Here is a 144179-nt window from a genome sequence, read left to right as displayed (position 1 = left end):
AACAATGAAACACATAGAGTTTTTGACTTTGAAACTAAACCAGGACATACTAGTTAAGGAGAAAAAAACATGAGTATAGAGCGGATGTGGTGCAATAGCTAGCTTTGGCTTACAGCCGGCTAGGTCAATGAAAATTGCAAGTAACAAAGAAGAAAAGAGAGAGAGAGAGCTTTTAAGTGTAAGAGAGTTTTTTGAACTAGTGTTCGTGTGTAGAAGTGAGAATATAGGAGAGTATATATAGTAGTCAAGAGTTAAACAGAATAAGGAAAAGTATCAATTATGTAGCAATTAGAAAAATTTACAGAATCAGTCATACGTAAAATCAGTAAAGTCTCCCCTAATCAAGGGGTAATCAATCAACGGTAAAGAGCAGGACATATATTTAAGGAAGGAAATCAAAAAGAGACTTAGGTACGAAGTAGGCAATTAGGGGTAAATAAACATGAGTTTAATTAAGGAAATAATTAGTGAAGAATCTGTAAGTGTCATAGCTAATCAAAATAAGGTAAGAAAATAATTAAAAGGTGTAAAAAATAATTGAATCAGCACATAAATATCAATATAGCAAATTAGTGAATCAAAGACTCAAAAAAAATGATACTTATTTAAGGAGAATTAATAGGTTTCTATGAATAAACAGATAAGCCAAGTATAAACACAGAATTAGTCAAGAATCGAATCAGGAACCTTAATAGAGGCACATTAGGGTAATATCACAACACATTCAAATTAAACGAAGGAGAAACCATGCGAATCAAAGCACAGAACAAAATCATGTAACAAGTAATACAGACAAGATCAGAATCCAAACAAAAATGTCAAAAAATTGGGGTTTTAGCATAAACTAGTTAGGGTTAAGGCAAACTCAACATAATCGGTCAAAAACACATAAGAATAGAAGATGAAACATTTAAAACCAAAAAACATTTTGAGGAAAAAGATTTTCAGGAAACCCTAGTTTAGGAAAGTAAAAAGCCACTCGAAAATCAGAAGATTTTCATAAAAATCATGTGAAATAAGTTCAACCCACCTCAGATCTTGTACAGATCTGAGAAGTTCAAAGGACGAAATTAGGATTTTAAAAGAAATAAACAGAGATGAAGACATAGGCTTAGAAATCCATAGGTTTAAGGCGAAATAGGAAGATCTTACTCGAAATCGAACTAAAATGGCCTGAAATAGGCAAGAAAGGGCCAAAGGTGTAAGCGGACTAACCCTGGTCCCTCGAGGACCTTAGAGACGGCGGTACCCAGCATATGAGAGGCCATTAGAGGCATGGGGGTAGTGAGAAACCACCGTGGACGGAGGTGGATGTGTGATGGCGAGGGAGAGTTAGGGTTAGGATTAGAGAGCATCTGAGAGAGAAGGGGTAGGGGTGACGACGGGGTGAGAAGAGAGAATGAGAGGTTGGGGGGTCTTTAGGTTTAATTATGGTAGAAATAACTTGGGTCGTTGATCAAAATGATCAACGACCAGGATTCCACAAGACTTGGGTCGGGTACATAAGGGGTTTGGTCTTGGGTTTACTGGGCTGATTTATAAGGGTATTTGGGCTAGTTTATTAGGCTAAAATTGATATTAAATAAGGCTACTTGTTAAATACCCCAAATAAATTAATTAAAATAATTTATAAAATAATTACTAATTATAAAAATAAATTTCATGCATAGAAATGTTTTAAAAAAAAGGTTATTTAGTATTTAAAAATACAAAAGACTAATTTCTGGAAAAATAATGCAAGAATTGTATGTTTGGGCTATAATTGCAAAGTCATTGCAATTATAGCCAAAAGATGTCAATTTGGCTATTTATGGAATAACTTGGACTTTATAGGACCATAAATAGTAAATTAAATCGAGAAATATTTTTGAACTCATTTGTGATGCGATTTTGTAATTATTTATTAGAGATAAAATACTGGGCGAATTAATAAAAGGTGTAGAAATTATGGAAAAAATACCAATGGATGCTAATGCATGATTTCAAAGACATATATGCATTTTAAAATTATTTTAAGAAAAATTGGGTATCAATAGATGCCCCTCTTTACCCGTAAAATGTCACACCTCCTTTTTATCTACACCCGAAGGGTATAAGAGAGTTTTTCCAATTTAAATGACAATCGAAACGGGATTATATATTAGATTCAGAGTCGCCACTTGGGATAATTTTATGGTGTCCCAAGTCACCGGTTTAAATCCCGAATCGAGGACAGATTGACTCTGTATTACAGTCCGCGAACCAGAAACCTAGGTAAGGAATTCTGTTAACTTGGGAGAAGGTGTTAGGCATTCCCGAATTCCGTGGTTCTAGAAAAGTCACTTAACTGTTATAATCGGCTCAATTACCTGAATTAAAACACTTTTGCACCTATGTGCATTTTTACCTTTAACCGCTTTTAATTCATTTTTAGGAAAATTTCAACGTTATACAAAACACGTCTTTGGATCACGCCACATGAAATGCACCCGCGATCCTAGAAATATTTTATTTAACGTTGTTAGAATTTGAATTTGGGTCACATGAAATGCACACCCGAGTTTAAGGAAGTTAAGTATTAAAATAACGCGCCAACAACAACTACGTATTTTTAACTTTGCGAGAGCCATGGAAAATTCGCTAAATGGCGCGCCTCGAATTCTAAGGATTAATATACTAATTAAGTGAGGGCCATGCATTTTAAGATTTTATTCGGCACGACGTACCTCAAATTATTCTAACCAAGAGGTTTTAAAAAATAAATTATGAGGGCCATAAACTATTATGTATTAAAAGATATGGCTCTCCTCAATTAATAAAGGTTTTGGCTATTTGATTAATGGGCATAAGAAATTCTCGGATCATTTTTTAAGAAATCAGATCTGATCGATTTGTAACAATGGGAAATTTGGGCCAGTCAGTAGATTGGGTTTGGGCCCAACAACGACATCAGCAAGAAAACACACATGTAGCGAGGATTGCCATTTTCTGTTTCCAAATGATTTCAAGGCTTTAAGCCCAAGTTGAGCCCAAGTCTAACAAATGAGGGGGTATTAACGTTTGACCCTGGATCGAGTCCCTGTGAGCCCAAATTAATCCAATAATAGGAATTAGGCCCCAAGTGGCCATTATGAAATCAAACCCCAAATAAAATTACTGATCTTCAGCGTTAGGAATAAACAGACCATTAATCACTTGAAATAACAAAATACCTAACACTCAAACACCATTCAATCGAGTTTTACAAGCTATAATTACAAATCCTTATTCACAAGCAATTTACTCATTAATCTGCATACTAAAATGGTTTTCAGATTCAGCATATGTGCATAGACATATTCTTATCTGCACCCCATCCCCCTTACTTTAAATCCTCATTACAAATAACCTGAGATTAACAATTACCTTGCAAAGCATTAAGAGATCCAACATGAACTACTTTATGCTAACATGCTCAAACAGAAGCTGGACTAAAGATGAAGTGAGCTTTGAATCATTTTATCTAAGAGAAATGAAACTAAACTAAAGATTCAAAACATGGAGGTCATGCTTGGCATTCTGAATTTTATTTCACACTCCGAATCAGAACTTTACATGAAGTGGGATTCAGAGAAGTGTACCTGGTAAGCAAAACAAAATAGAAAATGAGGGATCAGAACAGTTACAGCTAGCCCGGATCCAACCAACCAAAATAGTGAGATCAGCTCATGAATTCAATGGAACAGTAAGCCCATAACAAAGCTTGAACCAGAATTTTTCAAAATACGACTTCAATCCTTTTCAACCCTAAGGTGAGAAACTATCATTTTCAGAAGTTGTATTCACCAAATGAAATCAGAAGACTCCAAAAATGAGTAGAGTTTTAGCAATTTTCTAAACAAATATTCTAAGGAATTCAGAATTTGTTTTCACAAGGGACTCAGCCATTTCAGTTTCTTTTTTTCCAGACTTTTTCATCTTCCCCCCTGCCTTGAATGCCAAGTTAGAGAGCCTTTATAGGCAAGGCATTTAAGGCAGCTAGATGAGTATCAGATTTTGCACCTAGACCCTTTTGTAATTTTTATTTTAGCTCAAATACCCCTAATCAACTATCAGAATTTCAAACGCAGCCCCCCATCCCATTTCCTGGAAGCTTCCTAAGGTTGTTACATAAGATTCCCCTACCAATAATACCCACATTACCCCTGGACCCCTGTTAATTAACCAGATAGACCAAACGGGTATGGGTCAAGTTGACCTTGGGTTGAATTAACTCAAAATCCAACCTAGACCATGAGCCCGAACCTAAAGGCATGAAACCCGAGGCCCAAATACAATCAAAACCAACTAGATTCTGAGTCTATCAAGAGCAGAAAGTGCACACTTGTTTGAAAATTAAAATTTAACTACACGGCTGATTAATTACATAAACAAGCAAAGAGTGAATTGAGTTATTAAATTGAGACGACTTAATTACCTTATGAGACTAAAGGAAAATCAAAGGTTCAAGCATGTTATTAACAAAATCAGAGAATAGACCTTTAAACCTCGACCAAAAAACTGAACGAAAAAATGAACACAAAAATTAAACTAGGGGAAAAACCTAAGCTCAAAAACTTGCTCGAATTTCAGTCTACTTCAAGAAATATGAGAAGAAAAGAAGAAGAGTAGGACGTGAATCAAAAGTGGACAGAAGAAAGGGACAAGGAAAGTTTACCGACTAGACTCGACCACAACGCTGGACTCCCTGATTTAACACAATCAGTGTTAGTCGCTTGTTCTTTGTTAAGAACAAACGATCAACACTACTTATGCCAAATTAGACTCGAAAATCTTGAAAACCTGGATGCATGTGGTTATGCAAGCCACAAAATCAAAGGCAGAGCGATTTGGCTTTTAGGGCTTCGAACTTTGATTCGAGATTCAAAGGGATTGAGAGGGATTCGAGGGATATGGGTTAGGGATTTGGAAATAGGGGGTCATGGGGGTTTCAGGGTGTTAGTTTGGGGGCGGTTTGGGGTGGCGCCGCCACCGGAGAACATCATGGCGGCGCTAGGGTTTTTAAATTTTGAGGCTTTCTGGTGAGATTTGAGAGGAGTGGAGTGTGGATTTGGGATAAGGAGTTGGATGAGAAGCAGTGGAGTAAAAATAGGGGTGATTGGTTGTCGGCCACCGCTGTGGGCGATTTCCGACGTGCGGCGGATGGTGGTTCAAGGTGGCGTTTGGTTGGGGTCTCTGAGGGTATGAGAGACGATGATATGGGAGGGGGGCCTGAGGGGGTGGTCTTGTTCAGACATATATATATGGGTAGAGTGAGGAGTTCCAGTCCGTTGGATGAAAGAAGATCAACGGTTCAGATCTGTCAACCCCAAACGACATCGTTTGGTTTTAAAAAGGGTGGACCAGACCGGGTTGGGGCGGATCTGGGCTGGCTTTTGGACGGGTTTAAGGGAGGGGATTTGGTTTGGGCTTGGAAAATTTGGAGACTTGGCCCAAAAATCTAATTCTTTCAATTCTTTGCCCCATTTCTTTTTAATTTTCTTTATTCCAATTTCTTTTTTTTTTCTCAAAATTGAAAGTAAAATCCTAAATTAAATCATAAAACCAAATTAATCCTACCCTATTGAATTAATCACCTCTAACTAATAATTACCAAAACTAATTAAAAAAAAGACCAATTTAAAGGAAAAACTACCCAAATTCGAAATTTAAAATTAAAAGTGCAAAATAAACTATTTTTTGTGATTTTTCGATTCTTATAAAATAACTAATTTGTTACTTAATTCAAAAATACAAAGTTAAATCCTAAATGCAAATGCACACATTTCTGTACTTTTCATTAATTAAATAAAATAAACATGCGCAGACAAATGTAAGTAATTGACAAAAAATGCCACAAGAATCCAGTGAATTGCAAACAATAAAAACAAATGGTTTTGTTTTGAAATTGTGGGAGTAATTCATATAGGGCAAAAATCACGTGCTCACAGCTGCTCTCTTTGCTCGGAAACATGAAGAGTTTTCGTGCAAAGATAAAGTGAGCAGATACGAGCGATTTTTGCCCGTTTGGATACTCCGTGGGAAGCATTTTTTGAAAGATTTGACCGTACCCTACTTCTGAGGTTGCCTACATATCCTTGGCTATAAAGGAATCAGGTCAGTGTAGTTCGGGAAGTTTCGGTATCTGGGACTACCATGAAGCTGTGATCTCACTGTTGTTGTTGCTGCTTACTGAACCCCTTATTACACCATGACAAAATAAACGAAGCTAGACTAAACTACGATCTACGCATTACAAGAATCCTATCTATATCTTCAAACTTGATCTTGTAATTCCTGTTGCCTTGTTGACTTGTATTTTCTAGATGAAGTCCTTTTTTGCCGACTTGAATTGTGATCTGAGACACTTTCCTTTTTCATCAGGTGGACGCCTGATTGCTGAACTCGAATTATAATTTGAGATGCTTTCCTTTTCTCTAGGTGGATGCCTGATTGCCAAAACTTGAACTGTATTCCCGTGCTCTCCAGGTGGGTGCCTGATTGCTGAACTTGAACTGTATTCCCGTGCTCTCCAGGTGGGCGCCTGACTGCTGAACTTGAACTGTATTCCCGTGCTCTCCAGGTGGGCTCCTGATTGCTGAACTTGAATTGTATTCCCGTGCTCTCCAGGTGAGCGCCTGACTGTTGAACTTGAATTGTATTCCCGTGCTCTCTAGGTGGGCGCCTGACTGCTGAACTTGAATTGTATTCCCGTGCTCTCCAGGTGGGCGCCTGATTGCTGAACTCGAACTGCTTCTCCCTGTTCTCCAAGTGGGTGCCTGATTTCAATAAAATAGACAAAACAAAGAAAATTTTCTGCCCCAGTTTGGTAGCTGGGCACATATGTGAGTGTTAAACTGAATCATGTTACCAAATATTACTAAGATTTTGAAAGCTAGGTCCCATTATCCAGGGGGGTCCTGACAACTCTTAACTAAACGACAATTTTAAATCTAAGTTATATCTTCTTAAGGTGTGACTTTCGCTAAATCTTGTTATCTAAGAGGGTCTTAAGCTACACCCCATTATCCAGGAAGGTCCTGACAACTCTTAATTAAATGACAATTTTAAATCTAAGTTATATCTTCTGAAGGTATTACTTCCGCTACATCTTGTTATCTAATAAAGTATTAAAGCTGCATCCCATTATCCAGGAGGGTTCTGAAAATCAAAAGTCAAGCTTTATCTTAAGAGTGACTATTTTACGGCTAAATTATATTACCCTACACCAGAACTTACGCTAAATTTTGTTATCCAATGGAAAATTTAAAGCTAGGTCCCATTATTCAGGAGGGTCCTAACAACTCTTAATTGAATACTATCTCAAACATGCAAACTTTGAAGCCAACTTATATTCCTTGGGGTTACATTTATGCTAGATTATGCTACTCATGATTGTTTTGAATTTTAAACTAGGTCTCATTTTCTAGGAGGGTCCTGAAAATTTACAGTCAAACCTGTCTGATGTTTGCCTTTCCTTACGGTAGGTTTCTCCGAAACAATCGAAATTTCCTGCCCCTGTTTCAATAAAAGAAAAATCTTGTCAGTTTAAAATGTGTTGGTTAGTTTGTGGCATTCTTGCTGAAAATGACCTCCCCGCCGTCGTGCTTTGTTTTGACTGACTTCTCCTGAACTGGCCAAGAACCGCTTGACTTCCCGACTGACTTTCAAACCCCATGACATTGGATGACCCGAGTGTTCTATACCCAACTGTTGTGTTACATCTCTGACCCATTTGTTTGAACGTCTGCATTTCCCATGAAATTACTAAATCGTTCCACCGATGGAACTTCCACTGACCTTTTATATCCCATTTCACATCGTACTATCTCCAGCAATGCCTTGACCTCCCTGTGCCTTGTGCAACTTTGGAAGTTGGAAGTAAGCTTTGAAATTCCTTCTTATTTGCTTAAACAGAATTGACATTGGGAACATCTTAGAGAAATAAACCCAAAAGAAATGAAATACAATGACTTTCAGAGCTAAGGATAAGAAAAATCCAAAACTGGAAGACTATTTGAAGGGGAAAAAGAAAATAGACTTATCTGAGTGGAGCAGCTGACACCAATGATCATGACATGCATTTTGGATTAGTCTACCCAGTCTGTCCAACTAACCAACTTTCGGTTGCCAAACTTTGTTGCCCTGGAGTTTCTATAACCTGACTTCTTCGCCAAACCTTGACCTTGTTCGGCCTGCGGTGCCCTGAAGGGTTTTCACCAACAAGCCTCTCTCCTTTGTTCATCTCTCAACTTACTTTCGCCTTACGGTGCCCGTGAGGGTTTTCACCAATAAGACTCTCTCATTTTTGATTTCTCTCATCCTCCGTCGCCTTATGGTGCCCATGAGAGTTTTCACCAATGAGACTCTCTCATTTTCAACATTTTCCTTGTTTGGACCGGAGTGTTGCCCCTGATATGATTCACCTTTACTTGCTTGACCTGACATCTCTCGAAGACTGATCGGAAGGTCTTTCATTGGACCGTAATGTGGGATTTTGGATAGGGTTAGAAAGAAAGGATATCAAAAGGCTCAAAATAATTCAAATGGGTTCAAGATTACAACTTTCGGAATCAGATTTCCTACAACAACCACAACTTCTGCCCCAATTTCTTTGTTTGGGGACTTTTGGATTTTTGTTTTGATATGACCAAACCGTGAGGCTGCCTACATATCCTTAAAAGGAATCAGGTCGAACGTAGTTCATGACATAGAAATTGCTTTGTTGTTGTGATTCTCTCCTTCCTCTTTCTTTCTCTTTGTGTTGTTTTGTTGTTCTTTTTTTTTACTTTTACTCTCTTCTTTTTTTTTCTTCTCCTTTTTTTTCTTTTTCATTTTCATTCATTTTTTTTCTTTTACTTTTCTTTTGTTCTCGCATTTCCGAGTTTCGCCACTGATTCCAAAAGAGGGGAATGAAAGGAAATAAATAAGGCTCAAAAGGGGTAACAAATGATAAAGTGTTTAGATAGCAGAACAAAATGCATTCGTCATTCCAATCTTCCAAACATTCCAAGTACAAACAAATACAATTTAAACAAAGAAATCATACATAATATCTCTTGACCGCATCAGAATTGATAGCCATTTCTACATGTTTGCCTTCTATGTCTGTTAAATACAAAGCACCATTGGACAACACTCTCGTCACGATGAACGGCCCCTGCCAATTTGGGGCGAACTTGCCTTTTGCTTCAGCCTTATGAGGAAGGATACACTTCAATATTAACTGGCCCACTTCAAACTTACGTGGACGCACCTTCTTGTTATATGCTCTTGCCATTCTCTGTTGATACAACTGGCTATGACAAACTACTGCCAATATTTTCTCATCAATTAAACTCAACTGTTCCAAACGAGTTTTGACCCACTCATCGTCATCAATTTCGGCCTCAGCGATAATCCGAAGGGACGAGATTTCAACTTCCGCAGGTATCACCACCTCAGTGCCATATACCAACAAATAAGGAGTTGCCCCTACTGAAGTACGAACAGTAGTGCGATGACCCAACAATGCATAAGGCAGCTTTTCATGCCAATGTCTAGAACCCTCCACTATTTTCCGAAGTATCTTCTTTATATTCTTATTGGCTGCCTCGACTGCTCCATTCACCTTGGGGTGATATGGGGTGGAATTGCGATGCGTAATCTTAAACTGTTGGTATACCTCTTTCATCAAATGACAGTTAAGATTAGCACCATTATCTGTGATGATTACCTTCGGGATCCTGAACCGGCAAATGATATTTGAGTGCACAAAATCGACCACTGCTTTCTTGGTCACGGACTTGAAAGTTTTAGCTTCAACCCACTTGGTAAAATAATCAATGGCCACCAGAATGAACCTGTGCCCATTGGACACTGCTAGCTCGATTGGTCCAATGACATCCATGCCCCATGCAACAAAAGGCCAATGTGCAGACATTGTGTGCATTCAGATGGTGGAGAATGAATCAAATCTCCGTGCACTTGGCACTGATGACACTTGCGCACGAAATTGATATAATTTTGCTCCATAGTGAGCCAATAATAACCTGCTCGGAGGATCTTCTTTACCAACACGTACCCACTCATATGCGGTCCACAGACTCCAGAATGTACTTCGGTCATGATGGCTATGGCCTGTCTAGCATCTATGCATCTCAACAATCCAAGATCCGGAGTCCTTTTGTACAAAACCCCTCGGCTGAAGAAAAATCCGCTCGCCAACCGCTGAATTGTTCTCTTTTGATCGCCTGTGGCTTGTACCGGATACACCCCCATCCTGATATATTCCTTGATATCATGAAACCAAGGCTCTCCATCAAGTTCTTCTTCTACCACATTATAGTAAGCATGCCAATCATGGACCTGAATATGCAACGGGTCAACATAAGCCTTATCCGGATGATGTAGCATTGACGCCAAGGTAGCCAAAGCATCAGCAACTTCGTTATAGATCCTTGGAATATGCCTGAACTCTACTGATTGAAACCGTTGACAAATATCATGCAAACATTGTCGGTACGGTATTAGTTTCAAATCTCGTGTTTCCCATTCCCCTTGAATCTGGTGCACCAGAAGGTCCGAGTCCCCCAAGACCAAAACTTCCTGGACACCCATGTCTGCAGCTAACCTCAAGCCTAAAATGCATGCCTCGTATTCAGCCATGTTGTTAGTACAGTAGAAATGAAGCTGAGCCGTAACAGGGTAGTGATGTCCTGTTTCAGAAATTAATACAGCTCCTATCCCAATGCCTTTTATGTTAGCAGCTCCATCAAAGAAAAGTTTCCAACCTGGCTCTCCAACTTGTTCCAACTCATAAATGTGCATTACCTCTTCATCAGGGAGGTAAGTCTTCAAGGGCTCATATTCTTCATCCACTGGGTTCTCAGCCAATGCCTGGGTTTTCATCACAGTCCGGGTTACATAGATGATGTCAAATTCTGTAAGCAAAATCTTCCACTTTGCGAGCCTCCCTGTGGGCATAGGCTTCTGAAAGATATGCTTTAATGGATCCAAACGAGAGATGAGGTAAGTAGTGTAAGATGACAAATAGTGCTTCAACTTTTGTGCTACCCAAGTTAGGGCGCAACATGTCCTCTCAAGGTGAGTGTACTTAACCTCGTAAGATGTGAACTTCTTGCTGAGATAATAGATGGCCTGCTCCTTCCTGCTGGTGATGTCATGTTGACCCAACACACAACCAAACGAGTTGTCCAAAACCGTCAAATACAGAATCAAAGGTCTCCCTGGTTCTGGTGGGACCAACATAGGTGGGTTTGACAAGTACCCCTTTATCTTATCAAATGCTTATTGACACTCATCTGTCTACCTAACCGCATCATCCTTCTTCAACAGCTTGAAGATAGGCTCACAAGTCGTCGTAAGCTGAGCAATAAACATGCTGATGTAATTCAACCTCCCCAACAGACTCATCACCTCAGTCTTGTTCCTTAGGGGTGGAAACTCTTGGATAGCTTTGATCTTTGACGGGTCCCATTCAATACCTCGATAGCTGACTATGAATTCCAACAATTTTCCAGATGGCACACCAAATGCGCATTTTGTAGGATTGAGCTTAAGATTGTACCTGTGAAGCCTTTGGAAGAATTTTCTCAAATCTCTGACATGATCAGACTGCTTTCTAGACTTTATGATTACATCATCCACATAAACCTCGATCTTCTTGTGTATCATGTCATGGAATATGGTTGTCATTTCCCTCATGTAAGTTGCCCCAGCATTTTTCAAACCGAAAGGCATGAGCCTGTAGCAGTATGTTCCCCGTGGTGTGATGAATGACATCTTCTCCGCATCTTCCTCATCCATTAAGATCTGATGATACCTGCATAACAGTCCACAAAAGACCCAAGCTCATGTTTGGTGCAATTGTCAATCAGAATGTGGATATTTGGCATTGGGAAGTTGTCCGTGGGACTTGCCTTATTGAGATCACGATAATCAACACACACCCTGGTCTTGCCATCCTTCTTTGGCACAGGTACTACGTTGGCTAACCAAGTGGGATACCGAGTGACCCGAATGACCTTTGCCTCAAACTGCTTTGTGACCTCTTCTTTAATTTTTACACTCATGTCTGTTTTAAACTTCCTCAGCTTCTGCTTGACAAGAGGGAATGCCGGGTCAGTGGCCAATTTGTGAACCACCAAGTCAGTGCTTAAACCCGACATGTCGTCATATGACCATGCAAAAACGTCTTTATACTCAAGTAACGCTTTAATTATCTCCTCCCTGAGTTGAGGTTCAAGATGGACACTTATCTTAGTTTCTCTGATATTATTTGGGTCCCCTAAATTGATTTCTTCTGTATCACTCAGGTTAGGCTTGGGTTTCTCTTCAAAATGACTTAGTTTTTTTCTAATTTCTTCAAAGGCGTCATCCTCGTCGTATTCCGATTCATCATCACACTCTATTTCTTGAATTACTAATTCAGAAATAGATTGGCTTTTAAGACTGGGCCGAAGATTCCTCATGCATGTCATGTTATTGAAACCAGCATAAAAAGAACTGTACAAGGAAGAAAAGAAAACAAAAATAAAACTGTCAGGAATGAGGAAAAAAAGAAATTGTATTTCATTGAAATTAAAAGATAACAAGGTTTATACATCCAAACGGACAGAACATAGAATCTGAATTACAACCCTGGAATAATCTAGATAAACTGAAAGAAAATCAAAGCAAACTACCAAAACTCTTTCCTGGTGGGGAGAGGAGTAGCTTACCAATTGTTAATCTTTGCACTGGGCCCACAAATTACACATCCGCCCTGCTAGAACCCTCTCCAGCTTCCACCATGTTCACATCATCGAATAACTTCTCGAACCTTTCAATCAAATCTTTATCAGGACTAACCACAGAACTGGGAACTGTTGTTACTGGGCGTTTCCTTGTGCTAGGCCTAACAAATGATCTGGAGAGCCATAGGATAGGCTTTGGAGGACCCAGGCCCTCTATTTCAACTTTCTGGCTCTTTTCACGTCCACAGCTGTGGGCTTGAACCCCAAACCAAATATATCCAAGTTTTTGGGGAGAGACACCGTCTGTACGATACATTGCAGGGATGCACCCAAATCCTTGCCCTGTACAAAACCATTTTTCAACATTTCAATGGCTATCGTGACTGATGCAGCAACTACCCTCGGAGTTGGAACGCACTTCCCTTCTGGAATTTTCTCTACCGAAACCGTGTCAAAAACCTGATAAACCCATGGCCCCTTGTCGTCTTCAAACTCTATGAATGGAACAATGGCATCACTGAGAACACACAAATTGTCTTCGCCGTGCACAACAATTTCCTATCTATCCTATTCAAATTTGACCATTTGATGCAGAGTAGACGGGACCTCTTTGGCAGCATGAATCCAGGGTCGACTTAACAGCAGATTGTAAGAAATAGTCACATCGAGCACCTGGAACTCCATGGTAAATTCAACTGGCCCTATTGTAAGCTCAAGCATTATGTCCCCGACTGAATCTTTCCCTCCATCGTCGAATCCCCGAACGCAGATACTATTTTTGTGAATTCTTTCGTCATCCACCTTTAAATTGTTCAGAGTGGAGAGAGGGAAAATGTTCACACTAGAACCATTGTCAACCAGTACCCAAGTAACCACAGAATATTCGCATTTCACCGGAAGATAAAGGGCTCTATTGTGCTCAGTACCCTCCACAGGCAACTCATCATCAGAAAAAGTGACTTTGTTTACCTCAAATATCTTGTTAGCTATCTTTTCCAAATAGTTTACTGATATTTTGTCAGGAACATGGGCCTCATTCAGGATCTTCATCAAAGCCCAACGGTGCTTGTCTGAATGGATCAATAATGACAATTGTGAAATTTGAGTCGGTGTCTTCCTCAACTGCTCTGCTTCTTCCTCGGTCACAGCTTTCTTCACTAGCACTAGGTTATCTTTGGAGATCTTAACTTTTCTCAACTCTTCAGGGGAAAAGCATCTCCCCGATCGTGTCAAACCATGGGTCTCACAAACTTCTTCTTTAACCTCTTTCCCCTTGTAAGTCACTGTCACTCGTTCATAATTCCATGGGACCGCCTTGCTGTTGGTTATCGGTAATTGAGTTACATGTTTGATAATGACAGGATATGTGCGAGCACCCTCCACAATTACAACAGGTTTGTCATCCACTCCTGGCACAACCACTTTTACTCTTTCTTGTTTTACTGCCACATCACTTGGGGTCCCCTTCTTAACTATTGCAGATGGTTCACTATTTTTTCCGCTCAACCTGATCACTGATTTCTCACTTGTTGGCTTTTCAACCGGCCTGACTTCAGTGGACCGAATCATCATGATGGTCTGTGAAAGCTTCTTAGGCTCCCCTCCCCTATGCACTATCTTGATTATATTTGTCTCATGATAGGCCGGCAACGGATTCAGGTTGATATTGGGCGCCTCCGGAGCTTGGACCTCAATCCGATTAGTATCCATGAGCTCTTGAATAGCTATTTTCAATTGTTAACATTTCTCTGTGTTGTGCCCCGGAGCACCAGAACAATATTCGCAACTTACAGAATGATCAAGATTCCTCGGGGGAGGATTTGGCAATTTTGGCTCGATCGAACTCAGCATACCCAATTGTCTCAACTTGTGGAACAAATTGGTATAGGATTCTCCCAATGGAGTGAAGGTTTTCTTCTTCTACAACATCTCATTTCTAAATGCCTGATTGGGTCGAAAACTTGATCCAGGGGGGTTTCGGTAAGCTCTTGGGGGTGGATAGGTGCTTTGTAGAGCTGGGTAGGTATTCTGTGGGGTTAGCGCGCGCCATTGCGCGTAGCTAGGAGGTTGAGTGTATGTTTGGGAATGGTGGACAGAAAAATGGGGGTCTGGTGGTAGGTAATAATGTTGTGGTGGGTTATATGGAGTGTGGGGGTAGGTTTGGTGGTGTGGTCGAGCCTGGGTGGTTGCCTTAATAGCCGAATAACTCATGATTTTGTTTGTCTTGAGCCCTTCTTCTACCATACCGCCCATCTTTACCACTTCATTAAAGGACTTACCTATAGCTGATACCAGATGACCGTAATACGTAGGTTCTAAAGCCTGCAGAAAATAATCTACCATTTCACTTTCTTTCATTGGAGGGTCAACCCTTGCTGCCTGTTCTCTCCACCTAAAACCATACTCCCTGAAACTCTCATTGTGCTTTTTCTCAAGTTTCATCAAAGACAGAAGATCCGGAATAATCTTGAGATTGTACTGGAAGTGGCAAGCAAATGCCTGGGCTAGATCATCTTGTGTGTACCATCTTCCGTGATCCTGCTAAGTGTACCACTCCAAGTGCCGAACCACTCAAACTTTGACTGAAATATGCTATTAGCAACTCATATTTCCCACCAGCTCCCCTCATTTTGCTACAGAAACCTCTCAAATGCGCTATTGGATCACTGTGTCCATCATACAAATCAAACTTGGGCATCTTAAACCATGCCGACAATTGCACATCTGGAAATAGACATAGATCTTTGTGAGCCACACTTACTTGACCTCCCAACCCCTGCATGTCTCTGAATGACTGTTCCAGGCTTTTGACTTTCCTGAACATCTCCTCATGTTTAGGATTTTTAGATGGTTTTTCGGTTTCCGTAGGGAGGTGGGGGTGCCACAAAAACAGGAGTGACTGGTGGAGGAGGGTACGAGATTTGTTTGGGTGGTGGAGCTTGTGATGTATGGGAAGTGGTGTCGTGGAATTATTGGTAGAGGGGAAAGGCCGGAGATGAGTTCCCAATGGGAGGTTCCTGGGGCTGAGCCAATGGCGGGATAAAAGCAGGGTTGGCGGGGTAAACTGGTGGTGGGTGCCCTTTTGCCCATGCTTGGTACATTTTAGCCATCTGCTGTTTCAGCTTATACAACTCATCTTTCAGATTAACCTCCGATTTTTCCACCTCTTTTGACGGATCGACAATACTTGCCTTAAGTTCCTGGTTGGCCATGTTCGGCTTGTTTTTGGACCGGGTGTTGTAGGAGTGAGTTGCCAGAATGCCAATCAAACTAACCATCTGCCTGAACTATAATTTCATCAATAACAAACTTGTTAGCGATTAGGGCTTTAACAGATAAGCAACCGTACATTTGAGGAGTGAATGCACCTAAGCAGTTAACCGTTTCTATTATACATTTGATCGGCTGCTTGCGTCATCCCGGCTTTTCCTTATTTTCATTTGCAACTTCTCTTCTCTCTCTCTCTCTCTCTCTCTCTCTCTCTTTTTCCTTTTCCTTTTCATTCTTGTCTTTCCTTACTTGGTCTCTCTTTGTTTTTATCCTCTCATTTCTCTCTCTTGTTTTGCTGTTGTTTCCTCCCCATGGTTTCTTATTTTTTTCTCTTTTCTTTTCTTATTTTTCTCTTATTTTTCCTCTCTCTTTGTTTTCTTCTCTTCTTTTTCTTTTGGCTATGGTCGAATCCTATGGAGATTGCCTACGTATCATGACCCCATATGAATCAGACCAAGCGTAGTTCTTTGGAGATAAGTGCATAAAATAAATAACAAAACATTTTGGGATTTTCAATTTTTTTCCATAAAATAAAACAGTTTTGATTACAACCACTCATTCTACCAAAGCATAAAATTAACAGACTCGAAAAGGGAAATTAACAAACTCTGACTCAAAACAAGACCAACAGACTCTGACAGAAAGGTGAAAACAATAGACTCGAAAACCAACTAACAGACTCCAATAAAATACAGACTCGCAAACAGACTAACAGACTCCAATGAAAATCATGAATACATTAATACCTCAAATGCTCCTGGGGCCTGCAGGACATCATTCGGTCTCGCCACGGGCCTATATGCAAGATTCCTTTGAAGCCTCTCCAAGTCACTCATTATCTGCAGGACAAATGTCATCACTGCCGCAAAGAAGGTGGTACGAGTCATATCCTCACATGCTTGACATTTCACAACAATGTAGTCGGCAATGGTTTTGATCCTCTCTCGGATTCTACCCTTTTCTTGAAGCAGACACCCGGCCTGTTGATTCCGTTCTTCTAACACCAAAGTGTCATGGAGATGTTGATGTTGCAATTGTCGCATTTCTTCCTCCATCTGAGCAATCAAATCATAACATTGTTCCCTATCAGCTTTAAAGTCCTTATCCTGCTTGGCTGCCTCATTCTCGAGGGTAGTCATTTTTCTCTTCAGGATGGTGATCATCCATTCATACTTTCTTTTCATTTGTCGCACAAACTGTGCCCGCCCTTTTGCATTTTCCGCCAATTGAGCCCGGACTTTCGCCAGACTGGCCTCAGACTTTTCTAGGTCATCCTGACACTCGAGGGCTTTCTTTTTCAGACTGCTTATGAGCCTTTCATCCGCTCGGCTTCTTTCCGGGTTTCTAGCAGTTATTTTCAACTTCCGGATTTGAGCTTTGAGGGCTTCATTTTCTTGAGTTAACTTTTTCTTCTCGTCTTCATCTGCGGTGGCTTGCAAACCATTTTCAAACTGAAGGTCCATGACTTGCCTTTCCAACTTCCTTATGGTAGCCCTATACTCGTTTTCTTTGGTCAACCAGTCCCATTGCACCTGTGCTCCGTCGGTGAACTGTTGGACACGGGATCTCTTCGCGGGCTTTTCAAACTCATGATGAACTCGGGATCTTTTACCATACCAACCAGTGTAACTAGGCTCCACTTAGCCTCTGGATAGATCTCGTACTTGAGTTCTAGGCTCTAGGAATCTGCACTGATGCCAAATCCGATGCACTTTTTCTTCTGGAAAAGCAGCTTTTGGTTCCAACTCAATAACCTGCCGACTCAAATCCTCATCGTGTGGGATGGTTTGGTATCGGCCTAACTGACGTAGAACTTGGTGCGGAGCATAAGTCTGGATACTCCGAAGATCCATTAACAACAGAAAATATACCTCAGCCGACATGTAAATTACTTCACTGACCAAGAGCCACCCGAATGTCCATTCGATCTTATTTGCAGTAAAAGATCTCAAATGAGCATGCCATGCTTCTGTACCATCCGGGAACTCATAACCCTCTACCCGTTTTTCATGTTTTTCAATACACTCGAGGCCAGTCATACCACAATTCAAATATCCAGGATGGTGGCAAAGGTGTTCCTCCATCCATAATTGTAACAGCATATTGCACCCTTCAAAGAAATTTCCCCCTTCTCGACAATGGGTCAGAGCTCAGTAAATTTCTGCCAAAATCATCGACACTATGGTCTTATTTGCCTTTTTCATCATAAAGTAGGCTATCCCCACGAGTCCCAATTCTATGTTCCCGTCTTTTCTGGGGCAAATCAAAGTACCCAGGAATACTATTATGAAAGCTAATCCTCTCCTAGATTCCCACTTGTCTTGGTTTCCCGCGTGAGTAAGATCGATATCTGGCGTCTCGAAGCCACGGGAATTCCCGTAATGTCGGTACAAAAAGTAGAAGGTACAGAATCCTTTGGCCAAATTTTTGTCTCGGATGTCCCGACTGATGCTTAACAAGTCCAAAAATTTGTGAGGGGTTACTGTTCTCGGTGCTACCGGGTATTGATTTCTAAGATTCCCCTCGAAACCGGTGTAGCCTGCTATCTTTTCTAGTGTAGGAGTTAACTCGAAATCAGCAAAGTGGAATACATTATGTACTGGGTCCCAAAATGGTATCAAGGCCTCAATTATGTCCTTTCTCGGCTTAACCTTCAAGAGCCCGACAAGACCACCCAGTGCTTTTATCATAATTTTTCTGCTATCTTCTCCCAAATCATGCCACCACATATGTAGCTCCAAAGGGATCTCTTCACGGACTGAGAAAAGTTCATTTTGAGTTGTGGTCATCCTGCATATTTATTAGGGTGATTTTCATTAAAAGAAAATTATGACTCATTTTGACTCAAGACAAATGACCATTTATTTTTCAAAATTTCACAAAAATATACGGCTTTGCCAATACGGCCTTTCAGCACTTCGAAAACGAAGATTTTAAAGCTGTGTCGGCTAACCAGCCAAAACCTTTAAAAATGACTAAAGGTGGCTGTTCTTGCAAAAACAGCCTTCCGGCACCCTTTTGAGGGACATTCTACTATTTTTGACAAGAATGACATCACCTTACTTTTTTGCAATAAACATAAAATTGTTCTTTTTGGGCTATTTTTGCAAAAGAAAGTTGGACCCGATGGGGGTTGCCTACGTATCTCACATCCGGTGAGAATCAAACTGGCGTAGTTCGGGCAAATAAAATAAAACCAACTATTTTTCAAAACAAAACCTTTTCTTCTCTTTTTTTTTTCATTTTTCTCAAAAAATTCGGCAGAGTTTCAGTACCATTTGGACATTGGATTTTCCAAAACAGGTGATTTAACTCACTTTACCCTCACATTGCTATTTTTTTCCCACTTTCTCCCATTATTCAAAAGCCGGTCAGCATGCAAATCCAAATCAAATAAATGCACAAGTAGCAAGTAAGATGCATCAGGATGGTCTTTTCATTTTTGGTACACTTGTCCTAGACAGACCCAACCCCTGTGTTGAGTCTCCAAAGTCAAATACATGTGATGCAAGCAAACGTTCCTACTAGGGATGTGTCATGAGGTCTTGTTATACTAGATTTAAAACCTGGGTTTATTATTCTAGACCTGGCTTACCCGAGCGGACAACTCGAGCCGGGAGGGGCAGCGTACCAGGAATACAGAAGTTTCACCGGCTTTGCAACTTGGCCGAACCTCGTTCTAAATTTGGGATATGACTCTAACAGAAGAGAAGACACACGAAGTTCACACTTCTCCATGATTTAGAAGACTCAGAGAGAGGAAGGGTTTCATAGCAGTTTATATACAATTCACAGAATATCAAAGCGGTAAAAGCAACAATTAGCCCATTAAGCCCAAACATGTAGCAAAATCAGATAATGGATAAAGCCAACTATAACAATTCATCTAAGCTCGAATTCTTGAACCCTGAACCAGAGATTCTGGGTTCGATCCTCAGTAGAGTCGCTAGAGCTGTCACACCTCCTTTTTACCTACACCCGAAGGGTATAAGGGAGTTTTTCCAATTTAAATGACAATCGAAACGGGATTATTTATTAGATTCAGAGTCGCCACTTGGGATAATTTTATGGTGTCCCAAGTCAGAGGTTTAAATCCCGAATCGAGGAAATATTGACTCTGTAATACAGTTCGCGAACCAGAAATCCAGGTAAGGAATTCTGTTAACCTGGGAGAAGGTGTTAGGCATTCCCGAATTCCGTAGTTCTAACACAGTCGCTTAACTGTTATAATCGACTCAATTACCTGAATTAAAATACTTTTGAACCTATGTGCATTTTTACCTTTAACCGTTTTCAATTCATTTTTAGGAAAATTTCAATGTTATACAAAACACGTCTTTGGATCACGCCACATGAAATGCACCCGCGATCCGAGACATATTTTATTTAACGTTGTTAGAATTTGAATATGGGTCACATGAAATGCACACCCGAGTTTAAGAAAGTTAAGTATTAAAATAACATGCCAATAACAACTATGCATTTTTAACTTTGCGAGGGCCATGGAAAATTCGCTAAATGGTGTGCCTCGAATTCTAAGGATTAAAATACTAATTAAGTGAGGGCCATGAATTATAAGATTTTATTCGGCATGTCGTACCTCAAATTATTCTAACCAAGAGGTTTTAAAAAATAAATTATGAGGGCAATAAACTATTATGTATTAAAAGATATGGCTCTCCTCAATTAATAAAGGGTTTGGCTATTTGATTAATGGGCATAAGAAATTCTCAGATCATTTTTTAAGAAATCAAATCTGACCGATTTGTAACAATGGGGAATTTAGGCCAGTCAGTAGAATGGGTTTGGGCCCAACAACGGCATCATCAAGAAAACACACATGTAGCGAGGATTGCCATTTTCTGTTTCCAAATGATTTCAAGGCTTTGGGCCCAAGTTGAGCCCAAGTCTAACAAATGAGGGGGTATTAACGTTTGACCCTGGATCGAGTCCCTGTGAGCCCAAATTATCCAATAATAGGAATTAGGCCCCACGTGGTCATTATGAAATCAAACCCCAAATAAAATTACTGATCTTCAGTGTTAGGAATAAATAGACCATTAATCACTTGAAATAACGAAATACCTAAGACTCAAAAACCATTCAATCGAGTTTTACAAGCTGTAATTACAAATCCTTATCCACAAGCAATTTACTCATTAATCTGCATACTAAAATGATTTTCAGATTCAGCATATGTGCATAGACATATTCTTCTCTGCACCCCATCCCCCTTACTCTAAATCCTCATTACGAATAACCTGAGATTAACAATTACCTTGCAAAGCATTAAGAGATCCAACATGAACTACTTTATGCTAACAAGCTCAAACAGAAGCTGGACAGTTATCATAACAAGAACTCCAACTCTGACATTTAACTAATGAGTGTTTGCTAAAAATAACTTCATATCAAATACCAACCAACTCAGTTCTCATACAGTACGTGAAATGAGCTTGGAATCATTTTATCTAATAGAAATGGAATTAAACTAAAGATTCAAAACATGGAGGTCATGCTTGGCATTCTGAATTTTATTTCACACTTCGAATCAGAACTTTACATGAAGTGGGATTCAGAGAAGTGTACCTGGAAAGCAAAACATGCAGCTAGCCCGGATTCAACCAACCAAAACAGTGAGATCAGCTCAAGAATTCAATGGAACAGTAAACCCATAACAAAGCTTGAACCAGAATTTTTCAAAACATGACTTCAATCCATTTCAACCCCAAGGTGAGAGACTATCATTTTCAGAAGTTGTATTCACCAAATGAAATCAGAAGACTCCAAAAATGAGTAGAGTGTTAGCAATTTTCTAAACAAATATTCTGAGGAATTCAGAATTTTTTTTTACAAGGGACTCAGCCGTTTCAGTTTCTTTTTTTCAGACTTTTTAATCTTTCCCCTCTGCCTTGAATGCCAAGTTAGAGAGCCTTTATAGGCAAGGCATTTAGGGCAGCTAGATGAGGATCAGATTTACACCTAGACCCTTTTGCAATTTTCATTTTAGCTCAAATACCCCTAATCAACTATCAGAATTTCAAACATTGCCCCCCATCCCATTTCCTGGAAGCTTCCTAAGGTTGTTACATAAGATTCCCCTACCTATACTACCCACATTACCCCTAGACCCCTGTTAATTAACCAGATAGACCAAACGGGTATGGGTCAAGTTGACCCAGGGTTGAATTAACTCAAAACCCAACCCATACCATGAGCCCGAACCTAAAGGCATGAAACCCCAGGCCCAAATACAATCAGAATCAACTATATTCTGAGTCTACCAAGAGCAGAAAGTAAACACTTGTTTGAAAATTAAAGTTTAACTACACGACTGATTAATTACATAAACAAGCAAAGAGTGAATTGGGTTATTAAATTGAGATGACTTAATTAACTTATGAGACTAAAGCAAAATCAAAGGTTCAATCATGTTATTAACAAAATCAGAGAATAGACCTTTAAACCTCAACCAAAAAACTAAACGAAAAAATGAACAGAAAAATTAAACTAGGGGAAAGACCTAAGCTCAGAAACTTGCTCGAATTTTAGTCTACTTCAAGAAAGATGAGAAGAAAAGAAAAAGAGTAGGATGTGAATCAAAAGTGGACAGAATAAAGGGACAGGGAAAGCTTACCGACTAGACTCGACCACAACGCTGGACTCCTTGATTTAACACAATCAGTGTTAGTCGCTTGTTCTTTGTTAAGAACAAACGATCAACACTGCTTATGCCAAATTAGACTCAAAAATCTTGAAAAGTCGAATGCCTGTGGTCATTCAATCACAAAATCAAAGGAAGAGCGATTTGGCTTTTAGGGTTTCGAACTTTGATTCGAGATTCGAAGGGATTGAGAGGGATTCGAGGGATATGGGTTAGGGATTTGGAAAGAGGTCATGGGGATTTTAGGGTGTTAGTTTGGGGGCAGTTTGGGGTGGTGCCGCCACCGGAGAACATCATGGCGACGCTAGGGTTTCTAAAATTTGAGGCTTTCTGGTGGGATTTGAGAGGAGTGGAGTATGGATTTGGGATGAGGAGGTGGAGGAGAAGCAGTGGTGTAAAAGTGGGGGTGATTGGCTGCCGGCTGCCGCTGTGGGCGATTTCCGGCGTGCGGCGGATGGTGGTTTAAGGTGGCATTTGGTTGGGGTCTCTGAAGGTATGAGAGATGATGATATGGGAGGGGGTCTTAGGGGGGGTCTTGTTCGGACATATATATATGGGTAGGGTGAGGAGTTCCGGTTCATTGGATGAAAGGAGATCAACGGTTCAGATCTGTTAACCCCAAACGACGTCGTTTGGTTTTAAAAAGGGTGGACCGGACCGGGTTGGGGTGAAACTAGGCTGGCTTTTGGACAAGTTTAAGGGAGGGGATTTGGTTTGGGCTTGGGAAATTTGGAGACTTGGCCCAAAAATCTGGTTCTTTCAATTCTTTGCCCCTTTTCTTTTTAATTTTCTTTATTCCAATTTCTTTTTTTTTCTTCTCAAAATTGAAAGTAAAATCCTAAATTAAACCATAAAACCAAATTAATCCTACCCTATTGAATTAATCACCTCTAACTAATAATTACCAAAGCTAATTAAAAAAAGACCAATTTAAAGGAAAAACTACCCAAATTCAAAATTTAAAATTAAAAGTGCAAAATAAACTATTTTTTGTGATTTTCTGATTCTTATAAAATAACTAATTTGCTACTTAATTCAAAAATGCAAAGTTAAATCCTAAATGCAAATGCACATATTTCTGTACTTTTCATTAATTAAATAAAATAAACATGCGCAGACAAATGCAAGTAATTGATAAAAAATGCCACAAGAATCCACAGAATTGCAAACAATAAAAACAAAAGGTTTTGTTTTGAAATTGTGGGAGTAATTCATATAGGGCAAAAATCACGTGCTCACAGAAAGGATGAAAGAGTTGTCGGGTAAAGATATGATGACCAATTTTGATCGAATGAGATGGTTTGAGAGATTTTAGGTCGCACCTTGGTTTTTGAGTTGCCTATATATCCCTGGTTTTAGAGGAATTAGGTTATGTGTAGTTATGGATTCATCAACGGAATATACTGATGAAGTCATCGCAAGAACGGATACAAATTTCGGGATAGGTGAAAGAATTATTTACGGGAGCGGTCAAGTTTGAGATAGTCGAAGAAACTGGAGCGAGATCACTCCTGCTAGGATAGCAGTTGCTTGCCAGGTCACCTGCAAATAAAGATACTACAAGCATATATTGTGCGAAAATTTAAACATGATGCAGGTTCCCTTTGGACTATGAAAGTTGTCTTCGGACGGTTGAGGATGATGTCCTTAGACCATGACGTCCTGGCCATGAGTTGTTCAGTGAGAGATTTGTAGGCCATGAAACAATGTTCTCGGTCCATGCAGATGGTGCCTCCGAACCATGACGCCTTTAAATAATGATATGCAAATTGAGGGAGATCCTCAAGCCATGACATGGTGTCTTCCGGCTATGAGGATGATGACTTTAGATTATGATGCCTTTGGATAGGTTGGCGATATTTCAGCCCATGAGATACAATAATATGATGTCAACAAGACAAGGCTTAGTCTTGTGAAGTGGAGGGAAGAGCTTATCCCGAAAGAAGAGCAAAGCAAATAATGCTGGAGAGACAGTGCTTAGCCTCGGTGAAAAGAATGTAAATTGGAGGCAGAGCTTAGCCTCATGCAGGTATGCAGGATAGGGATTAGTCCCATACAAATGAAGGCAGAGATTAGCCTTATGAAAATGTGAAGTTAGAGTTTAACCTCAGGTGAGATGAAGGCATAGATTAGCCTTATGCAAGGGAAGGTAGAGATTAACCTTATGCAAATGTGGAGGTAGAGTTTAACCTCATGAAGGATGCGGGACAGGGCTTAGTCTCATGCAAATGAAGGCAGATATTAGCCTTATGAAAGGGAAGGCAGATATTAGCCTTATGCAAATATGGAGGTAGAGCTTAACCTCAGGCGAGATGAAGGCAGATATTAGCCTTATGCAAGGGAAGACAGAGATTAGCCTTATGCAAATGTGGAGGTAGAACTTAACCTCATGCAGGATGCAGGACAGGGCTTAGTCCCATGCAAATGAAAGCAGAGATTAGCCTTATGCAAGTGAAGGAAGAGATTAGCCTTATGCAAGGGAAGGCAGAGATTAGCCTTATGCAAATGTGAAGGTAGAGCTTAACCTCAGGCGAGATGAAGACAGAGATTAGCCTTATGCAAGGGAAGGCAGAGATTAGCCTTATGCAAATGTGGAGGTGAAGCTTAACCTCATGCAGGATACAGGACAATGCTTAGTCCCATTCAAATGAAGGCATAGATTAGACTTATGCAAGGGAAGGCAGAGATTAGACTTATGCAAATATTGAGGTAGAGCTTAACCTCATGCAGGATGCGGGACAGGGCTTAATCCCATGCAAATAAAGGCTGATATTAGCCTTATGCAAATATGGAGGCAGGGCTTAGCCTCATGCAAAGAAGGGAAGCGTTTAGCTTTATGCAAAAATAGAATAAATAGCATATAGTAGCAGAATTTCTTGGCTGGTAGCAGATTTCAGTAGCGCAATTGTTACGAAGAATGTGACTTCAAGGCATGTATATTCTCATTCCTGCATCCAAAGAAAAATCGTGAGTTCTATAGATGGGGGAGGTTGATTTGTGTCCCCGCTGGCTTTGCTTGTCTTGACTTGCTTGGCCTGAAGATCCTATTCAAATCATCCGGGGTAGAGTTTACTAAACAGAGTTATTTTACAAGCAAGCATGCATAGTTTTTCAAAGACATCATTAAAGATATTTTAAGAAATTTAGATGAACCAACGGCCGTGACAAGATCTAAGACATTGCAACCTCCCATGCTATGGAATTTTGAGGGTCCTCCTCAAAATTCTGCCCCAGTTAGATGGATTTGCATCTCTGGTTGTTGTACATGCTGCGATCGGCTGAACTTGCTTCGAAATTTTGAGGGTCCTCCTCAAAATTCTGCCCCCGTTTCTGATTATGGGAGGAAAATAGATTTTTATTGAATTATGACCGAACCCACAGGGCTTCCTACGTATCTTCTCTTAAACGGGAATCAAGTCGAGCGTAGTTCAATTTACATCATATGAGGAAAGCATAAAGAGTTACACATAGTATCGCTTGATTGCATCTGATTTGATCAGTTTTGGCCAGAATTCTTCGTCTATTTCTGCAAGTATAAGAGCTCCTCCTGTCAGTACTCTATGAACCATGTAAGGACCTTGTCAGTTGGGAGAGAATTTCCCTTTGGCTTCATCTTGATGTGGAAAGATCTTCTTCAACACCAGCTGTCCAGGTATGAACTGTCTTGGCTTGACCCTTTTGTTGAAAGCTCTGGACATTCTATTCTGATAGAGTTGCCCGTGACATACTGTATTCATCCTTTTTCCGTCTATGAGGGCTAGTTTCTCATAACGGCTCCTCATCCACTCTGTGTCGCTGAGCTCAGCTTCTTGTATGATTCTCAAGGAAGGAATCTCTACCTCGGTAGGAATATCAACTTCTGTACCATAAACCAGCAAGTAGAGAGTTGCCCCGGTTGACGTGCGAACTATGGTGCGGTATCCCAATAAGGCAAATGACAGTTTCTCGTTCCACTGTTTGTGATTTTCTACCATCTTTCTCAGTATCTTCTTGATATTCTTGTTGGCGGCTTCTACGGGTCCATTCATCTAAGGTCTATAGGCTGTGGAATTCTTGTGCTTGATTTTGAAAGTCCCATACATGGACTTCATCAGATCACTTTGAGAAGCTTCCTTTGCGTCGACACACCTCAGTAATCCCAAATCAGGAGTTCTTTTGTATAGGGTTCCTCCGGTGTGGAAGAAACTATTGGACAACCTCCGAAGCGTACGTTTCTGGGTATGATTTGTATTCTCCGGGTACTCTCCCTTTGCCAAGTATTCCTTGATGTCGTGGAACCAAGGCTTCCCATATGCTTCTTCTTCAACATGGGCACAATATGCCGACTGGCTATGAATCTTCACCGGGATAGGATCAATGAAGTTCTTGTCTGGATGTTGTATCATGTATGACAAGGTGGCTAATGCATCGGCAAATTCATTCTGAATTCTGGGAACGTGCCGAAATTTTGTCTTTGTGAACCTCTTTCTCAATTACTGCACATGGTGCAGATATGGTAATATCTTGGAATTCTTGGTGGCTCATTCTCCTTGTACTTGGTGTATAACCAAATTTGAATCGCCGATTACCAGCAGCTCCTGAATATTCATGTTAATGACCATGTTGAGCCATAGTATGCAAGCTTCTTCTGCCATGTTGTTGGTTCAGGGAAATCTGAGTTCAGCAGATACTGGATAATGTTGACCGGTTTCCGATACTAAGACAGCTCCAACGTCGACTCCTTTGAAATTTTCTGCTCCGTCAAAGAACATCCTCCTACCATCATAGGATTCAGCAATGTCTTCTCCTATGAACAACACTTCTTCATTGGGAAAATACATTTTAAGGGTTCGTATTCTCCTCCCACAGGATTATCGGCAAGATGATCTGCCAAGGCTTGTCCTTTAACCGCTTTACATAGTCGATATCGAACTCACTCAGTAGGATTTGCCACTTAGTCAGCTTGCCAGTGGGCATGAGCTTCTGAAAGATATTCTTCAAGGGATCCATCCTTGATATGAGGTATGTTGTGTAGGTACAGAAGTAGTATCTTAGCTTTTGAGCTACCTAGGTTAGAGCACAACAAGTATGCTCCAGCAGAGAGTACTATACCTCATGTGGAGTGAACTTCTTACTCAGATAATAGATAGCCTGCTCCTTTCTCCCTGGCTCGTCATACTACCCCAGAACGCAGCTGAAAGCTCCATCTAATACCGCAAGGTAGAGTAACAAGGGTCTACCTTGCTCTGGCGGAACCAAAACTGGTGGCATCGATAGGTATTCCTTGATTCTGTCGAAGGCATTTTGACAATCCTCGGTCCAACTGGTTGCAACATCTTTCTTTAACATCTTGAAAATTGGTTCACATATGATCGTGGACTGGGCTATGAACCGACTGATATAATTTAGTCATCCTAGAAAGCTCATTACATCCTTCTTACTCTTTGGTGGTGGCAGATCCTGGATGGCTTTGACTTTTGATGGATCTAATTCTATCCCTCGGCGATTGATGATGAACCCAAGTAACTTTCCGGCAGGAACCCCGAATGCACATTTTGCGGGATTTAGCTTTAGTTTTTATTTTCGCAGTCTGTCAAAGAACTTCCTTAAATCTACTATATGGTCGGTGGCTTTCTTGGATTTAATGATGGCGTCGTCCACATACACCTCGATCTCCTGATGTATCACGTCATGGAATATAGTGGTCATAGCCCTCATGTAAGTTGCCCCATCATTCTTTAGGCTGAATGGCATCATCTTATAACAGTATACTCCCCATGGCGTAATGAAAGCCGTTTTCTTAGCGTCCTCCTCATCAATCCAGATCTGATGGTAACCGGCAAAGCAATCCACAAATGACTGGAGCTCATGTTTGGCACAATTGTCAATTAGGATGTGTATGTTTGGAAGGGGAAAATCATCCTTTAGACTTGCTCAGTTGAGATCCCGGTAATCGACACAAACCCTAATCTTTCCATCCTTCTTTGAAACTGGCCCGATGTTGGCTAACCATGTTGGGTATTCAACCACCCTGAGGAGCTTGGCGTTGATTTGTTTGGTGACTTCCTCCTTGATTTTCAGACTCTTATCAGGCTTGAATTTTCGAAGCTTCTGCTTCACTGGCGGGCACATTGGATTAGTGGGCAACTTGTGAGCCACGATAGATGTACTTAGTCAGCTCATATCGTCGTATGACCATGCAAATATGTCCTTATATTCCTTCAAGAATTGTGTGTACTCTTCTTTCTCTGACGATGACAAAGGGATGCTGATGCGTGTTTCTTTGACCGTCTTTGAATCTCCCAAGTTGATTACCTCCGTTTCATCTAGATTGGACTTACGCTTGCTCTCAAAGTCCTCTACTTCTCTAACGATTTCCTCGGGTATGATGTCTTCTTCTTCCGAATCACTATCTTTTTGTTGCATTATCTCATTGCATGTCACAGTCATTGGTTCATCAAAATAGGAAATGGTAATGTTGTATAGGTAAAAGTATGAGAGAAAATGATAATAATAAATATCGATTAATTAAAACATAAAAGTGATTTTCAATAATTTAACAAACGTTTCAAAACGCTGGAAATTTTACTTAAAACAGAATGCAAGAAAGAGAAATCATTTTCTTAGGAAGCAAAAATAAACAGTGTTGTTCACCCTTGCTACCCCGGGACTCGTCGGGCCCTAGATGGTCTAACAATCCAATTTCTGAGGAACGATCCCTTGCTCACAGCTTGGATGGTAGGGCCTTCCTCCTCCTCCTCCTCAACGATGACACAACAATCCATATCTTCGTCCTCCAGGAATAAGTTCCTTAGGGCTGCTAATGCTTCCTCCTCTTCTGATCCTCATATGACATCGGCTTGTTGGAAAGTTTGTTCCAAGTGCAGTATGGGCTGATCCAATGGATAGTAAGGACCGCTACATGGTGGTAACCAGTCGTCGTACTCTTTCCAAGTGTATTGATAGCCCAGGTCAAAGGTAGTGGCGTGGCGCTTTAGCTGTATCGGCTTGGAGATTCCCTGAAGATTATTACTGAGACCCTTGCTAAGCTAGTATCCACTCCAATTCATTATGCTTTCAATCTTACTACTCCACCACTTATCCTTGTCTATTGCATTAACCCACTCAATGTGGTGGTAAGTTTCTCCACCAAGCCTTCTTCTACCCTCAACTATCGGGATGGTTTGGCGGTTGTAGATGGGGTTGCTCCCATCTCCATGGATAATTACCTCTTGATGGTTCTACTCAAACTTTACCGCCTAATGCAAAGTTGAAACCACAGCTCCGGCAACATGTATCCATGGTCGTCCTAATAACAGATTGTAGGACGTGGATATATCTAACACCTGGAATTTGACCGCAAACCATGTAGGCCCCATCTATATATAGAGACTAATCTCTCTAATAGTGGACCTCTAAGACCCATCGAAAGCCTTTACATTCATGGACATTTCTAGTATTTCATACAGTCCTTTGCCCAACCTTTTTAGTGTTGTCAATGAGCAAATGTTAAGGCTGGACCCTCTATCGATCAGAACCCTGGTGATGAAGTAATCTTCGCATTGCACAATAATGTGTAGTGCCCTATTGTGACTCAAACCTTAAGGTGGTAGTTCATCCTCGTGGAATGTAATCTTGTGACTTTATAATACCTACCCTAGCATGTTAGCCATCTTTTCGCTTGTGATGTTGTTGGGCACATAAGCTTCATTCAACACTTTCATCAGATCACTCCTATATGCTTCCGAATTCTGCAGCAATGATAATATAGATATCTAGGCTGGAGTCTTGTTCAGATGATCTATGACTGAGTATTCCCTAGCTTGAACCTTCCTCCAGAGGTCATTCGGTCTTGTCTCAATAATGGAAAGCCTGATAGAAGCCTGCTTGCTGGACTCTCCCAAGTGTTCGTGTATGTAGACCCTTCCGGTCCTAGTCATCCCTTGTGCAGCACCAACTTCCTCTATCTTGAGCTTTCCTTTCCTTCTAGCTTTAGCTACGTAATTCCAGGGCATAACATTAGTATTGAAAGGCGGCGTGGCTGGCACTGTCACTGTGAGTGGTGTGGCTACCTTTACTTCAAATGGAATAGGTGTCATAGCAGGTGGTGCTATTTCAACCTCGAATGGTACGGGCGTGTTTGTGGGTGGTGCTACTTCAAACTCGAATGGGACTGATGTGGTTACCTCATCCTATCCTGACGGTTGTATCTGTACTATGATGGGATTGAGTGTAACGGTTGGCTTCTTGGGATCATCACCTTCTTTGATTAACCCAATTGACCTCTCTAGGTTCCACTCTTCATCTATTTCTATCACATTGATGCCTCTACCCCTGTGATCTGGGAGGGGGTTATTGCAAACATTTGGAGTAGCTTCCTTAACCTAAATGACTTTGTTGTCGATCAAAGCCTGGATTTTATCCTTCAACGAGTGACATTTATCGATGGTATGTCCTTTCATGCTAGAATGGTATGCACATGTTTGTTTATATTAACCCACTAGGATGGATTCTCTGTGGCTACAGCAGGGATGGGAGTGATGTAACCAGCATCTTTCAATCTTTCATACAGCCGGTTAATGGGCTCGGCAATGGCGGTATACTGTTTGGGTGGCCTGCAGTCAAAGTTTGGTTGAGGCCTTGGGAAGTTTTGGCAAGCTGGAGGTGACTGAAAGTGGGACGGTTGGGAGTTGTATGTGTGATAGATAGTGGCTGGTTGGGAATATCTAGGAGATGTGGGTTGATATGTAGGTGGAGGTGATGGTTGATATGTAGGTGGAGGTGATGGTTGATATGTAGGTGGGGGTGCTTGGAATGCAAGTAGAGATGTTCGATATGTCAGTGGAGATTTGGGCCCCTGTGCAACCATTACAGCTCCTATGTCTTTCTTCTTGGATATGCCATCGGACTACAGTGCTTTGTTGGTGGCTTGCAGTGCCTCAAAATTTGTGACCATTCCGCTCTTCATACCTTCTTCAATTCTTTTCCCAAGCTTGATGATGTCGGAGAATTTGTGATTTTCAATCACCATCATCCTCTCATAATATTGCGCGTCATGTGCCCTGACGAAGAATTTGTTCATCTGCTCTTCATCTAATGCCGACCTGACCTTGGCCACTTCCGACCTCTAACGAGTGGAATACTCGCGAAAGGTTTCAGTGGGTTTCTTCTTGAGATTCTAGATGTAAAATACGTCCGGTGCATTTTCCGTGTTGAACTTGAATCGGCCATGAAATCCGAGGCTATACTCACCCAATTAGACCACTTCTTAGGGTCCTGGCTAATGTACCATGACAAAGCATCCATCATGAGGCACCTCATGAACAATTTCATCCAGATATTTTCGTCTCTTTCAACTCCAACTAGTTTGTCACAATAGGTCCTTAGATGGACCCTAGGATCACCAGTACCGTCGAACATTTCGAACTTGGGAGGTTTGTAACCCTCCGGCAGTTCCACATCAGGCTGTATACAGAGGTCTTCATAATTCAATCCTTCGATTCCCTTACCTCCTTCCATGCCTTGAACGCGACTAGTCAATTTCTTAAGTTCTTCGGCCAGAATCTTGATAAGCATATCCTTCTTACTAGACTCCGGTGTGTAAGAGATGGGTTGAGTGGAGTGAGGTAGAGTCTCCACGTATATGGGATTATTCTAGTGGACTGGTGCTTGAGCATAGAGGTGACCGTTAGTGGAATTTTATGGTTCAGGAATGATGGGCGGGGTGTTTCGGGGAGTGTGTCAAGTATTTTGTTGGTATTATGGCGGGATGGTTTGGTTTTGTGGTGGAGTTGTATAGTGGTGAGTTGTAGGAGGATTCTGTTTATTGGGTGTATTCTGAGGTGGTGTGGAGTTTTGGGTGTTTGGATGGCCAACGTCTAGGACACTGAGTGAGAAGGACAAGTTCTATAGGTTCCGAACATGTTCAAGTTTCCCTTGGAGTTTCAATAACCTTTGTTCAAGTTGCGAGACGACATCATTCTAGACCTAAGTACCTCGACCGTCGGAAGCTTCTGGATGTTCAGCTGGTGTTGAGTTTTCCTTTCTGATGTTAGCCAAGTCTACCATTTTTGTTTTGCCTTTGCCTTTAGGTGGACTAGGAGAAGGAGAAGGTGGAGGGACCCTGGATCTTGTATGATATATTGATGATGCCAGAATGCACAAACCAACCTTTGGGGAAGGGGAATAATCAAAAGAAATAAAATAAAACAAAAGGTAACAAGTCAGTGGGGATTATGATAAAATATTTGCAGTATTTAAACACATATTGCAGGAATATGAATGCGCGTCTTAATTTGAGAGCCTCGTTATGCCCGAGGTAGACCTAGCGACAAGTTCATTTGGATAAATTAGATGCCAAAATACCTCATTTCATTAATATAAAATGGACGAATTCTAAAACGACACTAGAATAATAAAGATAATCCACTAGTGGCACTGGGCCTTATTATATTTATGAAGGCAAAAAGGTAGATCTAGCCTATTTGGTCCCAGAAGGACCTTTCCCAGATTTGATATTCTTGATTCCAATCGAACAAATTTCCCAGCTCGCGCAGTCCCAGCAGCAGGTACGCTCGGGCCAAGTGTCCTCCTTCATTTCCCTCAGCGTTCTGGCAATCTTTGATCCTTTTGATGACTTTGCCCTCTAACTCCACTATGCCTCGCTCCAAGTATTCTAGCTTCATGTTGGAAAGGATAACCACCTCTTTCCACTCCTCGATCAACCTCTTGTTGGTCTCATGTATTTCCCGGTGCTCGTTCTCGGAATCGTGGACCCTTTTGCGCAGTCGGTTGTACTTGACCTGAGCCTCAGTGTCTTCATCTATGATTCTATTGCCTAGACTGATCCCTGGCCTCACTTCCCCATATAAGTCATCCTCCTACTGTCACACCTCCTTTTTACACTCCCGAGGGGGGTATAAGGAAGTTTTTCCAATTTAAGTGACATTATTCGAAATGAGATTATTTATTTGATTTTTAGAGTCGCCACTTGGGATAATTATTGGTGTCCCAAGTCACCGGTTTATTTTAAATCCCAAATCGAGGAAATTCGACTTTCCTTTTGAAGTCTGCGAACCAGAAATTCTGAATAAGGAATTCTGTTAACCCGAGGGAAGGTGTTAGGCACCCCCGGATTTCGTGGTTCTAGCACGGTCACTTAAACTATTATAATTGGCCTATTATCTGATTTTAATACATGTTTTAGCCTATTGTTCAATTTTAACTATTAACCGCTTTTAATTAATTTTAAAGAATATTGAACGTCGTTTAAAACATGTCTTTGGATCGCGGCTCATGAAATGCACCCGCAATCCGAAGCACATTTTATTCAACATTTTAAGATTTGGATTTGGGTCACATGAAATGCACACCCGAATTTAGAAGGTAATATTATTAAAATATGCGCCTAAAGCAACTACATATTTTAATTTTGCGAGGACCATGGAAATTTACTAAATGGCACGCCTCGAGTACTAAGTATTTTAAAAGAAATAATTAAATGAGGGTTACACATTGGAGATTTCATTTGGCACGGCGCACCTCAATTCCATTTTAAAAGGATATTCAGGCTAGAATTCGGAGGGCCATAGACTATTTGTTTTATCTAATATGGCTCACCTCTATTCTAATTAATGGACTTAATTAATTAACACTAAGTATAGTCAAGGGTTCCCTTTAAACTAACTAAGATGGCTTACATAAGGAAAGCTAATCCATTTACGCAAAAGGCTTGAGCCAACACAAATGGACTGATGGCCCAACAAGAGAAGTGCTTTGATCTGCTCAAGGGAATTCTCAGGATTAGGCCACGTAATGAGCCCAAATTCGGAACCCTGCAACTATTGAGCATAAGGCTCCACATCGAATCCCTGCAACTTATGAACAACGACTGAAGTTGCAAGTGAATTCAAAATGGGCTAACAACGAGACTAACATATGTATAGGCAAACTTGGAATCGTTTTTGACTTATTTGTAACCAATCACATGATATCCAGCAGGGATTTGATTTTGAAAGCGAATGTGACTTACAATTCTAATAACTAATAATAAGCAAGCAGGATTTCTAAATTTCGGCAGTTTCAATCTTATATCAACATGATCAGTCGTATTACTTTCGCGCAAAGATTAACCAACAACAAATGATATGTTTAAGAATACTTGGTCAATCACTAGCACCACGTCACCAACAAACCTAGTACTGAACTCGATATTTGTTGATTTGTCCCATAAATGACCAAATCCACAAACAACATCCCAACACTCAACAATAATAACTTTTCAATAAAACTCAAATGAGCATAACTTTGAGCATAATCACTGACTCTGCATGAACAGATACCATTCCAAGTCTAACAGAGCTAATTATGAATACTAACACCATATTACTTCTACTAATAACTGCAAACTACTTATTTAAAGCTGATTTAGACAAGGTGATCACAGTAAATTAGAAAACAAATCAGTGAAACAAAAAATGGGATAATTTCTATGCTTCGATTCTTCATTTTCAATTCATTCTTCAAGTTTTCATCTCACAACCAACAGAGTTACAAGGTCGTGTACCTGGAAAATAAGAGGAAACAAGAAGAAAGGAGGTTTCAGCAAATGAAGAAACAACAGCAGATCCCAGGAGCAGGAGTAAACCAACCAGCCAATTTTAAAACCAGAAAATGAAGTACGGCAAACCAAGATCCAGTTTCAAACACACAATCAACCCAGCAAACATCAAAACCCAACCTCAATGACTAGACCTCAAACCATTTCAAAACCCAAGCAATCAGAAATTGATTCAGGCAAGGGAGACTTTAAATTGCAAAGCAGAGACTCAATGGAACAGTCTTTCTTGTCAGAAAAAGAATTCAGCCTTTTTATTATTCTCATAATTCTCTCCCCTTACCCCCTCTTAAATCTGACTTGAGCTTCAAGTATCAATGCCTTTATAGGCATGTTTCTAGGGCTACAGAAATAGTTCAGTTTTTGCACTTAAAACCTTCCACAATTTTTATTTTTTGCTTAGATACTCCTAGCTTAAAATTAGTATTTTCAGTAAAGTCCTAAAGGCACCTTCCTAGAAGCTGCCTCAATCAGTTACTGAGAGATTCCCTACTTAAATTTTCCAAATTACCCTTAACAAACCTATTATTTACCCCCTCCCCCCCCCCGAATTGTTAACCTAGGTTAAACTAACCCAAGATCCAACTATGTCGACCTTTTTTAACTAAGTCAGTGTTGACCATAGTTACTTATGAGGGGTTTGAATGCTCAGAACTGACCAAATGACACTAAAGAACATAAGAAGTCCCAAAACTGGAAGGCAAATCCAAACGACTCTAATTTTAGGCTTGAATTAACTTTAATTACTTAAACTCAGAATTGAACTCTACTACTATAGTTCATCGAAACAAATAAAATTAATCAAAACAAAACAGAACATGCTATATTGTAAAAATCAGTATGAGCAAAGAGGGGACAAATCAGAAATTTGAAACCTAAAAACCTAAGAAGATGGGCAAACAAAGAATCAAGACACAGCTTATTAGCAATTTGTGGAGAAAGAAAAACTAAACATGAAGGAAACAAGTATGAAGAAACAGACGGACTTAAAAGGGAAAAAAGTTGGGTTCAACTGGAACCTCAACTAGTTTCAGTCAGGGGAAAAATTAAAATATGAGGTGAAACAAACAAAACAAACAAAAATATAAGAAAAACTCACCAATTTAAGGTCGAACACGACTGACCCTCCGATTTGAGTCTCGAAATGAGGTTAATCGCTTGTTCTTTACTAAGAACAAACAAACAATATTATTTCGCGACTAAACCGACCCTAAAACTCGTGAGAAAACGGATCATTAACCTTACATGCACTTGTTAGGATTTGGCTCCTAAAGCTCGACTCTTCAATTTGATATTCGAGGGACTCCAGAGATGTTTGAAGAAATCTGAGTGAGGATTTGGAATGAGGGAGAGAGGACGGTTGTAGGGTGTGATTTTGGTGGGGAAAGGGAGTGGCGCCGCCATGGTTTTGGGTGGTGGAGAAGAGGGCGGCTAGGGTTCTTTTGGGGGATCTGAAAGGGGTTTGTGAAGGAGATGATCAGACGGGGTAGGGGGCGTTTGGACAGTCTTATAGTTGGAGACCCTAGCTTCAGGACCGTTAGATCTCCAAAACCTCGACGGCCTGGATTGATCAAGGGAAGACGGTGTCGTTTTGTGTGAGGGGAGACTGGATTGGTTCTTTGAGTGGATTTTGGGCCGGGTTGGGACGCGGATCTGGGCTATTTGGTCGGGTAGAGGGGTTGAATTAATTGGGCTTTGAGGAATTTCATGGATTTGGCCCAAAAATCTAATTCTTATCACTTCTTTTCCTTTTCCCATTTTCCTTTTATTTAAAAAACATCTTTTCTTTTCAAAAATTAGAAATAAAACCTAAATTAATCCCTAAACCAAATTATCCTACCAAATTAAATTAATTAACTTTAAATAATAATTACCACAACTAATTAAATACCAAATTAAAAGAAAACAACCAAAATTCGAAGCTAAAAATTAAAATGCAAAAACGAGCTATTTTTTTGCGATGTTTCCATTTTCGTAAAACAAACTAATTTACTAATTTATCTAAAAATGTAAAATTAAATCCTAAATGCAATGCGTAATATTTTTGCTATTTTTTCATGATTTAAATAAAATTAAATATGCGCACAAAATGTAAATAAACACAAAAATTGGGCAATTAATTCCTAAAAACCAAACAAATAAAAAGAAAAATCCTAATTTTGGAGATTCTGTAGGAGTAATTCATGCGAGACAAAAAATTACGTGCTCACAGCTACCCCTCTTTACTCAGAGACACAAAGGGTTTTCGGGCAAAGACAAAATGAGCAATTATGAGGGATTTTTGCCCGTTTGACACTCCATGAGAAGCATTTTGAAAAGAGTCTGACCGAACCTTGCTTCAGAGGTTGCCTACATATCCTTGGCAATGAAGGAATCAGGTCAGTGTAGTTCTGGAAGTTTTGATAGTTGGGACTACCGGGAGCTATAATTTCACTGTTGTTGCTGCTGCTACAGCTTGCTGACCTCCTTATTACACCAAAAGGAAAATCAAAAGCTAGGCTAGCTAGGCCTATCAACTACGAGTTACAAGATTCCTATCTATAAATCTCTTGAAACTTGATCTTGAGTCTTAGATGATTTTGCTGTGGACCCCGATCCGAATCTTGATGCTCGCAATCTGTAGGTGTTGGTTCTTTCTTCAGCACTGGATCAAGGCGGGACAGGCGAAGCTTGTGCCTTCAATCAAGTTTTGAGCAGTCTGCATCTTTGTCTGCCTCAGCACTTTGAATTCACTTCCTTTGGATCTTTTCTCTTCTTTTCTTTATTTCGGATTGAGACTCATTCTTTTGGTCGTCTCGAACCCTGTGCCTCGAGGTCAAACCTACTCAGACACCAAAACAAACAAACAAACGAAATTTTTCTGCCCCAATTTTTACTAGGAAAATTTCGTGAGTTATTTGCAACAAAATCTAAACTATTCCCTTTTTTTATTTTTTAAAACAAATAAAATAAGGATTGCATCTATCTAGAAGGGAAAAGTTCAGGGGATGGAGCCCTAAATCTAAACTGTCAACTTAGGGATTGGAGCTCTAATGTTGGCAAAAGGCGACTAGGGAATGGAGGCCCTATGTCTAAAAAGGCTCAACTCAAGGATTGGAGCCCTAATGTTGGCAAAAGGCGACTAGGGAATGGAGGCCCTATGTCTAAAAAACTCAACTCAGGGATTGGAGCCCTAATGTTGGCAAAAAGCGACTAGGGAATGGAGGTCATATGTCTAAAAAGGGTCAACTCAAGGATTGGAGCCCTAATGTTGGCAAAAGGCAACTAGGGAATAGAGGCCCTATGTCTAGAAAGGCTCAACTCAGGGATTGGAGCCCTAATGTTGGCAAAAGGCGACTAGGGAATGGAGGCCCTATGTCTAAAAAGCTCAACTCGGGGATTGGAGCCCTAATGTTGGCAAAAGGCGACTAGGGAATGGAGGCCCTATGTCTAAAAAGCTCAACTCAGGGATTGGATCCCTAATGTTGGCAAAAGGTGACTATGGAATGGAGGCCCTACGTCTAAAAAGCTCAACTCAGGGATTAGAGCTCTAATGTTGGCAAAGGGCGACTAGGGAATGGAGGCCCTGTGTCTAAAAAGGCTCAACTCAGGGATTGGAGCTCAAATGTTGGCAAAAGGCGTAAAAGATTGAGGTTGGGAATCTAAGCTATCATTTTTGTTTGTATTTTATTCTTTTCTTCTCTTTTTTTTTCATTTTCCTTTTTCATTTCATTTTATTTCAATAAGGTGCAGGAAGGAATTTTGGAAGAAAACTTCCCTTTTGGATTGATTATTACTGCAAAATTGTTTCTAGCACTTGCGCACTTCTTTTCCTTTTTGATTGCACCTGCTTCTTGCACGGTTACTTTGGATTGCACCGGTTTCAAATTTTCAAACAAAGAACAATTGTTAGTTTTGAAACGGTGTTTGGTTTTGTGGCCTTGATGGTTTTGATCACTCGATCTCGGTCCAACTTTTGGTGAGAACCTCTGTTGCTTGCTGGTTTTCTGAAGATTAATCTCTCTTTCAAACCGAGGACTCAACTTTTAAGATTTCATGACGACTCACCCGCGTGGGGGCTTTGACCCTTTCACTTTATTCCGCCTTTAGAACTTTTGCCTGTGACTTTCTTTTCTTTTTCAATAACTTTGATTTCAAGGCATCAGCCATCACGGCCAGTCGGGATCGACTTGATGCACCCGTTGAAGCTGGGTACTTTTTTTTAGCTTTTTTTAGGCAGAACCCTGTAAAGCCAATCTTGCCACCTTTTCTTTGTATTAGTTTCGGAAACAGAGTTAGACCGGAAGGGATTCAAGGAAAAAGTAAACAAAAGGCAAGAAAAATGAATTTAAAGAGAAGTGCCCCTTTTAGGAAGGAAGGAAGGAAGGACATATCTGGGGTGCATGCAGGCTTCAAATAGACATGACATGCTTCTTGGGCTGGATGCACGACCCGTACAAACTTTTCCAACTTCTCACAAACTCATTGAGACCCGTGTTTCAAAACTAGGGAATCTTGCCAGGACTCTTTCAGTGGTGAGAGCGTCTTATTTTCGACCGACGACACCCTTAGAGGGTTTTCGCCAATCAACCTCTCTCATTTCTCTTCTCATCGTTGCCCGATAATGCTCTTTACGAGTTTTCACTAAACGGGCTCTCTCATTTTCAATTTCTCTGCTCATCGTCACCTTATGGTGCCCGTAGGTTTTCACCAATAAGACTCTCTCATTTTATTTCTCTCAGTTTGATTGTATCAGATCCAAACAATAGTGTCTTCTAATCCTGATGCCTTTGCCAATTGATCAGAAGGACTTGGACAAGGTTTGGCTAAAAAGAATTTGGATGGAATTACATATTTGGAACCGTTCTGGTGGGCTTATTACCGAACCACTATGTCATCTGGCCCAGTTTCACTTTTGGGGGAATTTGGATTTTTATCATGGTGTGACTGAACCCCAGAGAGAGTCTGCCTACGTATCCTTTCGGAATCAAGTCGAACGTAGTTCAGGAAACATTTTTTTTAACACTTTACGGTTCCCAAAAGGGTAATCAAAGAAGAGTAACCGGCTCAAATGTGTTTACAAAGGGTGGATAGTGTTTGGGTAGCGAGAATGAAAGCCTTCGTCATCTCAATTGGACAAGGTTGTCACTACAGAAAAGCTAAACATAATACCTTTTGACTGCACCCGCATTTACAGCTGCTTCGGGATCATTCCCTTCGATATCGCCTAGATACAACGCCCCTTTTGGCAATATCTTTCTGATGATGTATGGGGCCTTCCAATTAAGAGCAAATTTTCCTTTTGCTTCCTGGTAATGGGGAAGGATACGCCTTAAAACGAGTTGCCCAACTTCAAAATTTCTAGGCCATACTTTCTTGTTGTAAGCACGGGCCATTCTTTGTTGGTACAACTGCCCGTGGCAGACCGTGGCCATTCGCTTTTCATCGATAATGGTTAACTATTATAGACGGGTTTTAACCCACTCACTGTCTTTAATTTCTGCTTCAACGATGATCCGGAGAGAGGTGATTTCAACCTCTGCGGGTATAACGGCTTCAGTGCCATAAACCAAAAGATATGGGGTGGCTCCAATTGACGTGCGCACACTAGTGCGATATCCCAATAATGCAAACGGTAACTTTTCGTGCCACTGCCTGGAAATCTGAATCATCTTTCTCAAAATCTTTTTGATGTTTTTGTTTGCTGCTTTGACGACACCATTGGCTTTGGGCCGATAAGGAGTAGAGTTCTGGTGCGTTATCTTGAATCGTTCACATATATCTCCCATCAAATGACTATTCAAGTTTGCAGCATTGTCTGTGATAATAGTTGCAGGAATGCCAAAACGGTAGATAAGATTAGAGTACACGAAATCTACCACAGCTTTCTTGGTGACGGATTTGAGAGTGATGGCTTCAACCCATTTCGCGAAGTAGTCAATGGCAACTAGTATGAATCTGTGCCCATTTGAGGCTTTCGGCTCGATTGGCCCAATGACGTCCATACCCCAAGTAACAAATAGCCAAGGTGCTGAAATGGGATGCAGTTCTGTGGGAGGTGCATGAATCAAATCACCGTGCACCTGGCATTGATGACACTTCCGGACAACGCTGAAATAGTCCTTGTCCATGGTTATCCAGTAATAGCCCGCTTGAAGGATTTTCTTTGCTAAAACATACCCATTCATGTGGGGTTCGCATACTCCCGTGTGTACCTCATGCATGATCCTTCCAGCCTCTTTTGCGTCAACTCATCTTAACAAGTTGAGGTCCGGAGTTCTCTTGTACAAAACATCGCCACTCAAAAAAAAACCACTTGTGTGCCGCCTAATGGTTCTCTTCTGGTCTCCACTGGCTCGCTCAGGGTATTCTTGCGTTTTCAAAAACCTTTTGATGTCCTGATACCATGGTTGGGTATTTGGTGCTATTTCAACCGTATTACAATAACCATGCCTTTCCCGGATCTGGATTTCCAAGGGGTCAATGTGGGCATTGCCCGGGTATGGTAGCATTGAGGCTAAAGTGGCAAGCGCATCAGCTAGTTCATTGTGGCAATAAGGAATGTACCTGAACTCTATTGACTTGAATCGATTACCAAGTTCTTCCACATGTTGCCTATAAGGAATAAGCTTGACGTCTCGGGTTTCCCATTCTCCTTGAGCTTGTCGGATAATCAAATCTAAGTCTCCCATGATTAACAGTTCTTCGATATCTTGGTCAATTGCCATGTTTATACCCATAATGCAAGCTTCGTACTCGGCAGTGTTGTTTGTGCAGAAAAACTAGAGCCTAGCTGTGGCCGGGTATTGCCAACCGGTGGGCAAAATCAAGATTGCCCCAATTCCAACACCTTTTGCATTTACCGCTCCATCGAAGAACATTTTCCAAGCGTCGATGTCTTCGGATATTGCCTCAACTGAGTTTACCTCTTCATCCGGGAAGTAAGTATTCAAAGGTTGGTATTCATCATCGACCGGATTTTCAGCCAAGTGATCTGCTAATGCCTGGGCTTTCATTGTCGTGCGAGTGACATATACTATATTAAATTCCATAAGCAGGATCTGCCACTTTGCTAGTCTCCCAGTGGGCATTGGCTTCTGGAATATGTATTTTAAAGGATCCAACCTGGTTATGAGGTAAGTGGTATAGGCTTGAAAATAATGTCTCAACTTCTGAGCGACCCAAGTCAAAGCGCAGCATGTCCTTTCCAACAGAGTATACTTGGCTTCATAACTGGTGAATTTCTTGCTCAGATAGTAAATAGCCTGCTCTCTCTTTCCGGTCACATCGTGTTGCCCGAGGACACAACCAAAAGAATTTTCCAAGACTGTCAGGTACAAAAACAAAGGCCTCTTTGGCTGAGGTGGGACCAAGACTGGCGAATTTGACAGATATTCCTTAATTTTATCAAAAGCTTCTTGACATTCATCTGCCCACTTGAATGTCGCATCTTTCTTCAGCAATTTGAATATGGGTTCACATGTGGAAGTTAACTGGGCAATGAACCGGTTGATGTAGTTCAATCTACCCAACAAACTCATAACATCCTTCTTGGTTTTCGGAGGAGGCAAATCTCGAATAGACTTTATCTTTGTTGGGTCTAACTCGATGCCCCTCCGACTGACGATGAATCCCAAGAGTTTACCGGATGGCACCCCAAATGCACATTTGGCTGGGTTCAACTTCAAATCATATTTGCACAGCCGCTTAAAAAAACTTTCTCAAGTCCTGAGCATGGTCGTCCTGAGTTTTGGATTTGATGATTACATCGTCCACATACACCTCTATCTCCTGGTGCATCATATCATAAAAAATGGTTGTCATGGACCTCATATAGGTTGCCCCAGCATTCTTGAGACCAAATGGCATGACCCTATAACAGTATGTACCACAAGGTGTGGTAAAAGTTGTCTTCTATGCATCTTCTTCATCCATCAACACCTGATGATATCCCGCGTAACAATCCATGAAGGACTGTATCTCATGCTTGGCGCAGTTATCAACAAGGATGTGGATATTCGGCAAAGGGAAGTTATCTTTAGGACTTGCCTTGTTTAAATCTCTATAATCCACACATACTCGGGTCTTCCCGTCTTTCTTTGGCACTGTGACTACATTAGCTAACCATGTGGTTTACCGGACCACTCAGATCAGCCCCTCTTTCAACTGCTTCATGACCTCTTCTTTGATCTTGTCATTGATATCAGTTTTAAACTTTCTTTGCTTTTGCTAGACTGGGGGACAGTTTGGGTAAGTAGGCAACTTATGAACCACCAAATCAACACTCAGTCCCGACATGTCGTCATATGACCAAGCAAACACATCTTTGAACTCAAACAAGAGTTGGATTAAGGCGTCTCGAGTTTTTTCATCTGCGTGGATGTATATCTTGGTTTCCCTGATTTCTTCAGAACTACCCAAATTAACCGGTTCAGTATCATTTAAGTTCGGCTTAGGTTTATTCTCAAATTGTTCCAATTCTCGATTTATTTCCCTAAAAGCCTCTTCTTCATCGTACTCCGGTTCTTAGTTCATCATTTCATGGTTAAACAGTGTGTTCGGATCTGGGCATGAAGTCCGCAAGCATGTCATATTATTTAAAGCCGCATTGTTAGAACTGAAAGAAGAAACAAAAGGGAAAAATAATAAAAATCAGAAAGAATAAAGAAAGATTAATGATGAAATATTGATTTCATTTCTTGGAATTTGAAGATAAAGGGTTTACATTGGAAAATTAAAAGACAAGAAACTAAAGAAAACATCTGAGTTACACCCTGAAATAACTTGCGATGCAGAAAAGGTGGCAGGATAGGTCTACCGGGACTCCCGCCTAATTGGGAATGGTGTAACCTTCCAATTTTATAGCTTGGTGGCAGGTCCCATATACAGCACCTCAGCGGTGCTTGAGCCCTCCCCTGGCTGGACCATGTGGGTTTTATATAGTATCTTCCTCATTGCCCCACAGATCTCTTCAATCTCCTCGGCCGTGAAGGCCTCATATTCTTCTTCCTCATGGTGTTTTGGCTTGACAAATGTTCTGTACAGATGCGGCACCGGTTGAGGCAAGATCCAACCATCCTTGTTTCTATCATTTGCCCATTTTACATCAGCTGGAGTAGGTCGGAAGCCTATCCCAAAGAACTTTTCACTGGCGGTCAAGGTGACAGGTTCAGTTATCCCTTGTAAGGATTTCCCGAGCCCTTTCCCAGGTTTGTAGCCATGCCTGATCAGTTCTTTGGCCACCATGATTGATGCATTAAAAAGGAAGGGTTGAGGACAAGGTTTTCCTTCTTCGTATTGATCAGCGACCACGATTTCAAAGGCCTAATAGACTATGTGCTCACTTCCTTCTCTTGCGTCAAGACACGGGACTGACGGGTCCCGATAAATTGATTGCTCATCTTCCCCGTGAACCACAATCTCCTGATCCTCATGTTCGAACTTTACCATCTGGTAGAGTGTAGAAGGCATAGCCCCCGCTGCGTGAATTCACGGCCTTCCTAAGAGAAAATTGTAGGACGTGTCCATATCTAGAACCTAGAAGGTTACTTCAAAGTCTACTGGGCCGATGGTCAGAATCATATCAATCTCTCCAATTGTGTCCCTTTTGATACCATCGAAGGCACGTACACAAACGTTGTTGGGTCGGATTCTCTCGGTACCAATTTCCATACGCTGAAAAGTTGAGAGTGGGCAAATGTCTACCCCAGAACCTCTGTCCAACATAACCCTTTTCAAATAGTACCCCTCGCATTTGACTGTCAGGTACAAGGCTTTGTTATGTGCGGCCCCTTCTGGGGGCAAGTCATTTTTGCTGAAGGAGATCTGGTTAATTGCAAAAAATCTTTCGGCTGTTCTCTCCAACTGCTCTACAGAAGTTTCAACTGGAACATATGCTTCGTTAAGGGTCTTGATCAATACCTTTTGATGTTCGGTGGAATTCATCAACAGAGATAACAAGGAGACTTGTGCGAGAAATTTTCAAAGCTGGTCAATCACCTCATAATCTGCCGTTTTCATCTTTTGAAAGAAGGCCTCCGTTTCTTCGGCACTTACGGGCTTCTTAGATGGGAAGTACTTTCTAATAGTATTGTTCACCTCTTCCAAATTGAAATACTTTTCAGCCGGGTTATTTTCTTGAACTTCTCCCGAGATTTCCTTGCCTTTGTAAGTCACCACTAATTTGTTGTAGTTCCAGGGCACAGCGGTAGGATCCGTCATGGGCTTTTGTGGTGCGCGGCCAATAACCACAGGCTCACTCGGCCTTGGTAGATTAATTGGCCCCCGCATCACATAAGCTCCTTTGGGCACATACATTTGGGTTGTCTTATTCAGTTCGAATCTCCTGGGAGGACTCAAAGCTATCTGCTTTTCTTTGCGGCCTCGAGGGACATAGAGAACAACATCTTTGGGAGGCATTGCCCCAATTTCCACTTCAACTTTCTTTTCTGACTTTGGAGGGGTGGTTTTGTTCTTTTCTCCCCTTTGTCCTGCTTCGGGGCAGTTTTTGGTTTCTTTTGTACATCAGCGATGGCAATGATGGCCTTCAATGCTGGGTCAAATTCCTTTTCCTCACAAATCATTCCGATTACTGGCCCGTAGTTGTGGGCCGGCAGTGGGTTGTTACTCACATTGGGAATATCTTCATCCCTTAGCACGATCTTCCTTTGTTCTATCAAGTTTTCCACAGCTCTCTTTAGAGTCCAACAGTCATCCGTGTCGAGCCCTTCTGCCCTTGAGTGATAGGCGCATCGGGTACCGGCTCTGTAAGCGGGTGATGCTAGGTTTTGCCTGGTTTGAGGAACAGGCTGTAGCAGACCTATTTGAGCAAGCTTTGGTAACAGGCTGGAGTATTGTTCGCCAATTGGTGTAAAATTTGGCCACTTGGGTGGTTCATGAGGGTGGAAATTATTTTGTGGAGGCCGGGGGTTGTAGTGGTTTTGGTAAGGAGGCTGGTTTCTAGGAAATGGAGCTTGGTTCTGGTTGGCTTGTTGTTGTGGCCGGACATAAGGTTGAGCATTCATGACCGGGTATGGCTGAGGAGCATAGGCTACGTCTTGGTGGGGGTAGTAGTGTTGCGGGGTCCTTTCTGAGAAAAAAGATCTGGGAGTACGATGTTTTCTTGCACCCAATGCTGCCATAGATGTTTCTTCCTTTTTCTTTCCCTTCGCCATTCCTCCAGGCCCACCCTGAATGGCTTGGGAGGTAGCTCTGATGGCGGATTGGCTTAGAATTTGGCCCATTTTCAACCCATTTTCAACCATTTCGCCAATATTGATGGCTTCAGCAAACGGTTTACCCATTGCGGACATCATATTTTGGAAGTAGCCAGCTTCTTGTGCCTGGAGGAAAACTGTGACCATTTCAACCTCATCCATCGGAGGCTTTACCCTAGATTCCTACTCACGCCATTTAACTGCGTACTCCCGGAAGCTTTCCGAGGATTTCTTTTTCAAGTTTGTCAATGAGTTCCTATCTGGAGCGATATCAATGTTGTACTGGAACTGCCTGATGAAGTCTCTAGCAAGATCATCCCAGATGTGCCAGCGGGATATATCCTGGTCCATGTACCACTTAGATGCGATGCCAACCAGACTTTATCCGAAATAGGCCATGAGTAATTCTTCCTTTCCATCGGCTCCTCGCAGTTGGTTGCAATATCTCTTGAGGTGAGCAATAGGATCACCGTGTCCATCATACTTCTTAAATTTTGGGGTTTTGAATCCCAATGGTAGGTTCACATGGGGGAACATGCACAAGTCGGCATAGGATACACTTTTTTGTCCACTCAGGCCTTGTATGCTTTTGAGACTCTATTACATACTCCTCATCTTCCTCACAATATCTTCTTGCTTAGGAGTTTTGGTGGTCTTTTCTTGCCCCGCAGTGAACTCAAATTGAGGTGGCTAAGGATAAGTAAAAGTGGGAAACTGAGGAGGTCCCATCTGAAAGGTGGGTGTTTGGAAGGTGAAGGCTGAGGGGTCAAAACTGGGCCTAGGCAGTGTAGGCTGTGTTGTGGCTGAGCATGGGGGAGAGGTGAAGATGTTTGAAGGTGCACCGGATATGAACACTTGGGGGCGAACCTTAGAAGTTGTTCCCATAAAATGAGCTGAGATATTTGGATGTCCTAGTGGGGTATTTGGGTGACTGATTTGAACATTGAAAGTACCACCTGATCTAGGAAAAAGCTCGGGGAATCCTAGAATTGCGCATGGTGGCTCTCTTCCGATTTCCCAAGCATCCCACATTTCCATAACCCGAAGACACAGGATTCTGTTTTCTTCGGCAGCTGTCGATTCTGAGGTCGGGATGCCCGAGATTGGGTTGTCATCCATGATGGGAATTGTAGGTAGAGTCATTTCTAAAGACATTCTGATGCTCCCCTTCGATCTAGTAAAGTACGGGTGCGAAGCCAGGTTACCACGAAAACCAACAACTGTTCTATAAACACCCTGGACTAAGAGTAATAGCAGCAAACGGTTAATTTGACACAAATAACAGATAGGTAAATGCACGTTGGGAGTGATGCGCCTAAAGGTGTTTCTACATGTTTTGCGACGGTTGCATGCTTCATCCCAACTTTACTTATTTTTTCCCGTTTTTCTTCTTTCCATTTCCGCTCTCTTTTTTTCATCTCTCTTTTGCTTTTATCATAATTTTTCTTCTTTTGGTTATTCTTTCTCTTTTTTCGGGTTATGATCGAATCCTATGTACATTGCCTACTTATCATGACCCCGCATGAATCAGACCAAGCGTAGTTCTGGGGGACGATAAAATGTAAAACTAAATAACAAAATATTTTGGGATTTTCAATTTTTCTCATAAAAGGGAAATACTATGGATTACAACGATTCAAAACTAAAAGGAAAATAACAGACTCCAACAACAAAATGACAATACAGACTCAAGAACTGACTAACAGAATCGAAAATAAACTAACAGACTCCAATAGAAAAGAAAGACACATACTCAAGTAAAAAATCAAGAATACATTAATTCTCTTGGTGCCCACGGGACATCATTCGGTCTCACCGCGGGCCTAAATGCGAGATCCCCTTGCAGTCGCTCCAAATAACTCATAACTTGGCGGACAAAAGTCATCACTATAGCGAAAAAGGTGGTACGAGTCATGTCCTCGCACGCTTGGTATTTCATGGTAATGTATTCAGCGATGGTTCTGATCCTTTCTCTAATTCTGCCTTTTTCCTGAAGCAACCGCCCTATCGTCTGATTCCGGGCTTCTAACACTTGAGAGTTATGAAGGTGTTGATCTTGCAACTGTTGCATTCCTTCCTCCATTTGAGCCACCAAATCATAACAGTATTCCCTATCAGCTTTGAAATCTTTAGCCTGCTTGGTTGCCTCATTATCTAGAGTGGTTACCTTTCTTCTTAGGCTAGTGATGGTCCCTTCATAGTTCCTCTTCATTTGTTGCACAACTTGTGCCCGCTCTTCTGCCTTCTTTGTCCATTGTTCCCGAATTTTCGCTAGACTGCCTTCAGACTTTTCCAGGTCTTCTTGACACTCAAGGACTTTCTTTTTCAGACCACTTATAAGTCTTTCATCAGCCCGGCTTCTTTCCAGGTTTCTAGCAGCTATTTTCATCTTTTGGATCTGAGCTTTGAGGGCCTCATTCTCCTGAGTTAGTTTTTTCTTTTCTCCCTCGTCTGCAGCGGCTTGAACACCATTTTCAAACTGAAGCTCCCTGACTCGCCATTCCAACTGGCTTATTTTGGACCTGTACTCGTTTTCTTTGGTCAACTAGTCCCATTGCACATGTGCCCCATCGGTGAACTGTTGGACATGGGGTCTCTTTGCGGGCCTTTCAGGAATCTTGAATCTTTTGCCGAACCAGACAATGTACTTAGTGTCCACTTCACCTCTATCTAGATTTGGCACCATGGTCTTAGGTTCAAGTAATCTACATTCATTCCACACTTGGCGAATTTTCCCTTCTGGAAATGCGGCTTTTGGGCCCAATTCAATGATATGTTTACTCAAATCTTCATCATTAGGGACGATTTGAAATCTTCCTAATTGGTGCAAAACCTTGTGTGGAGCATAAGGCTGGATGCTCTGGATGCCCATCAAGAGGAGATAACACACTTCAGCTGACATGTACACTACTTCGGTGGCAGGAAGTCATCCGAATCCCCACTCAATTTTATCTTCAGTCAAGGATCTCAAATGTGCAAGCCAAGCTTCAGTACTCTCGGGGAATTCAATACCTGCCACTCGGCTTTCAAATTCTTCAATGCAGCTCAGATCGGTCAAACCGTAATTCATATACCCAACCCGGTGGCAAAGATGTTCTTGCATCCATAATTCTAGTAACAGATTGCAACCTTGGAAGAACTTTCCTCTTTCCCGACAGATAGTCAAGGCTCGGTAGATTTCAGATAAGATTAGAGGAACCACAGTGTTGTTGGTTTTCTTGTTTGCAATATCGATCATTCCCACAAGACCTATCTCTATATTACCATCTTTTCGCTAACAAACTACAACACCCAAGAAGGCCACCATAAAAGCTAAACCCCGCCTTGCCTCCCATTTGTCTTTATTTACGGCATGGGTTAGACCAGTGTTCGGCTCTTCAAAACCCTGGGGGTTACCATATCGATGATACAAGAACTGGAGTGTGCAATACCCTTCAGATAAATTTCCGTCCCGAATATCCCAACTAATACTCAGCAAATCCAAAAATCTGTGGGGGGATACCGGTCTTGGTGCCAATGGATCGACTCCTAAAGTTTCTATTAAGGCCCTCATAACCTGCAATTTCCTCCAATGTAAGTGTGAGCTCAAAGTCAGAGAAGTGGAACACATTGCGAGTAGGGTCCCAAAAAGGTATTAAAGCTTCAATTATGTTCAACCTTGGCTTGATGTTCAATAGTCCGACGAGGCCTCCCAGAACTCTTACCACTATTTCTCTACTGCCTTTTCCTAGATCATTCCACCACATGTGGAGCTGTAAGGAGATCTCTTTAAGGACTGTGAAGGGTTCAATTTCATTTGCGCTCATCCTGCACATTTATTAAGGTGTTTTAGTCACTCATTGTGACCCAAAAGTGATAACATTTTTTTCAAAAATTTTACTTTGAAAATAAAACCCAGTTTTGCAGATACGTCCTTTCAACACTTCGAGGAAGAAGATTTTAAGGTTGTACCTGCTAACCGTACAAAAATGACCAAAAGGGGCTATTCTTGCAAAAACAACCTTCCGGCATCTTTTTCGAGGATATTCGACTTATTTTAAGTAAGAACGGCATCACCTTGCTTATTGTGACAAAAATAAAATTTTGTTGTTTTTGGGCTATTTTTGCAAAAAAAAGGAAGTTGGACCCGATGGGGGTTGCCTACGTATCCAACATTCGGTGAGAATCAAACTGACGTAGCTCAGGCAGATTGGATGAAAATAAACCAATTATTTTTCAAACAGAAAATTTTTGTCAAATTCCGAGCCCTCACATTGATTTTCCTTTTTTTCAAATTTTCTCCTATTATTCATAAGCCGGTCAACATGCAAATCCGAAGCAAATAAATGCACAAGTAGCAAGTAGGATGCATCAGGATGCTCTTTTCATTTCGGGTACACCTATACTAGACAGACCCAACCCCTGTGTTGAGTCTCCTAAGTCAAATGCACGTGATGCAAACAAACGTTCCTACTAGGGATCCGGCATGAGGCTTTGTTATACTAGGTTTAAAACCTAGGTTTATTGTTCTAGACCTGGCTTACCCGAGCGGACAACTCGAGCCGAGTGGGGGCAGCGTACCAGGAATACAGAAGCTTCACCGGCTTAGCAACTTGTCCGAACCTTGTTCTAAAATGGGAAAAGACTCTAGACAGAAGAGAAGCCACACGAAGTGCACTCTTCTCCATGATTTAGAAAACTCAGAGAGAGGAAGGGTTTCGTAGCAGTTTATATACAATTCACAGAATATCGAAGCGGTAAAGCATTTAGCACATTAGGTTCAAAACATGTAAGAAAATCAGATAACAGATAAAGCTAATCACGACAGCTATTCTAAGCTCGAATTCTTGAACCCTGAACCAGAGATTCTGGGTTCGTTCCCCAGCGGAGTCGCCAGAGCTGTCACACCTCCTTTTTACATACCCGAGGGGGGTATAAGGGAGTTTTTCCAATTTAAGTGATATTATTCGAAATGGGATTATTTATTTAATTTTCAGAGTCGCCACTTGGGATAATTATTGGTGTCCCAAGTCACTGATTTATTTTAAATCCCAAATCGAGGAAATTCGACTTTCCTTTTGAAGTCTGCGAACCAGAAATTCTGAATAAGGAATTTTGTTAACCCGAGGGAAGGTGTTAGGCACCCCCGGATTCCGTGGTTCTAGCACGTTCGCTTAAACTATTATAATTGGCATATTATCTGATTTTAATACATGTTTTAGCATATGGTTCAATTTTAACTATTAATCGCTTTTAATTAATTTTAAAGAAGATTGAATGTCGTCTAAAATATGTCTTTGGATCGCGCCACATGAAATGCACCCGCAATCCGAAGCACATTTTATTCAACGTTTTAAGATTTGGATTTGGGTCACATGAAATGCACACCCGAATTTAGGAAGGTAATATTATTAAAATACATGTTTAGCGCCTAAAGCAACTACGTGTTTTAATTTTGCGAGGGCCATGGAAATTTACTAAATGGCACGCCTCGAGTTCTAAGTATTTTAAAAGAAATAATTAAATGAGGGCCACGCATTGGAGATTTCATTTGGCGCGGCGCACCTCAATTCCATTTTAAAAGGATATTCAGGCTAGAATTCGAAGGGTCATAGAATATTTATTTTATCTAATATGGCTCACCTCTATTCTAATTAATGGACTTAATTAATTAACACTAAGTGTAGTCAAGGGTTCCCTTTAAACTAACTAAGATGGCTTACATGAGGAAAGCTAATCCATTTACGCAAAAGGCTTGAGCCAACACAAATGGATTGATGGCCCAACAAGAGAAGTGCTCCGATCTGCTCAAGGGAATTCTCAGGATTAGGCCACGTAATGAGCCCAAATTCGGAACCCTGCAACTATTGAGCATAAGGCTCCACATCGAATCCCTGCAACTTATGAACAATGACTGAAGTTGCAAGTGAATTCAAAATGGGCCAACAACGAGCTAACACATGTGCAGGCAAACTTGGAATCGTTTTTGACTTATTTGTAACCAATCACATGATATCCAGCAAGGATTTGATTTTGAAAGCGAATGTGACTTACGATTCTAATAACTAATAATAAGCAAGCAGGATTTCTAAATTTCGACAGTTTCAATCTCATATCAACATGATCAGTCGTATTTTTTCGCGCAAAGATTAACCAACAACAAATAATATGTTTAAGAATACTTGGTCAATCACTAGCACCACGTCACCAACAGGCCTAGTACTGAACTCGATATTTGCTGATTTGGCCCATAAATGACCAAATCCACAAACAACAGCCCAACACTCAACAATAATAACTTTCAATAAACCTCAAATGAGCATAACTTTGAGCATAATCACTGACTTTGCATGAACAGATACCATTCCAAGCCTAACAGAGCTAATTATGAATACTAACACCATATTACTTCTACTAATAACTGCAAACTACTTATTTAAAGCTGATTTAAACAAGGTGATCACAGTAAATTAAAAAACAAATCAGTGAAACAAAAAATGGGATAATTTCTATGCTTCGATTCTTCATTTTCAATTTATTCTTCAAGTTTTCACCACACAACCAATAGAGTTACAGGGTCGTGTACCTGGAAAATAAGAGGAAACAAGAAGAAAGGAGGTTTCAGCAAATGAAGAAATAGCAGCAGATCCCAGCAGCAGGAGTAAACCAACTAGCCAATTTTAAAACCAGAAAATGAAGTACGGCAAACCAAGATCCAGTTTCAAACACACAATCAACCCAACAAACATCAAAACTCCACCTCAATGTCTAGACCTCAAACTATTTCAACACCCAAAAAATCAAAAATTGATTCAGGCAAGGGAGACTTCAAATTGCAAAGCAGAGACTCAATGGAGCAGCCTTTCTTGTCAAAAAAAGAATTCAGCCTTATTGTTATTCTCAGAATTTTCTCCCCTTCCCCCCTCTAAAATCTGACTTGAGCTTCAAGTAGCAATGCCTTTATAGCAAGTTTCTAAGGCTACAGAAATAGTTCAGCTTTTGCACTTAAAACCTTCCACAATTTTTATTTTTTGCCTAGATACTCCTGCTTAAAATCAGTATTTTCAGTAAAGTCCTAAAGGCACCTTCCTAGCAGCTGCCTCAATCAGTTACTGAGAGATTCCCTACTTAAATTCCCCAAATTACCCTTAACAAACCTGTTATTTACCCCCCCCCCCAATTGTTAACCTAGGTTAAACTAACCCAAAATCCAACTATGCCGACCCTTTTTAACTAAGTCAGTGATGACCATAGTTACTTATGAGGGGTTTGAATGCTCAGAACTGACCAAATGACACTAAAGAACATAAGAAGTCCCAAAATTGGAAGGCAAATCCAAACGACTCTAATTTTAGGCTTGAATTAACTTTAATTACTTAAACTCAGAATTGAACTTTACTACTATAGATCATCGAAACAAATAAAATTAATCAAAACAAAACAGAACATGCTATATTGTAAAAATCAGTATGAGCAAAGAGGGACAAATCAGAAATTTGAAACCTAAAAACCTAAGAAGATGGGCAAACAAAGAATCAAGGCACAACTTATTAGCAATTTGTGGAGAAAAAAAAACTAAACATGAAGGAAACAAGTATGAAGAAACAGATTGACTTAAAAGGGAAAAAAGTTGGGTTCAACTGGAACCTCAACTAGTTTCAGTCAGGGGAAAAATTAAAATATGAGGTGAAACAAACAAAACAAACAAAAATATAAGAAAAACTCACCAATTTAAGTCGAACACGACTGACCCTCCGATTTGAGTCTCGAAATGAGGTTAATCACTTGTTATTTACCAAGAACAAACAAACAATATTATTTCGCGACTAAACCGACCCTAAAACTCGTGAGAAAATGGATCATTAACCTTGCATGCACTGGTCAGGATTTGGCTCCTAAAGCTCGACTCTTCGATTTGATATTCGAGGAACTCCAGAGATGTTTGAAGAAATCTGAGTGAGGATTTGGAATAAGGGAGAGAGGACGGTTGTAGGGTGTGATTTTGGTGGGGAAAGGGAGTGGCGCCGCCATGGTTTTGGGTGGTGGAGAAGAGGGGGGATAGGGTTCTTTTGGGGGATCTAAAAGGGGTTTGTGAAGGAGATGATCAGACGGGGTAGGGGGCGTTTGGACAGTTTTATAGTTGGAGACCCTAGCTTCAGGACCGTTAGATCTCCAAAACCTCGATGGACCGGTTCTTTGAGTGGATTTTGGGCTGGGTTGGGACGCGGATCTGGGCTATTTGGTCGGGTAGAGGGGTTGAATTAATTGGCCTTTGAGGAATTTCATGGATTTGGCCCAAAAATCTGATTCTTTTCACTTCTTTTCCTTTTTCCATTTTCCTTTTATTTCAAAAACATCTTTTCTTTTCAAAAATTAGAAATAAAACCTAAATTAATCCCTAAACCAAATTATCCTACCAAATTAAATTAATTAACTCTAAATAATAATTACCACAACTAATTAAATACCAAATTAAAAGAAAACTACCAAAATTCGAAGCTAAAAATTAAAATGCAAAAGCGAGCTATTTTTTTGTGATATTTCCTTTTTCGTAAAACAAACTAATTTACTAATTAATCTAAAAATGTAAAATTAAATCCTAAATGCAATGCGTGATATTTTTTCTATTTTTTCATGATTTAAATAAAATTAAATATGCGCACAAAATGTAAATAAACACAAAAATTGGGCAATTAATTCCTAAAAACCAAATAAATAAAAAGAAAAATCCTAATTTTGGAGATTCTGTAGGAGTAATTCATGCGAGGCAAAAATCACGTGCTCACACCTACCATGCTGGGTAGAGAGGCGCGCATCCTGCATGGTACCTATCTGGCTCAATAGTATTTTTCTCCATGATGATTTTGCAGTGCCATATGTGTTGAGCTTGGCACTTGTAGGGGATGTCGTCGTCTTGGAAATCCGCTCTGAAGTTACCCATCTTGGCAACCCTTGGTACAACCTGCTTCCTACCTGTCTGTCTCATGACTCAAAGAGGAACATAAGGATATATACCTCTCAACCCGATCAGCACTAAGTGTAGTGCATCCCTGGACCTGATGATAAACTCGTCCGTCGGGAACCATTCGAACATCCATTGCACCTGTTCCTCGGTTAGATTATCAAAGAATTCCACCCACTCTTTTGCAATTTCCAACTGAGCAAATCTGTTTGGAATGTAGGTGTTCTTGGTGATATTGGCCCTTTTGAAGGTGTTCTAGGAGCCATAAATGTAGCAGTAGGTTACAACCCTCAAAATGTTTAACTCCTATTTGACAACGCTGCAAATCCTGGTAAATGTCAGCCAAAATCATAGGGACAATGGTGAAGGTTTGTCCGTCGATCCCTTCCATAAAGGTCTAGGCGACCATGATTAGTCTGGTATGAATCATTTCCCTTTTTGTCGGGAACACTATCAAACCCAAAAAGCATACAGCAAATACAAACACCCTGCGGTGAATGTGACCTGGAGATGTGATGGCGAACTCGTCATGATAGGTACGGTATGATTTGATGTGACCGTATCTTTAATACAAGTATTCAAAAGGTATGTAGGATTATTTCAGACACTCCAATTCAGCATTCTTCTTCAACCCCATCATTTTTAGAAACCCTTTGCCCATGCAGTTTTCAGGTACCAACAGCCCAAGGCTTTCCCAAGCTAGTCCAGCTAGTCCTTGTATCTCTTCTAAGAGCGGTATTATTTCAATATTCCCAAAGCGGAATACGGCTCTATCACTATCCCAAAACAAGGTCACAGCTTCAATCAACATATTGTTCGGTTGGATTTCCAGAATAGAAGGTAAATTTCCCAGATGATTCCTCATGTGGTTCTTATCACTGGAGGAAAGGTCTTCCCACCAGTCTAGGAGCATTGGTGGAATATTGCTGACCATACCGAATCTGGAGACTTTGTGCCTCATTTTCTACAAGACATAAATGGTTAGGCCCTTTCCCCCACCGGATTCGACTATTTATACATTTATGATTAGAATATTGGCATTTAGTTCTCCAAATTAATGCACAGAACGTGATTGTGCCTGTTGGGATTATGAAAATCCTGGTGGACTTTTGGATAAGGCTTGTCTTAAAGGGTTATTGTGTGGACAACACATTAACCCAGCTAGGTTTGACCATGATGCATGCACAATATAACAAGAGTAAGGTTTTTACGGGGTTTTAGACCGGTACCCTCGAGCGGACAACTCGAGGGGGAAAGGCACGGAACCATCAACTGCACCACTGATCGGTTGGTTTTACCACAAATAAGTCTTTCCGAATTTAGGGGTGATATAAATTGGAAGAGCGCAACCACTCATCAAGCGTTGCTATAGGATTTGTTAGGCACGAGTGCAATATGATATTAAGCATGATTATACAGCAATAAGCAGTAAACAACATGTTGTCAAGTATTTGCACGTTAAGAAAGTGATAAATACATTAGTTATAATTGAAAGCGGTTACAGAAGAAAACAAAGAAGCATGTCAGTTTCGTATTGGGAAAATAAATACCTGAAAAATAAACAGTTAAAGTCACATAAAGGGGAATGGGAAACGGTGCATGTATTAACAAAATAAGGCATACTTAGACAAATTCACAAAGCGGTTTGTAACGGTAAAAGCCTAGAATTCCCAGCAGAGTCGCCATACTGTCGTGTCCCCTTTTTCCCCTCCTTTCGAATTAGTCAGGGTTTTTGACATTATTGGGACAACTCATTTCTTTTTGGGAAAAGGGATATAAGGAATTGAAGAATCGCCATCTAACGAATTACGATGCATTAGGGCACCTATTACGGGTCATTTACAATGATAATTATACAACCAGATATTGGGTAAGGACTTGAAGTTACTTCAAGGGGAAGGTGTTAGGCACCCCTTAAAGTCCACTACGGTGGGTCCCGACCAAACTTACTTTGTTAATTAATCCGATGCAAATAAACAGTCTAAGCACACATATGTAAAGGAACATTGGTTTTAATAGTTAGGCAGTCTAAGCACACATATGTAAAAGGAACATTGATTTTAATAGTTAAGCAATCTAAGCACACATATGTAAAAAGATAAGGGGGGTCCTAAGTTGTTTATCCTATAGGATCACATCTATGCAATGCTCGGTAATCACTCCTCAATGAGGGGCTACACGTTGCATTAGTGCATAAGTCATCATATTCTTTTCTACCCATTATCCCACCCCTTAGTGGTTATTAAGCGAGTTTTACTTAACGAACTCTAAGCGTGATGTTACCCGTCCCTTCCTTGTGGTCCCGGAGGAGTTTGGGACCTCTAAATCTGGGAAATTCTAGACAATCCTAAGGTATTTAAAAGGGCAGAAATCTAGGCGACAATCAAATAACATGTTGGACCAGCAAATAGGGACAAGAAGCAGTTAAAGGCTCATGTTTACTCCCGCACAGATACAGCAAATAAACAGCATGTCTCAAACACAGATACATATAGTTTTTTTAGAAAGAATCCTAGGACAGGATGTCCAGGTGAACATTAATACACAGAATATGCGAAACATTCAATGGCAGGGTCCTAATCGATTTACCTACTGATTTTAAGTCATATAAAACTTAAGCAGTTTAACAAAATCAGAAAGCAGTTTCCAATTTCATATAGAGATTGGTTACCTAAAGCTTGCCTAGGCATGAGATTGTATGCAATCACAATTACAGGAGATTATTAATAGTTTTAGAAATTGTTCAACCTACAAACATGATGTTCTAGGTGACACAGATTATAACAGGTGATTTATACTGATTCGTGCTTAAAGACATGATATCTATACGGGAAGTTGCTTTTATACCTTTTCATGGACATTGACTTATTTTAATCGAAATAAACAGGTTCAAACAAATGCAAACAAAGTTTCTAAAAACATGGTATCTAATGCATACAATGATGACAGTTTATTAAGGCGAGACTATTAACCTAGTAGCAGGATTTCTAAGTGGAATTATTTACGCAAAATTGAATCATGGAATAGTGATGTAAAGCGTGCTGAAGTAATAAGCGTGAAGCCCTAAAATAGGATATCTAATGAAGGTTTGACATGGTTTTAATGTAAATGAGCATATCAATCCTATGACATGGCTTCTAATGCAGCTTCACAAAATATAAAACCTATAGTACGTTTTCTACCCAGGATTACCAACAATATCATATAACTACCCTCCATTTTTACTAGCCACCCCAAATCTATTTACAATTAATTATTACATACCAATAATCGAATAAATTACATAAATAAAATAGAAATTAAACTATAGGGAGCCTGAAGTAGGCCCAAAGTAAATCCTGGTAATGCCAGGCCTTCAATAGCCTCAAATGTCAAGGATTTCATAGCCAATTTCATGTCCATATGTGTTAGAGTTCTCTAAGGAACTCAAGGATCCCGGGCAGTACTCACACCCAGACTTTTCACAATAAGGATTGAGTAAGTGCAGTGTATAATAGCCAGCCCTAGTGTGCCAGAGTTCAAAGAGATCTCAAGAGGACCCAAGGTAGTACACACACTGGAGGGGCAGAACCTAGGGACTTAAGAGTAGAGTGAGAGTGTTTGAAATAGTTTTGAAAAGTTTTGACAAGAAAATAGTACCAAAATGACTCTATAAGTAAAGAGGTTTTTCTGAAAAATAAGAACTGATTTAGTAGTAAAACAGTTTGAGAACTAGATAAACACTTTTAAAAAATCAGTAAGCAGCTTGATTGGTTATAGGACAAATAGGTATAGCACCATTCAGCACAAATTTCACATAGGGATAGAGGGGCATTGGGGACACATAGAATAAACATTAGTGTATGGTAGCAACACATAAACAACATGATGCACAAAAGTTTTCAAGAATTTTATAGGATTAAGAAGTTAGTCATAAGAATGGACATAGAGCAAAGATGACAAACAACCATGTAGAAAAAAACATATTAACACTGGACAAGTTGGCACACAGTCAAAGTTACTTTGAGATACTAGACAACTTAGCAAAGCAGATTAAGCAAGAACCTAAGTGAACAGCTTAGGCAAACATAATGAGTATTCCTAGTTCAAACATGCTGGCATACCTAACAAGTAGATTGAAACATGCTGGATAAAGCAGTAGGCAGAATTAGACATACTAATCACAGGTTTTAACAGAAACCAAATTCAGACATGCTAGGTGAAACAGTAATCAGGTAATGTAATTTAGACATGCTAGTTACATATTGAACAACATTATGGTAAACAAGAAACCGGATTGGGAGTCATAATTAATGAACTAGAACAGCAATGAAACACATAGAGTTTTGGACTTTGAAACTGAATCAGGGCATACTAGTTAAGGAGAGAAAAACAGAGTATAGAGCAAATGTGGTGCAATAGCTAGCCTTGGCTTACAATATAGCAAATTAGTGAATCAAAGACTCAAAAAAATGATACTGATTTAAGAAGAATTAATAGGTTTCCATGAATAAACAAATAAGCCAAGTATAAACACAGAATTAGTCAAGAATCAAATCAGGAACCTTAATAGAGGCACATTAGGGTAATCACAAGACATTCAAATTAAACGAAGGAGAAACCATGCAAATCAAAGCACAGAACAAAATCATGTAACAAGTAACACAGACAAGCTCAGAATCCAAACAAAAATGTCAAAAAATTGGGGTTTTAGCATAAACTAGTTAGGGTTGAGGCAAACTCAACATAATCGGTCAAAAACACATAAGAATAGAAGATGAAACATTTAAAACCAGAAAACGTTTTGAGGAAAAAGATTTTCAGGAAACCCTAGTATAGGAAAGTGAAAAGCCACTCAAAAATCAAAAGAATTTTACAAAAATCATGTGAAATAAGTTCAACCCACCTCAAATCTTGTACAGATCTAAGAAGTTCAAAGGACAAAATTAGGATTTTAAAAAAAATAACATAGAGATGGACATAGGCTTAGAAATCCAAAGGTTTAAGGCGAAATAGGAAGATCTTACTCGAAATCGAACCAGAATGCCCTGAAATAGGCAAGAAAGGGCCAAAGGTGTAAGCGGACTGACCTTGGTCCCTCGAGGACCTTAGAGACGGTGGTACCCAGCATAGGAGAGTCCATTAGAGGCCTGGGGATGGTGAGAAACCACCATGGATGGCAGTGGATGAGTGACGGCGAGGGAGAGTTAGGGTTAGGATTAGAGATCATCTGAGAGAGAAGGGGAAGGGGTGACGGCGGGGTGAGAAGAGAGAATGAGAGGTTTGGGGGGTCTTTAGGTTTAATTATGGTAGAAATAATCTGGGCCATTGATCAAAATGATCAACGGCCAGGATTCCACAAGACTTGGGTCGGGTAGGTAAGGCCTTTGGGCTTGGGTTTACTAGGATGATTTATAAGGGTATTTTGGCTAGTTAATTAGTCTTAAATTGAGATTAAATAATGCCACTTGTTAAATACCCCAAATAAATTAATTTAAATAATTTGTAAAATAATTACTAATTATAAAAATGAATTTCATGCATAGAAATGTTTTAAAAAAGGTTATTTAGTATTTAAAAATACAAAAGACTAATTTCTAGAAAAATAATGCAAGAATTGTATGCTTGGGCTATAATTGCAAAGTCATTGCAATTATATCCAAAAGATGTCAATTTGGCTATTTATGTAATAACATGGACTTAATAGGACCATAAATAGTAAATTAAATCGAGAAATATTTTTGAACTCATTTGTGATGCGATTTTGTAATTATTTATTAGAGATAAAATACTGGGCGAATTAATAAAAGGTGTAGAAATTATGGAAAAAATACCAATTGATGCTAATGCATGATTTTGAAGACATATATGCATTTTAAAATTATTTTGAAAAAAATTGGGTATCAACAGGCGCTCGGGCAGGTGGCTTTGCACCCGGCACCAACTCAATCTCATGGTCCACAGTGTGCCTAGGCGGGAGTCACTTTGGCATGTCCTGTGACATGACGTCTTCAAACTCCAGCAGGAGCTCCTTCACGGGTGCAGGAATGGGACCTGAGGAGCATTCTATATCTTCAATATAGAGGGTATCCAAGAATGTAGGTTCATGTCTTTTGACCCCCTTCTTCAAGTGCAAGGCCGAGATGTTCTCAGTGGCCATCTTCATGGACATGCATGGGATAATGAAGAGCTTGGCCCCATTTGTTCCCATCATCAGTAGCATGTCTGCATACGGTACGAGCATGGTGTTGGTTTGCTATAGGAATTCCAACCCAACTATCAACTCGAGGTCATCTATGATCACCACACGCAGGTTGAATTTTCCTTCATAGGGGCCAAGCTTCAATAGGACTTCTTTGGCTATTCCACCCACTGGCTGAGGAGGTGAGTTGATAGCCTTGATACGACCTCTTCCCTTTCCTACAACTAGACCAAGGTGCTCCACCCGAGTCGAGGCTAAATAGTTGTAGGTAGCACCCGTGTCTATCATCGCCCGGATGGGCTTTCCATTTGCCTTTATCTTGACAAACATTAAGGTTCTCTCTTGTTTAAGAGGACTCCTCTCATCCGTATTCGTTCTTCCTTTCTTGGTGATTGGGCAGGGGTCCTTTTTCTTACGGATACCAGTACTAGTTTCTAGTAAGGCCTTAGAAATAGATCCAACAATTGCATTGAAGGCACCTACTGGTTCGGTCTAGTCCGCATCATCTGCGTCGTCATCCGTCCCATCATCAAAAGCTTGATGGGTTTTCATCTGTGCATGTAGGCATTCATTATTCCAATGTGGTCAGGCGCAATGACGACATCCTGAAGGGGGCTTTCTCCCCCGATCTTTGTTGTTTGATGCAGCATTATTACTGCCTGAGGAAGGAGCCTTAGATTTGGTTGCACTATGGTCTCCTCCATTTCTACTAGGGCCACCATTGCTAGGATGGCCCCCTTTTGCATCCTGCTTGGACAGGCGGTTGAGGCCTATCCTTACGAGCTTCCACTTGATAGTCCCCAAGGCATTCTGTTGCTTGGATCGCCTTGGGTAGGGTATCAACCCTTTGTCTTTGCAGCTCCATACGGGCATAAGGTTTCAACCCTTCTAGGAATGTGAAGAGTTTGTCTTTGTCCCCCATGTCATGTATGTTCAGAATGAGCGCGGAGAATTCTCGCATGTAATCCCGTACTGATTTTGTCAGGCGGAGCTCCCGTAGCTTTCTCCTTACATTGTACTCAACATTTTTAGGGAAGACCTATAGGCGTATGGCTGCCTTCAGTTCTTTCCATGTCTCGAGAGAATTTCCACCGGCCCTGAAGACTTCGTACTTCACCCACCACCAGAGTTTAACATCACCCTGAAGATACATGGCAGCAATTGCTACCTTCTTATCTTCTTCTAAGCCCCCCACGGCATCGAAGTATTGTTCGATGTAGAAGATGAAGTTTTCCACTTCTTTGGCATTCCGAGCTCCATTGTATGGCTTTGGCTCGGGAATTTTAAGTTTTTGTGCCACAGGGGTGAGGTTCGCAGAACCCCCGATTTGGTTTCCGCCTCCTCGAAGCAGGCCTTGTAAATCAGCATTGACAACATTAAGTTGGCCTGTCAAGTTGTCTATAGTTTGTTGCATGGAAGTCAACCTGACTGCCTCTTGTGCCCTATTACGACCCAAAATCTGTTTAAAGGTCGTGATGGCGCCGGACACCACTGTCAAGAAAGCTATCACTAAATAGTTAATTAAATTCTCATTTTAATATTTTTGAAATCATAAATTTCCTTCAATTTAACTAGTAACAGATGAACTTTACAGAATAAAAAATAATGTTGCCCACTTTCAATACTGAATATCCCATAATCGTCCCAGAATCCGGTGTCACAAGTGCATGAACATTTACCAGGAAATAAAATAAAACAAAATATGACATCTTTCCGGAATATAAATTTGGAAAGAAAAGAAAAATACAAACACTCTGAAGGAGACTCTGCTGGTTGTGGGGTCGTAATATGGAATACAGCTCATCTAAGTCCCCGCAAATACCACGTTGTTACGCTCACAAGGCCACTGAACATACATGTGCATGTATAACAAAATATGCAGCAAGTGTAGTATGAGTACGAAAACAACGCGTACCCAGTAAGTATCTAGTCTAACCTCGAAGAAGTAGTGACAAGAGATCAACTTCGACACTTACTAGTGGTCTGATAAAGAGGTAAATAATTCTTAGGCAGAGTAAATAAATGAATTAAATATGCATAAAGATACGTGATACAAATTCCCCTCTTTACAATGAACTTCCCATTTGAAATTCCCTCCTTAATCGGAGCACACATAAGGGTGTAGTGGACCTCATCAAGTAGATTATCATAAATTCAAATCCGAAAAAAACTCACGGATATATCGGCTGCTTGCCAAATATTACGCACGATTCTATGAGGATATGATATAGGAAATGACGTAGCGTACGGCCCGATCCAACATAAAAATTAAACTGTGCACTATCGAGGGTCAAATGGGACGAACCATAGATGCATCTATTAACTTGCCGAGGCGAACGGCCCGCTCCTATGAGAGTATGGTACATAGATCCTGCCAAGGCGACCGGCCCAATCCCATAAGAGTGAAATACATAATCCTACCGAGGCGAACATCCCAATCCCATAAGAGTAGTGGGAATTTACCCCGCCCGCGGAATATGATTGTGACGCTGTAACACATAGATTTCTTAAGTTATTATAGTATTCCTCAATTCCTTTCAAAATACGAAGTTCAAATGAAAACTTTTAAGTTCCCGATTTTTCCACAATTTCAAATCTTTTCCAAAATATTTAATAAGCAAACTCAATCTCGCTTCTTCTCAAGGCAAACAATAAACATAAATCAACAACAATATCAACAAGGCATGATGTAAGCCTAAAACTACCCGGACATAGGCATAGCTAGTAGCTACGTATGGACTCTCGTCACCTCATGTGTACGTAGACCCCACAAATAGAAGCACACAATAATTTAGTTCAGCTATGGGGTTAATTTCCTCTTACAAGGTTATAAAAGAGACTTAACTCTCTTTAAAGTTCCATAATCGGCTCTCAAGTCATTCAAGAAACTCAAATTGATGCCTAACGCTCCAAAACTTGACATAGATGACAAAAATCTCCCTTCCAAGAGCTCTATAAATCGTTCAAACAAATGAAAAATGGGAGAAATGAGCAAAACCCCCGTTTATAAAACTTCACTGCCCAGGAGACCCTCCTTCGCAAACGCGAAAATCCCCTTGCGTTCGCGAAGGCCAAACTTGCACGTTTCTAGAAATTCCTCTTTGTGTTCGTGGCCTCACAGCCGTGTTCGCGAAGGCTAAGCACTTCCTGACCCGGCTCCTTTCCTTCTTCATGTTCGCGAGCACCGCATCCCGTTCGCGTAAGCTTGAGCAGCCCTTGCCTCGCATTCGCGTCCATTGCCTCGCGTTCGCAAAGGCCAATCTCAACAGCCCTACAATTTCCTCTTCGCGAACGCGGGACTTCCTTCGCGTTTGTGAAGAAGGACACCAAACACCAGCAACAGCAGTCCAAAATATTTACAATTGATCCGAAACTACTCCGAAACACACCTGGGGACCCCGGAAACCCGTCCAATCACACAAACCAATCTCATAACATAACATATAACATAACAAGGACCTGCTCGAGGCCTCGAATCACATCAAACAATGCTAAAATCACGAATCACACCCCAATTCAAACTTAATGAACTTTAGAACTTCAAACTTCTACATTCGATGTCGAACCCTATCAAATCATGTCTAATTGACCTCAAATTTTGCACACAATTCATATTCAATATTACGGACCTACTCTAACTTTCGAAATTGGAATCCGACCCCGATATCAAAAAGTCCACTTCCGGTCAAACTCATCAAAAACTTCCAAATTTATAACTTTTGCCAAATTACCCCAAAATGACCTACGGACCTCCGAATCCACTTCTGGATCGCTCCCAACACCAGAATCACCATACGAAGCTATTTCCATACTCGGAACCCCAAATGGACATCGATAACATTGAAATGCACTTCAACCCAAATTTATGAAATTGTTCCAAAATGCTAACTTCCACAATAGGCGCTGAAACGCACTTGGTTCATCCAAAACGCGATCAGGACATACGCCCAAGTCAAAAATCATCATACAAACCTGTTGGAACCTTGAAATCCTGATTCCAAGGTCGTTTACTCAAAATCCAACCTTAGTCAATTCTTCCAACTTAAGGCTTCCGAAATGAGAATTTTCTTTTCAAATCAACTCTAAACTTCCGAAATTCCAATTCCGACCATGCGTACAAGTCATAATACCCGAAATGAAGCTGCTCATGGCCTTAAACCGCTGAACGACGCTCAAGAGCTCAAAACAACCGATCGGGTCGTTACATGCCCTGTAGGCTAAATCCCCAGCACGCTCCTGTTGGAGGCCCTCGAATTTACCAAAAATTTTGGCTGCCTCTGTGGCTGTTTTTTACCAGTCTCCTTCAGATCCGCGATTGATATTTTCTATGTCAACTTTGGCGTGGAGCATTCTGCGGTCCAGGTCGTCCAACCTTTGCACTAGGTTGGTTCTTAGTTCATGCACCGTATCCACGATGGGCCATAATACGTCAACCGTTTCTTCAAGGGCAAGAATGTCGTCCCTGTGATTCACCATGGTCAAAAATGGTGGTAATTGTAATATGTTTCCTCACCCGATGTCGAGCCTAGGCTCTAATACCAACTGTTACGCGGCGCCTTCCTGAGATTCTTTGGAAGGGCGACGTAAGGCTAAGCAATTGATGTAGTGCATTTATTATCTGCCAATTGAGGTTTCCTCCGTCCGGTAGACGAGATTGTCAGTGTCGTACGGAAAACCTATGTCAAGAGAAATTGAGAGAACAGAAATGAGAATTGAGAATGAAAGAAAGCTTGATTGCATTAATGAAAGCTATTACAGAAAAGCAACACGGTATTGAGGGGGAGAGACACCAGTACAGAGAATTGTTTGCTTGCTAGAAAGTTTGATTGTTTGATCCTCCCTAATAGTGCTTAAAAAAAATAAACCAAAGTTACAAGACTTTACCTAACTAAGCTAGAGAATCATAATGGAAGTACATCAAATGAAACTACTCTATATTTACAATGAAAAGGACTTAGTTTACTACAAGGTAGAAACAGGTCAGTTGTTAGCAACTTTGTCTTTGGTATCACGGTCTGCGTGTGCGGCGCTGTTGTCATCTGCCTGCGGCTGGGCGCTGGCGAGGGCTATCGGTGGGGCGACAGAGGCACATACACGCTTGTCACTTGGCCCAGCCAAGACCACAGGGCCGTCCATGGCGCTAGGCGTTGGGAGGCTTGCAAGGACGCCATGGGACGCGTCTAAGGGGTCATGGGACATGGATTGTGTAGAATTGACCAAATTGACTCGGAGAGTATGGCTTTAAATTTCACAATCTTTTCTATTCAACTTATAAAATGATTCACCCCATCCAACTTCAGAAGTTGATTTACTGCTATCTCTCCGGATTAGTGATAGCAAAATAGATAACAAAAATAGTTATCTATCCATATTATCTATTAAAAATGAGTTGGATAATGAATATTTTAAAAATAAGTCAAATGTGGATAAGAACTATATTATCCACTTAAGAAACGGATATTCAATGGGTTTAACTTTTACATTTATAAAGGTTCCAATTGGGGTTTCCCAAGTTTGGAAGACCAGAAATTCCCCCAAAAGTGATCATATTCAAGAGGCCATGAATAATATGGATATCCATATTTCCGCCGGTTAACCCGTTTTCTATCCGTATAAAATATGGGTCGGATTGGATATTTTATCCGTTTTTTGCATTATACCGTTTTCAACCCGATCACATCTGATCCGACCCGCATGTTTGTCACCCCTACTCGAGATAATATATGTACATATAGTGAAAGAATATTTTCGTTCAGTAGAAAGAAAAAAAAAACTGAAAAGAAATCTTTATGCGCAGAAACAAGAAGAGATTAAAGATAAAGGACTGTAATGCGTCGATATCACGGTGTAGCTTGATTTAGGTTGCCCTGTTTACAATTTTCCCATTCCTATAGAACAAGATTTTCGTGGCTTAATATAAGTAATAAAAACTGTAACTTTCGAATTTATTAATTCTCTTACGAATAACGGTTTAAGTAACTAAGATTAGCTAATTAAATTTATGAATATTGTTTTATGGCATGTTTGTCCATAGATTTTTTTCTGATTTTTTTTAAAAAAAAAAAAAGAACTTTGTTTGTCCATAAAAATTTACAAGTTCTTGAAGATTTTTCGAAAATGAGTTTTTCAAAACTGTAATATTTTTTTCAAGTGAAAAGCATGTATAAACATAAATTCAATTCCAAATACTTTTCAATTTTACTCTAAATATTACTTTTTTCAAAATTATAATTTTTATGTCTAAACGCATACTTACAATTTGAGATTTTTTCAAAAATGTACTTAACATCTACACTTCTTCTTTTCCCCCCTTAAACCAACCAATGAAAGGAGAGAGGTATTTCTTTTGCCATATTTCCCTAATCTATTTATTTTCCTGTCCATCCTTTTCTAAAGAAGTGTAATCCTTTTCTTTTGTTCATCCAACGTTAGTCTTGGTCCAGCCCGTGGCAAACGTTTCGAACATTTTATCCTCTCATATATATTCTTAGTCATTCTAGTGCAAATATTTATCCTCTCATATATATATTCATTTCTTTTCTAAGAGAAGAAGGGCCATTACCCATTAGGAATCAAACTCACACATATTACGTGGAAGACTCTCGCTAATACCATTCCTATTTCCTTTTTGTTTTAACTTCTTTTTCTACCTTTTTCTCTTAAGTCCTACACCAGTTCTAAAGGTAGGATGATCTCTTTATATGATTTTAGACAATCTTCATCTAATAAGCTAGATTTTAAGGTTGAGTTAAATTTAATGTTCATATATTTATTATAGTATTAGAGTCAGGCACATTCCAATTCATTATTTACGCAGTGTGGCCTTGAGTCCCACAGGGTGAAATGAATTAGCTTTTAGGATTAATTTAGGTTGTCCATTTCTTTTTCGCCTTCCTTCTTTTTTTCCCTTTGTATCTTCTTTTTCACAAAAAACAATTACGTGGTTTACGGGGCATAGTTGAAAAAGAAGAAGAGACAAAAAGAAAGAAAAGAACAAAAGAGTTTTAGTTTTAGTCAAATCAATATTATTTGAACGTTATACATAATTACGAAGAAAGAGCGCTGCTATCCCTTTCTTTTTTCTACGAATGAGCACTGCTATCCACCAAGGTTAAATTAATGCATAAAGTAGCAAGTTTTAATATAACAGTTCTTTCATCCTAAAGTAATAATATCTACCTATTTCTCTTCTTAAAATTAAGAGACTTGCTTCTTTTCTTTATTTTTGTTAAGATTAATTTAAATTATATATATTTATTGTATAACGCATTTAAATTATTAACATCGTTTAATCGATTGTATATAACAAGTTACGCACTTATCTCTTCCATGTTAAGACCGCATGTTTACTATAAAAAGTTATTTATATAATTAATTTCTAAAAGGATTTCCTTACATAAGTGAATCGCTAAGCCTTTGTTTTCAATGTACAAAGCTATAGTAAATGGGATCCTTAAATATATCACTCAACTTTGTTTTTTTTTCTTTCCAAATATCATACTTGAAGACAATTATATTTAAGTTGAAGTTACAAAAGATATATGTTAGCCAATTTGCAAAGGTTAGATCATATTTGATCTGATCTCGTTTAATTTTAAACTAATTTGAAGTTAAATTGATTACTGTTCAATCCAAGTCGTATTTGAATTGTTTGGTAAAAATTGGTTCGTATCAACCAATTAAGATTTTTTTTTCTATCCTTATTTAGCAATTTTATTTGCCATGATTATTTTTCAAAACATAATTGTGAGTGATACAGCTTAAGCTCTGACTTCATCGTTTTTAATAAATAAAAAACTGATTTTTCTAATGACTAAATTGTACTTAAGAGTCGTACGATTCTAATATTCTATTGGGAAAATTTCACATAAAAATAACTGGGCTCCCTACTTTTTAATTTTATAGCTCATATTTCAATTTACAACTAACTACCCCAAAAATAATAGGTTAATACTCAACACTCAACTCCAATAGGTTCTCGAAATTACTATTTAATTTTTAAAAAAGATTGCTCAAGCTTTTAAGTTAATTTTCGAATCAATAACTGTGACTCATATATTAGGTCAACAAATCAAATCCATTTGGGTGGTGAAAATTAAATTTTTAACAAGCTTAAATATGTGGGTTTAAATTCCAAATTTGATTTTGTGAGAAATTTGGAGTGGGTGTTATTTAGACTTGTTAGAAATAGTATAAGGAGGTTGAATATAAAATTTGAAGTCATTTAATGGAGATTTGGACTGGTAGAATTGCAACAGAAAATCGTGGAAGAAGTTCGTCTACGGACGCTTGTATAAAGGTGTATAATAATGTATAAGATGTGTTTATACACTCGTATACACTATTATACAAGATTATACATAATTATACAAAAAAACTGACTTCGTCTTCTTCCTTGCGTTTTTTCTTAAATTTAACTCAAATCTCGCTCAAATCTACTCCAAATCACTTCAAATTTAAAGTTTGAACTCCTTTTGATATTTTCAATCGATTGGAACAATACGCAATCCAAACAACTAACAAACTCAAAAAATCCAATTTTCGAAAGCAAAGCTTTGAATGGGCTTCAATGGTGGACTTCTACACTTCAATTTTCTTATATTGCAACCAGGTGACACATGGAGAGAAGCAGTAATGGCGGACGACCCCTTAAAGCATATGTAGAAGATGTGAGAAGAAGAGAGAGTGAGAGCAATGGTTGTGAGAACACAAATTTAACTACATAGCTTTTAGAAGCATTGGTTGTAAGTATACAAATTTTGAATTTGCTAGTGCTTTCAAAATATGTATAATATGAGTTGAGTTGGGTAAAACTTAAAAACATGGGCTATTTTTTGTTATGGTGTGAAGTCATGTGTATTTTCTTGTAATTCTTTCTATTCGATCTATTTTATATAGCAAACAAAATAAAAAAAATATTATAATATGTTTATATGCAAATAAAAAATTGAACATTTCAAGAGTCTTCATAGGAAACTTATTTTTAGAATAATTGACCGATCTGAATTAAATCGCAAAAGAAATGTAGGGATATTCTGGACTAGTCTTACGTAAACTTAAAGTTAACAACTAAGACTATGAAAGATGGAAGGAGAATTATGTAGGCACTTTTTTCCACTTAAAAGTTTGAATTAGTCGTGTGTGTGAAATTTACAGTTTACAAGCCAAAGTTACGTACAATACATGGCATCACTTCGCTTATACTAACTGTGACATGTATAATAGAACAATTTTCTATTTATTGCTCAAAGGAGCCACACCTCAGTGTAAACTTATGTTGTTTTACAGAATATGCATCGAACTTACACAAATAATATAAATATCTTTCTTTATTTTATTTTTTTGATTTTATATTAATATATACTATATTAAAAGTATGAAGTCTCCTTAGCGAAATATCGTTCGTCTTTTTGCCCCTTAAAAATAAATTTTATATTAGGCAAAATTGTCATTTTAAGTTTTATCCCTAATATTTAGGAGTTTTAAATAACTAAATTTGTACACTAAATCCTTCCTTATGTGAAATATGTACAAACTCTTAATATTAAATATCTTATATAAATCCTTCCGTATTTATATAATGTAACATAACAAATTTATTAATAACAAGAAACCAACGTATGAAAAAAATTATTAAAGTAGCAAACTTTTGTCAGGACTCCATTTTTGCACACCACTAAGGACTTCTTTTAAGTTTAATAGTCTTTGGTTTTTGTTAAAAAAAAAAAAAAAAAAAAAAAGTTCAACTTGTTAGTCCTAAAAAAATTCGTATTGGACAAAATAATCAATTTAATTTTTTTAACATTTAAAAATAATTATTTAAATACTTATCTAATATTTAGTACTTCAAAATTAACAAAATTTTATGTATTTAATTTTTTTAAAGATTTTTTCTCATATAAAATTTTCTTATTTGTACTATCTAGCATAATTATAATTCATTCCATTATTGTTATTTGACCCTTTTAAGTATTATTTAAATATATCCTACCTATTCTTGAAGTTCCAAAAACATATAAATTCTAAATCAACAACAATACATTGGATCGGTGTCATCTTCCTTCTTCTCAATTTCTGACGTTATTTGATGCAAAAACTTCCATATACTTTTTGTATATCATTCTGGTGTGTATCTGTATTTTGTGTGTATAATTAATTATACGATAGCTGTATGCATTCGGAGATATGCACATTCATTGTCTTAAAAGCATAGACTTTGTGAAGCTAATTCATCTAAGATTTATGTGTAGTTTGTTTTAGCATAAAAGCATTTTCTGAGCAACTCTGTATTCAAATTCAAAAAACATGAGCTACCATGCACTTTATTTCCCCACCTTTATAGGATGTTGATTTAAATTATAAAAATAACTCCAACATTTATACTGAGATCCTGAGATTTCTTATATTGGTGTATGTGGTAACGAAATTAAATTTGTTTTACTCTAATTTGAAATGAAGTGGCACCTAATTTCTAGGAAGAATTGACAATCGTTAGAAGAGAGAAGAGCGTTCTAAATATTTTTGCTATTTTTAAGAAAAACGATTTTGGTTATTAAGTGCCAATTTTTTTGAGTTTCTATTACCATTTACCAGACATAATATAAGGCTAAAATATTGTCAATTCTCTTTTTGTTGTGTTGCATACCATATCATTTTCCTTAATTATTTAACGGTACACGCATTCATGTTGCATTGATGGACTTAATAGTTTGGGGGTCGTTTGGCATGAGGTATAACAAGGTATAAGGGTGGTATAAAAATTTAATATCATCTTAATATTCTGTTTGGTTAGCAAACCAGGTATAAGTTATCCCGATGTTAATTTTAACACTGGGATAACTTATACATTATAGAAGATGGGGGTAATTAGCACCGATATAACTTATACCTTCTTTTTAGAAATTATGCGATTGTCATTCTTAATACAACATACCAAACAATGAATAAACAACAATCCCAACATAACTAATCACAGCATAACTTATCCCAATATAACTTATACCGATATAAATCGTATTCCAACCAAACGACCCTTAAACTATTACCTAGTAGTTATTTAACTTGAAGGGATGAGTATAATTTGATGATTGTTTATACGTTTCACCGCCTTATAGAAACCATAGATTAATAGTTGACATTTTTATTGTATGGGCATAATATTTGTGATAAATAAAAAAAATGACAAGTTAAATAATTTGTAGTTACGTCAGCAATAAATAAGTTACAGGGTCAAACAATCCTCAAAATTGAACTATATTTGTCGCGTATATATATTTATTTTTACATGGTACTATATATTATACTTTTAGGAGGAATATTAATGCCAACAATAATTTGGCCATGATAGTTTAGTTGAAGCAACCGAACATACACCAAAAACATCCTCTATAAAGAGGATACAAGAACATTATATTACATCATAATATCTCATACAATACAACATCTCTCATTGCAAATGTTATATAACTAACTTAACTAATTCAATTATTCATGTTGGCAGGTTCAGTATCCAACAATTTTGAACTCGCCTACTAAGTTAATGTAATGACACTCATTTTTCCATTTAAATGCATATTGGATCTATTATGACGCTAATTGCTATTACACACATTTTATTTTTGTTATATACATTTTTTTTTATTAATAGACAAGTTTACACGTGCAACGCACGTACACTAAAGTTAGTTAACATGAAATACACGTACAAGATATGTACTTTTTTTTCTTTATTGACGTGCAATATACGATGCATAATAAAGACTGATATTTATGAAAGTACAAAAACGATAAAGCACATGAAATGCTTATATAATAGAAGAAGGTTTAAGATTTCAAACATGAATAAGTTTATCAGGGAACGTGTTTAACCAAAATACAACTGAACATTTTAATAGACAACACACAATAAAAATCGAGAAAAGGAATAAAATACTCTTATCCCCAATTGTTGGGTTTGGCAAATGGCAAATGGCAAATGGCAAATGGCAAATGAGGAATTTTACTAGTCAACTCATTAGAAAAAGAAATTAAATCGCCCTGGGAGACTCAAGTTTTCCACATGGTCCTAGCTTGACTTATGAAGTCTTGTTCTGCTTCTTATTGACTTAAATAAATACCAACCTTTCCTTTTATAAAACCCACCAAACAACTAAAAATATATACATCCCACTACTCAAGCACCACAATACTGTGGTGCCTCATTCACCACACTCTCATCCCTATTCCACCATAAAACTCGGGGAAACCGCCACCCAATGGCCTCCACTACCTCCCATATTCACCTATCTCTTCTGTAGTGCTATAGAGAACCCATGCAACTCTGTTGGAATATCATGTGAAAGACGATTCACAAACAATTCATACGTGCTTAGAGTCACAGGGGTTGTTTTCAAGTCCTATGAACTGAGGGGAACTCTATCTCCTGCCATTGGCAAGCTTTCCGAGCTCAATGAGTTGTCCCTCCAAAACAACAACCTCTTTGACAGAATCCCAACTCAAATTGTTGAATGCCGAAAATTGGAAATCTTGAACCTTCAAAACAACCAGTTTTCTGGCAAAGTCCCATCTGAATTATCATCTCTTGTCCGCCTTCGAATCCTTGACCTCTCTTCTAATGAGTTATCAGGGAACCTCAATTTCTTGAAATACTTTCCCAACCTTGAAAAATTGTCCCTTGCTGATAACATGTTCACTGGCAAAATACCTCAATCCTTGAAATCTTTCAGAAATCTCCGGTTCCTCAACATTTCAGCACTTATCAGCAGACTTGAACCGAAAAGATTATGTTCTTAAGCGTTACATTCTTGCAGAAAACTCAACAAGGTCAAGTCACAAATCTGCAATGGCACCACAGTCCTATTCAGGAAATGCCCCGGCTCCAGGACCTAGTGCAATTGTAGTACCAGTACACAAACATAACAACACAAAAAAGAAGGTAAGCATATGGATTCTTGGATTCCTGACTGAAACTTTTGCAGGGGTCTTATCTGCGGTGGGCTTATCCTTGCTCTTCAAGGTGGTTATGATTTTTATCAGAGGGAGCAAGGATGATTCAGGTGTAACAATTTTCAGTCCATTGATAAAGAAAGCCGAGGACTTGGCATTTTTAGAGAACGTAGACGGATTGGCATCACTAGAAAGAATTGGAAAAGGTGGATGTGGAGAAGTTTATAAAGCAGAGTTACCAGGAAGTAATGGAAAGATTATTGCTATAAAGAAGATCGTAGAACCCCCGAAGGATGCTGCAGTACTCACTGAGGAAGATAGCAAGGCTTTGAATATTAAAATGCGCCAGATTAAATCAGAAATTAAAATTGTAGGTCAAATAAGACACAGGAATTTGCTTCCTCTACTAGCACATATGCCAAGACCTGACTGCCATTACTTGGTTTATGAGTACATGAAAAATGGGAGCTTACAGGATGCCGTCCAGCAAGTCACGGAGGGGACACGGGAAATAGATTGGTCGGCACGTCATCGAATTGCAGTCGGGATTGCTGCTGGGCTTGAGTATCTCCATGTAAATCATAGTCAGCGTATAATTCACAGGGATCTAAAGCCAGCAAATGTCCTTCTTGATGATGACATGGAAGCTCGAATTGCAGATTTTGGCCTTGCGAAAGCAATCCCAGAATCCCTTATGCATGTTTCAACTTCACACGAGGTAGGAACTTTAGGATACATTGCACCAGAATATTACCAGACCGTTAAGTTCACAGCTAAGTGTGATATATACAGCTTCGGAGTGCTGCTAGGCGTGCTAGTTATGGGAAAGTTTCCCTCGGATGAGCTCTTCCAGCCGGCTTCTGGGATGGGTTAAGTGAAATGGATGAGAAATGTCAGGACTTCTGAGAATCCAAAAAGAGCAATTGATCCAAAGCTGATGGGTAATGGGTATGAGGAGCAAATGCTTTTGGTTCTCAAGATTGCCTGCTTTTGCACCCTGGATAATCCAAAGGAGAGGCCTAACAGTAAGGATGTTAGATGCATGTTAACTCAGATCAAGCCTTAAGTAGGTAGAGGATAACTTACAGTAAATAAAAATTGGTCATGAAACTAAGAGAGTATCCTTGTGTACTCTGTTAAATCTCCAATACAAGAGATTGTACTTGTGTATTTTGTTAAATCTCCAATATGAGATATTGTACTTGTGTATTCTGTTCTTTACAGAAGTGTCCTCACTATATTGTGATACCTCAAAGCATGGTGTGAAATGTGAATGAAATTATTTCCACTCTATGCAGAAACTACCATTCTCCAGACAGCATTGTTTATATTTGGAGATGTGAATGGAATTCTTTCAGTGCAGAAACTACTAATTCTCCGATGTAACTAATATGACCAACATTGAAACACTTGTATCCACAAGCAAGAGAACAACTGATGAACTGATCTATAACACACCAAGTACCCCTAGATCATGGAAGATTTTAAACACGAACAATAAGCAAATCAATGTTTGGTTCCTTACATATCATACAACAGGCATTCAAAATCATTCGAAGAGGAAATAGGATTATAACCACTAATACAGTAACACCATCCGAACTTATTCAGAACGTCCGGCGAAAACCTGTGCAAAATTTGTGCATCTTTTTTTCCCGATAGGTGTGCAAAAGCAAAACTTGTGCATCTTGCACGCAGCAGACCCCGATAACATGATTGCTTATCTTGGTAATCACTTTGTAACGCCTGACTGTGAAACCAGAATCCTCTATGATGTGAGATCAGAGTTAAAAGCGAGAAAGCGCAAATCTTGAATTCAAAAGCTAGTGTTTCCATTTTCATTTGAAGCTTTTGTATCTTACAGTGTTGTGTCCTAACTCATCAACAGCATGGACTAAGACCTTATTTTGTTTTATTCCTGTACGATATATGTCCGCACTAAATTACATAACAGTGTCCATTTCTCCATCCCTCAGTGTGTAATAAAAACTTACATTTGCTAACATTAGAGAGGATTATACATGCATTGTCAATTAACAACTCTTTGTTAGACAAGATAATATGCAAACATTGATTACATAATACATGGAATATGATTTACATACTTGCTGAAAAAATGTGCAATGTCGCAAATTCACAATCATCCGGCCCAATTGCACTTTGAGAAGGAAATCAACGAAATCAATTACAATGGTTTCTAGCATTAAAACTTCCTCAATCCATAAGAAAGTAAAAAAATGATATTACGAAATTTGTGATTATTTTGAGAAAAGAAGTTTTTCTCAGGGGCACCTTTTCCAAGAACTAACATGTGGTAAGACCTGGAGTATCGTAAATTCTAAAAACAGACAAACTATCAAAATTTGCTAGTTACTCCAAGAGCTACAGAAGAAATCATCCAACATCTAGAATGTTTAGAGAAGAAAAGAGGCATCCAATTTTCAAGAGGATAATACCTATTTCTGCATTCTTGTAGAGATAAAACTTTATGATTCCAGATCTCCTCAAGTACCTTAAAAATCTAAAAGTAACTGAGGAAGTATCCTTTCTAGATGAGTTGCTTCAATTTTGATACTGCCCTCCGCTTCAGCAATAGTAGCAGCACGTTGTATAGCTTCTATATCAAAGAAACAGATCGCAAGACAAAAAGAATGCACATGAAAGTCTAGCCAAGTAAATAACATAATTTTGGTTCATTAATGGTCAAACCTGCTACGAAGACTCGGAGAAGTTCAGAGCTCAGCTTCAGTGCATTTGCATTAGCTTTTAATATCAAGACAGAAGAACAACATGAGAAGGAAAACTCATTGTCCAAAGAACATGTTCCATTTTTAAGCTAATATATAACAAAGCAGAGGTCCAACACACATGAGGAAATGCAAATACCAGCACAAGGAAGGTGCACTAAATGCAGTTCTTGTTAAACGTTAGACATGCCATTGTTATCAAGGAGGTAATATGTAGAAAAGAGAGCTTGCCACAAGGCCCACAACCCACTCAATCTTCTAATACATCCAAATTGGTTACGAGGAATGAAAAATGGCTAATATAATGTTATAAAACAGAAATCAAACTACTTCATTGCCTTCCCTTTTCCTTAGAGTTATGCTATCTCATATATCCATGACCATGAAGAGACCAATATTGGTAAAATAAAATAGAAAAACGGAGAGAAGTATACTATTATACTTTTCTGACAGGTAAAAACACAAAGAAATATCTACCTCAGAAATCCTTGCTACTTGACATGAGTGACATTTAAACATTGTGAATCTTCCTCTAGGGCAAAGGTCATAACAAAGCACCAGAACCTATATTTCTCAAGTCTTACCCCTTTTCTAGCAGTTTCACAATAGGCATCTATGATTCCACAATGGCTACCTTGAAAGAGAAGTTCCTAAATAAACAAATTGATTTCTTTCGCTTTTTAATTGGTTTATTTGCGACATATTCAGAAAGGACGTGCCTTAATTGACACGACATTTTAAAAAGAAAAACCATCTCAAAGTATGTATCAGCAGCTAGTTCATCAAGTAACATGCATATACACATATCAAAGCAAATAAACTCAAAAGCAATTTCGCTCACAAAATCGAACACTTAGCAGAGTATATTGGACAAATTGAATCAATATCCAATTCAAAACCACGATTCCAAAAGTTCCACAAAAAAACATGGCTAATTATCAACATAGTGGTATAATTGAGCTGAAAACAAATAGTATCAGCTATTTATTGGGCCAGTTCTTACCAAATGTAGGCCGACTTCTCTTTGATGAGCTAGCCCCAACCTACAAGCACATTTACACAATGCTTTCAAGCTCAACAGCACACACTTAAACCATATACATAATACTTCCAACAAATTCCCAAACATTGGAAAAACTCAAACCCAGATCTTTTACTCTAGTTTCACCGGATAAAAATTAAATAATAAAGATTTCGGAAAACAACAAAGGAGTAAAGTGAAAAGGAAAGGACTAACTATTTATATATACCTCGTTGTCCATATTCTCAGATATTTCATTTTTCCCACGCTCTGCAACAATTATCAAATACGTAACCAAATAGCCGAAGATAAAAGCAATAAAGGTCAATTGCAGAAAGAAGAAAAGGTGAAATTAGACCTGCAGCTTTTCTTTTCCAAACAAGCTTGAAAATTTCGTGGACCAAATCCTGTTTAGAGCCACACAAAGCCGTTCCAATTTTTCAGATTGAATACTTTACTCAGGGAAAAAATTAGAGTTTGATGTAGTATTACATGATTCAAACCGAAAGTGAAAAATTGAGAAAAGAGAAGAAGGAACGGTTACAGGATCGAAGGGGTTCTCCTTCTCCATTGGATGCTCGCACATTCAAATGGACAATGAACCGCACCAACACCGAAAAGGGAAAAAAAGAAAAAAGAGAAAAAGAATCACAATTAGTAATCGCCTATATATAATGAAAAGAAAAGTTTTAATGGCAAGAAGCCCCTATAGCTCAGTGGTAGAGCGTCAGTCTTGTAAACTGAAGGTCCGTAGTTCGATCCTGCGTGGGGGCAATTTATTTTAAATTATTATTTTATTCAATTAGATCCATAGAGATTACATTCCTATTGCCTTTTACATGTAAAATAAAATGTTAACGGAGCTAGCTGACGGGCGTTAAGGACCAGTTAACTGTAGGTCGCATTAACATCAACGATGTGCATTTAATTTAAAAAAATTCCTCCTTTGTCCCAAAAAATAGTCTTAACTTTATTTTTTATTCCGGTAAATAAGTAACTTTTATTACCAAAGGTAAAATATGTACAGTCATAACAAAAACCGCTAGAGATGGTCGGCAATCCACCCCTAGAAACCTGCTAAAACATTTATCTACTATCCCCTCCTCGCTTAACTTTATTTTTTATTACTTCTAAATTGGTTTCCACTTTTTTTAAAGAAATTTTTATACACAACTTTAGTAAGTTCCGGGAGATCAGCTTTTTTCTCTTTTAAATCATATATTCTTTTGTACTTTGTAATCAAAATACAAAAACAAGTGTACGTTAGTATATTGTATTTGTAAAATAATTCTAGAGAAAAAATAATGTATAGACAAAAATGCAAAAGAAGTAGAAATTAATCCGAGCTCACTGAATTCACAGTATTTTTTTAAGGAACTTAATCCGCTCCTAGTACTCGAGGTTGTGGATTATTTCCTCCCAGGATAGAACGGATTACACACTAATGTAGCGGTACTTCAAACCCCAGTATTTCAATGAACACAGATGGCGGCAGCAAATCACACTTACTGTAGCTTTGTTGTAGTTAAAACAATGCACAGAGGAAGAGGAGAATTCAGAAATTTCGTAAGGAAAATATGAGGGAATGGTCTGCTATTTATAGTCAACATGTTGAGTTTAAACAAAGAGGTGCAACTCTTCAGAAGGTACGTCATGGTTGTTCACGTAAAAGGTCATACGTAAATGGCTATTTATGCAAAATAAAAACGAAAATTCAAAACGCGGAGGAAAATTAGTTTTTCGTTACAAAAACGGATAATTTGGATTAAATAATATTACGTTAATCTTAAATATTAACAAATAAATTTGGTCCAAAATGTTAATCAATCAATCATTTGACCAAATCCAATTCCGAAATCGAACCGAGTAACGATGACGCAAGGTTTGCTTTCCTCTTAACTCTTTAAGAGCTAGAAGAAGAGCAACTGTATATATACCCATCAAAAGTCTTTTCCTCCTCCAATATGGGACAATGTCTTTTTGTCAAGGAGGGAAAATCAAATTTTTATTTTTCTCTCCATTTTCCATTCACCCTCTTTTAAGCTAAAATAAGCTTAAAACCCAAACAGTGTAATGGAATTAAATATATCCCTCTAACATGTACAAAATAATTATATTTACAGTCAAACCAGTAAATTATTTGATCAAGTGATCTCCCTCCCATAAATACGATCCTTCATGTTTGTTGTGAATAATATGGATGAAAATTTTCTTGATCTTCAATTAGTTGATAATCTATCAGTTATTCTCAAGAGATGTAACAAATTTAGCCCCGTTTCTTAGGAGTATATATATATAATACACGCGATGCACGGGTACCCTCTCTCAACGATTAAAAATTTATTTAAAAATTATGTATAAATTATAAAATAAAAATATAAGCTTCTAAAGATGATAATGTTGACCGTATCATTTTTAGAAAAATATTAAAGCACGCTCATAATATAATTTACTATTGAAAGATGATTTATTTGCGACATATTTATGTATATATTTGGTTTTAAAGTATCATTATTCTAGTGGATTAGTATTTAAATAACTCTAGCATTGATAAGTTTTAGAAATTTAAATAATTAAAAAATAATTAATTTTGTCCAATATAAAATCTTTTTGAGTAAGATGGTCCATCAACATTTCCTTGGGAATATCAAGTTCACCTCAAAAACTAATTGAAGATCAAGAAATTTTTCATCCATATTATTCACAACAAACATGAAGGATCGTGTTTAGGGGAGGGAGATCACTTGATCAAATAATTTACTGCTTTGACTGTAAATATAATTATTTTGTACATGTTTGAGGGATATATTTAATTCCATTACTTGATCAAATAATTTATGGGAGGGAGCGTTTGGTTGGAATACGATTTATACCGGTATAAGTTATGCTGGTATAAGTTATATTAGATAAGTTATGATGGGATTATTGTTTATTCATTGTTTGGTATGTTGTATTAAGAATGACAATTGCATAATTTCTAAGAAGAAGATATAAGTTATACCGGCTAATTACCCTACTCTCTATAAGGTATAAGTTATCCCAGTGTTAAAATTAACACCGGGATAACTTATACTTGGTTTGCTAACTAAACAGAGTATTAAGGTGGTATTAAATCTTTATATCACCCTTATACCTTCTTATACCTCGTACCAAACGACCCTTAATGTCTTTTGTGAGCATATGATGTTGCCTTATATGAATTACTCCTACAGAATCCCAAAGAAATGAATTTTTTTTTTTAATTGTTTGCCATTTTAGGAATTATTGTAGAATTTTCTTAATTATTTGCATTTTTTCTGTGCATGTTTAATTTTATTTAATTCATGAAAATACAAAAAAATACTCTGCACTTGCATTTAGGATTTATTTCTATATTTTAGGTTAATTAGCAAATTAGTTGTTTTATAGAAATGAAAAATTACAAAAAATAACTCACTTTGCATTTTTTAACTTTTTAATTTTAAATTTTGTAGTTTTTATTTTAATTTGGGAATTAATTAATTATTGTAAATACTATGATGAGTAATTAATTTAATTTGGTAAGTTAATTCAGTTTAAGACTTAATTTAGGGTTTAATTTAATTTGAAAAGAAAAGGAAAATAGGAAATTGAAAAGAAAAGGAAAAGAATCAAAAGAAAGGCTTTGATTTTGGGCCAATTCGTAATAGTCCAAACAATTTTTCCCTAAAGAACCGTTCCAGTCCAGGCCCAAACCACGCCCCAACCCGGTCCAACCTTCAGTCACTTAGACGACTCAAACGACGTAGTATGGGACCAAAACTACGCTGTTTTGAGTTCAGTCACTTAAAACAGATCTTGGCCTTCCATTCTATCTCATCCAACGGCCCAAAGAACGTCCCCTATTTCAATTAAAGTGTACAAACCCCTTCAGTTTATCCTATGTACCTTCTTCGCTTCATCTCCCCCAAGTTCAAGAACCCTAGCCCACCGCCTCCAAATTCCTGAGCCTCCAACGGCTGGCGGCGGAGCCCAATCCATCCCAAACTTCGACCACACAACCCCCACTCACCCCTGACTCCCAATCCATAACCACATCTCCTCAAATCCTCATCAAATCTAACCAATTTCGGATCTAAAAGAAAAAGCAGAAGAAAAAGAAAATCTTTCCAAAAATTCGAATTTTCCTTGAACGATTAGGGTTAAAATTGGTGTTACTCGTCTGTCTTCAACAAGGACACACGATCAATGCCAATTCTGGCTCAAAATCGAAGGCGTTGGAAGATCTGTCCAAGTCCACTGTCCATCACGTTATTCTAGGTATTTTTTGGCCCTTTTTTTTCTTTCATCTTTCGTTGTATTCTCATTTCTCATCTTCCTCTGTTTTTTTTCTTTTTCTTTCTTGTTTTTTCTGTTTTTCAAATCGTTTTTGCATGCATACTGATTTTATGTTATTTTTAGTCAGCATTGTTTTAGTTTCTTTGATTTTGTTGTTGGACTTCGCTCAATTTCCCTCCTATTTTGTTTTCTTTGGATTCCTGGCTTCAAAAGTTTTCATTACTCTGTTGGCCCAGTTTCTTGATTGGCTTTTGTGGGTTTTGGAATCAAAACTTTGGGTTTCGTAAGTTAAAGGCCCAAAGAGGGGAGGGTCAGTCCGAGTTTGCAAGCTCAGGGTTTTGGTTTGTTTGTTGGGTCAATTTGACCCAGGTTTGGTCTTGATTTGGGCTCCGTTTGGCTTGGGGCCTGCCTTGCATACAGACAGGCCCTTCAGCATCAAGGCCTAAGGGGTTGCGGGGTTTTTGAGATTTTCAGTTTGATTAAAGAGTTTTCGAGCCCAACTGGGCTTAAAGGTAATTGGGAGGGGTCTAAAGAGTAGTCTAGGAAATTGGGCAAGGGGAATCTTTAAAAAACTGAATAGGAAACTTCCAGGAAAGTGGGGTTTGGGTTAGTTCAGTAGTTGGTTTAGAAATTCAAGGCTTAAAATGAAAGAATGAAAATTGGGGGAATGACTGATTTGGTAAAAATAGAAATTATTTCTGCTGCCCTAAAGGTTTTCTATAAAAGGCATGTTTCCTTCATTGCCAAGGGAGAATTTTTGGAGGATTGCAAGATTGAAATTTAGAAACGGCTGAGCCTTCTCTTTCAGACTTTGAAAATACTGAAAATGGTGTGAAACTTGCTTGATTTTGTTCTTTGAGTTCCCTGATAGTCAGAATTTTAAAAAAGGATCCAAAGAACTAGGCTCGTCTGGGTTTAATTTGTTTTGAAAGAAGCTAGTTTTGCTGAGTTTATTTAGTTGATCTACTGTTGTTGTTCATCCCTCACTTTCATTGCTTTTCTCTTGATTTTCAGGTATCTTTTGGACCATGGATAACACATGAAGTGTAACATGGAATTTGAATATGGAAATATGATGAACACAACTTGTTTCTTTTCGAATTTTACTTTCTTGATTTTCAAATTACATTTATGTTTTGTAATAGCTTAGTTTTCCTTTATATATTTTTGCTGCCCTTACATGTTATTGATGTATTATCATGCTATTAAGTTTGGAGTGTAAGTTTCCAATATCTCTTATTAGGTTGTCAGTTAATTTAAGTTTATCCTGGGTCTAGATGAATGTTTAGAGTTGATGAGATTTTCAGATTCAGGTTGAAACCATGTTAGAATCAGTTTGTTTTGCTCTATTTTTTGTCTGTTAAATTGGGGTTTAATTAGCCTTATGTTGGATGTTTTAGCACCCTCCTGAACAGGGTCTGTTTGGGTCCTTTTGCAGTCGAATTGAGGAACTAGTGATTGTTTTTTTTTTGGTGTTGTAAGTTAATGTGTGAGTTTTTGGCATGTGTTGGAATAATTACTCTGCGTCTAATGGATTAATATATGCACAATAGGTACAAAATGTTAGTGAAAGAAGGTTGGTGCTTTTAATGTTAAAGGTTTCATAGACTTGGTCCATTATTGCTTTGGACTTGTTGTCTGGATTTGAACAAGGTTAAGAAATGTTAGTGTAGTTGGTTCTTTCAAAGCATGGGGGTTAATAAATACTTTGTCTAGATTGTTTCTTGTGGTAGCTAGTTTCTTTCACTAGATAGTTAAGGATTATTATTTTATTGTATCAATGCTCTCAAAAATAGCAAAAAAATTTCAAATTGAAGAACAACATGTTATGTGTGGTTTAGTTGAGTCAATTGTATGTCGAATGTGGGCAGTCCAGTCCGATTGCCAATTTGGGCAAGTACTTACGGCTCGTTTGAAAAAGGACAAGAATCCGCCTGGCCATTTCTGGATTCATTCTGCATGTAGTTTTATTTTTTTTAAATAATCTCTTTGGGAACAGGCCCAAACCAAATGGCTTCAAATCATCAGAAGCCCAATAGTTGTACTTCCACTCTTCTTATCACCCACAGTCATTTCTTTAGTTCAAATCAATTATGGATAAGGGAATACGACCTCTAGCTAAGTGTGTTCTTTTAAAAATAAATTGGGGTATGCCATATCCACAAAACCAATAATGTATGGCCCTCACAAAACTAATTCGCTTTTTTTTTATATAAAATTTGAGGTGCTATTTTCATCAAATAACACATGTCCCTCATTTAATTAATATTAACTCTTTAAAAATCGAGGTGTGCTATCAATTGAATTTTTCATGGCCCTCGCATACCTTGTTATTAATTTGAAATTTTGTAGTTGCTTTAGGCCCGCTATTTAAATTGATTTCCTTTATTTATTAAATTCGGGTGTGCATTTCATGTGACCCAATTTCAATTCTTAACAACGTTAAATAGAATGTGTTGTGGACCGCGGGTGCATTTCATGTGGCGTGGTTCAAGACATGTTTTAAATAACGTGAATCTCTTCCTAAAAAGCATCCTAAAATATTTAAAAGTGCTTAATAAGTTAAAAGTGCACCATATGCTAAAACATGCAATAAATCAGATAATAGGCCAATTATAATAGTTTAAGCGACCGTGCTAGAACCACGGAATTCGAGAATGCCTAACACCTTCTCCCGGGTTAACATAATTCCTTATTTAGAATTTCTGGTTCGCAGACTTCAAATTGAGAGTCAATCTTTTCTCGATTCGGGATTTTTAAACCGGTGACTTGGGATACTATAAATTATCCCAAGTGACGACTCTGAATTTGATATAAATAATTCCGTTTTGATTGTCACTAAAATTAGAAAAAACTCCCTTATAAACGCCTTCGGTGGTAGTAAAAAGGAGGTGTGACAGCTCTGACGACTTTGCTGGGGACAAGAACCCAGAATCTCTGGTTCAGGGTTCAGAATTCGAGCTTAGAATAATTGTTATAATTGACTTTGTTTATTATCTAGTTTTATTACATGTTTGGGCCTAATGTGCTAAATGCTGCTTTTTACCGCTTTGATACTATTTGGATTGTATATAAATTGCTACGAAACCCTCCTCCCTCTGAGTCTTCTAAATCATCTGGGAAGTGTGCACTTCATGTGACTTCTCTTCTGTTAGAGTCATATCCTAATTTTAGAACGAGGTTCGGACAAGTTGCAAAGTCGGTGAAGCTTCTGTATTCCCGGTACGCTGCCCCCCTCGGCTCGAGCTGTTCGCTCGGGTAGGCCAGGTCTAGAACAAATAAACCCAAATTTTCAAACCTAGTATAACATAGCCTCATGCCGGATCCATAGTAGGAACTCTTGTTTGCATCACGTGCATTTTTTACTTTGGGGACTCAACAGAGGGGTTGGGTCCGTCTAGGACATGTGCACCTGAAATCAAAAGACCATACTGATGCATTTTGCTTGCAACTTGATCATTCATTTGACTTGGATCGCATGTTGACCAGCTTCTAGAATAAGGGAGAAATTGAGAAAAATCAAGTTGAGGTGAAAGAGAGGAAATTACCCATCTGTGAAAAAACCTGGTGTCCAAAATACCACGAAACTCTGCCAAAATTTTCAGAAAAAAAAAATGCTATTTCAAAAAAAAAAGTTTGTGTTTTTTGTTGCGTCAAAATTGACCGAACTACGCAAGTTTGATTCTTACCGAATGTGGGATACATAGGCAACCCTCATTGGGTCCAACTCCTTTTGCAAAAATTAACCCAAAAAAATATGAAGTGTCGCTATTTGTCATAAATAAATTAGGTGGCGTCATTCTTGTCCAAAATAGCCAAAAATGCCCCAAAAGGTGCCGGAAGGCTGTTTTTGCAAGAATAGCCACCTAGGGTCCTTTTTCAAAAATTTTGGTTGATTAACAAAAACAACCCTAAAAAAATTTCTCTTGAGGTGCTGAAGGGCTGTATTCGCAAAAATGTTTTGTTCTTAATTTTGGTGAAAATGGGTGTTTTTCTCTTGACTCAAAGTAAATCATAGTCTTTTAATCAATCACCTTAAACAAATGTGCAGGATGAACATAATTGAAAATGAACCTTTCACAGTCCGCAAGGAAATCCCGTTAGAACTACATATGTGGTGGAATTATTTAGGAGAAATCAGCAGAAAAACTGTGATCAAAGCTTTGGGTGGTCTTGTTGGGCTTCTAAAGATTATACCGATGAAGGATGTAATTGAGCCTTTGATACCCTTATGGTACCCAACACACAATATGTTCCATTTTGCTGATTTTGAGCTAACCCCTACGCTGGAGGAAATAGCGGGCTACGCTGGTTTTAGTGGGAATTTTAGAAATCAATACCCGGTGGCACCTAGAACAGTGACTCCCCATAAGTTTCTGTATCTACTAAACATCAGTCGGGAAGTATTCAAGATGGAAACTTGTCTAAGGGATTCTGCACATTCTATTTCTTGTACCGACGTTACGGGAATCCCCGCGGTTTTGAAATGCCAGATACCAGTCTTACTCATTTGGAAAACAAAGACAAGTGGGAAGCTCGACGGGGATTGTCTTTATAGTAGTATTCTTGGGTGTTTTGATTTGTCCAAGAAAGGATGGAAACATAGAATTGAGGCTTGTGGGAATAGACGACTTCATGACTAAAAAGGCAAATGGCACCATTGTACCGATGATCTTGGCAGAGATTTACCGAGCTCTAACCGTCTGCCGAGAAAGAGGGAAGTTTTTTGAAGGGTGCAATATACTCCTACAGCTTTGGATGGAGGAACATTTTTGCCACCGTCCAGGGTACATGAACTGTGGCATGACCGGTCTTGAATGCATTGAAAAACATGAACAACGGGTGGAGGGCTATGAGTTCCCGGATGATACGGAAGCATGGTTTGCACATTTGAGCTCCCTGACTGCAAACAAGATTGAATGGACATTCGGGTGGCTCTAGGTCAGTGAGGTCATTTATATGTCGGCCGAGGTGTGTTTTCTTCTATTGGTGGGTCTCCGGAGCATTCAGCCTTATGCCCCGCACAGAGTTATATGCTAGTTAGGTAGGTACCAGACCAACCTATATGATGAGGATTGAAGTCGGCAGGTAATCGAATTAGAACCAAAAGTTGCTTTCCCAGAAGAAAGGGTGCATCGAATTTGGCATCAATGTAGGTTCTTAGAGCCAAAGACTCAAGTACGAGATCTATCCAAAGGTGAGTTGGAGCCTAGTTACACAGCTTGGTACGGTAAAAGGTCCCAAATCCATCTAGAGCCCGAACGGCCCGCAAAAAGGCCCCATGTCCAACAATTCACTGATTGAGCACAAGAGCAATGGGATTGGTTGGCAAAAGAGGCAAACTATAGAGCCACCATAAGCAAATTGGAGGGACAAATCCGGGATCTTAAATTTGACAAAAGTGTACAGGTCGCGACCGATGAAGGGGAGAAGAAGAAATTGGTTCAAGAAAACAAGGACCTTCGAGCACAGATCCAAAAAATGAGAATAGCTGCTGAAAATAAAGAAAGGAGCCGGAAGGATGAAAGACTCATAAGTAGCCTCAAGAGGAAAATAGCTGAGTGTGAGGATGATCTGGAAAAATCTGAGGGTAATCTGGCGAAAGCCCGAGCACAGTTAGTGAAGAATGCAGAGGGGCGAGCAGAGTTTGTTCGACAGTTGAAAAGAAAATACGAGGGAACAACCACCAATTTGAAAAAAGGCTAATTACCCTCGAAAATGAGATGACCAAGTAAGTTAAGAACTTTAAAGTAGAAAGGGAACATTGCTATGCATTAATGTCCCAGCTGGAGGAGGATATGCAACAGTTGCAAAGTCAAAACCATCGTGATGCCCAGGTGCTAGAAGCTAGGTCTCAACAGATAGGGTGTTTGCTCCAATAAAAAGGTATCATCAGGGAGAGGGTTAGAGCAATTGCTGACTACATCGTCATGAAGTGTCATGAATGTGAAGACATGACCAGAACCACCTTCTTTGCCACAGTAATGACCTTTGTTCGTCAAATAATGAGTGATATGGAGCGTCTTCAAGGGGATCTTGCGCATAGGCCCATGGTGAGACCGACTGATGTCCCGCGGGCTCTTGGAGCAGTTGAGGCATTGATGTATTCATGATTTTCATTCGAGTCTGTATTTTCATTTTCTTTGTTGGAGTTGGTTAGTTTGTTTTCGAGTCTGTATTTTCATCTTTTGTTGGAGTCTGTTAGTCCCCCTTTTCGAGTCTGTTAGTTTTGTAGGATGAGTCGTTGTAATCAAGACGTTTTTATTTTATGAAAAATTTGAAAACCCCAAAATGTTTTTTTACACCTATTCCTAGAACTACGCTTGGTCTGATTCATGTGGCGTCATGATATGTAGGCAATCTCCATAGGATTCGATCATAACCATAAAAAAAAAGAGGAAGAAAGGGGGAAAAAAGAGAGAAGCAAAAGAGAGAAAACAAGAAAAATTGGGAAAGAAATAACGGCAAAACAAGAGAGGAAGATGAGAGAATAAAGAAAAGCAAGAATCAAGAAAAGAAAAGTATGAATGAAAAAAAAGAAGTTGCAAAATGAAAATTAGGGAAAGTCGGGATGACGCAAGCAACCGATCAAATGCATAATAGAAATGGTTAACTGCTTAGGTGCATTGCATCCCCAACGTGCGGTTGCCTATCTGTTAAGCCCTAATCGCTAACAAGTTTGTGGTTGTCATCAAGTTCAGGCAGGTGGTTAGTTTGTTTGGCATTCTGGCAACTCATTCGTTCAATACCAGGTCCAAAAACAAGTTGATCATGGCTTACTAAGAACTGGATGCAAGTGTTATTGATCCATCAACAGAGGGGGAAGAGTCCGATGTTAATCTGAAATAGGAGTTGTATAAGCTGAAACACTAGATGGCAGAGCTGTACCAAACATGGGTAAAAGGGCATCCACCACCATCCTACCCTGCCAACCCTGCTTTCGTCCCGCCGCTGGATTAATCTTAAGAACCTCCCACTATTAATTCATCTCCGGGCTTTCCTATTTACCACCACTACCAAGGCACCACTTCCCAAACCCCATATGTACCACCACCCAAACCAGTACCATACCCTCCTCCACCAACCACTCCTATTTTCGTGTCACCCCCACACGCTACACTCCAGCGATCCTCCAGTGAGCCCTTATTCCAGACCCAGGATAACCAATAGTACCCCCGGAGCCTACTTTCAAGGCCCCAGAGCCTTGCTTATATACTCCTCGTTTCGACCTCCCTATCGAGATTGAGAAACCACATAAGAACCCAGAGCATGAGGAGATGTTCATGAAGGTTAGAAGTCTGGAGCGGTTATTCAGAAACATGCAGGGATTGGGAGGCCAGGTAAGCATAGCGTACAAGGATTTGTATCTATTCCCCGATGTTCAGTTGCCTATGGGATTTAAGATGCCGAAATTTGATTTGTATGACAGGCACGGAGACCTGGTGGCCCACTTGAGGGGATTCTGCAGTAAAATTAGAGGAGCTGGTGGGAAAGATGAGCTGTTAATGGCATACTTTAGCCAGAGTCTGAGTGGTTCAACATTGGAGTGGTACACTCGTCAGGATCACAGCTGATGGTATACCTGAGATGATTTGGCTCAAGCATTCGCCCGTCATTTCCAGTACAACATTGAGATTGTTCCAGACCATTTGTCTTTAACTAAGATTGAGAAGAAGCCTAGTGAAAGTTTCAGAGAATATGGCTTCCACTGGAGAGAACAAGCGACAAGAGTTAACCCCCCGATGGAGGAAAGCGAAATGGTGGAGTACTTTCTGCAGGCTCTAGAGCCCACTTACTTTGGCCATCTGATACCGACCATAGGCAAATCGTTCAACGAGGTAGTGAAGATGGGTGGCATGGTGGAAGAGAGGTTTAAATAAAGTAAAATCATGAGTTACTAGGCTATCAAGGCAACTACCCAAGCCATTCAGAACGGACCCAGGGGCCCGTCACACCAATATACCCAGCCTCGACCCCATCACCAAACCTGCACTCAAACCTCATATAATCCACCCCAACACTACCTCCCATCACCAGACCCTCATATTTCTGTTCACCACGCCCAGACATATACCTAACCTCCTGCCTACGCACAATGGCATGCCCCAGCCCCATAGAACACCTACCCAGCTCCACGAAATGCTTACATAACCCCACGAGCCTACCGAAACCCTGCCGGCCCTGGTTTCTAACCTAATCCAGCATTCAAAAATGAGAGGTTGCAGCGAAAAAAAACCTTCACCCCATTGGGAGAATCTTATACTAGTTTATTCCATAGATTGAGGCAGATGGATATGCTGAGGCCAATTGAGTCGAAATTGCCAAATCCTCTTCCAATGAATCTTGACTACTCTGTGAGTTGTGAATATTATTCTAGTACTCCGTGGCATGATACGGAGAAGTGTTGGCACCTGAAAAATGCCATCTAGGAGCTCATTGACACAAACCGGATTGAAGTCCAGACTCTAGAGGCACCCAACATCAACCAGAACCCATTGACAACCCATTAGGAAACAAACATGATCGAGATAGTACATAAGGGAGGGGAGCCCAAGAAGCCTTCACAGACCGTCATAATGATTCGGTCCAGTGAGGTCAAGCCAGTTAAGAAATCACAGTTGAAGGATCAGTGAACAAGTTGAGCAGGGCAAACGGTGAATCATCTGTGTTAGTCAAGGAAAGATCCCCTAGTGATGTTGCGGCAAAGCAAGAAAAGTCAAAAATGGTTGTGCCAGTAGTGGCAAACAAGCCTATCATAATTGTAGAGGTGCCCATACGGATTTTGTCATCATAAATACTATAACCCAGTTGCCGGTAATCAGCACCAAGGCCATCCCATGGAACCATGAACGGGTGATAGTGACCTATAAGGGAAAGGAAGTGAAAGAAGAAGTAAATGAGGCCCAGGGATTAACTCGTTCGAGGAGATGCTTTGCCTCGGAAGAGTTAAGGAAAGCTAAAACATCTAGAGATAACTCAGTTCTAGTGAAGAAAGTAGTGACTGAAAAACTTGTTGTGACCAAAAACACTCACGCAAGTGCACGTGATCGTCAAGTAATAGAGTAGTGAGTAGAGTATTGTTCCCACGAAGACTTATGATTAACTGTTGACTGATTCAAAGCCAATTTCTTTATCTACCCAAGAGATTGTTCACAAAAGAGAGATGTAATTGTTTTACTACTTAACTATAAAGAATTAATCTAACTAAAACAAGTAACCAAACGAATAGCAATTACAAGTAACAAACAGTAGGAGAAGATATTCCAGGGTCATGGGCATAGTTACAATCGTGTTGTGTTCTTGGCTCGAAATGACTAATCAATTTATCTGGGTTATTGATTGATAGGGTTAATATTACTCATAAGAATCTGTCGAGTTCTTACTCGCCTATTCAAGTCAACTCAGTGCCTATATGTCTATGGAATTAAGATTAATCAAGAACGCATTTACAATTCCTGTATTTCAACCAAGCAAGGCAATTGGGTATATGTCTATCCCAATTGCAAATCTGTTCCCCGAGGCCCGGGTTCAAGAACTTGCTCTATTCAATTCTATATGCAATCTAAAGTTCCCACTTTCGAGTTCAACTAAAGATTAGTAGATAGTATTCCACTGTTAGCTACTCAGCAAAATAATTAAGAATAGAATTAAATAAACAACCCAATATGATAAACCAACTTTGTCAAATTAAACTTCAAACAACAACATTCATGTTTTACCCACGACCCTAGAACAATGGGTCTTAGCTGCTCATACTAGTGTTCATCATAAATAAGTTCAATTTCATCACAAAACAACAAAAACAAGAGAAGAAAAGAAGAACTTGATAGTCCAAACTCCTCCTTGCCTCTTGCCTCTCTATTTCTTCCCCTAAACTCTGAAAAACTTCCCCCTTTAACCTTGGGCGAGCTTGACTTTATATAGGTTAAGTGGGTTTCCCTCCAGATTTCCAATTTTACCCCTAAATAACTTTTTTTCCGGACCGGACACGTGCGAGCTTGTGCGTAACTTCGCGCGTTTCTTCCTCAGCCTTTCTTACGCGCGAACTACTGCGCGACTTCGCGCGTTTGAAGCTTGATTTCGTCCATGTTTTCGTCTCGTCCTTGCACGCACTCGACTCCGAGGGATTGTTCTTGCTCATAAATCATTCCAATATCCTCTTGAAAATATCATATAGGCTCCTTATCCTGTAATGTATACATATCACAATTAGAGCCTATTTTTTGTCAATTAACCATAATATGTCATTGGAATATAATCAAGCGAAAGCATAAACAATAGCTAAATCACCTAGATTTCGCCTATTATCAACTGAATAAGAGGTGGAAGAGTTTCTGAGAAAAATGAAAGTACAAGATTTTTCCATCGTAGAGAAGTTGAGAAAGACGCCTGCTCAGATTTCATTGTTGTCATTGTTAATCCACTCAGACGAGCATCGTCGGGCCTTGATGAAAATTTTGAACGAGGCCCATGTTCCCAACAAAATTTCAGTAAACCATCTGGAAAAGATCGCCAACAAAATATTTGAGGTGAATAGGGTCACCTTCTTTGATGATGAGTTGCCTGTGGAAGGTACTGAACACAACAGAGCTCTCTATCTCACCGTAAAATGTAAAGATTCTGTGGTTATCAGGGTATTAGTTGACAATGGTTCCAGTGTAAACATTTTCCCTCTCTCTACTCTGAACAAGTTGAAAGTGGATGATGAGAGGATTCATAAGAACAACATCTGCGTTTGGGGATTTGACGGTGGAGAGAAAGACTCAGTTGGTGATATAGTGCTTGAATTAACAATAGAACCAGTGGAATTCACCATGGAGTTCCAGGTGCTGGACATAGCCGTCTCTTACAACTTGTTGTTGGGTTGACCATGGATTCATGCCGCCAAGGAAGTCCCGTCCACTCTACACTAGATGGTCAAGTTTGAATGGGATAGATAGGAGATCGTCGTGCATGACAAGGATAATTTGTTTGCTCACAGTGATGCCTCTGTCCTATTCATTGAGGTCGAAGATGACAAAGGGCTTTGGGTCTATCAAGTTTTTGAAACAGTGCCGGTCGAGAAGGTGCCAGAGGGGAAATGTGTTCCAACTCCAAAGATAACTTTTGCATCAGTCATGGTGGCCTTTGAAATGCTGAAAAATGACTTTGTGCCCGAAAAATGGTCTGGGTGCATCTCTGCAGGGTATCATACAGCCAGTGTCCCTCCCTGAAAATTTGGGTACATTCGGTCTTGGATTCAAACCTACAGTGGCAGATGTGAAAATAGCTAAAAGGTTGAAACAGAAGGCGTGGGCACTTCCAAAGCTTGTCCCACATCTCTCCAGGTCTTTTGTCAAGCCTGGTGCCAGGAAACGCCCAGTGACAACAGTTCCAAGTTCTGTGGTTGAAGTTGATGAGGAGTTAATTGAGAGGTTCCAGAGGTTGTTTGATGATGTGAACATGGTAGAGGTTGGAGAAGGTTCTAGCAACGCAGACGTACAGTTCGTTGGGCCGAATTCAAAGCTTAACAATTGGAAGGCTACTCATCTTCCTACCCGGAAGGAGTCTTGGTAGTTGGTTTTGTTTTCCTTTCTAGCTGGGTCATTCCAGGGTTGTGACCCAGACTTTTATTTTTCGTTTGTTGATGTACAAACCATGTTATCCTTTATTTTTAATGAAATGCAATTTCCCTTTCCATCAATCATAATAGTTTTATTTTTGTTTTTCTTTTCTTCTCTGTACAATTTTTTTTATGCTGGTTTCAATGATATGGCATGCATGAGGAATCTTCGGCCCAGTCTTAAAAGTCAATCTAATTCTGAAATAATAATCTAAGAAATAGAGTGTGATGATGAATCAGAATATGATGAGGATGAGGCATTTGAAGAGATTAGTAAGGAACTAAGTCATTTTGAGGAAAAATACAAGCCTAACCTAAATGATACAGAAGCAATCAATTTAGGGGACCCAGATAATGTCAGAGTAACTAAGATAAGTGTCCATCTTAAACCACAAATCAGGGAAGAAATAATTAAAGCATTGCTTGAGTATAAGGATATTTTTGCATGGTCATATAATGACATGCCAGGCTTGAGTACCGATTTGGTAGTTCACAAATTGCCAATCGATCTAGCATTCCGGCCCGTCAAGTAGAAGTTAAGAAAATTCAAAACTGACATGAGTGTGAAGATTAAAGAAGAGGTCACAAAGCAGCTTGATGCAAAGGTCATTCGGGTCACGCGGAATCCCACGTGGTTAGCCAATGTTGTGCATGTGCCAAAGAAAGATGGTAAGACCCGAGTGTGTATTGATTACCGTGATCTCAACAAGGCAAGTCTAAAGGACAACTTCCCATTGCCAAATATCCACATTTTGATTGATAATTGTGCCAAGCATGAGATTGGGTCCTTTGTGGATTGCTATGCGGGCTATCATCAGATTCTAATGGATGAGGAAGATGCGGAAAAGATGGCATTCATCATGCCATGGGGAACATACTGCTACCAGGTCATGCCTTTTGGTTTGAGAAACACCGGGGCAACTTATATGTGGGCAATGGCAACCGTATTCCATGACATGATACATATAGAGATTGAGGTTTACGTGGATGATGTGATCATAAAGTACAGGAAGCAGTCTGACCACGTCAGAGATTTGAGAAAGTTCTTCCAAAGGCTTCGCAGGTACAATCTTAAACTCAACCCTGCAAAGTGTGCATTTGGTGTCCCATCCAGAAAACTGTTGGGATTCATAGTCAGCCGGCGGGGCATTGAATTGGATCCGCCAAAGATTAAAGCTATTCAGGAATTGCCCCCGCTAAAGAACAAGATCAAGGTGATGAGTCTGTTAGGGAGGCTGAACTACATCAGCACGTTTATCGCTTAGCTCACGACAACTTGTGAGCCCATCTTCAAATTGCTAAAAAGGGATGTTGTGGTTAAATAGACCGATGAGTGCTAGGAAGCCTTTGATAAGATCAAGGAGTATTTATCGAACCCACCTGTGTTGGGCACACCAGAACCAGGAAGACCTTTGATTCTTTATTTGACAGTTTTGGATAATTCATTTGGATATGTCTTGGGTCAATATGACATCACTGGCAGGAAAGAGCAGGCCATCTATTATCTCAGCAAGAAGTTCACATCTTATGAGGTTAAGTATACTCCCCTTGAGAGGACGTGTTGTGCCCTGACTTGGGTGGCGCAGAAGTTGAAGCATTACTTGTCGTCCTACACTACCTACCTCATATCTCGTCTGGATCCTTTGAAGTATATTTTTTAGAAGTCCATGCCCACTAGAAGGCTCGCAAAGTGGCAAATCTTTCTCACAGAGTTTGACATCATATATATGACTCGGATAGCGATGAAGGCCCAAGTTTTAGCCGATCACTTGGCCGAGAACCCGTGGATGAAGAATATGAACCTTTGAGGACTTACTTCCCTGATGAAGAGGTAATACATATCGACGAGGTCGAGAAGGATGAAAAGTCGGGTTGGAAACTCTTCTTTGATGGGGCTGCTAACATGAAAGGCATTGGGATTTGAGCTGTACTCATTTCTAAAACGGGGCATCACTACCCGGTTACGGCTTATCTTCGTTTCTATTGTACCAACAACATGGCTGAGTACGAGGCATCCATTTTGGGTTTAAAGCTAGCTGTAGATATGGGAATCCAGGAAGTCTTGGTTTGGGGAGACTCAGACCTTCTGGTGCACCAGATTCAAAGAGAATAGGAGACACGGGATTTAAAGCTTATACCGTATCGATAATGTCTGCATGACTTTGTCAACGGTTTCGATCTATAGAATTTAGGAACATTCCAAGGATCCATAATGAGGTTGCCGATGTCTTAGCTACCTTGGCGTCAATGTTGCACCATCCGGACAAAGCTTATGTTGACCCTTTGTATATTCACGGGCACTGTAAGGCGATGGAGAGCTGAGAGAAATTAAAAATGAGAGAGTCTTATTGGTGAAAACTCTCACAAGCACCGTAAGGCGAAGGAAAGTTGAGAGAAATTAAAATGAGAGAGTCTTATTGGTGAAAGCCCTCATGGGCACCGTAAGGCGATGGTGAGTTGAGAGGTTAACAAATGAGAGAGGTTTGTTGGTGAAAAACCTTCAGGGCACCACAAGCCGAACAAGATCAGTGACTTGGCGAAGAAATTGAGTTATGGAAATCCTGGGGCATATAATATGACAACTGAAAGGTGATTAGTTGAATAGGCTAGGCTGATTAATCCGAAATGCATGTCATGATCATTGGTGCCAGCTGTTCCGCTCAGATAAGTCTCTTTTCTTTTTCCCCTTCAAACAGTCATCCAGTTTTGGATTTTCTTCTTTATTCTTAACTCTCGAAGTCATTGCATTTCATTTCTTTTGGATTTATTTCTCTAAGATTTTTCCAATATCAGTTTTGTTTGAGCAAGCTGTAGACATGTAATTTTTTACCCTCCCCGAGATTTTATACTTTTTAGTGCTTAGATGTTGGTTTTAGGCCTAATATCACTATTTCGACTATTTTAAACTTCTTGCTTTATTTAATCTTAAAAAAAATTACAAAAATATTTCCTCTATTTTGAGCTAGTTGATACTTTGTTTAGTTAGTTTTACTTTTGAAAAATATAAAAATAGTCTTTACATTTTATTTTCCAAAAGATAAGAGGAAGGATTTCAGATATATATATATATATATATATTAAAATTGTAGGGCTTTAATAAGTATTGAGTAGTTTTTAAAATTCTTTATGGCTATTTTATTTTCATTTTTAATTATTTCTTACTATTTAAATAATTAGTATGTTAGTCTATCTTTAAAAAAAAATGAAACAAAACAAGAAAAACAATGAAAATTGAAAAAGAGTAACGAAGCACAAAGCAGAACGGGAAAGGCCAAAAGCAATGGAAGAGAAAATCAGAGATCGGATAGAAAAAATAAAGGAAGAGTTTTGGTTTTTGACTCCTCGTTTTTTTCTCTCTTCTAATTCATTTTGAGACTTTCAAACATAGTTTAATTGTTTTTCTAAAAATATACAAAAAAAAACTAAAAAAAAAGTTCTGCCTTCTTCACTCTTCAATTTCAGAAATTTGGGTTTACAAATGGAGTCAAGATGAGGTAGGAGTTCGTTTGGAGGATTTGCTGTCTGAGTTCCATTTCGGTTCGAGTTCCGTCAAGGTTAGCTGTCAGTGTTTGGACATTTCAATTAGAAATATCTTGTTGCGGATCTGTTCATTGGCTCGTTCCACTTGCTATAATTGCCGAAGTTCTATTAATTGAAAGCTAAAACTTCATGTCTATTTCATCTCTCTTTCTCACTTTAATTTATTTTCTATGTGACTGAAACATAAAAAGAGCCATTAAAACTGGTTGAAGTAACTTCAGTTTCATGGATTAAGGATATGAATTTTCTGAGTTCAATTTTAAATCTAAACGCAGAGGGGTTTAAGGAAGAAATCAATTGCCTACTCCACTTCCATAGCAATTCAGTAAGGAAGTTCTTATTCTGCTCTATTTGGAAATTCATGGCCTAATTTCTCTAAGATCCTTCCATGTTTTACTAGTTTAGTAGTAATATGGAGTAATTTTTGTCGTGCATTCAAGCTTCCACGAATGAAGTATATGCTTCTGTTGGGTATCTAATTATCATAGACTCACTTTCTTTCTTTCTTTCTTTCTTTCTTTTTTTCAATAATAAAGTAGTTAGTGCTTGGACTACTTATCCTATTTTAATTAGAATTGCTTACTAGTTCCAAGGTAGCTTCCTTTTACTTTAACTTTTTTTTAAAAAAGAAAAAGAAAAAAAAGAAAAGGGTTTCGTTTGTCTCATTTTTGGTTTTCATTATTAGTTTATATTTAGTAGTATGTGTTCCATTCGGGCATGATTAACTAAAAGATTTTGGCTCATATGGTTTTCTAATAGTCTTATAACTAGTTTTGTCACTAAAGTTGGTTAAACATCTATGAATTTTCCAAGTCTATTTTAAGTGATTCCAAAAATTGAGAATTTTAATTTGGTTTTATTTGTTTGAGTGTTGAGGCTACTCTTTACATTATGCAAGTCGCACCACATTTTGGCACAGAATTTATTTTTCGTGGTACTCATGCATGGCCTTTGGGATTAAGAACAAATTAAATAAATTCTTGTGTGCTTTGTTAGTGTCTTAAAATTGCTAAAATCATCTTCTCATAAGAACCTTAGTAGCAGATACATGGTCATATGATGACAGTGATAAGAATAAGACAATAGGGGTTTTAAATGGCTCTTATTATGTCTCGGTTCACTTTTATATCGTTTGCCCTTCTGTTTCTCTTTTATGTATTATTTAGATGCTAAATTTGTATGGCGTGCTACATTTGTCATGGATTTGTTTGAAAGATGAACGCGGTTTATGGGAAAGGCCGAGCTCATTAGTGATTAAATTATTTACATGCTTTGGGAATTGAGCTCGGCCAAATTCATAAAATAAAATAAAAAATAAAACAAAATATGAGCGTGAATTAGATCTTTCTTTTATTAGTCATCTTTTATAGTATTCGTTAAGAGCATGTTTTAGGCCGACCACACTCGGGTAGGCAAACTTAGGTCGCTTCTTTTATTTTTCCGAGGTAAGAGGTTGTTCCCTTTAGTTTATAATTCGGGGAATGCCCCGAAGAATTTGTATATATTTTACTCCGGGGTATGCCCCGAACTATCTATATTTGGAGTCGAAAGTAGAACTTGTAGTATTTTTATTTTTATTTTATTAGGAGGGAACGACCTCGAGCCTCTTGTTTGCTTATTTTCTCCGTGTGTTTTACCTTAATTAGAATATTTTAAAAGCCGACTAGATCAAGTATGCAACCGTACTAGTTACGGGACTTGGGGAGTGCCTAACACCTTCTCCCCGAGTCAAATGAACCCCCTTACCCGAATCTCTGGTGCAGACTTAGTTTGGAGTACAAAGTGTTTTAAAAGGAAAATTATTTTTAAAAATGGTGACCTGACACACCGAAACCAATGCCAGGTGGCGACTCTGAGTTATTTTCTTTTGAACACAATTTTGTCACTTTTTAATTAAAAACCCTTTTGAGCTTTACAAATCTAATCTTTTTAATATTTTAAGAGGGTTAGTGAGGTTGAAAAAAGGGTTGTGATAGCTCTGGCGACTCTGCTATGAAACTTTGCAGGTTCGAGCTGATATTGTGATCTTGTTGGCTTTTTAGAATATTTGGTTGAGGTTTTCATTTATATTTTAGTATTTGCCGTATTTGATTTTAATTTTTCTGTTGTTTTATTATTTACTAGTTGTTTGCGTGTTTACTAGTTTTTATGTGTTACTGCTTTATAACTGTCATCATTTACATAACCTCGAGTCAATTATTTCTGCAACAAGTATTGGAGTACGTGTCACGTACACGAACTCTTTGTTGAGTCACCCTTATTCTAGGAGGGGGCCGTCGTACATATGGAGTGGGTGGAAAGCTTGAGCAGCCACCATCGACCATACGCTCCCCCGAATTGCCATGTTAGTGAATTCCAAACGTAGGTCAGCCTTTAGATCATGCTTATTTGCATCATGTCATTTACCTAGCAGGGCTCGGTCCCAGGCACCGTGTCCCTTTATAGGAGGCCTATCCAAATTATGTCAAAACTGGCCCATAGCCCAAAAGGACATTCAATCATCCCTATGTGATACATGTTGCTTCTTTGAGGGTGGAAAGGTCATTTGACGGACTGATATTTGGGAAAGAGGGCGAGGTATAAATGAAGCAAGTAGGACACAATTATTTTTCTTATTATACAACTTTTTCAACAAAAAAAAAACCCAAAATACGAAAAATGAAAAATTCAAAAAGATTTTGCACTTTCCCATCATTTTCCAAAAATCAAAAAAGGAAAAAAAAGAAAATCCAAAAATATTTTACATTTTTCATCAATTTTTCAAAAAGACAAATATATTTTTTTCAAATTAGTTGCATTTTTTTTAAAAAGCTTTCTCCCATGTCCCATCTTCCCGAACTACGCATACATGATTCTTGTCTTTCGGGGCATGATATGTAGGTAACCCACATAGGGTCCGATCTTCCTAGTGAGTCTTAGGTTCTTGGTTTCGGGGGTCGTAGCCAAATCTTGCATGTCTAGCCACTTTGGCCACATCGGCCATTCTTGCAAAATGGGGTCATTTTCGCGTAAGTGGTTCAGTGATCCATGTCTTAGAATTTTACTATACAACTAAGTGTCATGTTCCTTTAAGGCTCGTCCTTGTCGTGTTTGCGTCCCTAGCCACATTTGGCCATATCGGCCGCTTTTATAAAATGGGTCATTTCTGCAAAGTAATTTTTAAGGCCATGATTGTTGGGATTTTGAAGCTATGTAAGCTGTAAATGGGGTATTTTTCATGCATTAGGGGGTCCACTTTGTCGAGTTTGCACTAATAGCCACCCTCGGCCACTTAGGACATTTTGTAAAAAATAGTTCAATCGTGTCTTGCATCTGTCCAATAGGAAGTGTTGTGGCGTCGCATAGTGTCTTGAGTCACAAACTGTGTTTTCTTAATTCAGGTATGGACCCACTAATTCGATCCAAAGTGTTAATAGTAGTGAAAATTTCGAGGAAGTTGGTCAGGTGGTGGAAAATATTTTCATTGTTAGAACAACACGAGTTAATGAATAAGTTGGGCACCCTCATTTCGCTTCTTGATATCATACCTCGCCCGAATTTAGTGGAGGCGATGTTGACCTATTGGGACCCTCAAAACATGGTTTTCAGATTTGGGGAGTGTGAGATGACTCCTACATTGGCAGAAATGTCTGGTCTCACTCGCCTAAGTTACATAGGTAAAGACATGATACTTCTTTGAGATCAGTCTAGTACAAGATTTCTCAGCGACTTGGGCTTGAAAGACAATAAGCATTTAGGATGCCTCGAGCAGTCCTGGATATCCTTGGATTATTTGTTTGCTAGATTTGGACCACGGGATAGTTTTGACGTCTTTTGGGATGAGTTTTGCACAAACAAGGCAAATGGCAAAGACGCCGACTTGAAGCTTTCAGCCTTGCTTTGTTGGGATTATTGGTGTTTCCTTTAGATGAGAGGCACATTAGCACCCGTCTACAATCAGTGGTGATGGCACTATTTCATGAGAAGTAGTGCAAAACCATTACCATTGTGCCAATCATCTTAGCAGAGTTGTAACGAGCCCTGAGTGAGGTTAGGGAGGTGTCAGGTATTTTGAGGGAAGTAACCTTTTGTTGCAATTGTGGATGATGGAGCATTTACACACCGCTTCCTTACTTTGTCCCATCGACCGTGCCTTGAGGGATCGAGTGGAATGCATTGAACGTAGGATGAAATCTCCTAAGTTTACATAGCCAGTAGGCGTCATAGCTTGGATTGAGTTCCTTGGTTTGAGGACAAATGGGAATGTTTTGTGGGCTTACCTTTGGCTACCTTTAGATGAGATTTTGGTAGGATGTCGTATGCAGCCTTTCTTGGTGTTGATGGGACTTAAATGTGTCAGGTCGTACACTCCCATTAGGGTGATGCGACAGTTGGTCAGGAGACAACAGGAGTAGCCAACTCTGAATCTTCGGAGGCACGTCATGAATTTTAACAGAAAGGCGCCTGACGAAATCAAGTACGTGCAATAATGGAACGATGCAAAGAGGATGAAGAAAAATACATTAGTAGAGGACATTGACTGGACCGAGTGTACTCAGGAGTATTTGATTTGGTTGCAGTCCATCCTACCAGGGGTCAACACCCCATTGTCGGCACAGCTTAGGGGTCGGAAAGTTCAGATAGATGATTTTGAGGAGACTTCGGATCAGGATCCTTGGGGTAAGCTTGAGTTGATAAGGTCTCAGTTAGTAGGATTGGCAGCAAACGTGGAGCAACATGGCCAGTATTTGTTTAGGTCGGCCTTCAGGAGGCGGGGGCACACACCAGGGTCTTTATACCCAGCATCGATGTATCTTTACAAGGCATGTTGCAGAGTTTGAGCATAACGGACAATCCAGGACCATCCTAAGCGGGGGCATCATATCCAGGAGCTACTTGAGGATTCTTTTTATATGTTTTGAGTTTGTTTATATTGTCGTTATCTTCTAGTCTTGTAGTACTGAGTCCTGTAGATAGTGTTAAAGTCCATCGTAGTGTAGTCGAGTCTGTTAGTCTTATATTATCGTACTTCTTATTTTGTATTTTGAAAACCGAAAAAAAAATTAAATGAATATTCCAAAAAGATTTTTATTTAGTTTACCTTTTCACCAATTTTCTAGAACTACGCTTGGTCTGATTCATTTGTAACATGAATGCATATGCAACCTATATCGGGTTCGATCGAAATCATTTTTAAAGTTAAAGAAAAAGATATGGATTTGTGGGGTGCGAGGAAAGAGTGATTAAGCAAAAGAAAAGGGTGGAGAAAATTGAAATGAGCAAATTGGAATGATGCCATATGACCTTATAACCCTCATAGCCATTTTAGCACCGTTAATTATTGCTAGGTGCATTGCACACAATGTGATATTATTATGCCCTAACACTAACATGTTGGCTTTGTTTTGCTCCTTTTGGATTTGTTTCATTATAAACTTCAGGAAGGTGGTTAATTTGTTGGCACTCTGGCAAGTCATCCATACAATACTAGGTCAAAGAGCAAGACAGTCATGACTAGCAAAGAATTGGATACAGGTGTTGTTGATCCATCAAGAGAGATTGTAGAATCAGAATTTGAGTTGAATGAAGAGGTTCAAATGTTGAAATAGCAGATGTCAGATATGTATCAAGCTTGGATCAGTGGGCATCCTCCACCCTTATTTCCCACTAACTACACTGAAAACCCTATTACCTTCCCACCACTATCACAAGGCCAGATTCCTACCACTGCTGATTTTTCCCCACAATATGCTCCAAGCTTTACCCCTTATCACAACTACCCTGGCACCTCTTCCCAACCTTTCCCTGCTCCTCCAGCTAAAACAACCTCATATCCCACTCCAAAATCCACTCCTGTTCTTGTAGCCCCTCCACAAGCTGCTATCCATCGATCTTCTAGTAAACCCACATTCAAAATCCCTGATGCTCAATCCTATGATCCTGAACCAACTTTCAAGTCTCAGATCCCTATAGCTATACCCATCATTTTGATCCTCCTGTTGAAATTGAGAAGCCCACTAAGAATGTGGAGAAAGATGACATATTCAGGAAGGTGAAGAGTTTAGAGCAATCTTTAAGGAACATGCAAGTGATAGGAAACCAAGTAAGTGTGTCTTACAGGGACTTGTGCTTGTCCCCTGATGTCCAACTGCCCGCTAGGTTCAAGATGCCAAAATTTGATTTGTATGATGGACATGGAGATCTCGTGGCCTATTTGAGAAGTTATTGCAGTAAGATGAGAGGTGCTGGTAGAAAGGAAGAGCTTTTAATGGCCTATTTCAGTCAGAGTTTGAATAGGGCAGCCCTCAAATGGCATACACGTCAAGATGCTAGCAGGTGGTATACATGGGACGATATGGCTCAGGCCTTTGCTAGACATTTTCAGTATAATATCGATATTTTCCCTGATCGCCTATCTTTGACCAAGATAGAAAAGAAGTTTAATGAAAGCTTTAGGGAATACAGACTTAGATGGAGAGAACAAGCTGCCCGGGTCAATCCTCCGATGGAAGAAGACGAAATGGTCAAGTACTTTCTTCAGGCACAAGAGCCTACTTACTTTGGCCACTTGATATCAGCCATGGGAAAACATTTTAATAATGTGTTAAAGATGGGAGAGATGGTGGAAGAAGGACTAAAGCCAAGCAAGATCATGAGCTATTCCGCCATAAAAGCAACTACGCAAGCAATCCAGAATGGCACATGAAGTTTGTCGGGGAAGAAGAAAAAGGATGATGTCGCTATGGTTGAATTTGAACCATGGCGTGGACCAAGGGTTTCACCTCACCAGTACACTCAACCTAGATCCAAACCTTGAGCCTATATTCAAGCTTAATATAATCTACCCCAACATTATTTCCCACCATAAGAACCTCAATACTCAGTCAGACCACAACAATATCAGGTCCACCATGCGCAGTCATATGCTCACCCCCTCTTTATCTGCAATGGCATGCTCCAACTCCACAAAATCCTTATCCACCCTCACAACCATACCGAAACCCTACTGGTCCAAGCTTTCGGCCAAGGCCAAATTATAGAAGAGAAATGCAGCAACAAAAACAAACTTTCACCCCGCTTGGAGAGTCTTATACCAGTTTGTTTCAAAGGTTGAGGAAGTTAGACGTCTTGAGGCCGATTGAGTCAAAGATACCAAATCCCCCTCCTAAGAACCTTGATTATTCACTCAGATGCGCATACTATTCTGATGCCCTAGGGCACGACACAGAGAAGTGTTGGCATTTAAAGAAAGCTGTCTAAGAGCTTATTGATACAAATCAAATTGTAGTCCAGAGCCCAAAAGCGCCAAATATCAACCAAAATCCTTTGCCAGCCCATGCAGAGACACATATGATCGAAATAGTTCGTAAAGATGGAGAACCCAAGATTTCTTCTAAGTCCGTCATGATGATTCATGCTAGTGAAAGTAATCCAGTTAAGACTCTAGATTCTACAAAAGTGACTCTCTTGACAGTTGAAGGGGTGACGGAGAAGCTAAGCACGCTCAACATGAAGCCACATGTGTTAGTAGTGAAAGGGCTTCCGAATGATGTGGGAGCAAGTCAAGAAAAACTGAAGGTGGTCATGCCAAGGATCCAAAAAAAGCCTATCATAGTCGTGGAAGGGGCCCGTATTACCCCTGTTGTTATTAAACCAGTGACCCAGTTGCCAATGGTGGATACAAAGGCTGTCCCATAGAATTACAAACGGGTGATAGTGACATATAAAGGGAAAGAAGTAGGGGAAGAAGTCAATAAAACTGAAGGACTGACTCGTTCTGGGAGGTGTTTTACCATGGAAGAATTAAGGAAGGCCAAGCCGTTCAAGGATAGTCAAATGCTAGTAAAGAAGTCGGTCACCAAAGAAGAGGTTGAAGAGTTCCTAAAAAAGATGAAAGTGCAAGACTATTCCATTGTGGATCAATTAAGGAAAACATCGGCCCAGATATCTCTTTTGTCTTTACTGATACATTCAGATGACCACTTCAAAGCCCTAATGAAGATTTTGAATGAGGCACATGTTCCTGATAAGATCACAATGAATCACTTGTAAATGATTGCTAACAAGATCTTCAAAGCAAATAGGATCACCTTCTTAGATGATGAGCTTCATATGGAGGGTACAGAACGCAATCGAGCTCTTTATCTCACGGTGAAGTGCGAGGAGTCAGTTGTCTCGAGGGTACTGGTTGATAATGGTTCTAGTGCAAATATTTGTCCTTTGTCTACTTTACAAAAGTTAAAAATCGGTACTGAAAGAATCTGCATGAACAGTGTATGTATTCGAGCCTTTGATGGGGGAGGAAAAGATTCTGTCGATGATATAATGATCGAATTGTCGATATGGCCAGTCAAGCTCACTATAGAGTTTCAAGTGTTAGATGTGGTTGTCTCCTACAATTGTTGTTGGGTAGACCTTGGATACACACAGCTAAGGTAGTCTCGTCTTCTCTGCATCAAATGGTAAAGTTCGAATGGGATGGGCAAGAAATAGTAGTGCACGGTGATGAGGGCATATCTGCTTATAATGACCTATTTGTTCCCTTTATTGAAGCTGAATATGATAAAGGATCTTGGGCCTACCAAACTTTCGAAACAATGTCTATTGAGAAGATTTCTAAGGGTGAATACATTCCAGGTCTGGGGCTATTATCAGCATCCGTCATGGTTGCAAATGAAATGTTGAAGAATGGTTTTATGCCGGGTAAAGGTTTGGGTTCATCTCTACAGGGTATTGTGCATCCAGTGTGCCCACATGAAAATTTTGGCACATTTGGTTTGGGATTCACGCCTAAGGAGAGGGACGTGAAAATGACTAAAAACATAAACAGAAGGTATGGTCGCTACCCAAACCTATTCCACACATTTCCAAGTCTTTTGTCAAGCCAAGGGCCGTAAAACGTCTAATATCATCAGTTCTGAAACCTATAGTCAATGTTGATTAAGAGATGATCAAGAGGTTCCAGAGTCTGTTCGATGAGGTTAATATGGTAGAAATTGGGAAAAGTTCTAGTAATGCAGATGTGCAACTCGTTGGGCCAAATGTGAAGCTTAGCAATTGGGAAGCTACTCCTCTCCCCACCCGGAAGGAGTTTTGGTAGTTTGCTTTGTTTTCTTTTATGTTATTTGGGTTATTCCAAGGTTGTAATCCAAATTTTTATTTTTCGCTTGTTTTGATGTTCAAACCCTTCTATCCTTTTATTTTCAATGAAAAACAACTTTCTGTTCTCCGTTATTCCTAATAGGGTTTCATTTTGTTTTGCACGGTTCTTTTTATGCTGGTTCTAATGACATGACATACATGAGGAATTTTCAGCCAAGTCTTAAAAGCCAATCTAATTCTGAAATAATAATCTAAGAAGTGGAGTATGATAATGAAATAAAATATAATGAAGAAGTGGAGTATGATAATGAAATCAGTAAAGAGCTAAAACAATTTGAAGAAAAACCAAAGCCTAATTTGAATGAAACTGAAGCAATCAATTTAGGAGACCAGGATAATGCTAGGGAAACCAAGATAAGTATACATCTGGAACCACAAGTTAATGAAGAGATAATCAAAGCATTGTTTGAGTACAAAGATGTCTTTGTATGGTCGTATGACGATATGCCGGGCTTGAGCATTGATTTGGTAGTTCATAAATTGCCAACTGATCCAGCATTCCCTCCTGTCAAGAAAAAGTTAAGAAAGTTCAAGACTGACATGAGTGTGAAGATCAAAGAAGAAATCACAAAACAGCTTGATGTGAAGGTCATTCGGGTCACTCGATATCCCACTTGGTTAGCTAATGTTGTGCCAGTATCAAAGAAGGATGGTAATACTAGGGTATGTGTCGATTACCGTGATCTTAACAAAGCAAGCCCAAAGGATGATTTTCTATTGCCGAACATTCACATTCTGAGTGATAATTGTGCCAAGCATGAGATTGGGTCTTTTGTGGATTGCTACGAAGGATATCACCAGATCTTTATGGATAAGGAAGATGCAGAAAAGACAGTGTTCATCACGCCATAGGGAACCTATTGCTATCGGGTAATGCCATTTGGTTTGAAGAATACTGGGGCAACTTACATGAGGATGATGACTACCATATTTCATGATATGATACATAAGGAGATTGAGGTTTATGTAGATGATGTGATCATAAAGTCAAAGAAGCAGTCTGACCATGTCAAGGACTTGAGGAAGTTTTTCCAAAGTCTCTGCAGATACAACTTCAAGCTCAATCCAATGAAATGTGCATTTGGTGTCCCCTTTAGGAAACTGCTGGGATTCGTGGTTAGTAGACGCGGTATTGAGCTGGATCCGTCAATGATCAAAGCCATCCAAGAGTTACCACCGCCAAAGAACAAAACTGAAGTGATGAGTTTGCTTGGAAGGTTAAATTACATCAGCAGGTTTATTGCTCAGCTCACGACAACCTGTGAGCCCATCTTTAAGCTGCTGAAAAAGAATGTTGCAGTCAAGTGGACTGACGAGTGTCAAGAAGCATTTGATAAGATTAAGAGGTACCTGTCAAACCCACCTGTGTTGGTCCCACCAGAGCTTGAGAGACCTTTAATTCTCTACTTGACAGTCTCGGATAATTCTTTTAGCTGTGTATTGGGTCAACATATCTCAATAAGAAGTTCACTCCCTATGAGGTTAAGTACACTATGCTTGAGAGGACATGTTGCGCCTTGACTTGGGTGTCACAAAAGTTCAAGCATTATCTTTCGTCCTACACTACTTACCTCATTTCTCGTATGGATCCTCTAAAGTATATCTTTCAGAAGCCTATGCCCACAGGAAGACTTGCAAAGTGGCAAATTTTACTCACAGAGTTTGACATCATCTATGTGACTCGGACCGCAATGAAAGCCCAAGCCTTGGCCGACTATTTGGCCGAGAATCTAGTAGATGAAGAATATAAGCCATTAAGAACTTATTTTCCTGATGAAGAAATAATGTATGTTGATGAGGTTGACCATGATGAAAAGCCAGGTTGGAAACTCTTCTTTGATGGAGCTGCTAACATGAAAGGTGTCGTAATAGGGGTGGTACTCATTTCTGAAATAGGGAAACATTACCCTGTGATATCCTAGCTTCGATTTTATTGCACCAACAACATGGCTGAGTACGAAGCATGCATTCTGGGTTTGAGATTAGCTGTAGACATGGGAGTCCAGGAAATACTGGTTCTAGGAGATTCAAATTTGTTGGTTCACTAGATTCAAGGAGAATGGGAGACTCAGGACTTGAAGCTCATACCGTACCGACAATTTCTGCATGATCTTTGTCAACGATTCAAGTCGGTAGAATTTAGACATATTCCCAGGATTCATAATGAGATTGTCGATGCTTTGGCTACCTTGTCATCAATGTTACATCATCCGGACAAGGCTTCTGTCGACCCCGTGCATATCCAAGTTCGTGATCAACATGCTTATTGTAATATGGTTGAAGAGGAAATTGATGGCGAACCTTGGTTCCATGATATCAAGGAATACATCAAGTCGGGGGGTATATCCAGTACATGCCACAGGTGATCAAAAGAGAACCATCTGACGTCTGGCTAGTGGATTTTTCTTGAGTGGGGGCATCTTGTACAAGAGGACTCCAGATTTGGGACTGCTGAGATGCATAGATGCTAAATAAGCTTCAACTATCATGGCCGAATTGCATTCTGGAGTTTGAGGGCTGCACATGAATGGGTATGTCTTGGCAAAGAAGATACATCGAGCATGTTATTATTGGCTCACCATGGAACAAGATTGTATCAGCTTTGTTCGCAAATGTCATCAATGCCAGGTGCATGGTGATTTGATTCATTCCTTTCCATCTGAGCTGCATACAATGTCCACACATTGGCCATTTGTTGCTTGGGGCATGAATGTCATTGGACCAATTGAGCCGACAGCATCGAACGGGCATAGGTTTATTATGGTGGCTATTGATTACTTTAGCAAGTGGGTTGAAGTTGTAACTTTCAAGTCCGTGGCCAAGAAGGCAGTGGTGGATTTTTTTCATTCAAATATCATTTGTCGGTTCGGAATTCCCAAGGTGATCAACACAAACAATGTTGCCAACCTCAACAGTCATTTGATGAAAGAGGTATGCTAACAGTTCAAGATTATGCATCGAAAATCCACTCTGTATCGTCCCAAGGTGAATGGAGCTATTGAGGTTGTTAACAAGAACAAAAGATACTGCATAAAATGGTGCAAGGTTCTAGGGAATGGCATGAAAAGTTGCCTTTTGCCTTACTGGGTTATCGCACTACTGTTCACACTTCAATGGGTGCAACTCCTTCTGGTCTATGGAACTGAGGCAGTTATACCTGTGGAAGTTGAGATTTCATCCCTTCGGATCATTGCAAAAGCTAAAATTGATGATGATGAGTGGGTCAAAACCCGGCTAGAACAATTGAGTTTGATTGATGAGAAAAGGTTGGCTGTAGTATGTCATGGTCAATTGTATCAGAAGAGAATGGCAAGAGCATACAACAAGAAGGTGCGTCCTCGAAAATTCGAAGAGGTCAGCTGGTATTAAAACGCATCCTTCCTCATCAGGTTGAAGCTAAAGGCAAGTTTGCCCTAAACTGGCAGGGGCCATTCATGGTGACAAGAGTGTTGCCCAATGGTGCTTTGTATTTAACAGATATAGAAGGCAAATGTGTATATATGGCTATCAATTGTGATGCAGTCAAGAAGTACTATGCATGAGTTTATTGCTTATTTTCATTCGCATTTTGTACTTGGCATGTTCAAAGTTGAAATGACGAAGGCATTTTGTTCTGCTACCCAAACACTTTTATCCTTTGTTCTCCCTTTTTATACTTATTTATTTTCTTTCATACCCCTCTTTCAGAATCAGGAATAGAATTAGAAAAAAAATGAATAAAATGAAAAATAGAAAAATAAAAAAAAGCAACAAAAACAAACAACTTTTGTTTGAACTACGTTCGACCTGATTCCTTTCAAGGATATGTAGGCAACCTTACACAGTTTAGTCCCCTCAAAATAAAAATCTAAAATTTCCCAAACCCAAATAAACTGGGGCAGAAGTTTTGGTTTTGCAAAAGATCTGATTCCGAAAGTTGTAATTTTGAACCCTTTTCATTTTAAATTATTTTGAGACTTCATGTCACCCTTTATTTCTAGCCTTTTCCAAAAGCCTACATTACGGTCCAAAGAAAGAACTTTCAATTAATCTTTGAGGATGCCAAGTCAGGCGAGATAGAGGTTGATTTACATCATGAGTAACACTTTGTTCATGGGCACAAATGAAAAATGAATAAAATGAGATAGTCTTATTGGTGAAAACCCTCACGAGCACCGTAAGGCGATGGTGAGCTGAGAGAAAGTTTAAAATGAGAGAGTCTTATTGGTGAAAACCCTCGCGGATACCGTAAGGCGATGGTAAGTTGAGAGATGAACAAATGAAAGAGGCTTGTTGGTGAAAACCTTTCGGAGCACTACACGTCGAATGAAGCTCGTGACGTTACAGAGAAATTGGATCATTGAAAGCACGATTTTGAAATATGAAGACATGACATGAACTAAAAATATAATTGGTTGGACAGATTAGGCTGATCAATCCGAAATGCATGTCATGATCATTGGAGCCAGCCGCTTCACTCAGATAAGTCTTTTTCTCCCACTCTTCTTCACACAGTCATCTTTGTTCAAAATTTTCCTTCATTCCTTTTGTCAAAAATCACTTCACTGTGCTCTTTGAGTCTGTCTTTATGAGTCTCTTTCGAGTCAGCCCTTGTTGAACAAGCAGGAAAGGATCCCAAAGCCTAATACCAGGTTTTAAATTGCACAAAGCGGAGTTCGGCCAAGCACATCACAAGTGACATGATTTAGAATGAGCAGTATGGTGATAACTGAAGTTCAAGCGGTAAGGCGATTCTGGAAATTTGAGAAAATACAAAGGTTTAGCAACTTTCACAATGAAAACACAATGCAACAAGAGAGTGTAAGAGATTCAGGCCATTCAGAGATTTTGTGGTCCAGTTTCAATCAAAAGGTCAAAAATTCTTTGTTAGCCCGAAGCAACTTATCAGAATGAAGCATGGTAGTGGCAGAAGCAAACACCTTCAGTAAGGATACCACAAACTAATCGCCACATTTTTAAACAAACAAGATTTTCTTTGTTTGAAACAAGGGAAAGAAATTTTGTTTGTTTTACAAGAATCTTCCATGAGGAAAGCCTGTTCCAGGTAAGTTCAGTTTTAAGTTTTCAGGACCCTCCTCGATAATGGGATTTAGTTTCAAGTTTTCAGGACCCTCCTAGATAATGGAATTTAGGTTTTAAGTTCTCAGGACCCTCCTGGATAATGGGATCAGGCTTTAAGTTTTCAGGACCCTCATGGATAATGGGATTTGTTAAATTTTCAGGACCCTCCCAAAAAATGGGATTCAACTAACACTCATAAATGTTCCTGGTACAAACTGGGGCAGAAAATTTTCTTTGTTTTGTCTATTTTGTTGTGATTGCAGGCGCTCACCTGGAGAATGAGGGAATTTATTTCAGTTTTAAATTAGCGGCAGGCGCCCACCTAGAGAACGAGGGAATTCTTTTCAGAGTTACTTTCAATTATCAAATTCAAGAAGCATCAGGAGCCCACCTGAAGAATAGGGTCAACTTTTAATTTTCAAGTTCAAGTCAGAGAAGCATCAGGCGCCCACCTGGAGAACGAGAGAATTCATTTCAAAGTTTTATGTCAGTGGCAGTCTCCCACTTGGAGAACGAGAGAATTCATTTCAAGTTTAAGTCGGTCGCAAGCGCCCACCTGGAGAATGAGAGAATTCAATTTAGTTTTAAGTCAGCCGCAGGCGCCCACCTGGAGAACGAGGGAATTCATTTCAGATTTACTTTCAATTCTCAAATACAAGAGGCATCAGGAGCTCGCCTGAAGAACAGGGTCAACTTCCAGTTTTCTTCAAATTTAAGTCAGCAGGATGCCCACCTGAAGAATATGGTGAATTTTCAATTTCATGTTTAAGGATCAAATGGGGATTCAAGGAAGATTTGAGACAAGAAGTTGATAGGACATGTCTACAGCAGCCCCTCTTTGACTGGAAATATGAAGAGTTTTCAGACAAAGAATGACGAGACAGGTTTTTTTTTGCCCGAGCCTTATTTAGAGAGACCAAAAACTAAAAGAAAGGAGAATATGACCGTGCCAGGTATCTGAGCTGCCTACATATCCTTGGTTATAAAGGAATCAGGCCACGTGTAGTTCAGAAGCGAATGAGGTGATGGAGTATACTGAAGTGGAGAGTCGGTCGAGGCTCCGGTCCGCGGTTCCTGCAATTACATCAAAATAAAAAGGCTTAGATGTTGGTTTTAGGCCTAATATCATTATTTCAACTATTTTAAACTTTCTTGCTTTATTTAATCTTAAAAAAATTACAAAAATATTTCCTCTATTTTGAGCTAGTTGATACTTTGTTTAGTTAGTTTTACTTTTGAAAAATATAAAAATAGTCTTTACATTTTATTTTCCAAAAGATAAGAGGAAGGATTTCAGATATATATATATATATATATATATATATATATATATATATATATATATATATATATATATTTAGTTTAATTTAAAATTGTAGGCCTTTAATAAGTATTGAGTAGATTTTAAAAATCTTTATGGCTATTTTATTTTCATTTTTAATTATTTCTTACTATTTAAATAATTAGTATGTTGGTCTATCTTTAAAAAAAAGATGAAACAAAACAAGAAAAACAATGAAAATTGAAAAAGAGTAACGAAGCACAAAGCAGAACGGGAAAGGCCAAAAGCAATGGAAGAAAAAATCAGAGGTCGGACAAAAAAAATAAAGGAAGGGTTTTGGTTTTTGGCTCCTCGTTTTTTGGAAGGGAAATCTTGTAGAAGATCTTTGAAATCAAGATGCTCAACTATTATTTGATAAAATGCTCAAATGAGCTAAAACCATGAATATCTTCCTAATTTGTGCTCAATTTTGTTATGTCTCAAAGTAGATTGGGATTGCTAGAATTTCTGGAACGTCGTAGTAACTTAAGGAAAGCTTAAACAAGGTATGTATGGCTAAAATCCCGTCTCTTAAAAATTGAGCTTCCATGGTGCCCGTGTAAATGTTGTAAGTTTGAAACGTGATTGATGCAGTACTTGTTATGTTAAGTGAATTATTGTTGTGAAAATGTATGTGGTAGGTACTTCTTCATGTCTTTAACGTGTTATTCTTTGTAAATGGAGGATGTTTGGAGAACATGATCTATGTGCTAAATGCCTAAATGTCATGCCAAGGTTACTTTGGGACTAATATGTCAAACTTGACGAATTCCTCTTTATGCTTATGATTTAAATTGCCTTTGTATGCACCTATAATCTTAAATGACAAAGTAAATGTTGAAAATGGAACAATGTGAAACGTGAGTTATGGAATGTGGAAATTGTGGCCCCAAGTGCCGGTAAACTAATACATGTGTAACCAAAGATTGGAGCGAGAGGAATAATGAAAAATGGTAACGTCTCGGGGAGGCGGCTTAGCCAATTGGGTCGTGATCGGATGCCATGATATATACACATGGTGGTAATGTATTGATGATTGAAACTAGAAAGTGTGAATGAAATAATGCTAACGTCTCCAGGAGACGGCTTAGCCGATTGGTCTATGATCGAACTCCACTCAAAGAAGCGGTCGCAAAGTGGATAATGATGCAACAGTGTGGGATGCTCCAATCTAAAATTTCAAAAACTATGTGAAAATCATGTAAACCTCCTTATATTGTTGACATGGTGCTTATTTGAAACTTTGTTGTCTTTATGATTTCCTCTTTATTCTTGTATGAAAGTTCTTTCTAACTAGATGGTGTTTAGTTATACATACTAGTGTTATTCGATGGCACTAACATCCCTTTTGCCGGGGGCGCTACGTCTTTAAATGGATGTAGGTGTTTCTATAGCAGGCAGTGTTGGTCGCAACTAGTTTCGCATCATCCTTTCAGCTGACTTGGTGAGCCCCACTTCGTTTTGGGGTCCTGTTTCTTCTGTTCATCATGTACTTTGTATTTGAGGTATAACCGGAGCCTTGTGACCGGCATTTCCATATTACATTACTCTTCAGTTATGTTTAGAGGCTCCGTAGACAGGTTGTGGGTAGTGTCGGGTATTGGAATTTAAGTAGAAATATTGATGTTTGGCAAAGATTTATAAAACTTGTAATATTTTGATAATTATGATTTTTGCTGCTAATGGAAATGAAATGGAAGTTGTTAATGAAATACTTACTAAGTATGATTAATGGAGTCCATCTCCTATTTATTCATGAATTAGTTTGGGTAGAATGAAACCTAACAGGCTTGCTCAGTCGGGTTTACTCGGTTGAGCGTCGGTCGCGCTCCTCGGATTTTGGGGTGTGACAAACTTGGTATCAGAGCCTAAGGTTTTAAAGTGTCGTAGGATGTCTCAGAGCCGTGTATAGTAGAGTCCTTCTTATTGGTGTGTAGTCGACCACATCTATAAGTTGGAGGCTATTCAGACATTTAGGAATTTCACCCTTCTTTGATACTCTAGATCGTGCGGTAGAACCCAAGATAGGGAGATAATTTCCTCGCTATGTCTTATTCCCAAGATGAGTAATCTTGATATCATAATCCATGAGTTGAAGTAATAAAGAGGGATTGACCCCACCATTGAATCTGAGGGAGATTGCCCAAGAGTTTGTTAGGAGAATTTATGGAGCTATAGAGGGATTGGTAGAACTTGTTGCCAAAGGGAATACCCTTGTTTATATTAATGTCATCACACCACCGGATCATGTAGTATATCAGTATGTTACCAATGTATGTTACAGATGTAGAGTCGAGGGGTATTGATTAAGCTATTGCCCTATCAACCTAAAATCACCAGGTAAGTCACTCCTTAGTACATCAATATGAACAACACAAAATTTCTACTCGTTGTATATGTGCATCCATATTGAAGAATTCTCATAAAAATGGTCTTAACAAGATGTTGAATAACAAAACATTGCATGTATCGACTTTTTGAACGAGATGCATTATTCGTGAATCCAGTATATTACAAATCCTCTTATTTACATTCTTGTGGAATTAAGTTCTATAATTGTGTTCTTGAATGGAGTGACTTACATATACCGGATGAATTTCTTACAGAATATTTTATCTAAATAGACAACATCTGCCAACTTGTGCCTATGCATGCACCATCGTAAAGTTTGCCTATGTGGTGTCAAGTTCCATATAAAGCATCCCAGTGTTGCGATCCTTCTCGAGTCACTCTTTTACTCACTTGTGTATATGGCTTATATGGCTTGAACAGTCACTCTACTCTTTTGCGAGTATCATCATGGAAGTTTCTCACTGTCCAGTAACATAAGAGTATACCTTAACACCTATCACATGAGTAAATGTCAATCGAAATGATCACCGTGTGCATCCCCGTCATAGGAAGATATTGTGTCGCCATAATTTTCGTGTCCACTTGGGACATCCCATAGTAAGTAGCTCACTTTGTCCTAGCATTGTGGTTGCTCGTGGCGTGGTCGTATATTGCAGTTGGGAGTTAATATAGCAGAAGCATGTCCAACTTATAACAAGTGTTTATTTTCTCTTTACACCTCCACAACATGTGTTAATTGTGTTTTTTTGTTAGTGAATTCATTGTGCTAGTTTCCCCAATACTTGTTCGATAACCATGAGGGAACATATCCTTCTATGTGTCATTGTAACACTTCCATTCTCGTAAGGAACCTTACTAGGCTCTCAGTCAAGACCGAGCACACCTTTGAGGGTTATCTTATTATAGCACAACGATTGTTTCTCATGTTTTTCTGTCTTTCATTAGCATCTGGGTAGTTCTCAAGTCAAAATCCATGAAGAACTCATTATGAACATCTGCAAACCTTCCATGATTATATTATACTATCTCATTGGGTTCCCATATCACTTCAAGTTCATCAAGGGTTGATAGTATACCGCAATTGCTGAGATTGTATGAACGCCTTTCGATAATGGATTATCTACACATGTTCTAGTCCAACGACCTGCTTATCAGTCTAACTCTCGCCTTTTGGGTTTTGGGTTGACCAAGGAGAAATACACCTAGTAACACAATCATATGTCAAAGCTTTTCTCTCAGTCAAGTCTTATAGCATCTCCCAATATGGCTTGTAATATATGGTTGTGTAGAAGTGTGTTGTAGTGCTTCATTATGAAGTAGAGTTGCTAAACATAATTGGATTTTAGAATTCTGGAGTTATACATCACGTGACTACATACAGAGATCTTCTTTAAAAAATGTAGTTTCCCATAATCGCTTTATATTACCACCATTCCTAGTGGTTACAATGTAAAGGTTACTTCCATAAGGCTCTCTCACTTTCTTTTCATTTGTCTTGCATCATGTGTTGTTTACCCATAATCTTCAATGCGATATTATCTCAGTGTCTCGACTAGTTATCCAACTATATGATCTGATTTAATTAACCTCACTTTTATATACTCTACAAGCGCCCTGAGAGTGGGCAAGTTTCCCTTTTTTTACAGACTTCTAATGTCTTCAACTCTGTTTAAGCTTGTCAATTCCAAGTGGAGCTCTTAGTTGTGCTACCTCACTATCTATTTTCATCTGGTAATTCTCCTCATGAATCTAATTTTATGCCTTATGGAATCGAGGGTTGGGGTATGTTCCTTTCGTTAGGATAAAAAGATATTGCCCGCACTCCTTATGAGATTTTCTCCTAAACAATTATCTACCTGCTCTACTTGTCCATGTGACTAGATAACTTAGGTTACTCTTCTCCGATAAGTGCATCAGAACTTCTCACTCTTTCATAATTATTCATATGGCCACTTCGAGGCCTTATTCTATACTAGCTCGTAATGATTTTAAGTACTTTCTTGCCATTGTTGATGATTTTCTAGGACTACGAGGACTTGTCTCATGAGTTTCAAAAGTAATGATTTTCTTTAAAGTTCAAGCTTAAATTGCCATGAATTCAGACCAGAGTGTGTCCCCTTTTCAAAAGTCTTAAATGGGTCGGATTGGATGGGTTACGTGGCCTTCTGCTCACTCGGCTTCTAGGATTAGTGACAACGTCATTGTCATGTGCGGGAAATTTTGCTGCCCCTGGCGTTCCACCTCCTTAAGGAGAATATAAGTTTTAATTGTCTTTCTTCCCGGAGCATTACGTCAACCATTGGAACTCCTCTAACCAATACATGATTTCACCCCTATGATATGTCCTAGCTATGTAGTTTCACTCGTGAAATGTTGAGATTAGATGCCTTTAGATTTTTACACATATTATGAGCATATTGATTTGGAAGATAAGTTGTCGTATCTTCAATTCTCTCATATAGGATCAACTATCAGGAAGGGTTAAGCTGTTTGAAATATGATAATCTCATAAGTGTTTAACTTATTTTCATCCTCATGGGCTTGTGGCATAGATTCCGTGTGTCGGTTAATGTTAAGAGTGCAATTCAACATCATGTATTTTGAAACCCATATCGCATTCAAGGTGCTAGAGTATTCTCATTCTTGATAAACGAATTTTCCCTACACTCTAGAAGACGACTGATTCACGTACTTGAATATTCCTCCTTAATGGTTCCTATTATCAATGTACGAGTTACCCGTATGCCTTAGTTGTCTAATAATTGATGTCGTCACAATGATTAACCATGTCAGTATTGTTAGTAGTAATCTTTGTGTCTCTTAGCATATAACCTCATGAAATACTCTGCTCAGCGCATAAATGGATTCCTGAATAATTCTAGCTTGATCTCAAACTTTGTTGTTCCTCATTGTATTAAATCCATTGGGTATTGAAGGTTCAAAAAAAGTCAAAGAGGAAGCTTCACAGTGTGATCACATATATTCAATAGGTAATTTTATGGTCAGTTTATGATAGCACATCTTAGAGTAATTATTGAAGGTCGTCAACGGTCTAGCGTGGGTGCTCGCGTGGAGATTTAAAGTTTAGGAATGTGAATGGGTTATTCTCAATATTTTCCCTCTAAAGATGTTATGTGAATTGATAATGAAGGTGTAATAAGTGTAGTTCACATTAGGCCGTTCTATGAGTATGATGTTTCCCCGTCATTGCTCTCCATGTATTCAGTGTTTTATGCTCTCCATGTATTCAGTGTTTTCATATGTCTATGTCTAAGAAGGTAGTTGGAAATCCCTTGTGCATCATTTTGGTGGAAATTACTGAAGGTGGAGGTAATGGATAGTTGGCCTATGAAGGGTATCTACTTGTCATCCTTGTTAGGTAAGTTTGGGAGCTGGTGAATGCTTCCGTGAATGTGTTCTGGCGGAGTCTGTAGGTATAAGAGGCCAAATTGAAGGCCGAGAGTGTTGTGGAAATAAAATTTGTACTCTTGATTGTATAGCAGTTGGTTTCGATTTGAAAGGTACCTTATAGGTGTTATGATCTAAAAATGTGCAGTCCATGTTCAGGTGTCATTATGATAATGTAGTTTTTGTGATGCTGAGAATTAGTGTTATGAGTATATACATTGTGGTGCTTTTTCGAGTTATGGATGAGTTTTTAGGATGGTTTTGGGCGATTCTTTGAAAGGTGGATAGGCCTAGTTACAAAGGAGATGCTGCCGAAATTTCTGAAGAATTTGGGAGTTAGTCAATATTTAGAGGCTTGAGTTAATATTGAAAAGAGATATGTTATGTTAGGTTTTTGGGTCAGGTTCTACCTCTCATTCGAGGACGAATGATCCTAAGCGGGGGAGAATGTAAGGCCCCGGAAAATTTCGCCAAGTAATTTAGGATCGCAATGTGCCACATAGGCTATTATAATATTTTATGTGCTATTAACGTGGTGGGCATCAATTTTATTTGGTAAATAAGTGTACAACTCTTATGGTAAGTAATTTGGGGTCCAAGGAAGGGCCTAAGTCTAAGTCAAATTGGAAAATTTCGTAATAGGCTAAGATTCCAAATGAGTTTGCACTAGTCCATACTTTGAACGAGCATATCTAAATATGTATAAGGAGTTATATGATGAGAAACCAATCAAATGAAATATTTTCTAATCTAGTTTCTAAAGCTTCAAACCGTTCGTCATTTGGACACTCCTACAAGAAGTTATGACCAAATTACCAAATGCTGCCAAAAATTGTACTACCGCGCCGCCCCATGCGGCGCGCCACGCCAATTGGGAATTCCATAATGATTCGAAAATTCATTTCCAGACACATTTTGCACAGCCGCCCTATGCCCCCGTGGCGTCCCAAGCGCCGCGGATGTACAAAAATAGGTTTTTAAGACCCGAACTCCATTTCATTTAACTCATTTAGGGTTTGTTTTTTTAGGATATTTTGGTGCTTTTAGAGAGAGAGAAGAGCAATTATAGAGAGAGGAAGAAGCTCAACTGCCTTGTTCATCAAAAATCTTGTCCAATCCTTGAAATCCAACAAGAAATCTCTCAAGATCTTCATCTAAGAGGTAAGGATCTATACACTAGACTTTAATTTCGAGTTTGCGGTATAAGATGAGTTATTGTGATATGATTCTTGGGTGTAATTGTATTATGTATGCATGAATATACAAATTAGGTTTGTGGGAAGATTGTTGAATATAAATAAGTAAAGATTGGGTTGGGGAATGAGGGAAATCTTGTAGAAGAGCTTTGAAATCAAGATGCTTAACTACTATTTGATAAAATGCTCAAATGAGCTAAAACCATGAATACCTTCCTAATTTGTGCTCAATTTTGTTATGTCTCAAAGTAGATTGGGATTGCTAGAATTTTCGGAATGTCGTAGTAACTTAAGGAAAGCTTAAACAAGGTATGTATGGCTAAAACCCCGTCTCTTAGAAATTGAGCTTCCATGGTGCCCGTGTAAATGTTGTAAGTTCGAAACGTGATTTATGCATTACTTGTTATGTTAAGTGAATTATTGTTGTGAAAATGTATGTGGTAGGTACTTCTTCATGTCTTTAACGTGTTATTCTTTGTAAATGGAGGATGTGTGGAGAACATGATCTATGTACTAAATGCCTAAATGTCATGCCAAGGTTACTTTGGGACTAATATGTCAAACTTGACGAATTCCTCTCTATGCTTATGATTAAAATTGCCTTTGTATGCACCTATAATCTTAAATGACAAAGTAAATGTTGAAAATGGAACAATGTGAAACGTGAGTTATGGAATGTGGAAATTGTGACCCCAAGTGCCGGTAAACTAATACATGTGTAACCAAAGATTGGAGTGAGAGGCATAATGGAAAATGGTAACGTCTCGGGGAGGCGGCTTAGCCGATCGGACCGTGATCGAACTCCATGATATATACATATGGTGGTAATGTATTGATGATTGAAACTGGAAAGTGTGAATGAAATAATGTTAACGTCTCCGGGAGACGGCTTAGCCGATCGGGCCGTGATCGGACTCCGCTCAAAGAAGCGGTGGCAAAGTGGATAATGATGCAACAGTGTGGGATGCTCCAATCTAAAATTTCATAAACTATGTGAAAATCATGTAAACCTCCTTATATTGTTGACATGGTGCTTATTTGAAACTTTGTTGTCTTTATGATTTCCTTTTTATTCTTGTATGAAAGTTCTTTCTAACTAGATGGTGTTTAGTTATACATACTAGTGCTATTCGATGGCACTAACGTCCCTTTTGCCGGGGGCGCTACGTCTTTAAATGGATGTAGGTGTTTCTATAGCAGGCAGTGTTGGTCGCAACTAGTGCCGTATCATCCTTTCAGCTGACTTGGTGAGCCCCACTTCATTTCAGGGTCATGTTTCATCTGTTCATTATGTACTTTGTATTTGTGGTATAGCCGGAGCCTTGTTACCGGCATTTCCATATTACATTACTCTTCAGTTGTGTTTAGAGGCTCCGTAGACATGTTGTGGGTAGTGTCGGGTATTGGAATTTAAGTAGAAATATTGATGTTTGGCAAAGATTTATAAAACTTGTAATATTTTGATAATTATGATTTTTGCTGCTAATGGAAATGAAATGAAAGTTGTTAATGAAATACTTACTAAATATGATTAATGGAGTCCATCTCCTATTTATTCATGAATTAATTTGGGTAGAATGAAAACTAATAGGCTTGCTCAATCGGGTTTACTCGGTTGAGCCGGTCGCGCTCCTCGGATTTTGGAGTGTGACAAAAGCGCCTCAGAATACAATTCAAGCCAGCAGCAAAGGAATTTCACCTGGAGAGTACAAGTCAACAAAGCAACAGAAACTGTAAGATTAAGTTTAATGATATAGATAGGAATCTTGTAATTCATAGATCATAGTTTAGTCTAGCTTCTTTTATTTTGTCTTGGTGTAATAAGGAGTTCAGCAAGCAGTAACAGCAACAGCAACAATGAAATCACAGCTTTCTGGTAGTCCCAGCTACCAAAACTTCCCGAACTACACCGACCTGATTCCTTTATAGCCAAGGATATGTAGGCAACCTCGAAAGCAGGGTGCGGTCAAATCTTTCAAAAATGCTTCCCATGGAGTACTCAAACGGGCAAAAATCGCTTGTATCCGCTCACTTTATCTTTGCACGAAACCTCTTTGTATTTCCGAGCAAAGAGGGGCAGCTGTGAGCACGTGATTTTCCCCTATATGAATTACTCCTACAGAATCCCAAGGAATTGGATTTTTTCTTTTAATTGTTTGCCATTTTAGGAATTATTGTAGAATTTTCTTAATTATTTGCATTTTTTTTGTGCATGTTTAATTTTATTTAATTCATGAAAATACAAAAAAATATTCTACACTTGCATTTAGGATTTATTTCTACATTTTAGGTTAATTAGCAAATTAGTTGTTTTATAGAAATGAAAAATCACAAAAAATAAATCACTCTGCATTTTTTAACTTTTAAATTTTAAATTTTGTAGTTTTTCTTTTAATTTGGGAATTAATTAATTGTTGTAAATACTATGATGAGTAATTAGTTTAATTTGGTAAGTTAATTTAGTTTAAGACTTAATTTAGGGTTTAATTTAATTTGAAAAGAAAAGAAAAATTGGAAATTGAAAAGAAAAGGAAAAGAATCAAAAGAAAGACTTTGATTTTGGGCCAATTCGTAACAGTCCAAACAATATTTCCCCAAAGAACCATTCCAGTCCAGGCCCAAACCATTCCCCAACCCGGTCCAACCTTCAGCCACTTAGACGACTCAAACGACGTAGTATGGGACCAAAACTACGTCGTTTTGAGTTCAGTCACTTAAAACAGATCTTGGCCTTCCATACTATCTCATCCAATGGCCCAAAGAACGTCCCCTATTTCAATTAAAGTGTCTGAACCCCTTCAATTTAACCTATGTACCTTCTTCACTTCATCTACCCCAAGTTTAAGAACCCTAACCCGCCGCCTCCAAATTCCTGAGCCTCCACCGGCCGGCAGAGAAGACTAATCCACCCCAAACTTTGACCACACAACCCTCACTCACCCTTGACTTCCAATCCATAACCACATCTCCTCAAATCCTCACCAAATCTAACTAATTTCGGATCTAAAAGAAAAGGCAGAAGAAAAATAAAATCTTTCCAAAAATCTGAATTTTCCTTGAACGATTAGGGTTAAAATTGGTGTTACTCGTCTGTCCTCAACAAGGACACACGATTAATGCCAATTCTGGCTCAAAATCGAAGGCGTTGGAAGATCTGTCCAAGTCCACTGTCTATCATGTTATTCTAGGTATTTTCCGGCCTTTTTTTTCTTTCATCTTTCGTTGTATTCTCATTTCTCATCTTCCTCTGTTTCTTTCTTTTTCTTTCTTGTTTTTTCTGTTTTTCAAATCGTTTCTGTATGCATGCTGATTTTATGTTATTTTTAGTCAGCATTGTTTTAGTTTCTTTGATTTTGTTGTTGGACTTCGCTCAATTTCCCTCCTATTTTGTTTTCTTTGGATTCCTGGCTTCAAAACTTTTCATTACTCTGTTGGCCCAGTTTCTTGATTGGCTTTTGTGGGTTTTGGAATCAAAACTTTGGGTTTCGTAAGTTAAAGGCCCAAAGAGGGGAGGGTCAGTCCGGGTTTGCAAGCTCAGGGTTTTGGTTTGTTTGTTGGGTCAATTTGACCCATGTTTGGTCTTGATTTGGGCTCCGTTTGGCTTGGGGCCTGCCTTGCATACAAACAGTCCCTTCAACATCAAGGCCCACGGGGTTGCGGGGTTTTTGGGATTTTCAGTTTGATTAAAGAGTTTTCGAGCCCAGCTGGGCTTGAAGGTAGTTGGGAGGGGTTTAAAGGGTAGTCTAGGAAATTGGGCAAAGGGAATCTTTAAACAACTGAATAGGAAACTTTCAGGAAAGTGGGGTTTGGGTTAGTTCAGTAGTTGGTTTAGAAATACAGGGCTTAAAATGAAAATTAGGGGAAGGGTTGATTGGTAAAAATAGAAATCATTTCTGCTGCCCTAAAGGTTTTCTAGAAATGGCTGTTTCCTTCATTGCTAAGGGAAAATTTTCGGAGGATTACAAGATTGAAATTTAGAAACGGCTGAGCCTTCTCTTTCAAACTTTGAAAATACTGAAAATGGTATGAAACTTGCTTGGTTTTGTTCTTTGAGTTCCCTGATAGTCAGAATTCTAAAAAGGCTCCAAAGAACTAGGCTCGTCTGGGTTTAATTTGTTTGGAAAGAAGCTAGTTTTGCTGAGTTTATTGAGCTGATCTACTGCTGCTGTTCATCCCTCACTTTCCTTGCTTTTCTCTTGATTTTCAGGTATCTTTTGGACTATGAATAACACATGAAATGTAACATGGAATTTGAATATGGAAATATGATGAATACAACTTGTTTCTTTTCGAATTTTACTTTCTTGCTTTTCAAATTACATTCATGTTCTGTAATAGCTTAGTTTATATATTTTTGTTGTCCTTACATGTTATTGATGTATTATCATGCTATTAAGTTTGGGGTTTAAATTTCCAATATCTCTTATTAGGTTGTCATTTAATTTAAGTTTATCCTAGGTCTAGATGAATGTTCAGAGTTGATGAGATTTTCAGATTCAGGTTGAAACCATGTTAGAATCAGTTTGTTTTGCTCTATTTCTTGTCTGTTAAATTGGGGTTTAATTAGGCTTATGTTGGATGTTTTAGCACCCTCTTGAACAGGGTCTGTTTGGGTCCTTTTGCAGTTAAAATGAGGAACTAGTGATTGTTTTTTTTTTGGTGTTGTAAGTTAATGTGTGAGTTTTTGGCATGTGTTGGCATAATTACCCTACGTCTAATAGATTAATATATGTAGAATAGGTACAAAATGTTAATGAAAGAAGATTGGTGCTTTAAATGTTAAAGGTTTCATAGACTTGGTCCATTATTGCTTTGGACTTGCTGTCTGGATTTGAACAAGGTTAAGAAATGTTAGTGTAGTTGGTTCTTTCAAAGCATGTGGGTTAATAAATACTCTGTCTAGATTGTTTCTTGTGGTAGCTAGTTTCTTTCACTAGATAGTTAAGGATTGTTATTTTATTGTATCAATGCTCTCAAAAATAGCAAATATTTTTCAAATTGAAGAACAACATGTTGTGTGTGGTTTAATTGAGTCAATTGCATGTCTAATGTGGGCAGTCCAGTCCGATTGCCAATTTCGGCCAGGACTTACGGCCCGTTGGAAAAAGGACAAGAATCCGCCTGGCCATTTCTGGATTCATTCCGCATGTAGTTTCATTTTTTTTTAAATAATCTCTTTGGGCACATGCCCAAACCAAATGGCTTTGAATCATCAGAAGCCCAATAGTTGTTCTCCCACTCTTCTTATCACCCACAGTCATTCCTTTAGTTCAAATCAATTAAGGATAAGAGAATACAACCTCTAGCTAAGTGTGTTCTTTTAAAAATGAATTGGGGTGTGCCATATCCACAAAACCAATAATTTATTCCCCTCACAAAATTAATTCACTTTTTTTTCTATAAAATTTGAGGTGTGCCATTTTCATCAAATAACCCATGACCCTCATTTAATCAATATTAACTCTTTAAAAATCGATGTGTGCCATCAATTGAATTTTTCATGGCCCTCGCAAACCTTATTATTAATTTAAAATTTCGTAGATGCTTTAGGCGCGATATTTAAATTGATTTCCATTATTTATTAAATTCGGGTGTGCATTTCATGTGACCCAATTTCAATTCTCAACAACGTTAAATAGAATGTGTCGTGGACCGTGGGTGCATTTCATGTGGCGTGGTTCAAGGCATGTTTTAAATAACGTGAATCTCTTCCTAAAAAGCGTCCTAAAATATTTAAAAGCGGTTAATAAGTTAAAAGTGCATCATAGGCTAAAACGTGTAATAAATCAGATAATATGCCAACTATAATAGTTTAAGCGACCGTGCTAGAACCACGGGACCCGGGAATGCCTAACACCTTCTCCCGGGTTAACAGAATTCCTTATTTAGAATTTCTGGTTCGCAGACTTTATATTGAGAGTCAATCTTTCCTCGATTTGGGATTTTTAAACCGGTGACTTGGGACACCATAAATTATCCCAAGTGGCGACTCTGAATTTAATATAAATAATCATGTTTCGATTGTCACTTACATTAAAAAAAATTCCCTTATAAACGCTTTCGGTGGTAGTAAAAAGGAGGTGTGACATCTCTGTTATTCAAAAAGGGAAGAAACTACAAAATGTGAGAATTGCTCTTATCTTCGTGAAATACAATAAGAAGTAAACAAATTCTTATAAACAATCAAGAAAAATTATATGCATATATGCCACTTCAGCGGACAAGTAACTTGGACAAACATAATATAGTCCAATCACAGTCCTTAATTATTTCTGACACTTAACTTAGAGATGCTAACCATGGGTTATATTATGCTAAAAGTAATTATTAACACTGTATCAAGCAGTGGATAGGTTATTATAATGTTTAACTGTAAAGGTGTTATCAATTAATCAAAAGGAAATTTTTTGGTAACAGCTACATAAGTCATTAGAAAATGTGATGACTTTATTGTATTAATAATGTCACTAAGATCAAAATGATAGTGAAATTTGTAAAGTATCATATATCAGAAAGAAATAATTCAGTTGATAATGTTACTCCAAAATAAACACACCAATACTTAATTGATTGATAATCAACTAACTGTTACGATCCGGATTTTTCACCGTCGGAACCGTAATGGACCCTAACATCGCACTCGTTAGGCAAGCCAACGTTAGAGTTATAGCCACCTTTTTCCTTTTCATTTTCGTAATTAAGATTAGCAAAGCTAATTCAAACAGAAATAAAAGCGGAAGTACATATTTAATTGATTATCCTTATATTATTATCAAAATCGGACAATTACCACATAGAAACTGGTGTCACAACTCACGAACATTCTATGAATAACTACAAGTATGGGTTTAAAACAAGAAAATACATTTGTCTCGAGAAGAAATAAACAGAAATAAGGAAAACACAGGAGGGGACGCCAGGGCCTGCGGACGCCAGCAGGACTACCTTGGGTCTCCATAATGAAGTATCAGCAACCACGCGACCTCTCGATCATCCACTACCAGCTCCGAAATCTGCACAGAAAGTACAGAGTGCAGTATCAGTACAACTGGCCTCATGTACTGGTAAGTGTCGAGCCTAACCTCGACGAAGTAGTGACGAGGCTAAGGCGGGGCATTTACAATATAACCTGCATATAGTTGATAATAACGCAAAAGGAAATACGGAACAAAATGAAATAGTAACTTGCATCAAATACATACGGGACCCAAATAATTTGCCAGTACTCAATTAACCAATCCTTAAGAGAATTTCAATCTTACAGAATAAAATGACAGTAGAAACAGAAAACATAAACAACAAATGATGCGGCGCACATCCCGATCCCTACCATATAATCAATAACAATATGAACATTCACCCTTATTACTCCTTGTTGCGGTGTGCAACCCGATCCCACCAGTCAATTATTACTCCTCAATATATCACCCTTATTCCTCTTATTGCGGTGCGCAACCCGATCCCACCAGACAATCATATTTCATCCTTATTCCTCCTGTTGCGGCGTGCAATCCGATCCCACCATATCAGTACCAATCACAAAATAAGAACAAGTATTTCACAATTTTGCTCAAAACCCTCCACAACATTTATACCTCAAACCAAAACAACGGAAAAATCTATACCATTATGAAACTCCATCAGTACTACACAGCGAAACAAACCAAAGTGTACCATGAAGCACCAATAAACCAATTTAAACCAACAATGTAATATAATGAAACTCAGGAACAATTGATAACATCAATAGAGAAAACAACATTTAACAAGAAGCAATTAGACATGGAAACATCAATAAGCATGTAGCAGTTAAGACAGAAAAATAATATATTAAGAACGGGGGAGGGAACAGGCTAAACAGGTAATTTGGCGGTGCATAGGTACTCGTCACCACACCTATACGCCACACACATAGAATGTCACATAGCAATTAAGTCGGGGATCCCTAATCCCTCAAGTCAAAGTTAGGCCAAACACTTACATCAAGCCAACTGGCAATTCAAAGCTCAATTACCGTTTTACCTCTCGATTTCATCTCCAATCCACTCGTATCTAGTCATAATTAACTTAATATCATCAATTAACGCTAAAGAAATCAATTTCAATGTATAATTATAGATTCCCCAATATTTTTTCTAAAAAGTCAAAAATCGACATCAGGTCCGCTTGGTCAAAATCTAAAATTCGAACAAAATCCGATTACCCATTCACTCCTGAGCCCGGATATACAATTGGTTTTGGAATCCGACCCCAAGTCGAGGTCTAAATCCCTAATTTATAAAAATTCCTAATTCTACCCAAACCCCCAATTTCTACCATAGAAATCTTAGATTTATGGTTGGAAATTCATGAAATATGATGGGAAATTGAAAGAAAGTGGGATGAGATCACTTACCAAAGTTTTGGGGAAGAATTGGTCTTGGCAGAATCGCCTCTAGAGTTCTAGGATTTGAAAAATGTGGAGAATGGGAGAAAATCCCGTCTAACTTATGTTTTGAACAGCTGCAGATGTCGCATTTGCGACCTGAGCTTCTTCGCAAATGCGAGAAAGGTATCGCAAATGTGAACCCCTTGCATTTCTGCTGCCTTCGCAAATGCGAACATACTCCTCCGCAAATGCGATAAAATGATCGCATTTGCGATCCCTCCCCTTCCCCAGTTCACTTCGCAAATGCGAAGAAATACTCGCAATTGTGATAACTGCTGGCCCAGCCTTCCTTCGCATTAGCGATGAAGGCCTCGCAAATGTGACCTCAACAGTGATCGCAAATGAGAACCTTGACCTCGCATTTGCGAGGTCTGAGGCCTGCAACACAGCTGAAGTATACAACTATTTTTCTAAGTTTCAAATCACTTTGTAGCCTATCCAAAACTCACCCGAGCCTTCGGGGCTCCAAACCAAACATGCACACACGTCTTAAAACATCATACGAACTTGCTTATGTGATCAAATCGCCAAAATAACATCACAAACTTCGGATTTAGCACCAAATTGCATGAAATTTTCAAGATAGTTTCAAACTTCTAATTTTTTAACCAAAGGTCCGAATCACGTCAAATCAATTCCGTTTTTCACCAAAATTCACATATAAGGTTTAAATATCATAACGCGCATGTACCGGGCTCCGGAACTAAAATACGGCCCGATACCAACAAGATCAAATCCTTCAAATAATTACATTTTCAGTCTTATCAATTTTCTTCAAAAATTCATTTCTCGGGCTAGAGACCTCGGAATTCAATTCCGGGCATACGCCCAGGTCTCATATTTTATTACGAACCCTCTGGGACCGTCGAAATACGGGTCCGTGTTCGTTTACCCAAAACGTTGACCGAAGTCAACAAAAATCAACTTTTTGGACCAAAAATTATCATTTTCATCAATTTTTTACATTAGGGCTTTCCGGATACACGCCCGGACTACGTAGCAAATCGAGGAGGAATAAAAACGAGGTTTTAAGGCCTCGGAGCACGGAATCGAGTTCTAAAATAGAAGATAACTCTTTGGGTCATCACATTAACTAATTGATCTATCACCTTAATTTCGATCCAATCACTAAGTAGTAAAATTTAATACTGAAATATTGAAATTGTAGGCGATATATTGTGCTTTAACCTTCTCACATTAAAGATGACAATAAAGTAAAAAACTAAAGTTTATATTACTGTGAAGCGTGAAGGCCACCCTAAATCCCTTAATTTTCCCGTGGGAGAACATACGTAAGCAGTTACGCAAATATGACTATTCCAAACATAGACACAAATAAAGCTTGAAGATTAACCCTAACCATACCACTTTTTATGGAATTAATTAAATTTAAGGTTTGGTGTTATTCCATGTTAGTCCATATTTAAATAGGGATAGCTAACAGAAGGGCGGCCCCAATTTCTCCCACTTAATAGGAATTTGTGTTGTTATTGGGTGGCTGACATGTGCTTAGCTTTTTGAAATGCATTTCCGTTTTTTCACTTTTAAGATCTGAATTAAGAAGGAAACTCGAAATGCACATTCAGAGGTTTAGGGTTTGTCGGTTAATTTGAAGCTCCTCTACACAAAATCATGGTTAACTAGAGATAGACTTATAAATTTATAATTAGGCTTGCTAAATAGCAACATCAATCTTTTTCTCCTCTCCTTTCTCAAAGTCATGTGAGTTTCCTTCATGATGATAAACAACTAGCTGTGACATTGCAGTACTAGCTATTTAATTTATTTTATTTGCAAATCCTAGCTAGGCATAAAGTTACCTTAACCTAGTATATTATTTATTTTTGTCATTGTAATCTGTATATGTTTAAGTTATTAGAGGAAGGATAATTTTTACAGTAAGTATTCTTCAAATTATTTTAAGGATCGAAGACAAAATTCTTTTTTCCACCAGCAAAAGAAGAGCAAATAAAATTCTGAGTTTTACCCAAATTCATTATTTACTTTTCATAGTCAGTATATATATATTCTACATTAATTATATACGATTATACACATATCATACATCAATTATATATATATATTATATACCTGCCACTATTTTTAATTTAAGCGATTAGGTCGATGATTATTTATGTTAATTTTACCTAAATCCTGAACCCCGAACTCTGAACCTTAAATCCTAAACCCTATAATAACCGTGGTCGAGTGAGAAAAACAGAGAATATCTTTTCTTTCCTTTTCCTTTTTGAAACATATTGAGGAATTTAAATAGTTAGGAAAAGAGCAGACATTCTTTGCGTGGGTTTGAGACACAAATAGTATTAAATTGTGTCGGAATAGCTAGCTTTTATATACTTTCTGCGCCAAACATGGTACCTTAATTACTAGTACATAGGATTAGGAAGAGCATGATTAATTCCGATGTTTTCATATTGTAAAATGCACATGGAGCACAAACTATTATCGGCAACACTTTTTGGTGGGGGAAATTGATGCTTTTTGAACATATTGTTAATATAGTTTCTTTTCCTTTTCTTGCTACCAAATCAAAGTATAGTTCCCTTTACACAAAGCATGCTTAAGAAATTAAAACGGAGCGCATTTTCTAATTAAATGTATAGCAACAAATTAAAAAAGATAAGCTCTGGATTTTCAGAAGTAAACATATACACCCGCCTCCGGCAGCTTACTTTAAAAACTACTCCATATATAGATTAATTCCGTCAATTTATTTTCTCATTATATTCAAGAAGCTCTCCAGCGTTTTCCACAATGGCAGCATATTATAAACAATAAATTAAGGCGCTATTTTCGATAGAGTTGCAAATATATTAGTAGTAATAAGAATCACCAAATTTCAATAAATATTACACTTTTAAACTCATAATTCCAGAGGTACTACAATTGTTTGATCAATATCAAGAATGTTATAGGTAGAACGATCAAGTTAAAATATTGAATCCGTCGATAATAATTAAACAACAATGAGGTGAGAATACTATTTCTAGCATGAATCATATCCACGATTCAATGAATTAACATGAAAAAGCAGCTCTTCAATATTCTACTCCATCAATTATCTGATGAATTTATTAACTCTAATGTGATGTTGCAACTGGTAAAGTTATTTGCATGTGACCAAGAAGTTACGGATTCGAGCAATGGAAACAATCTCTTGTAAAAATGCTTGTGTATGATAAACTCTTGTGGTATGACCTTTCCTCACATTTCGCGTATAGCGAGAGCTTAATACACCGGGCTTCGGGCTGCCCCTAACTAATGTAACGTTGAAACAATAACCTCCCAAATTCTAATTTCTCCATCCAAACTTCCACTAAAAACAGAAAGAGCTCCATTATTATCATCATCCCATTCCCAAGCTGCTGTAACTGACTTCACTGGCTTACAATGCCCTTCAAGAACTAACGAGCAAAAATATCCACATTCTGTATTACTACTCTTTTGCCAAATCCTCACATTTTTATCAGATGATCCACTAATTAAAACATCATTAATATAAATCAGGCACAAAATTGCACCCTTATGTCCTCTTAATGACCACGTAGCCAACATATAATCAGCACAATATTCCTCTCTTTCCCATACTAATATTTTTTCATCACATCCTCCTGAAAATAAAACTGACCCTTCCTTATTAAGAGCCAATGCATTCACTGTAGATTTGTGTTTCTTCAACGTAGCTACTAAAATATGCTTATTTTTTTCTCTTTGCCAAACTTTTATTTCCCCATCAGCCGAAGCTGTGTAAACGACGCCGTCGTGAGAAACAACAATGGCGTTAATAGCATCGACATGACCTATTACGGATTCTAAACAAGTAAAATTCGACATATTCCAAATTTTGAAGGTTTTATCCCATGAAACTGAATACATTAATCCCTCATTAACAGCTAATCCTGAAACAGTATCTGCATGTTCTATCCAGAGTTTTTGCTTGTGACGTCTAATTTGGACGTAATTTTTTGGAGAAATGCCACGTCGGATTCGATCTTTTAAAGTTGGAAGAGTTGAGTGGAGTTGATGTTTTTCGGAGGAGGGTGTGAGTTGCCAAACTCTAATTTTGCAATCTTGATGAGCTGTGAAGATTTTTGTTTTGCTAAACGCAATTGATTTTACTATGCCAAAAGATGAAATTGTTTGATGGCTGAATGTGTCGATTTGTTCATAGGTTTTTAAATCAAAGACAGTGATTTCGTTGAGAGATGCAGCGTATAAAATGTTATTGTGAATGGCTAGATGGGAAATTTGTGGGGTTAAGGTATTAAAAGTGGCTACGCAAGAATAAGATTTGAAAGATTTTGGGGAAGCAAAGGTGTCAATACTGCAAGAGCTGGTTTCTTCATATGTTGTTGTTGAAGTAGTGCTTTGTTTTTCAGAATTTGAATTTTGATCATAAGTTGATGAATATTGGCCATTATTGCAAAACCATGTTGAGACCTCCATTATTTCTTTCATTTGAGGCTGGGAAGCAATAACAGAAAGGCAACAAATGAATGGGTATTTAAAGGCTGAAGCGAACAGTAGGGTTGAATAAAAAATGCAGTGCAAAAGGGTTAGGGAATTTAACGTCTGGCCCGTGATTTGGTTTATAATAATTTTTTTTCAGACCTCTAATCGTGACTTTGTGATGGAACAAACTGTCATGTTAATGTTAGTTGATTGGTCCAAATGTTGTCCAATGAGATTTTTCACATTTTATCTAATGAGTGAAAAAGTATAACCTAGTATACAGTACTACGTTATAGCTGCGGCATTTTTCATTTACTTATATTTGGTCCTCTAGGCTCGGTCTATCACATTTAATTATGTAATCTGCTCTCAGCCATCTATACATTATTTAGTGCAGCTTTTGTATCTAAATAAACAAAAATTTAATGCATATATATATATATATATATTACTCCACTTTAAGTTGAACCACCTTGGCTTCTTTGTATATTTACTTCTTTATATTTTGATTTTATTTATTAAAAATGTTGTTCCACCGCTAGGGAGGAGGTAAGAATAAATGTAATACTGGTCATCTCTCTTCTGAAAGGGGAATCTTGGAGCAATAATAAAGTTATCTCTCCATAACCTATAGTCACGGGTTCAAGTCGTAGAATTAGCCACTAATCCTTGCATTTAGATAGGTTGTCTACATCACAACCCTAGAGGTGCGGTCCTTCCCCGGACCCTACGTGAATGCAAGATACTTTATGCTTTCTATTAGGGGTGTACATAGGTCGCGTTGGTTCGAATTTTACAATTACCAAATCAAACCAATTGTCTCGAGTTATTAAATCTAAAGACCAAATGTCACGATCCAATTTAGGATCATGACCGGCACTTAGGAGTAGGTGTCTCCAAGTAAGCATCATCGGTATTTTACAGAAAATCGGATAGAGTTTCCCCTGTTTTTGGACTATCTCAAAAAATTTCTTATCTCAAATCAACAACCAAACATCCTAATAGCAATTCAAATGACAATGACTTTATCAATTAACCAAAATAAATATCTACCTTTAATAGTCCACCCACTAACAACTAGAAATACTACTTTATCTCCAAATTTGATAAGAATGAGCGATACTCAACATAAGTCTATAATAACGAAAAATACTCAAGACACTAAAAGAATGACCATGGAGAGACTCTAAGAGTTCAAAGAAAAGACCATAACAATTGATAAAAATCTACGCCCACGCGAACAAGTGCGAGGCTCACCAAGAACTATCAACCTCTGCGCTCTAATTAACGAAATCCTCGCTCGTGTCAACTGTTGTCTCTATAAAAAGAATTAGCGGAGAATGAGTCGCTAGCTCAGTGAGTAATAACACTTAACCACAACCATTTTTATTAGGGACAAGTCAAAAAACATGCTAGTAGCTCAAATAGAAAATAACAACCAAATGCCCTTTCCGAAATAATAAATAATTTTCAGTCTCATCATGTTTTTCTTGTAGTATAATACAATTAACAATTCAATAATAAGCTCGGTAACCACTATATAATATCAGTATTCACATTTGGAAGGTTTCAATGAACGGACCATGTAATCGGTATAACTGTGGACTTCTTCGCAAAAAGTCAAATATAACGGTAGTCCCTACTAGAGGAAAATCGGTAACGGCATGCTAGTTCTACCTTCCCAATAGCGAGGGCTATAATTGTACTTTGTAATCGGTAAATACAAGGTGCACCAGGTCTAACGAACCCGCCGTTAGCTACGGGATCCTTCAAAGTCTACTCACATTTATACTTGTCTCTATATCCGTATATACTCATAGGAAAATATTTTAAAATAATATATGGCATTTCGATTCTTATCAAATCATGTAATTTCATTTCGATAACAGTAAATTCAAGTAACGGTAAAACATATCTTGTGGCAACAAGAGTATTTAAAACAACGGTAATCATGTCAAATAACTATTTCGGTATCATATCGAGTAAAAGACTTGTCCCACATGCAATTCAAAATAATCGGTAACATATTCATATTAAAATCATGTGTAAATCATGGTGAGATTACTAGTCACCATACTCGTGCCGAAATACCAAATGCTTCACCTCGAGCAATTCGTACAAATTCCTCCAATCAATCTATAATTACATAATATCAATCTCACGTTAATTTTTTTGTTTAGGCTAATTCATAGCTAATTTTGAATACCCAATCATGGGGGTTCATGTTTGAGTCTTAATTTGTGGATTTATATTTAATCATATAACTAGTCCATAATTCTATCAATTTCAAACTATTAAGTATAATTTATTCCTCTAAAGTTAGACCTATCACTGCTTAAACCAAACCTTTATTGCCTTGTTATCTCCATAGTGATTGCATATTTCTTTTTATATAAGAAAAAATTGATATTGAACTCTTTTGTACTACATGAAATTGCATAAATGCAGTAAAATAATTCGACGAATGAGGAGAAGAAGGTTAACCTCTTGAGTCGAAGGAGAGCTTTAATACTTTCAATTTTAGTTTCCAATTTTTCTTAAGGCCTTTGCCCAAAACTTCCTTCCTCTTCTTCTCTTTTCCCCTTTTTTTTCTGCTCGTTTTCCTTTTTTCTGCTTCGTTTTCTGCTTCGTTTTCCTTAGAAGGATGTCTGATAACCCTTTTCAATTTTTTGTTGGTAGATGTTGTAACGGGCCCTTTCGGCCTTTTATTTTAAATTCCTTACTCTTTTCTTTTTTATTTTTTTATTTTGTTTATTTAGTTAGTTCTTCTTTTATTTTTTAATAGTTAGTTAGTTAGTTATTATTATTATTATTATTATTATTATTATTATTATTATTATTATGCTAATGACCAATACACCCTAATAAATATAGGGTATTACATCCTCCCCACCTTATGATATTCGGTCTCCGAATTTAACTCAAGTACGTACTTGTAGACTGAAACAAATGGGGGTACTTGGCTATCAACAATAGCCGTTGGCTCCTCCTCGTAAGACAACTTCTCATCGAGCGATATAGTCGGTACTTCAATCACCTGAGATGAGTCTGATATACATTTTCTTAGCATTGAGACGTGAAACATTGGAAGAATAAAGGACAGCTTAGGAGGAAATGCCAAGCGATAAGCCACCGCTCTCACTCGGTCTAGTATCTCATACGGTCCTATAAACTCGGGGCTCAACTTGTCTCTTTTCCCGAACCGCATCACACCTTTCATAGGGGAGACTCGTAGGAACACTTTGTCCCTGTAAGCACGTGATTTTTTCCCTATATGAGAATTACTCCCAAAAAATTCAAAATAAAACAACTTTCCTTTTGTTTGCAATTTTTGAGAATTTCGTGGCATTTTTGGATAATTATTTGTATTTGTCCATGCATATTTATTTGTTAAATTAATAAAAAATACAAAAATATGTCGCATTTGCATTTAAGATTTAATTCTACAATTAGGAGCAATTAAGCTTGTTTTTACAAGAACAAAAAATCATAAAAATATTGTACGTTGCATTTTTAGCATTTAATGTCCAAATTGTGTGATTTTATCTTAATTGCTATTTAATTGTGTGTTAATTGTTATTGAGAATTACTTTGCACTTTTATAAATTAATTTAGTTCTATATGATAATTTAGGATTTTTAGAATTTAGTTTTAGTTTAAGAAAAAATAAAAGAAGAAAAAAAAGAAGCAATAAAAGAGGAAGAAAATCGGATTGGGCCACCTTTTAATTTAAATCAACCAGGCCCAAACCAAATAACCCCCACCGGGTCAACCCGACCCGGTCTGCCCCATAACCCAAACGAGTTCCCCCCCCCCCTCTTCCCATTTTTTCTTCATTTTTTCCCAGACCCTAAAACATCCCCCCCCCTCTCTTTTTCTCCTTCTCCAAACCAACCCCAAGCTCCCATGGCTGCCCCTTTCCCTCCATCCTCACGTCCAAACAGACCCCTCCAGTCGCTGGAAAAACTAGACGACCACATCTCCATCTTCAACCAAGAACCCTAGAACCCCAAGTAGCCACGACTGCCACTTATCGTCTTCTCCACCCTTATTCACCAAGAGAGCCCACAACTCTTCTTCTTCATAAAACACCTAACAAAGAACACTAGAGAACCCTAGGGTCAGCATCCATTTTCATCAGAAGAGAAGTGTCACCTTCTTCATAAACACAAACCCTAGAGAAGCACCTAGCCCACCCACCAGCGAGCCAACCTCCATTCTGCCGCTGCTGCCTTCACTACGTCTCCACACGCAGCAGCGCTCTTCACCACCAAACTCGCCTGAACCAACATCCCACTCCTCTCCAAGGCGCTGTTGTTCCTGTCCAAATGACCCTCACCTCACCGGAAACCACCCAAACAGACCAGCGACCAACCCTAACTCCATCTAGTTCCTCCATTCATGGACTCACCTTCAAAAGAACAACACAACTCCGCCGCCCCTTCTTCCGAAAATCAGTCCAAAACAACACCTGAAAATGGTCTGTCCATTGATAAAATCAGAAAACAGAACAAGGTTTGGGGTCGTCGTTTGTCGTTCTGAGTTCGTCGAGTTTAAAAGAGAAGGTGGGTTGTCGTTGAAGTCGAGATCTGTTAGGTCGTTGGCAGTCTTGGTTCGAGTTTTCCATTTCCCTTCGAGTTCGTCGTTGTTCATTTCCGGTTAGTTGGTTTAAGTTTCATTTCTGTCTGTATTTTGTTTGATATTCTCGGATTTGAAATCAGTATATATTTGATTCTTTTCTTGTTCGTTGTTATCATTTCTTGATTATTTCTTCAGTTTGTTTTATGTTCTTGTTTAGTTTAATATAGAAGAGTGTTAGTTTAATCGCTTGAATCCGTGATCTTTGTTGCTTAATTTAGATTTAATTCGTGTTCATTTTTTGTTTGTAGTTCGTTTTTAATCCAGTGATTTAATGTGAGCTTATATTTTGGTTTTTAATTTTTTTATTTAGTTTGAATCATCCATCTTTGTTGTAATGTTGTTGGATTTAATTTGAAGATCAATTGATTATTGAGTTTGGTGATTTGAATCCGTTTATTTGTTCTGTTTAAGTTTAATTTGAATTTGAGCTCAATGATTTGAATATACTTATTTGTTATTTTTGTTGAATCTGAAAGTAGGTTTGTTGTTAAAAAATATTGTTCAGTCAAAATAATTCCAGTTGTTTCTTTGTTGTTCATCATTTAGTTTGAATTTGATTAGGAATTGGTTATAACTGCTGTATTTTGGTTAGAATTGATTAAGTGAATTGGTTATAGCTGATGGGGGTAGAATGGTAAATTGCAGTATTTTCAGGGGTAGAATGGTAATTTCAGTAATTTCAAAGGGGTATTTTTGGAATTGAAAATTTGAACAATTATTTAATCTGAGTGTTCCATCCACTAGGTACTAATAATATTAAATTAATACATTTTTTTAATACGTAATGGGGGACAAGACATAATGGTGGAGAATAATACATTTGTTTAATCAATCATGGGGAACAAGACATAGTAGGATTACGGGGCTCAAGAAAAGTTGATTAAATAAATAATAATTGTATTTTTTATGTAGTAGTGGGTTTGGTAAGAGAAAGTGGATGGTTTCATTATTTGATTAATTGATTAAGGGGTCTGTTATGAGACATAAATAGAGCATACTTGGACAGAATGAAAGGAGGGGGAATGAGCTGAAAATAGAGAGAAAAAATTCGAAAAATATTAAAAGATTTTTAGGGATTCGAATTTGAAGAGAGTTTAAAAGAAAGAATTTTCTTAACATTAAGAGAGAATTAAGGGTTAAACATTAACTGGTCTTTCAATTTAAAAAAAAAAGGAGTTCACTTTGTTTTTGCCCGTTGATTATTGTTGGTGTTTCCGGATTTTCATGTGGTTTGTTTCTCGAGTTTAATTGGTTATTTGCTACTACTTCACTGGTTATTGCTGGATTTTATTCGGTTTTCAAATCTGTCACTGAGTGTTCCATTTGTTGGACATTGCTGGTTATTTGTTGTTGTTGCTGTGTTACATACTACTTTGCTGAATTTCTTCTTCTTGTATTGGCAATACCAGGTACACAACTATAATTTTGGCATATTGTAAGCTGAAATATGAAAGTATAAATACATATGAAGAATGGAACTTTAAAGTTTTAATTTAGCTTTTTCTTTGTTTCTTTCACTAATTGTATTTAGGCTATTTCATGTATTATTATTCTGCAAATTTCTGTCGCTTTGCATAACTAGGCATCTTGCAGTGATGTATTAAATAATACTTTGCTTTAACTTGATTATTAGGTAGTATATATAATTAAGCATGCTCATTACTGTCAAACTGTTTAATAATTGGAATAACAGGAAAATAACATAAACCGGTCTTTACTGAATCGGCTTGGCAAAACTAATTAAGTTCACTAGTTATGAAGGTTTTAATATTGTCAACATTAAGTTAATCGAAAACATGTAACTAAATTTAGTTAAAGCATGAATTTAAATTAATTTCGCGAATTAGGCATTATGGCATGATTTGAGTTCAAACAAGGCGAGTTAATGTTAAATTTAATATATTTTAGAAATATGCATTAGTAATTAAGATTGATTCTAATTTTCAATAGTTGTAAATAATTAATTTCAACAGTTCAAGTCATCTAACAATGCGAGTTTAATCTGGTTATGGGATAATTAGTTTCTTTTAAATATATTATTTAATGATTCCGTATTATTTATAATTTCAATTTTTAGTAATATTCCTTTCCGTTAACATTTGTCTTAACCTAGCATTTAATATGTTACGTTTTTTTAAGCATGTAATTAATTAGGATTTTTTCTCTTTTATTTTAGAGACGAATTTAATAGAAATGTAGTCATTTTAAGATATCCATAAAATAAAGGAGGCGTGCTTCACCAAAAATAAATACAAAAATTGCGGGGCCCTGAATAATTATTTATTTAAAAGTACTTAGATTCCGGGACGGGCCGTTTAGCAAATTTCACGGCCCTACCAAAAAATAATAACAACACGTTAGTCTTTAGGCGCGTATTTAATAATGTTATTTTCCTATTGTCACACCTCCTTTTTCCGCACCAGAGAGGGTGCAAGGGAGTTTTTCCAATTAAAGGACAATCGAAATGGGATTGGTTTATTAATTTCAGAGTCGCCACTTGGGAGATTTAGGGTGTCCCAAGTCACCAATTTTAATCCCGAATCGAGGAAAAGAATGACTCCATATTACAGTCTGCGCACCAGAAATCCGGATAAGAAATTCTGTTAACCCGGGAGAAGGTGTTAGGCATTCCCGAGTTCCGTGGTTCTAGCACGGTCGCTCAATTGTTATATTCGGCTTGATTATCTGATTTTTATACAAGTATGAACTTATGTGCCGATTTTGTCTTTTAACCGCTTTTATCATTCACTGTTATTTTTATAGGACTTGCAACGTCATGAAAACATATCTCGAACCACGTTACATCAATGCACCCGTGGTTATTGATATATTTCGACTTGGTTGAGATTTGGATTTGGGTCACATAAATGTGCACCCGCATTTATGAAAAATAAATTATTTAAGACGCGCCTAAAGCAACTAGCGTATTTATTTTGGGTAAGACCGTGGAATTTTACTAAACGGTCCATCCCGAAGTCCAAATAATTTTTTAAAGCAAATATTTGCTGAGGGCCCCGCAGTTTGTATTTTTATTTGGCGAGGCTCGTCTCGTTCTTATTTTTTAATGAATTTGCAACGTCATGGACATGCATCTCGAACCACGTCACAATCAATGTACCCGTGATTAGAAACACCTTTCGACTCCGTTGAGAATTGGATTTGGGTCGCATAAATGCGCACCCGAGTTTAAGAAGGTAAGATTTATTAAGGCGCGTCCTAAAGAGTCTAACGTATTATTATTTTAGGAGGGTTGTGAGATTTGCTAAACAACCCGTCCTGGAACCTAAATGCTTCGATAATATACATTTAAACAAGGGCCCCGCATCTGCGCGTTTTGTTTATTTTCATCGAGGCTCATCTCGTTCTTATTTTTAAAAGGATATCCTATAACAACTACGTTTCTTGTCGTGTTTGTCTTTATCAATTGAAAATAGTAGATAGTCCTAATTAATTAGATGCTTGCAAGTTGTTTGTAATGACATTCAGAAAAGCAAAAAAAATCAGAAATGAGGCTGCACATACAGCCAGCCGAACAAATAATCATGGGCCCAAATCCAGCCCATGCGTGATAGGCCAGACCTGGGCCTCTGCTTGTTCGATACGGGCCTACTTGGTTTGCTTCGGTTTGGGCTCGACCTTCATGAGGTTGAGGCCCTGAACTGGTTCTTTGTTCTATAAGTGAGTTTATCAATTTATATGTGGCAATCTGACAAAAGAGGAAAGTACTTTAATTAAAGTGGATAGTTTTCCTATTTGACCTACGTTAGAGAATATACTACATCATCAGACTAAGTTTAAAATACAACTTATTGTAATGAGAATATTTTCACCTAACAGCATACATATATGACTAGCATTCACTTACCTACATTGATACACTAAGCATGTAGGCTACTTCTATTATCCAAACGAAAATGTAACTACTATATACTACATGACATTTAACACAACAGTCCACGTGTATATAAAAACAATCTGCAGGTCCTCTCTTTTGCATTCATGTTCAAACTCTCAGTTACATTAGTGGTATCGATTGTGTACCTGGTAAGGAGGACAAAGAAGAAAGGAATGATCAGCTGGGCAATATGCAGTAAATACAGCAGCAGCAGACACACAGCAACAACACAGCAACAACCAACTAAACCAAGTGTTTTCCACAGCCACAGATAACCAACAAGGTCTCCCAGAATACAAGGAGAACCAGCAAATAGTCGAGCACCAAATGAGCAATCCCAGGAAAGAATAATGAAACAACAGCAATAACTGAGTGTTCAATGCAGCAAAACCACCAGTTCAACAACCACAAACAGCTCAGTCAATGCAAACAATAGAACTTGGCCAAGACAGCTTGACCAATATGCACTCTTATACAACTTTCAGGCAGTGTTTGGTTACAATGTTTATTGAAAACTACCTTATGCTTTTCAGTTTTCTTTAAACTCACTAGACCTCTCTTCAGACTAAAAGTTCCAGCCTCAAGACTAAAAATTCCAGCCTTTTCTCTCTCTTTTTCTGAAGACTAAAAGTCCAGCCCCGTTTTTGTTTTTGAATGGCCTATTTATAAGCCAAAGACTTAGTGCAGCTAGGCTGCCTGCATCCTGCAACTTGCAGTCTGCCCATCCCTATTAAGCCCATCCTTAAGCATCTTTTGATGCCAGCCCCTTTTTGCTCCCCACGCCTGGCTTTCTTTAATCAAGAGTTATGGGTTCATTTTAGTATTCATTTTAAATTCTCATGCTCTTATGTCTTGTCCCCCCATTGGCATTAGTTTAATCCTAATTTAGTACCCCATTTGTCAGCTCACTTAAACTAATTACTTCTGTTCTTTTTAACACCCCAGAATACCCCTGTCAACCTTGATTATTACTGCCCCTGCCTATTGCAGCATCAGGGCATTTTTTGAACTGATGAAAGTTCGAACTCAAGACTGCCTGGGCTGAACCTTTTCAGTCAGTTTTACAGTGCAAACAAACCATTTCAAACAATGCTGGGGCATACAGTCAGTGACAAAGCTCAATTAGTCATGCGACATTATTAGCTCATTCGATTTATTAGTTATAGAAAGCTAATCGACGATATTTATCGAGTCGACTATACTAATTATAACAGGTAATAATCAATCGCTCACATAAACAATATGTTTAGGGACCTAAAGGGCATCAGACAATTTTTGTTCAATTACTGGGGCCTATATGAGTTAACTTATCTGACGATTAAACTAATCGACGATCATGTTTATCACAGAGTACATTCAGAATACACACATAGAAAATCAACCGACCAAAGAAAAAGGTCTTTAAAGAGATGAAAGAAATCCGAATGAAAAATAACAAAAATAACAAACAAACCCAACGAAACATGCTGACCACTTAATTAAAACTAACACAAAAGAAAGGAAAACGTACCGAAAATGTTTAAATCAAACAGACCCAAATCTGATTCATCTTCGAACTTTTGAGGCCGAACAAACTTTAATCAGGGTGTTCTCACATGAGAACACCTTGATTAAGGTCTATTAGACCTCAAACCCATGTCCAAACCGGCCGGATTCCCCAGGTGCATGTGTTCTAAAGTCTGGATTTCCAGATCTGATTTTTAGGGAGTTGTGGGTAGATTCGGACCAAACCAAGCTTGGTTTGGTCACGAGGAAGGTCAGGGGAGTGTCTGGTATGAAGATGGGGTGGTTTGGCATAGATCCGGGTTCGACTCAAATCTTCAAATGAAGATTCGAGACGAACGAAAGTGATTCGAGGCTCGTGGTTAGTGGATTCGTGTTCAGGACAATGAGGTGGTCCTAGGGTGTTCAGGAGGCGGTCATCGGCGTTCATGCCGCCGGCTTTAATGGCGAGGGATACTGGGGCGGCTTCTAGGGTTCGAGGATGAGAAGGGGTTGTGTTTGGGACGAGGGTGTACAGTGGGGAAGGTGGGGTTTGGTTTGGGGGGCGTGGGGTGTAATGGAGAGCTTATATATGTATTGAGGGTTTAGATCCTGGCCGTTGGATCAAGTGAGATCTATGGCCAGGATCCATCCACTTAGGAAAGACGGTGTCGTTTGGGCGTGATGGTGGGTGAGACCGGGTAAAGGGCATGGATCGGGTCATGTTGACGGGTTTAGAGGAGGGCCTGGATCCGTTGGATCAATGGGGTTGGACGGCTTAGATCATCTTGCCTGAAACGACGTCGTTGAGGCGAGTTGAACAGCCTGATCTGGACCGTTCGTTTGAATCAGATCAACGGCTTTGGTAGGGACGCCGATACGGCGTCGTTTGAGTCCGTGTTTGGGCAGGCTCGTCTTGGACTGGATCAGTACTTTGGTTTTGGGCCTTGTTTCGGGGCCCAAATCAGATTTTCCCCCAACCGATTTCCTTCACTCTTTGTTTTCTAATTTCATTTTTTTCTTTTAAAACAAAAATAAAAATAATAAATA

At 38.7% G+C, this 144179-nt stretch overlaps 6 protein-coding genes, 1 non-coding gene and 1 pseudogene across 12 annotated transcripts; 4 read left to right on the top strand and 4 right to left on the bottom strand.

Annotated features, from left to right (window-relative positions):
* Positions 1-25610: 25610 nt before the first annotated feature.
* LOC138888350 (uncharacterized) lies at positions 25611-26696 on the bottom strand. The gene is made up of 2 exons (XM_070170201.1): positions 26397-26696; positions 25611-25616 (listed from the first exon to the last, which is right to left on the bottom strand). Exons 1-2 carry the CDS (start codon positions 26694-26696, stop codon positions 25611-25613), a joined length of 306 nt encoding a protein of 101 aa, XP_070026302.1.
* Positions 26697-41493: 14797 nt separating this feature from the next.
* Positions 41494-41970, bottom strand: LOC138888349 (uncharacterized). The gene has a single exon (XM_070170200.1). It carries the CDS (start codon positions 41968-41970, stop codon positions 41494-41496), a length of 477 nt encoding a protein of 158 aa, XP_070026301.1.
* A 24516-nt stretch (positions 41971-66486) lies between these two features.
* Positions 66487-75591, top strand: LOC104222214 (leucine-rich repeat receptor-like serine/threonine/tyrosine-protein kinase SOBIR1; annotated as a pseudogene).
* Positions 73363-78923, bottom strand: LOC104222212 (protein MHF2 homolog). 6 transcript variants are annotated; one of them, XR_011406242.1, is made up of 7 exons: positions 78838-78923; positions 78652-78700; positions 78523-78563; positions 78276-78315; positions 77235-77288; positions 76982-77142; positions 73363-75544 (listed from the first exon to the last, which is right to left on the bottom strand). XR_011406242.1 is itself a non-coding variant. In XM_070171175.1 (7 exons), the coding sequence occupies exons 1-6, from the start codon at positions 78877-78879 to the stop codon at positions 77039-77041; spliced, it is 330 nt and encodes a 109-aa protein (XP_070027276.1). In that variant the 5' UTR covers positions 78880-78923; the 3' UTR covers positions 73363-75544; position 77038. The 6 variants fall into 6 exon arrangements, 3 of the variants coding, with proteins under 3 accessions (XP_070027276.1, XP_070027277.1, XP_009771716.1); XM_070171175.1 differs by having other exon boundaries at positions 77038-77142; XR_709892.2 differs by lacking the exon at positions 73363-75544 and adding an exon at positions 75909-76275.
* Positions 78924-78995: 72 nt separating this feature from the next.
* Positions 78996-79067, top strand: TRNAT-UGU (transfer RNA threonine (anticodon UGU)). Its single transcript has one exon. It is a non-coding gene; the product is annotated as a tRNA-Thr (tRNA).
* A 28345-nt stretch (positions 79068-107412) lies between these two features.
* LOC138888348 (uncharacterized mitochondrial protein AtMg00860-like) lies at positions 107413-108393 on the top strand. Its single transcript, XM_070170199.1, has 2 exons — positions 107413-107524; positions 107843-108393. The coding sequence occupies exons 1-2, from the start codon at positions 107413-107415 to the stop codon at positions 108391-108393; spliced, it is 663 nt and encodes a 220-aa protein (XP_070026300.1).
* Positions 108394-108563: 170 nt separating this feature from the next.
* On the top strand, positions 108564-110414 carry LOC138888347 (uncharacterized). Its single transcript, XM_070170198.1, has 4 exons — positions 108564-108737; positions 109501-109704; positions 109816-110202; positions 110262-110414. The coding sequence occupies exons 1-4, from the start codon at positions 108564-108566 to the stop codon at positions 110412-110414; spliced, it is 918 nt and encodes a 305-aa protein (XP_070026299.1).
* Positions 110415-131583: 21169 nt separating this feature from the next.
* On the bottom strand, positions 131584-133105 carry LOC104211056 (protein JINGUBANG-like). The gene has a single exon (XM_009760052.2). It carries the CDS (start codon positions 133103-133105, stop codon positions 131918-131920), a length of 1188 nt encoding a protein of 395 aa, XP_009758354.2. The 3' UTR covers positions 131584-131917.
* Between the last annotated feature and the right edge of the window lie 11074 nt (positions 133106-144179).

This window comes from Nicotiana sylvestris, chromosome 3, assembly GCF_000393655.2.
Source record: "Nicotiana sylvestris chromosome 3, ASM39365v2, whole genome shotgun sequence".
Lineage (NCBI taxonomy): Eukaryota > Viridiplantae > Streptophyta > Magnoliopsida > Solanales > Solanaceae > Nicotiana > Nicotiana sylvestris.
Note: the sequence above shows the minus strand (reverse complement) of the source record. Positions and strands in the feature narration are given on the sequence as shown.

Coding starts and splice junctions, on each gene's coding strand:
- LOC138888348 (XM_070170199.1), top strand. CDS start 107,413: ATGAGTGTGAAGATCAAAGAAGAAATCACAAAACAGCTTGATGTGAAG. Junction 107,525..107,842: donor GCCAGTATCAAAGAAGGATG/GTAATACTAGGG, acceptor AGGTTTATGTAG/ATGATGTGATCATAAAGTCA.
- LOC138888350 (XM_070170201.1), bottom strand. CDS start 26,696: ATGAATGGACCCGTAGAAGCCGCCAACAAGAATATCAAGAAGATACTG.
- LOC104222212 (XM_070171175.1), bottom strand. CDS start 78,879: ATGTGCGAGCATCCAATGGAGAAGGAGAACCCCTTCGATCCT. Junction 78,316..78,522: donor CTGAGAATATGGACAACGAG/GTATATATAAAT, acceptor ATGTGCTTGTAG/GTTGGGGCTAGCTCATCAAA. Junction 77,289..78,275: donor GAGAAGTCGGCCTACATTTG/GTAAGAACTGGC, acceptor TGATATTAAAAG/CTAATGCAAATGCACTGAAG.
- LOC138888349 (XM_070170200.1), bottom strand. CDS start 41,970: ATGGCAATTGACCAAGATATCGAAGAACTGTTAATCATGGGAGACTTA.
- LOC104211056 (XM_009760052.2), bottom strand. CDS start 133,105: ATGGAGGTCTCAACATGGTTTTGCAATAATGGCCAATATTCATCAACT.
- LOC138888347 (XM_070170198.1), top strand. CDS start 108,564: ATGAAAGCCCAAGCCTTGGCCGACTATTTGGCCGAGAATCTAGTAGAT. Junction 108,738..109,500: donor CTGCTAACATGAAAGGTGTC/GTAATAGGGGTG, acceptor CATCAATGCCAG/GTGCATGGTGATTTGATTCA. Junction 110,203..110,261: donor CAAGAGCATACAACAAGAAG/GTGCGTCCTCGA, acceptor CTTCCTCATCAG/GTTGAAGCTAAAGGCAAGTT.